Source organism: Peromyscus californicus, unplaced genomic scaffold (assembly GCF_007827085.1).
Source record: "Peromyscus californicus insignis strain IS unplaced genomic scaffold, ASM782708v3 Scaffold_4__1_contigs__length_199733344, whole genome shotgun sequence".
Lineage (NCBI taxonomy): Eukaryota > Metazoa > Chordata > Mammalia > Rodentia > Cricetidae > Peromyscus > Peromyscus californicus.
The window spans coordinates 160,259,902-160,398,080 of NW_026294562.1; the positions used below are offsets into that span (position 1 = coordinate 160,259,902).

Below are 138,179 nucleotides of genomic sequence, written 5' to 3' on the forward strand. Positions count from 1 at the left end.
GACTAAGGGCTCCGGATCCTGCTGTCAACTGGAGGCCATGGTCAGGTCCCAGAGGACACTTGCAGGAGTTCCCACAGTTGTCCCACAGCTGATGAGAGCTGGCTTTCCATCACTGTGACAAAATGTCCGAGATAATGAACTTATCGGGAGAGAAGATTTATTTGGCTCACAGTTCCAGAGGCCTCCATGCCAGGTTGGTCTGTTCAGCTGCTTCTGGGCCAGTGGCAAGGGAGTACGGCCAGGCCACACGGCACAGGAAGCTGCTCATCTCGTAGCAGCTGGGAAGCAAAAAGAGATGGGAAGCACCAACATCCCCTTCCAGGACACACCCTCTACCCTTCTAAAGGTTCCTCTGTCTCCCAACAGTGCCACAGGCTGGGGACCCGGCTTCACCAGGTAACCCTTTGGGGGCACGGATTGAAACCACAGTGGCTGTATATGGCATCAGGCCATCAGACTCTGTAAAAGTCTGAGACAGAATTGTGCAATGTCACAAAACCATGGCAATGATGGCCTGATACCTTTGTCAGATAGTCAGAAGCAAGGGGTCAGAAAAACAGCTCAGTAGTTCCGTGCACTTGGTTCTCTTCCTGAGGATGTGGGTTCGAATCCAAGCACATACATGGTGGATCACAACTACCTTTAACTCTAGTCCCATGGGATCCAGTGCCCTCTTTTGTGTGCAGACATATGTACAGACAAACACCCATATACATAAATATATGTATTTTCTGAGAAGCAAGGTCCCAGGTCCAGGTCCACTCCCCTCACCTCTGTGACACATGCCTAACAAAAGCAACTTCAGGAAAGATGCAGCGGCTGGTCACGAGGGAGATGGATGCTGGTGCTCGGCTTGCCTTCCCCTTTTACTTCATCTGGGAATCCAAGCCATGGAAGGGCAACCACCCACAGTTAGTCCCTGGAAACCCCTTCACAGACACACACAGAGGTGTGTCTCCTAGGTGACCCCAAACCCCTCAAGTTGACCATCAAGCTCCACCATCATGTCCGGTCCACATTCAAGTGGAAAACCACACAAAGATGTGGGCACCAGGAGGTGGGAAGCCACAGCGGTCACACTAGGGTGCCAAGACCGTCCACGTTGGTTTTGAACCTTCAGTGCTGTGTAAACTGGCCACTGACTCAATGAAGAGGCTTCAGCTGTTTGGCATTGTTCCTTCTCCAGCTACCCCAGTGGGGGCTGCTGCAGGTGGAGGACACCTGGGGGTCCCTGCCGGGGAGGGCGCTACAGTCTGTGTGTGTGCAGGTACAGGTGTGTGTACAGGTTTATGTGTGTGTGTGCAGATGTGTGCAGGTGTGTGTGCAAATGTGTGTGTGTGTGTGTGTGTGTGTGTGTGCAGGTGTGTGTACAGGTTTGTATGTGTGTACAGGTTTGTGTACAGGTTTGTGTGTGTACAGGTGTGTATGTGCAGGTGTGTATGTGCAGGTATGTGTGTGCAGGTGTGTGTGTGTATGTGCAGGTGTGTGTGTGTGCAGGGGTATATGCAGGTGTGTGTGTGTACAGGTGTGTGTGTACAGGTGTGTATGTGCAGGTGTATGTGTGTCTTTGCACAGTGTCTGTGTGTACAGATGTGTGTGCCCATGTGCATGGGACACTGCGTGTCCTTCTCTATCACTCTCATTCTCTGTCTCATTCCCTAGAGACAAGGTCTCTCACTGAACCAGGAGATAAGATGACATCCAGCAAACCCCAAGACCCCTCCTGTCTACCCTGAGCCCCACTCTGCGATTATTGGTGCACAATGGCCACACACACCTTTGTTTTTAATATGAGACCAGCCCAGTTCCTTACGTTCTTACCCACTGAGCCATCTCTCCAGCTCCCGAGATCTCTTTTGAATGACCCATCACCTGCCCTCCCCCCCAAACTCACTGTGTGACCTCAGGCCAGTTGCTTGGACCGTCTGTGCTTACTGTTTCCAGCTTTGAAACAAAAGGAGGCTAATAGTGGTGGCTTGTGGGGACACGATGTTAATGGAAAGTCTGCATTTTGACACATGAGGAGGGCCAAAAATATTGACTATTTTTAATCATTGTTATGCTCAGCTTCTGCCTCCCAGCCAGTCCCAACTGACTCTAGGGGAACCTTCTCTCATTCTGCAGGAACCTTTACATCTGCGGGTATAACGTGAAGCCTTTGGTGTGCGGTACATGGGGGGAGCTCTACCCTGTCTTCCTGGGCCCACGTGCTGCCCTGGGAGCCCTTCCTGTATGCCCTGTCAGGACTTCACCATGCAAATTTAGGGCAATGAGTCTTAAGAGGCATTAATATTTCATGTCTTGCTCTGGTGTTCTGCTAAATCGTGTGTGTAGTTTCTGGGAACAGCCAGGCCCAGCTGTTCCTGCTGATCAGCTGAGCAGGGCCCAGTATCATGCCCCAGTGCAGCACTGGAGGGCTCTCCCCTCACCACAAGAGCCTGGAACAATAACATGTTTAAGCTAAGGGGATGCAGGCAGGTGTGACTGAGTCTGAGGCTGTGGCACAATAGAGGAAGATGTCCTGAGGGACAAGCAGGGAAAGGCATCAGGGGACCAGTGCAGACCTGGGGTGCCTGGGAGATGCCCATGTGTGTCCTCCATCTTACCCTTGGGAGAGAGGGTTGATGAAGAGGCCACAATATACAAGACAATAAAGACACCTGTTGTGAAGCTATTAATACTCCTTTCTGGTTGACATGTTCCTTTTGGGAGGGGGAACGGGAGGCCCAAAAGACTCAGGAAGCAGAGAGGATATACAAGGCTCAGGAAGCTTGGAAAGTTCCATGAGTCACAAGAGCCTCCCCATGGTTGCACAAGCAGTAGCCATTCTCTGGGGGAAGAGGATGCTCTGGTGGAGCTGTCTACAAGTTGTACAGAAAGTTTAAGAAAGCAGCTTTCATGTATGACATCACTTATGCTGGGCCTGATGACATCACCTGTGCTAAGCCTGATGACATCACCTATGCCAGGTCTGATGACATCACCTATGCTGGGCCTCATGAGTGACATCATCCATGCTGGACCTTTTGGTAGCTGCAGAGCTGGAGAGGTAAGGTTGGCGGCTATCACTATTTCCCTGATCTCTAAGGCTTTCATCCCTATACCTGGCTCCATGTTTTTTATTTAATAAGACCGTTTAGAAATTTATCTACAATTGGCACTCACATGGCAAGAATTCATTAAAAAAAAACACTGGTTGCCTTACAAGCCAGGGGTTACAGGTCCCCGGCTTGGCCGGAGCTTACAAGCCCCCAGGCTCAGCCAGAGCTACAAGCAATCTGGGCTACACTCAGCCAGAGCTGCCCTGGGCCACAGCTGCAAGTGGCCATAGCTGTGAGTGGCTGGACTGCTTATGGGTCTCCCTCTCTCTCTCTCTCTCTCTCTCTCTCTCTCTCTCTCTCTCTCTCTAAAAGACTGTTTCTTTTCAATACCCTTACAAGAAAAAGACAGAAAGATTTGCCTTCACAGTGCCTACTTATAATAATTCTCAACTGGTTAAGAGATAGCAATGGAGGGTTCTCCCATAGGGAATTTTGAATAGCCCAACCCTGTGTCAATATTTTGTACAACAGCCATTGGAAGTAATATGTAAACAATTTCCTAAATCTATAATTTATCATTACATGGATAATATTTTACTAGTTGACTCAAATGCAGATACATTAGAAAGAATGTTTGAAGTAAAGAAAATTTTGCCTGTTAGGGATTACAAATTGCTTCTGAAAAGATACAAAGAGGAGATTCTATTAATTATTTAGGATATAAAGTAGGTCTACAAAAAATTAGACCCCAAAAGGTGCAAATTAGGAGAGATCAATTACAGACTCTTAATGACTTTCAAAGATTATTCGGAGACATTTCCCATCGACGAACTATTGTTGGAGTAAAAAATGATGAACTGAGTAATATGTTCAAAACCTTAGAAGGTGATAAGGACCTAAATAGTCCAAGAGAATTATCAGCTGAAGCTGAGAGAGAACTGGCCTTGGTGGAAAAGGAAGTACAGGAAGGACATGTGGATCATGTGGAGCCAAAGCTGGATTGAATTTTGGTTATTTTACCATCTAGGCATTCTCCTACAGGAATTTTAATGCAGAGGGAAGATATTATACTGGAATGGTTATTTCTACCAAATAAACAGAGTAAAAAATTAAAAACTTATGTGGAAAAGATCTCTGACTTGATTTTAAAAGAAAATTTGAGATTTGGTCAATTAGCAGGAGTAGACCCAGCAGAAATTGTCGTATCTTTAACTAAGGAGGAAATTGACAAATAATGGGCAGAAAGTGAACCTTGGCAAAGAGCTTGCAGTAATTTTTTGGGAGAGATTAACAGCAAATATCCCAAAAGCAATAGAATTGAACTTATAAAGAGAGCTGATTGGATTCTGCCTTGCATTGTATGGGAAACACTCATATTTGGAGCTTGTACATTTTATACAGATGCAAACAAACAAGAAAAGGCAGGTTACAAATTAGAAAATTTAAGTAAAATGGTTCAAAGTCCTTATAATTCAGTTCAAAAATTGGAATTGTATGTTATTCTGTTGGTATTAATGGATTTTTCAGAATCTCTCAACATAGTTACTGGCTCTCAGTATGCTAAAAGAGTGGTATTACATATTGAGACTGCAGAATCTATCCCTGATAAGTCAGAATTAACTTCACTATTTATTCAGTTACAAGATATAATCAGGAAAAGGAGTCATCCTTTATATTTAACTCACATCCGATCCCATACATGTCTGCCAGGCCCTCTAGCACAAGGTAATGATGAGATTGATAAATTATTGGTAGAAAATATGCTGGAGGCCTCAGAATTTCATAAAAAACATGTCAATAGCAAAGGTTTAAAAAAGGATTTTTCCATAACTGTCAACAAGCCAAGGAAATGTCCTACTTGTTCCTTTTACAATCAGACGCCATTACCAGCAGGATGTAACCCAAAGGGTACTCAGAGGAATGAAATCTGGCAGATGGATCTGTTTCACTTTGCAGAATTTGGAAAATTGAAGTATGTACACCATACCATTGGTACTTATTCAGGATTTCAATGGGCAACTGCTTTGAGTTCTGAAAAAGCTGATTCTGTAATCACTCATTTGCTAGAAGTTATGGCCATCATGGGTATACCTGCACAAATCAAAACTGACAATGCTCCATCATATGTCTCTGTTAAAATGAAACAATTTTTTGCTTATTACAATATAAAGCATATTACAAGTATACCACATAATCCTACAGGCCAAGCAGTTATAGAAAGATCAAATCAAATTCTAAAGGATATGCTAAATAAACAGAAAGGGGTAACAAAAACCCCCATAAATAGATTATATAATGCTCTATTAACTTTGAATTTTCTCAATGCTAATGAGAAAGGAACATCAGCTGTGGAGAGACACTGGATAATAGAAAAAAAAACTACAGAATTAAATCAGCCTATATACTTTAAAGATGTGCTGACCTCAGAATGGAAACCAAGATATGTGTTATGGTGGGGATGAGGTTTTGCTTTTGTTTCTACAGGAGAAGATAAGCTGTGGATACCATCAAAATTGATATGAAGCTACACATATACAAGCAAGAAGAATAAGGCAGCCGAATTCCAAAAACACCAGCAATTCCCAGAATTTAAAATCCTGAATCATGACAGGACATTGGCAGAATTCAAGTTTATCTGGTACAGGGAATACTCACATCGAATGTGAGGTCAAGCTGTAGGCCTTGTGTACATCCTACTTCACAAATGAGTCTGTCAGATACTCTAGGCCTATAGGCTGAAGATGATGCCCCAATGTTGCAGAGAAACCTCAGGTGACTGTCCAGGTAGCTGGCTGTTTCTGTCAACTCACATTTTTTTGGAAGTCGCTTGTTTGCACTTCCTGTTTTACTAGGTAATATTATTTCCTCTTGGGTCTCTGAGGGAGTTAAGATTAGGTTGTTGTAGTTACAGTTTCCCTTGTTAAGAAATTTCAGAAAAGAAACTCATTAAGAGGTGTTAAGTGTATAAGTCTGAAAGACATCATAGTTTTCTGTTGGTAATACAAGTTAGGATAGAAAGTGAATTAGGTACATTTTGGATTTACCAAAATAGGATAGATAATGGAATATTTTTTCTGAATTTGTCAAATGCAAATGGACTAGACATTGTTGATGTATTTATTGCTTGTATATATTGTATATAGTTATTATACTTATTGTATATAGTTTTCTTGTATTAATTATAACTTTTTTATTATTTTTTATTTTTATTAGACAAAAAAGGGGAAATATCATGATATTTTATTTGTGCTGAAATGTGGTGATATTTGTATGTTAATAAAATTTGTCTGGAGATCAGAGGAAATAGCAAGCCATTAAGCAAACACAAAAGTCAGGCAGTGGCAGCACACACCCTTAATCTGATCACATGGCAGACAGAGTCTCTGTGTGTTCAAGGACACACTAGGGAACAGAGCCAAGCGTGGTGACACACGCCCTTTAATCCCTGTACCAACCATAGAGACCTGGAGGTCTGTACAGACAGGCAGTGACGAGGAAGTGAGGTAGCTGGGCTAAGAGCTAATGAGAGGGCAGAACAGCAAGGCAATAAAGGCGCGGGTAGACAGAAAGTCACTCCCTTTTGGAAGCTGTAGAACTGGAGAGGTAAGGTTGGTGGCTATCACTATTTCCCTGATTTTTAAGGCTTTATTTAATAAGACCGTTTAGAAGTTTATCTGCAGTCACCCTCACTCATATGAGCACCCCCTCATTCGTTCTCCTGTAAGGAACCCCAATAAACTCACTAGTGCACAAACCAGGCTTGGATGGATTCATTTCTTCAGTCTGTCATTAGTGTCCAATCTGGGATGGAGAGATGCTTGTTCCCACCTCCCCAGAGAGAGTCACACCATACACCCTGAGAAGGTCCCCTCCTTCCCTCTCTCTGAGGAACCCCAGAGTCCCAGTTCTTCAATGACTAGACAGTCTTGCCTCAGTTTCCCTATCTGTGCAATGGGATGACCAATAGATTTACCAAGTAGGCACAGAACAAGGCGTGGCGTGGCCATTAGATTTTAATCCAGGTCTGTGTTGGCTCACACACCTCCGGGCGCTAGTGTGAGGCTGACACGGATGGCTAGAGCTAAGGATGAGATAGTGGAGAGGGACCAGGTCGCCTTGGGTCCAGAAGGCTCAGTTTATTTCACCAGGAGGACCTGATTCTTCTTGCCTTGGATGGGACGGAAGACCACCTTACAGAGAAGCCCTCCCACAACCAGTACCGAGACCATCAGCAGCACCAACTGCAGGCCCCTGAGAACAGAGTCTGCCTTCCCAAACTGCCGCTGCCCTGGGCCCTTGGATTGACTCTCAGCCTCCAGCAGATCCACGGAGGTTATGGGGTTGAACTGGGCTATCAGTTCCTGTTGCACAAAACATCTGTAAATGGCTGGCTGGAAGATCTGCAGCTGCCGGCCACCGCTGTACAGGTCCATGAAGCTGCTGAGGTCCTCGCCCGAGAGCTGCTCCCGCCATGTCAGAGTGATGCTGTTGGCTTCCCAGCGCACAGGCCTGAATGGGAGAAGCATAGGGTCAGACTTCGGGGTCCTGGAGAGAACAGGCCACTGAAGGCAGACCACAGCTCCTCAGAGCACCATAAAAGTTACCAAGGGGTGTTGGGAGGTGTGGCTTGGGAAGCTTCTAGACCTCTACCTCTGACTGGCTGGGTAGCCTGAGCCAAGGCCACTAGCTTCTCGAGTATCCATTTCCTCATCTGACCACAGGGCTATAGTGGCGACACCTGCCTCGAGGTAATTTGAAAGAATTTGGAATACGGTCCCCCTTCTCTTATAAACAATGCCCAGCCACATGGGTGTGTTAGGCTTTCTCAGCCTCGCTGCCTGAGCGCCTCATCTTTGCTGTGCCCTCCACCTGGAACACTGTTGCTCAAAGCACAGGGCAGTCTCATCTCCTCCTGTCTTGGCCGGAGTGACCAGTTCTAAGAAGGGCCTCTCCCTGATTGGTTCCCCACTTAGAATTTTAATCCCCCCCACCTGCCATCAGCCCTTAGCAATGTTTAAAATACTGCATTTCAAGCTAGATGTGATGGTCCACACCAGGGATCCAGCACTCAGAAGGCTGAAGCAGGAGGATGGCAAGTTTGAGGCTAACCTGGGCTACATAGAGAGAACCCTCATTCTCAAAAAGAGGACTCATTATTTTAAAATGTCCTGTTGTCTTATTTGTCATGAAATAAAAGTATAGTTAATTTTTCTGAGCAGGCAGGAGGAGGCTATGTTCGTCACTGTTTCCTGGGTACCTAGATCGTTACTGAGCAAATGAGTGAGTCGGGTTTTCATGTCCAATGAGACTAGAAGACAGAGGGGATCCTGAGCAGACAGTGTTGTAACAGGGCCTCTGTAGAACATGACACTTTTGCCAGACAAGATGCTGTGGCCGGCAGCCCTCTCAAACATCACAATTAGTCCACGAGGCCCAGGCTAGTCTTGAGTTGGATAGTGTCCACCTGAAATCTATGCATTTCCCAGAATCTCAGAATGCAACCCGTACTTGAAAACTGGCTTATTGTCAATGTGTTACAATGACATCATATTGGGGTAGAGTGGCCTTGAGGTCCAACGTGTCTGGTGACCTTTTGGAGCCAAGACAGATAAAGATACCCTGGATGAAGGCCAAGAAATGGTAGAGGTGGGGGTGGGGAAAGAAGCTTCCAGTCCGGGAACGTCAGAGGGTCTCTAGTTCCCACAGAAGCTGGAAAAATCAGGGATGGACGTTACCCAGTACCTGAGAGGAAAGCCAGCCTCCTGACGGCTTGCTTCTGACTTCCAGGCTCCAAAGTAGTGGAGAATTGTTGTTGTTGTTGTTGTTGTTGTTGTTGTTGTTGTTGAGATGAGGTCTCACTAGCCTTGGCTAACCTGGAACTCATAGGGATCCACCTGCCTCTGCCTCCCAGTGCTGGGATAAAGGCATGCACTACCACATCCAGCCAGTTCCATTGTCTTTTTTATTTTATTTTTATTTATTAATATTTTATGTATGAGTGCTCTGCATGTATAACTGCAGGCCAGAAGAGGTCATCAGATCCTATTATAGATTGTCATGAGCCACCATGTGGGTGCTGGGAATTGAACTCAGGTCCTCTGGAAGAGCAGCCAGTGCTCTTAACCGCTGAGCCATCCCTCCAGCCCCCAGTTCTATTGTCTTAAGCCACCCCCAGTTGGTGGTACTTCATGCTGTGAGCGAATACAACTCCTGTGTTGGTCAGATTTCTAATCAGGGGACAACACATCGGAAAAAACACACGAAGGAAGAGAGAAACATTTGGCCCATGGTTTTGGAGTTTTCTCAAGATTGGCCAGATTCATTGCTTTGGGCCTGAGGCGAGACAGGATATCATGACAGACAGAACAGGCAGTCAAGGAGGCTATTTACGTCATGGAAGCCACGGAACAGAAATGGGAAGGAGGTAGACACAAGTCTATCTTTCTCAGGCATACCCCACTGACCTACTTCCTCAGGGTAGACCCCACTTTTTCTACCATCTCTTACAGTGCCATTAAATTATGACTCTGTCGAGGAGTTAATCTCAGGATCCAATCCCTTCCGGAAACCCTGTCAGCTGGTAAGCGAGCCTTCAACACTTGAGCTCTTGGGAAGGGGGAGGGACCCTTTATACCTAAACTAACAATTCACTTTGTCCTCCAACAGTTCATGCTCATCTCATAAAGCAAAGCACATTCATTTAATTCGTACCCAACCGTTACGTGTGTTCGTGTATGTATGCATGTATGCGTACATGTACAGAAGTGCGTGTACATGTATATATGTACAGACGTGCACATGGAGGCCAGGGGTCCATGTCTCTACCTTTATTTTTTAAGGCTTTATTTATTATTTTTTGTGCGTATGAGTGTTTTACCTCCATCTGTGTGTGTGCACCACATGTGCCTGGTTTCCACAGATGCTAGAAGAGATCGTCGGATCCTTTGGAACTGGAGTTACAGACAGTTGTGGGCAGCCATATGGGTGCTGGGAACTGAACGACTAAGCCATCATGTGTATGTGTCTGTGTATGTGCATGCGTGTCTGTGTATGCACAGCATGCAGAGTGCAGGAGCCAGGAGAGCAGGTCCCTCTGGAGCTAGGGTGACAGGCAGTTGTGAACCACCAGACAGGGCTGCTAGGAATCCAACTCAGGTCCTCTGAGAGAACAGTAAGCACTCCTTACCACTGAGCCACTTCTCCAGCTCCCTTACCTTTTTTTCTTGAGATAGGCTCTCTCAAGTCTGCTAGGCTGGCTAGCCAGTGAGCTCCGAGGATCCCCTATCTCTGCCCTCCCAGCTTCCAGGGCTGGAGTTGCAGGTGCACGCTGTCACGCCTGGTGGGTGTTGGGGATCTGATCTCAGGTCCTCACACTAATCCAGCCATCATGTTACTGTCATGGGTAAGTGGGCCCCCAGTATGGAGCCTTCCAACAGCGAGGCAGGCTGGAGCCCTGAGGGCAAAGCAGCCGGCAGAGACCGTTGATTGCTCATGCTGTTAATGCAGCAGCGGCATAGGCAGGAGAAAAACATCACCTCTGCTAAGAGACCTCCCTCCCGAGCTTAACTGCAGACAGAGGCTGAGCAGGCAGCCCGTGTGTGTGTCATCACTGTCATGTGGACAACTGTCCCCACCTCTGTAGAGACCAAGCCCAGAGCAGACCTGACTCGAAACTTTAGAAACTTTTGCTGGGCCCTGTGTTCTTCCTTCTCCAACCAGGTTTGGTACCTCTACACTGATTGGTCCTATTTTCTCCTTATTTGCATAGGCACACTCAGCCAATCAGGACCCAGCTGGTGCCCTGGCACCTCTATAAAATCAGACTCCAGGTGGTAGTGGTGCACGCCTTTAATCCCAGCACTTGGGAGGCAGAGGCAGGTGGATCTCTGTGAGTTTGAGGCCAGCCTGGTCTACAGTGCAACTTCCAAGACAGCCAGGGCTACACAGAGAAACAGTGGAGCAAGGGGAACACTCCTCCCCTGCTGGTGAGAGTGCAAACTTGTACAACCACTGTGGAAATCAGTATGGCGGTTTCTCAGAAAATTGGGAATCAATCTTCCTCAAGACCCAACTATATCACTCTTGGGCATATACCCAAGGAATGCTCAATCATACCACAAAGATACATGCTCAACTATGTTCATAGCAGCATTATTCATAATAGCCAGAACCTGGAAACAACCTAGATGCCCCTCAACTGAAGAACAGATTAAGAAAATGTTGTACATATACACAATGGAGTACTATGCAGCAGTAAAAACAATGGCATCATGACATTTGCAGGCAAATGGATCGAACTAGAAAATGTCATCCTGAGTGAGGTAACTCAGACTCAGAAAGACAAACATGGTATGTACTCACTCATAAGTGGATACTAGATGTAAAGCAAAGGATAACCAGACTACAACTCACAACTCCAGAGAAGCTAGCTAACAAGGAGGACCCAAAGAAAAACATATGGATAGCCCTGGGAAGGGGAAATAGATGAGATCTCCATGAGTAAACTGGGGATAAGGGATAGGCAATGGACGGTAGGGGATGGGGGATGAGAACATAAGGGGATGAGAAGGTCAAGCTGGAACAGGAATGGAGTGGGAGAGCAATGAAAGAGATACCATGATAGAGGGAGACATCATGGGGATAGGGAGAACCTGGGTGCTAAAGAAGTTCCCAGGAATTCACAAAGATGACCCCAGCTTAAACTACTAGCAATAGTGGAGAGGGTGCCTGAACTGGCTTACCCCAGTAATCAGATCAGTGAATACCCTAACTGTCATCACAGAGCCTTTCTCCAGTAACGGCTGCAAGCAGATGCAGAGATCCACAGCCAAGCACCAGGCCAAGCTCCAGGAGTCCAGTTGAAGAGAGAAGAGGGATTCTATGAACAAAGGCATCAAGACCATGATGGGGAAACCTACAGAGACAACCAAACCAAACGAGTGGACACTCATGAACTTTAGACCAACAGCTGTGGAGCTCCACAGAACTGGACTAGGCTCTCTGCACAAGCGAGACAGTTGTGTAGCTTGATCTGCTTAAGGGGCCCCTGGCAGTAGGATCAGGATCCATCCCTGGTGCATGAGCTGGCTTTTTGGAGTCCACTACCAATGGTGGGACACCTTGCACCACCTTGATACAGGGGGAGAGTCTTGGACCTGCCTCTACTGAATGCACTAGGCTCTGCTGACTCCCCATGGGAGGCCTTACCTTCTTGGAGGAGGGAATGGGGGATAGGTTGGTGGGGGGGAAGGCTGGAGGGGTGGGAGGAGGGAAGAGGGGGATCAAAATTTCTTGAAAAGAAAAGGTAGGACTGGGAGGAATATGCTTCTGCATAATTAAAGGCTATATATGACAAACCTAAAAAAACAAACAAAAAAATCCAAGCAAACAAAACAACAAAAATCAGACTCCCTGAAATTTCATGAACAGAATGACGGCAGGAGTCAACAGAGGAGGAGGAAGAAGATTTTCTCCAAGCCTCTTGGGAGGCTCCCTGCACACGAGGCGGGGAGCTCACTCCAGGACTCCGGCAGCAGCTGCAGGCAGAGAGACTGTTCCCCGCCTCAGACTCCAAGACCCCCAGACTCCTTTGTGCCACAGACATGAATTTGTGCCTTCGTTTCTTTCCCTTCTCCAAGACCCACTGCTTCTGAGGCCAGCAGCGCCGTGCTCTGAGACCTGCGAACTGTAAACTGCTGAGCACTAGAATGTTTCTCAGCATCCGCTGCTACCAAGACTGCCACACTGTTTTCTCCCTTGAAGACCGACCAAGTTCCTCGGGTATGTCTCCTTCCCTCTCTGTCCACTCCATTCTTGGAGGAGGGTAGGACAAGAACCAGGTTGGAGGTTGGGAGAAGGTCTCCACGGAATACTTCCTTAGGGCCTGAGGCACCTTCCCAGCCTTCTCTGATCTTATCTGTTCAAGCATCAATCAAATAGCTCAAATCTAGAGTGGAGTCCTGTCCTAGTTAGCTCTAATTGTCCATTTGACACAGCTTAGAATCACCTGGGAGGGACTGCCCAGATTAGATTGGCCCTCAGACACGTCGGTAGGGGATTGTCTTGATTGATGTAGGAGGGTCCAGTCCACTATCCCCTAGGTATGTGCTCCTAGGTTGAATAAGAAAGCTAGCTGAGCATGGACCCGTGAGCCAGCAAGCGGCATTCCTCCACGGTTCCTGCCCTGACTTCCCTCAATAAGAGGCTATGACTTGTAAGCTAAAGTCAACAAAAAACAATGACAAGAATCAATATCAGCAACCCAGAAGGTTTTATCTTATGGGCTCTTCTGACCTAGCTGGAGATGATTCTCCCAACCATTTCTGTCACCTACATTCTGACACTGATGGGGACCATAGCAATTATACTAGTCTTATTCCCGAACCTCAAACTCCACACACCCACGCCTTCTTCCCCTTCAGTCTCTCCTTCCTGGACCTCCATTTTACTCCAAGCACCTTCCTGCAGATGCTCTGGAATCTCAAAAGGCCGGAGAAGAAAATTAGCCACGCTTCTGTGTGACTTTAGAACTGAGCTCCACAGAGTGTGTGTGTGTGTGTGTGTGTGTGTGTGTGTGTGTGTGTGTGTGTGTGTGTGTTGCTGACACTGTGACTGCTTTGAAGCTATTTCCCAACCTCTGCATTATGGGGTCATCGTGCACCCAAAAGGTCCTCTGGCAGTGGCTCAGTTCTGTGGTTTTGTGGAGTCTACAGTTCAGACCACCTTGATCTTCCAATTGCCTCTCTGTAGCCATCCCAGGGTGGATGATTTTGTGTGTGAGAAGCCTGCTTAAAACTGCTTGTGTGGACACAACCTTCCTAGAAAATGAACTCTCCAGGGTTACTGTCTTCTGTGGGTCACACCCCTGGGACTTGGTTTGATCTCTTACGCCTGCATTGCTAAGGGTGTGCTGAGAGGAACGACCTGCAGAAGACACGGGGAAAGTCTTTGAGACGCGTGGTCTCTCCTGATGGCTGTGGTTTATTCTCCGGGCTATAGAATGTCTGTCTACACTCAAGCGCAAAACAAGTTCACAGAGAATCTCGGGAAATCCTTCCTCCTGCTCTACCCTGTAATGATGTCCTCACTCAGCCCTTTGCTCCATACCTGAGGAATGAAAGTCAAATGTGTGATAAAAAGGTTGGAGGCAAAAGACCCAAGTTAGGGAGAAATAGGAAACACCTGGTGTACATCTTGGACTCAGGGAACTTTTAGGCCCTATCTAATTAAGGTTTTGTTCAGGCTGACCAGATGGCTCAGTAGTTAAAAGCACCGGCTGCCGCCCTCTTCTGGCCCCAAGGGCACACTGCACCCACATGGTGCACATACATGGATGCAGGCCAAGCACTCAACACCTAAAATAAAAATACATCTCTAAAAAAATAAAGAAGGGGTTTCTGGGATTACATGAACTTGGGCCTCTTTCTGATCATTCTCAAATACAAAGGAGCTTCGAATACTGATAGACAGGAAGCCATCTATAAAGGTAGCAGCTGAGTCATGCATCCTTTATCAGTCTAAAGTAGCTTTCAATTCCTCCTCCTTTTTTGAGACAGGGTCTCACTGTGTAGCCCTAGCTGGCTTAGGACTTGATATGTAGATCAGGATGGCCTCGAACTGAGAGATCTGCCTGAATGGACATCCCCAGTGCTAGGATCAGAGCTGTGCACCACCATGCCTGACTCAGCTTTCAATCCCTTTTGGTCAGCCCTTTAGCTGTAACACTGTACTCTGACAATGCACACACACACACACACACACACACACACACACACACACACACACACTTTAAGTATTGCCACTAATTCTGAATATTTAAAAATCACAAAAGCACATTAATAAATAATAAAAATTTTCCTTTGTCACCAGCAGCGGTGGCGCACACCTTTAATCCCAGCACTCGGGAGGCAGAGCCAGGCAGAGCTCTGGGAGTTCGAGGCCAGCCTGGTCTACAGAGGGAGATCCAGGACAGGCACCAAAACTACACAGAGAAACCCTGTCTGGAAAAAACAAAACAAAACAAAAAATTTCTTTCTTTGTCATTTCGAGCATATTTTAACATAATTTTATAGAATTGTGAGATTGCTTTTCTTCATGTTAAGTACTATGACTTTATTTGGTTTAATAAAAAGCTTAATAGTTATAGCATATAATTAAAAAGAAGAGGAAACAATACTAAGTTTAAAACATTCACATTGCCTTTGAAATATTCACAATCTTCACTCACATACAACCACAAACTATCTCATGAGTAATGCTGCATTAAAAATGATTTTAACAAATTAATCCTGAAGATTCCTCTATGTGAATCTAACAAGCTGGGTGAATAAACTACCAGAGTTAAGAGGGAAAGTCCAACTTAACAGACTTAACCGGAAGAACTCAATGAGAAGCGAAAGCCGACGGGAGCCTGCTCTTTTATAGGTCACCACAACATGCATCCATGGGATTCACATTCCAGAGAAAACTTTAATGATGTCTTTAAAGCCGTGCAATCAGCGAGCAGCACGGTCCCCTGAATCTTTGAAGAATCTTATCATTTCAAACAATAGAGAAATTAAAGAGCGTGAGACTCTTAAGGAGGTTAAAAAAAATCTTCCCCTACAATCAATATACTTTTGTACACATACTCTTGCTGTATGTTTCAGAGAGGTGTGTTCCAGCATCCTTGGCTTCCTCCCATGCTCTCACTGACTCCTGATGACTACCAATGGGACTGACCTACCCGGCACAGGTTTACCATGAAGAACCCTGGGACAAGGGACCAGGGGCAGAGCCGGTGAAAGGGTCTCGTCACCTGTAGATGGATGCAAAGGGACAGGTGAGCTGTGCAGAATCTGACTCCGTGAGCCTGAAGTTATCGAAGATGACATAGTCCCCACCCGTCGGAGGGCCTTGGCACATCTCGTGGCAGTTTTCCACCTGCATCTCAGGCTTTACTCGGTCATAATATCTCTTTGTCTCTCCCAAGTAGAACCCACAGGGTATGGGCTCCTCCAGAGGCTCCTTAACATAGCAGTAACCCAGGCGTTTGCGCTCGCCCTGGCTCTTACAGCTGTTGCATTTCTGCCAAGGTTCCCACCGGGTGTACAGTACCTCTCTGTGGCCCAGGTTCAGTGTTGCGTTTGCCAGGGGCTTCTGACCCAGGTCTATGTGCGTGACATGCAGCCTTTTGATATCCTGGAAATCAATCTTATACCCAGTCACTTGGTTTCCATTCTTGTCCCGGCATTCGTAGAGGCCTGTGTTGAAGGGCGATGGGTCTTTGATAAGGAGACTACCGTCTGGATTCTGCTTTGTATTGGAAATAATGGCGAGGCTAATGGGCTTGTCACCTGTGTCCAGCCCAAAGAAGAACCAGTGCGCCTTGGAGATGCTACATTCCAAGAGAGCATCGTTGTTGGAAAGGAGGGCCAGCTGACATTCCTTGGCCCGGGGACAGCTGACAGGAAGGTGGAGCCCCAACACGGGGAGCACAAAGCTGAGCAGTATCCACAGGATGGTAAGCATGGTGGACTGGGAAGGTGGCTGTGCACTGGCCACCAGCCTGGACATTGTGAGGTCATTCATGAACTCAAGCCTCAGTCGAGCAGGGGGGTGAACAAAGGCTATATGCCACCACCTCCCTTTGTGACAAGTTGGGATGTCATTTGTCTAGTCAGGGTCTTTCTCTGTCATCTGCATTCCCAAGAGGGGATTTTCAAGCCTAGGCAGTGGCACTGGTGTCACACACGTGAACATTCAGCATACTGTTCCTGCATGTGTGGACTATGTCCCAAACACATTGTCCCACTGTGCAGCCCTGACTTCCTTGGAACTCTGTAGCCCAGGCTGGCCTTGAACTCACAGAGATCTGCCTGCCTCTGCCTCCTGATGATGGGATTAAAGGTGTGTGCCACCACACTCTACTTTTTTGTTGTTGTTGTTTCAAGACAGGGTTTCTCCATGTTGTTTTGGTGCCTGTCCTGGATCTCACTCTGTAGACCAGGCTGGGCTTGAATTCCCAGAGATTCACCTGACTCTGCCTCCCAAGTGCTGGGATTAAAGGCATGCGCCACCACCGCCCAGCTCCACACTCTACTTTTTAAAACTAGTTTTATTTTCATGTTTATATATGTGTGTTTGTGTGAGTTTTTGTGTCCGTGTCCGTGTCCGTGTGTGTGTGTGTGTGTGTGTGTGTGTGTGTGTGTGTGTGTACAGGATCCTGGAGAGCAGAAGAGGTGTCAGGTCCCCTGGAACTAGAATTACAGACAGTTGTGAGCCTCCATGTGGGTGCTGGGAATTGAACTCAGACCCTCTGGAAAAGCAGCCAGTGTTCTTTTTTTTTTTTAACTTTTTTTTCTTTGTGAATTTCACATTATGCATCCCAATCCCATTCATCTCCCTGTCCCCTCACTTCTACCCTTTGCCCTTGCAACCTCCCCCAAAAATCAAAATTTAAAAATAAAGCCAAAAACCAAACCAAAACAACAACAAAATATCTCAGCGTGGAAGCTGTAGTGTGGCCCAGTGAGTCCCACAGTTTACCCTTTAGTCCATACATCTTTACTTGTGAGTGTTCATCGCAGTGAGTCATTGGTCTGGTTCGAGGCCGCTGGCTTCTGCTGCACTATGGACACTGGGCCCTCACTGGGACTCCTCTTGTATCCTGTTGTTGTCTTGTGTCATGGAGCTCCTGGAGCTTTGGATCTGCAGGTCTTCACATGCTCCAGCAGTTCACAGATGAGGTGGGTGTTGGGGTGGGGTATCTCACAGTCCTGGTTCTGGGCCTGGGTGGTAACTGGGTTAGTGAGACCGCCGGCTTTCCCTCATCTTTACCACCAGGGGGCGCTCTCCAGCACTGCCCCTGCAGCTCACCCAGTGCAGCAGAGAGCGGGGAGAAGGGCCAGCCCTCCTGCTCTCACGCCCTCAGGTCCAGCTCATCCGTACTCATATCACCAGGACCAGCTCTGTGTTTTGGCGGTGGTGAAGCACAGGGCGCACTCTCCAGTTTGCTGCACTTGGTGAGGGGCGGGGCCTGTTCTTCCCTTCTCATGCCCCGAGGCCGCTCCCCTGCCTGTCACAGGTGGGAAGGAGTGACACGGGGAGGACCTATTTCCCTTACCCTTGCCACCCCATGGCATATGAGGGAGAGGGCAGGGGCAGCTCTCCTGCTCTCACGCCCACAGGCCCGCTCACCTGCGCCCCTAACAACTGAGTCAGCTCTAGTGTGCTGCCAGGAGAGGTCCCGTGCCCACTCTCCTGCGTGCTGTGTGCTGCGGCTGGTGAGGGGCAGGGCCAGCTCTCTCACCTGCCACAGGTGGCAAGAGTGAGGGGAGGGAGGGCATTTTTGTAGCCAGTGTTGTTAACCACTGAGCCACCTCTCCAGCCCCAATCCCTGAAAAATAATTTTGAATGTTATGTGTATAGATGTTTACCTGCATGTGTGTCTGTGTACCACATGTGTGCCTTAAACCCAAGGAAGCCAGAAGAGGGCGCAGGATTTCCTGGAGTCACAGAACCAGTGCTTTTAACCACCGAGCCATCTCTTCAGCCCCCTGACACACTTCTTAACCCTGAGGATAGGCCAAATCCTTGCTGGTCCTTGTTCTGATTTCCATACCTCTCTGGCCACCCCATTCATGTTAACTTCTGTCCTGTCTTCTGGAGCATTCCAGCCAAGCAGAGGCATTCTGGCTTCAGGGCCTTTGGACAGATTGGTCCCTAACTCTTCCCTCAAGATAGCTGCAAAATTCAATTGATCTTAAATTAATACATATTGGTCACAGTTTCTTCTGCCCCAAATCTTTCCCTAAGCGCTTTTCTCAGACAGGAAACTTGAGGTGATTCAGGCACTGTGGTGAAACTCCAGTAGAGCCATTGTATCTAGAGTAAACATTAGAACAAAATAGCTGTTTTTCACTGTATCTCGGGTAAACATCAGAACGAATGGTTGTTTTCTAGAAGTCCTTAGACCTGGAGGAAATCACTGTGGAAATCAGTGACTGTTTCTGTTACCTGTAGAGTTGCTTTCCTGAAGGAGCTGTGCAGCCTTGGCGTGGCTTTGGTCACAGGACTATCCTGGCACACCTGGATAGCTTGAATTATTGGGCACTGCAAACAGTACATGAGAAGGACTGAAGTGGCAGAGGTGTGGTGTTTTCCCTCAGAAAAACATGTAGATTAGACCAGGAGCTTTGGGATGAGGAACTTGTTTTACCCAGAAGAGCTACGTTTGTGTAACCATCAATAAATAAGCCGTGGAACAGCTGTTCGAGGCTCAGTTCACAGAAACTTTCTCCCTGCTGTCAGAGAACCTAAAATTCATCTTGGAGTGACCCCCTTTCTTCAGCCAACACTCCCCACACACAAACACCTGACAGGGCATGATTTTCTATGGTCCATCCACTGCACAGATGTTTGGTGACTAGCAAATGCAGTCGTCACTCTGAATAAAGAAGCAAGGCTTCTGCCGCCTTCATATCACACAAGGTCACATGTTACCATCCCTGGCCGTCATGGCAATTACATTTTAGAAAGTTGCTAGAAAGATGAACGTGGAGTAATTGCTCCTAAAGGAAACAGCCTCTGGCCATTTGAATGTCCTCAGCTAGTCCACACAGAATTGAGCTTTTATGGAGCTTTTTGTTTAAAACTACCTGATTTTTTTTGGGGGGGGCGAGTGGTTTGGTTACTTTAGTTTCTGCTGTTGATTATATTTATTTACTTATGTGTATGTGTGTGTTGAGTGACAAATCTTTTCCTGGGGAGTTGCTACACACACACATACACACACACACACACACACACACACGTCTACTCATCCCAGATAGGGAGTCCGTGTCCAAGGTACGGATACCATTGAAGTTCAACTTGGTGAACCAGTGAGTTTTATTGGGGTCATTTACAGGAGCAGAAATGACTCACAGACAGCTGCATCACCAAGGCCCACCCCAGCAGGGGTGACAGCTCACACAGCTGGGAATCTGGAGCCCACTGCACAGCCCGCAGGCCGCTCAACAGCATGGAGAGTGTCCTCTCCCTGTGCCTCGGTACCTCTTCAGGCAGCTCAGCTCACTTCTGCTTCTTCCAGGCAGCTGGTGTGGTCTCAGAACCTTCTCTGTAACTTTTATTGCTAACTCTGGCAGGGCGGGGCCTAGCGAATCTGGTCAGTTTCGGGACTTCCGGAAGCTGTTTTGAGCTGTTTGCCTTCCTGCTTAAGGAGCTTCCCTGCAGGGTGGGATGTGTCAATCTCGGAGGAGAATGTTAAGACAACATTGGGTGTACCTGCACAAGCATGGGTACGATTACAGGCTCACATGTAGCATGGTAACAGTGTGTCAAAGTCATTTCTCTTTCTCCACCATGTGTATTCTGGGGACCAAACTCAGGTCATCGGATTTGGTGGCAAGCACCTCTACCCACTGAGCCATCCTGAAGATCTTAGTTTGTTTGTTTGAGACAGGGTCTCACTGTGTAGCCCTAGCTGGCCTGGACTCTCTTTGTAGACCAGGCTGTCCTCAAAGTCACAGAGATCTACCTGCTTCTGCCTCCCAAATGCTGGGATTAACTTAAAATAATAGAACTGCTCCTACAGACATAAAAAGATAATGAATGGAACTAAAAATGGTGGGGTGTGCCTATAATTCCAGTACTTAGGAGGCAGAAGTAGGAAGACACTGACTTCAAGGCAAGTCCGGGCTAATGAAACCCTGCCTCAAAAGGCCAAGAGCTGGGAATGATATCGCTTGGTGGTAGAGTGTTCTAGAATGCTCAAAGCCTTGAGTGGGCTAGCCACAAAAAAAATAAAATAAAATAAAATAAAATAAAAATGAAAACATACTACAGCTATATACAGGTGTCTTAGTCAGTGTTCTATTGCTGTGAAGAGACACCATGACCACGGCAGCTCGTAAAAAGGAAGGCATTTAATTGGGGCTGGCTGACAGTTCAGAAGTTCAGTGCATTATCATCATGGCAGGGAGCATGGCAGCGTGCAGGCATGGTGCTGGAGAAGAAGCTGAGAGTTCTACATCTGCATCCACAGGCAGCAGGAAGAGAGACAGACTCTGGGCTTGGCTTGGGCTTTTGAGAACCTCAGAGCCCACCCCGCCCCCAGTGACACACTTCCTCCAACAAGGCCACACTTCCTTTTCAAATAGTACCACTCCCTGGTGAACTAACATTCAAATCTATGAGCCTATAGGGATCATTCTCATTCAAATCACTGGAAGAGGCTAAAGCCAAAACTTCTTGATGTTTGATGGGTAAATTTGTGGGAAAAAAAAAATTCGACAACACTATCACAAGAAAAAAGCAACAGTTTTATATTTGCAACTAAAGAAGTTAACTCAGTAATATAAAGTTTATGTATACACACACACACACACACACACACACACACACCCAGAAACAGTTACCAACAAGTGCTTCCAAATATGTTACAACCAGCTGCTCTCTGCTTCTCGTCCCAAGATATGAGGTGAGGAGATCCAGCCACCACGGAGCCAACCACACCACATCTGCACTTTCATGACGGACTGTATCCCCACACAGTATGCAGTGTGACCAGCCAGCCTCCTGCTCCTGCTAACATGCCTTCCCTGCCTGCTACCACGTCTTCCACAATCAACTGTCTCCCTCTGGAACGAAACAACAAATGTGGATCTGGCCCCCAGAATCAAGCTGTGTCAGGTACTTTTATGTTGCTGTGATGAAACACTGTGACCAAGTCAACTTACAGAATGAAGAGTGCATTTGGGCTTACGGTCCTAGAGGGCTGACTACCATGGAGGGGAGGCTTAACAGCAAGCAGCGAGCATGCCAGTGGGAGCAGGAAGCTGAGAGATCAGATTTCCAACCCATTCCAAAGCAGAGAAGGAAGGGGAAGTGGAGTGAGGCCTTAACTTCTCAAAGCCTGCCTCCAATGATGGACTTCCTCCAGCAAGGCCGCTCCTCCCTGGACCTTGTCCAAATGGTGCCACCAACTGGCGATCAAGTGTTTTTGTTTTTTTTTTTTTTAAGATTTATTTATTTATTATGTATATAGTGTTCTGCCCGCATGTACGCCTGCATGCCAGAAGAGGGCACCAGATCTCTTTAAAGATGGTTGTGGTTGCTGGGAATTGAACTGAGATCCTCTAGAAGAGCAGTCAGTGCTCTTAACCTCTGAGCCATCTCTCCAGCCCACCCCCTCAAATTTCTCATTTTAAACCACCAGTCTGACAGAATGAAAAGGAGGAAAAAATGCAAGCCACAAAACAAGTACCCACTGGGAAAGACCAAGATTAACAACAGAACCTGACCCAGGGAGTCAAGTGGAGAGGGACCTTCCAATGACCTTCACATGCCTGAAGTCAACATTTTCATTTTAGAGGAACCATTTAGGGCACGGTTTTCAACATGTGGGTCACGACCATAGGGAAACATGTATTTCCAATGGTCTTAGGAACTCAGACACCACTCAATAGCAAAATTACAGTTATGAAGTAGCAACAAAAATAATTTTATGATTGGGGATCACCACAACATGAGAAATTGTATTAAAGGGTCGCAGCATTAGGAAGGTTGAGAACCACTGATTTAAGGGCTAGAGAATTAGCTGAGCCATTAAAAACATTAGCTGATCTTCCAGAGGCCCCAAGTTCGATTCCCAGGCCCCACATGAAGGGCCATCACCTCTGTATCTCCATTTCCAGGCAATCCATTGGCCTCTGTAAGCACTACACACATGGAGTGCACATAAACACATGCACATAAAATAAAAATAAATCTTACATTAAAAAGTAACTATGTGAGTCTTACGAGGATTTTAAAAAAAAAAAGCAATTAAAAGGAACCACACTATCCTCCTCAGTTATAATAACCAAGGACGGTCACCAGGGAACGAATAAGCTGTCTTCCAGAAAGTTCTCTAAGTCTCTGATTTTGGTTATTTGTTTCGTTTTGCTTGTTTGTTTTTGGCTTTTATTTACTTGCTTACTTTTTTGAGATAGGGTCTCACTACATAGCTCTGGCTGTCCTGATAAATCTGTTTTTACCAATAGTTTTTGCATGCAATACACAGCTGTTGATCCTTCTTTGTCGGATAATTATTACGTACTATCATGACCCTTCGCCTACTTACATAAAATATTGACAGAGGAAGAACCAAATGTGTTCCAGGTGTGGTGCTGCATGCTTTTCATGCCTATATTCAGGAGGCAGAGCCAGGGAGATCTCTTGTGAGTTTAAAGCCCGCCTGAGTCTATAGCAAGTTCCAGGCTAGCCAGGGCTGTACAGTGAGACCTTGTCTCAAAAAAAGAAAAAGAAAGAGAAAGGTCTAAAACACATGGCATTGGTATAAGGAGAGAGAGGCAAACCATATTCATCAGGGTCCATTCAGCATACAGGACCCACATCCATGTTTACACGGATGAGCCTGGGCCTGAGTCTCTGGCTCCAGGTTGCCTGTGTGGGCAGGGAATAGGTCTTTGCTCAGTCACCACCTTCCTCCGACTCTCTTGCCCAGATCCCAGTTCAGAGGAGATTTCTGGTGTGGAAATATCTAAGCAAACCAGTGACTCTAGGCTCCCACGGACCGTGAAGGCTTCTGGGTGTGGAGGAAGAGTTTGTCTACTGGATGGAGACCTCTAGCAGCAGTAAGCCCCCAGAGACCAGCACTGATGGAGGCCCGAGAGAAGGGCTGTTGGCCCTGTTCTGGTTACCTGTAGATGGAAGCCAAAGGACAGCTAAGCCACTCATAGTTGGTGTTTTTGTCCAGCTGATGAGTGTCAAAGACGAAGTACGGCTGGTCGATTTCTGTGGCGATTTCACAGGGCACCTGGCAGGCTTGTAGCTGGAGTTCAGGCTGCAGGCGGTTGTGGGTCACCTTCTCCCCTCTCAGGTAGAGCCAGCAGGGCATGGATTTCCCTAGGGGCTCCTCCACATAGCAGTAGCCTAGACGTTTGCGCTCACCAGGCTTTTCACAACGGTTACAATCTTGCCAAGGATCCCAGCGGGTGAAAACGAGTACCTCGCCTCCTAGGTTCATGGTCTCGTTTCCCATGGGCTTTTGGCCCAGATCTTTGTGTGTAATATGCAGCAGAGCTATATCCTGAAAGTCAATCTCATATTCCACCACCCGGGTCATGTGACCATCTAGGCAGCGGTAGAGCCCCGTCTGGAAGGGCTGAGGGTTGGATAACTGCAGATTGCTCCCAGGCAGTATCTTCACATTAGACATGGAGCTGAGCATGGACAGTTTGTCCTCCAAGGACGAATGGAAATACCATAGGGCTTTGTGGTGGTTACACCCCAGGATCACGTCATTGCCCGAGAGCAGGGCGTACTGGCACACATTCTTGTAGGGACAGTTGATTAGTTTCTGGGCCCACAGCATGGGAAGAGAAAGAATAACCAGCCACAGAGTGGCCAGCATGGCTGAGTAAGAGTACAGAAGGAACTTTAAAACCTTCTTGGGTACTGTGACATCACCCATAGAACTGGAATGTTTAGCCCTGTGAACCACAGTCCAGCGAGTTTTCAGAAATACACATCAAATCTATAAAACGTGGGCTGGAGAGATGCTCAACAGTTAAAGAGCACTGATTGCTCTTCCAGAGGACCTGGGATTGATTCCCAGCACCTACATGGCAGCCCACACCTGTCTGTGATTCCAACCACAGAATATCTGATGCCCTCTTCTGGCTCCTGTGGACACAGACATACGCGCAGGCAGACACATGAATATAAAATAAAAACTGAATGAAATATGTGTGTGTAAGTTATCCCCAGGAAGTAGACAGAATGAACTCAAAAGGCAAGTTATTCACCATTACATGTCCAAGACATGAAGATAGTGGTGTGCTTTGAATCCAAACATCCCCCACAGTTCCCACGTTTGGGTCCCAGATGGTGGTGCTAATATTGATGGTGTTGATAACTTTAGTGTTTATATGCATTGCTTATATGCTACTGACTATAACTGACCATGTAGCCCCATGGAACTACAGAAGGGCCGGGAGATGTAGGGGTGGAATATTTACTAAGCAGTATTGTCTTTAGGACGGTCCATCAAATGATAGTAAAGACCATTATCCAAATTCTTTGGTCAGATTATGCAAGCTTTATTTTCTGACAGATGGGGCTATCTCGTTAAAAGTGGAGTTTAGCATCGAACATAGGAGAAAGTGGGCTTATATTATCCCCCAAACTTCAAGGCCAAGGGGTTTTCAAGGATTTTTGGTTATGTAGGAATGTGGAGGAACATCTCAAAATTATTTGGCAGAACATCTTATCAGGGTAGGGGTCAGGATATAGGGTATGGAACATGTCAAATTCCAGAAAATGAACCAAGACATGGTCAAATCCAAGTTTTACAGAAAACAGGTTGAACTTATTTTGACCTTGTAACAAGATGGCTTTTAATCTTAAGATGGAGTCAGGCTGGTTCATCACTGGGAAGTAGAACCCAGTCGGCAGAAGCAGGGCAGTCCTTAGGTCTATATTGTCCCTGGCCCCTTCCTGTCTGCCTGTCTGTCTCCTGGCCTCCAGGAAGCAAGCAGCATCCTTAGTTCTCTGCCTCACCAACCATGCAATGCATTCCTCCAAATGATGCAGCCAGCTAACCATGCCCAGAAACCTTTGAAATTGTGAGCCCCCAAAAAAAGATTTAAAAAAACAAAACAAGCAAATAAACCAGAACCCTGTTTCTCACAAGCATTTGTCTCAGAGATGAAAAGGGCCTGACCTGAAGAATGGGTCAAGGGCTGCGTGTCCATCAAAAGGGGAATGGGGAGATACTGGCCTCTACTATTTCTGAAGTCCAGCGGAAGCCATGGACTTCCTGGAGATAGGAAAGTGCTTAAATCGTCATCAAATCAGCCCCTCAGTGTCAATGGGATGTACTAATCGTGACAGTCAAGATTCCATCATTCTGGAATTTTCGTTTCATAACCCCATTTTTTTTTTTTCACATTCATACTCAGCATTGTGAAGAGTGCTCTTCCAAAAGGTCCCCACAGTTGCCGTCTGCAACAACACTGGTTGCTCTGGTAGGGGAAGCGGGGGCTCTTGTGCCACATACTGTTGATTAAATGCTCTGGACTGGGAGGGGGAACCCTCTTTACTTTTGCTTATATGCTACTAACTACAACTGACCATGTAGCCCCACAGAACTACAGAAGGGCCGGGAAACGTAGGGGTGGAATATTTACTAAGCAATATTGTCTTTAGGACGGGACAAGATAAATGGTGAAAATATGACTTGTAAAATATCAGATGACAGTAAATGATTCAAAGAGGAAAAAGTGGGAGAGAGTGCCGCGGCCCGCGCAGCTGGAGCACGAAATCTGGCGAGGGACGCCGAGGTTAAACAGCACTCTAGACACCCAGTTTCAGTTCGCCAGGGAAGCAGCTCTCTTTACTCGTCCCAACATGGAGTTTATATACCTCTCTAACAGCAGGAGTCAAGGAATGGTTACTCTGTATCTGTAGGCAAGCCGGACACTGTTTTCCAAACAGGAAAAACCACAGGGGGACTGATCCCCAGCACCCTCTGGAACCCAACTGCACATTTTTTACACAAACAACTTAACTGGGACAGGACAAAAAAGGGCGTTTAAAATTAAGGCAGCAAACTTACTGCTGCCGACATGTCCTCCCTTTTTATTTTCAAATGGAACACATAGGCTAGAACAGCCTGTGGAAGATCAGATAGCCCCTGCCTTAGGTCACCTGTTGCAATCCCCAAACTTACCCATCATAGGGGGCTGCCCTTACGCCCCCTGCCTTAGGTTGCACGAGGACCACAGGAGTTGTCTGTCTCTGGGTACTATCTGTCCAACATTTGTAACCACACTTGTGCAGATTCAGAGGGTGACATGGCCAGAAGGGCTTGCTTGATTACCTGTCAGTGTCGAATGAACTGGCGTTGCCACTGGCATAGCAGAAATAACCCAATTCCCATACCACCTGCACAGATTAATAAGAGGGAAACAGACCCTGCCCATCCAGTGATCCACCCAGCAGCTTTAGACATTAATGACCACCAGGTCTGCTTATTTACAGGAACAACTCTAGTTTCATTAATCTTTACAATGGCATGTGATAACTGAATTGTATAGTTCAAAAATGTTCCATTCCAAGGCCCTCACAAACAAGCATTCAATTCTGCAACCTTGGCCGATGCATTAAAAGCTGCATGAGGGGTTATACAAACTTCTGACATTCCATAAGCACATAACATATGTTGGCATTTCCACAACATATCTATTTGTTCTTGTAACAGTGCTGCTTGCTGATTAAGCATCAGAATTCCAAAGTGTAATTGTCCATTCAATGTTTGCAGAATGTCCAAGGCACCAGCCACCCTCTCAGATAATGTTAAACAGTCTGAGATAATGCAAGCCCAGCAGCTGTAGCAGCAACAGCAGATGCAGCCACAGCTGCAACAATTGCGGCAGTAATGCCAAAGTCTCTTCCTGTCCTCTTCAGTTGCAGTGGAAACTGATCAGAAGGACTCTCCAGAGGCATCACTGCAAATGCAGGTATTCTCACAATCACTGCATGGGACCAATTTGCACTCCAGCAATTATTCAAGCTACAATTTAGAACTGAACAGTTTAGTAGTCCCTTCTCTCCCACATCACCATTCCAAACAGCAAAAGGGAAAGGAGCACTTGGAGACCCACAGCATGGGACGTGCTGGAACTACCTACAAAGTCTGCCAATGAAGTATTACTCAGGACTAGGCAATCATGAAAGCTGCCTTTCAGATTCAAGGAGATAGCATTGGTATTATTCTTGCCAGCTGTACTATTTTTCTCAAAACAAGGAGCATTTTTTTTTAAACTGCAAAGTAATATTTACAAAACCTTCTTGGAGTTTTACATTGCTGGCAGCAGTACCAATTGTCCAATTAGAAGAAAATACAGCAGGAAAAACAGGGCTATCAATACGCACAGGCAGTAACACAGGTGGATTTCTTACTAAACTCCATAATGGCTCCCCTTCTCCCCGAGGCATCATCTTTTAAAGTTAAAGGAACAAGCTCCCGGACCACCCGTCCAGCTTGATTCTGAGTTTCAATGACTGGATATGTTTCATGCACACCACCACCACCACCCCTTTTTTTTTGCCTATATCTGTCCTCTGATCCTTTTTCCTCCCTATCCAATGAGGATTTCTTGGCGGGGGTCGAGACAACAGAGGAGCAGAAGGTGCTGACTGTGCTTTCACTTTTGCACGGCGCACCTTCTGTTGTAGTTCCTCTGTCTCTTTTTCTAGCTGCTCTTCCTCCTCTACTAAATCTGATACAGAGGCAAGATCATCGTCTTCTTCCTCATCCATTAAATCTTTCACAAATATCCTTACACGCTCGCCGGGCAGTGGTGGCGCACGCCTTTAATCCCAGCACTCGGGAGGCAGAGCCAGGCGGATCTCTGTGAGTTCGAGGCCAGCCTGGGCTACCAAGTGAGTCCCAGGAAAGGCGCAAAGCTACACAGAGAAACCCTGTCTCAAAAAACCAAAAAAAAAAAAAAAAAAAAAATCCTTACACGCTCTTTACAGGGGACCTCGACCTCTTCCTTTTCCCCTTTCAAAGATTCATTCATCTCCGCCTCCTGAGCGTTAGCAAATGCTTGCTCGCACTCTGAAAGTTGCTCTTTCACTTTCACTTTATCAGTCAGAAGAGCATCTTTCTCAAGTCTCCATAGAGAAAATGCAGCTATAGGAAATTTATCTGCCCCTTTCTCTTGTAACATCTTTTGTAAATCTCTTTTTGCTTGTTCCCAATCTGGAATATTCAGACCTCCTCCCGTCAGAAACCAAGGACTCGCTTCAGCTATGGTGTCCACAAATGTGAGTGCGGTGCTAGACTTAATTCCTGTTCCTTATTTACTTAACTTAATTCCTGTTCCTCAGTGGCCAACTGAGCTTTTGCAGAATTACCCATGGTACGTACCCTATTTTACTCTGTTACATCCAATCCTCCCCCTTCCTTTGTGAAGGTGAGCCTCGTACGCATACCCCTTCTTTCCAAGTCTCGATGGAACCTCCACTTGCCACGACCTGCGCAGTTGGAGCACGAAATCTGGAGAGAGACTCCGAGGTTAAACAGCACTCTAGACACCCAGTTTCAGTTCGTCAGGGAAGCAGCTCTCTTTACTCGTACCAACATGGAGTTTATATACCCCTCTAACAGCAGGAGTCAAGGAATGGTTACTCTGTATCTGTAGGCAAGCCGGACACTGTTTTCCAAACAGGAAAAACCACAGGGGAACTGATCCCCAGCACCCTCCGGAACCCAACTGCACATTTTTCACACAAACAACTTAACTGGGACAGGACAAAAAAGGGCGTTTAAAATTAAGGCAGCAAGCTTACTGCTGCCGACGCGAGAGATTAGTTGAGGATAAGCCTGCTCTGGGATATATGCTGAAACCCTACTCTCAGACTTTCACGTTGTAAAACTGTTGAGTGAAAATGGGGTGGCTAGAGTGGGTTCTAATCTAATACAGATTTTTTTCTTTCCTATGTTGAAGATGGTGGATGACCAAGTCTTAAATATCAATAACATATTGATAATAGTGACGTGTACAAAACATACAGTAACGCATACTACTGATTTAAAAATGATGGCTATGGCGATTTCCTCTATATTTAAAAAGCATGATGGCTCATGAGCAGGGTGAAATTTTATGAGAAGCCTTTGCCTTTGAATGCGGCCCTAAGGAAAATGGGATGAGGCATCCGCAGCAGGAAGGGAATTCTGGTAGCGAAACCAGACATGTGTGAAAGTCTGATTCAGGACCAACCAGGCCAGTGTGGTTGACGTCAACGAAGCGAAGAGCGCAAAGTGACGTTGGGGAGGGACAATCAGGCCAGTATGAGTATCTGAATTTTGCTTGGGAGTAAGGAGGGACTACGGGAGGTTTCTGAGAGGAAGCATGTGACCTGACACAAGTTTTACAAGACACACAAGAAAATGATAGGGTTCCCAACCCACCAGGCAATGGCCAGTTCATAATTTCCTAGGCTGTGTTTCTCCTCGGCGCCACCAGGAGGTAGCAGAGTAACGCTGAGAAGGGCGAGAGCCTCTGGCTGCGCCCCGGGTGCAGGTGACGGCCTGGGAACCTTTGAACCGAAACAGGTCTCCCCGTCTCCAGTCTTGGCTCAGCGCCTTTAAGTGTCAGAACTTCCGGAAGCCTGACCTAGAGTGAGGGATGTCCGAGGGGGAGGTGGAAAAGAAGCAAGTTAAGGAAAGGGGGCAGTAAGGAAACTGAGAAAGTACGACAGCAACTTTTTCAAAGGTTTTGTCCCCATGAGCATCGCCTGCGGGGCCAGAGCATTCCTCCTAGGGGGACCTCATTGATTCCTTGAGTCATCCAACTTGGGAGCCCAGAAAGCCCCGCGACACCTCCTCCACCGGGACGAGAGTGGGAAGGCAGACGGCGTCAGCGACACGCCTCTGCCAGCCGGGACCTAGCTGGGCCTGGCACCTCCCCGCAGGGCGCACCTAGGCGGGTCCATCGGCGCCGGGGACAGGGGTGTGGACCGGCAGCGAACAGGTGCGCGGCAGGGCCGGCCCCTCTCGGCAGGTGGAGCACCCCCAGCGGGTCTCTGTTTTCAGGGAGCGCGCGGTCCTATCAACTTTGGCCAGCGCAGCAGGTGGCTGCACAGGTCTCCTGGGGTGCGGGAGCCCTCCTGGCTAAGCGGTCACTTGGTTCAGGCCCTGGGGGCAGGAGCGCACCTGAGTCAGCCCACTTCCGGGGAGGGAGGCCCGCAAGCCCCTCCTCCGCCGCCCACCCCCAAGCCCAGCCCCAAGGCTCCCACCCTTGTGTACCTGGGCGGATCCATTCCTGGGAATGAACAGGGGGTGGAGTGACCCGGAGAGCCACCGCGCGCCGGGGTCAGTTGTCCTGGGAAACCCGAAGGCATGAGTTTCGTCCAAGTTTTTTTTGTAGGTTAGAACTTCTTCTGTGTGGGGAAAATGGACTTGGATTAGGGGCCGAGTGGAGCAAGCACCCTCCTCGGCCTTGGTGCTCGCCGCGCCCCCTACTCTCGGGATACTTGGGAGGGGACGCGCGGGCTCCGTCGCTGCTAGACGGCCGCGATGGCGCCGGCGCCCAGCGCGCGTTCTGGGGCGCCAGGCTCCCGGCCGGCCACCATGCTCTTCCTGTGGCTTTTTCTCATCACTTACTGTCCAGGTAAGGAATGGGGTCCCCGGTGCTGTGGGACGGCGGGAGGGCACTACAGGAGATAGATGGAGAGGGCTGCGGCTTTTACCGTCCTGGAGGAGTCGGAACCAAGGGGGTGGGGGGTGATGGCCAGTTCGGGGGCGTAGACTCGAGACCACCAGATCCCGCCTGGTTGGGAAGACCCCTGTAGGCCAGAGGTAGGGACTTTCCTCTATTGGCGCGTCCAGCCCGCCGCTCCTCCGCCTTTGTTGGAGATAACAGGAAGTGAAACTCTGGGGATCCTAAGCCTGAGAATTGTACGGAGAAGGGGACCCTTTGTGGGACAGAAGCAAGGCCTTCCCGATCACGGGAAAGGCCAGGCACTGGAATCTTGGGCACACCCCAAGATTTCTAAGTGTTGGGGTAACGGGGAGAGAGCACTCGAGGGCTAGATCAGACGTTTCCTGAAAGAAGAGCTTGAGAAACTATCTTGGCTTGGAGTGGGTGTGGAATTGGGGACTCCCCACCCCACCCACCTCCCGGGTATCTGTGGGGTGGACTTTTGAACCTCTAACCACCCTCCGCTGGCCAGCGCTCACCTACATAAACGTTAGCTTGGATGGGGGCCGAAGGGTTCTATCTGCGTTTGGGTGTGCATTTTGAGGAGTCTCTGAGTAGGGAGAGGTAGACTGAGTATTCCAGGGACCTGGCCCGTGGAGCTACATATTTATCACTTTTCAGCCCCAAGGGTGTATAAAATGGGCATATCCAATCTGTCTCACCAGTCTAAGGGATTAAGGACCAGTATGCCAAGTGCTATGAAAAAAACAAAAACAAAAAACCGCACACACTGTCAGGTAGTGTGGCTCCTTGCTGTTGCGGTACCCACTGGGCTGACCCTCCTCTTTCTCCCAGCTCCTGCCAGCACCATCCAGGTGACTGTGTCTGACCCCTACCACGTAGTGATCCTGTTCCAGCCAGTGACACTGCCCTGCACCTATCAGATGAGCAACTCGATCTCATCCCCCATCGTGATCTGGAAGTACAAGTCGTTCTGCAGAGACCGTGTGGCCGATGCCTTCTCCCCTGCCAGCGTGGAGAACCAGATCAATGCCCAGCTGGCAGCTGGCAACCCTGGTTACAACCCCTATGTGGAGTGCCAGGACAGTGTACGCACCGTTAGGGTGGTGGCCACCAAGCAGGGCAATGCCGTGACCCTAGGAGAGTACTACCAGGGCAGGAGGATCACCATCACAGGAAGTATGTGGGGCAAGGCGGGAGGAGGCTCAGTGGGTGGTGGGGAGAGAGTGTTTGAGTGTCTCAGTGGACGAATGAAGGGAGGGAGCCTTCCATTTACCCACTGTCCATCCACCTGTCCACCCACTCACCCATCCATCCACCAATCCCTCCACCTATCCATTCATTCACCTACCCACACATCCATCCACCCACATATCACCTATCATCCGTCTTTCCTTTCATCCCGTTGCCCCACAATACAACCCCTACCATATACCACGTTTGTTCCTGGCTCTGAGAACACAGAAATAAAACCATCAAATCACTCTCCTGTGGAGCTCACAGTGTTGCAAGAGAGACATACCCAACATACAATGCCAGAAACTTGCAGATTTCAAACAAACAACCTAGTGGATATCAAAGTGGGGACTTGTTTTATAATTAATACTAAAAATGCCAGCAATAAGACATATACTGCAGCCAGTTGTGGTGGGTGGCTCACGCCTATAATCCTAGCACTTGGGAGGCTGAGGCCGGAGAATCTAAGGTCAGGACCAGCTTGTGCTGCATGTAGTGAGACCCAAGGCCTGATTCAACTTGGAGTGGATTAGACCACACAGCAACTGAGTCACTCCATTCTATCATTGTCATATTTTCAGAGGCCCTAGAGACAAGTGACTTGCTGGGAGTTACTCAGTTGATAACAGCTGCATCCTAACTTCACCACTGTAGGCCTAGTGTTCAATCATTCGTTCATTCATTCTAGGCAGGGGCTCTACCACTGAGCCACATCCCAGCCCCTCTTCAGTGGATTCTAGGCAGGGGCTCTACCACTGAGTCACACCCCAGCCCCTCACTGGGGGATTCTAGGCAGGGGCTCTACCACTGAATTACATCCACAGCCATTGACTGTCAAGGATTTGCTGTGTCCCAGATGCTGTTCGAAGCACTGGGAATACAGTGGTAAGCAGAACAGCCCTGATCCTGTTCCTACCCTAAATTACCTTCGAGAAGTGACATTTTGGCAGTGAGAAGAAGCCTTAGGAAGACTGAGAGTGTGGGGCATGGTGGTGCACGCCTGTGATCCTAGCTTTGGGGAGTGGGTTAGGAGTTAGAACCCGTCTCAGCTATGTAGTCAGTTGGAGGCTGGCCTATCTTGGGGGGTTTTAGTTGTTATTTATTTATTTTTTATTTTTTGGTCTTTCAGGACAGGGTTTCTCTGTGTAGCTTTTGGAGCCCGTCCTGGAGCTCGCTCTGTAGCCCAAGCTGGCCTTGAATTCACAGAGAGATCCACCTGCCTCTGCCTCCTGAGTGCTGGGATTAAAGGCGTGCGCCACCACCTCCCGGCTTCTTTTTTAAGTGTGGGAGATTTCAGATAGTTTTACAAGGTCCAAAGGAAAGAGCATTTGGTTGTGTGTGTTGAATGACTTGGATGTGCCATCTTTGCCAGTGTGATCTGAAGAACCCAAAGGGCAGAGGAAGGACACAGGGGGCCAGGGGGCCAGGGGTGCAGGCTCCAGGTAATGGATGTGTCCATCTGTTCTGTGTGGGAGCACAGGAGGCAGGGTGACTCTTTGCAGGTCCCTGGAAACCAGGCTGTAGAGTATGCTCTCTCCATATCAGGCCGCAGATGAAAGGTGGGGTCCCAGGGAATCAGGTCCTAAGGAATTGCCTTGAATCGCTATGGAAACTCACCGAACCCTCCAGCTGCCCTTGAAGTTGGGGAGAGGTTGAGTTCCTTGGGCGCTCCCACTGAGCCTAATTGCCCAACAGTGATCAGGACCTGGGTCTCCTCTGAGGGGTGAAAAACTCAAGAATGTCCATCAGGATATATCCCGGGGGACCCTCATGACCCAGGGACCTCAAAGACTGGGTGACTCTAGCTGGCTTATTTCAACAGTGGTAGGTAAGTGGCTATCCTTTCGAAGTCCAAGTAGCCATGGGAGCTTCCTTCCTCTTCAGCTTTGAGGATAAAGAGAGGTGGGCCTCTCGGTGGCATCCCTAGGCTCACCCACCCTCCTAATTTTTAAGAGTGAAAGTTAAGTGTAGCCTACCTGTCCCCAGCTACTCCAGCTGAGACAGGGGAGCAGAAGCTTAAGGCCAGCTGGGCCACTCAGTGAACCCTTGTCTCCAAAAGTTAAGACAGTAAAAAGGGCTGGAATGCAGCCGGTGGTACGGCGCCCGTCTAGTGTGGGTAAGGACATAGGTCCCCAGGAACTGCAAAAGAAAACAGTGTCCATCCCCCAGTACCTCTCTTCCACTCCGCCTGCTTCGGGAGATGTGAGGTGTTTTATCACAGGCCCTCGTGTTAGCCTCTTCAGGCCGCCTGGAGCCATGTCCCCCATTCCGAGCAGCACTGAATAGGACCCTGAGGACCTCTAAAATCCTGAGGCTCCCCTCCGCCGTGTGTAAATAAGGAGTCAGGACGTAGCCATGGAAGAGCCCAGCCTCTGTTCCCACTGGAACCTTGGTCTCTCACCTCACACGTGGAATCAGGGCCCAGCCCCTGTGATCTTGGGGGCCAGCAGGGACCAGGAACAGGGTGTGCCCCACAGGAAGGAGGTGGGCCCAGGCCTCAGGAGTGATCAAAAGAAGCCGGAAAGCCTTACTGTTCATGGGTTCTGAAAACATCAGATGGGCCAAATACAATACAGCAAGGCCCAGGTCTGGTCCTGGAGGCCCTTGGTTTTAATGTCTGGCCTATGTAATCATTTCCTGTGGCGGGGGTTCCTTCTCACTCCTTCATCTTTGGGCAGGACCTGCTGTAGAGTGCATGGGTCAGGGGAAAGCGATCAAATCCGTAGACCCATGGGAGACAGAACAGTCGAGTAGGCACCACAGCCAGTGGGCCTCCCCACCAGCCAATCCCATGGAATCAAGGTCCCCTCGTGGTTATCTCCAAGAACATTAACCATGGGTGCCCCAGCTCACAGCACCCAACACCCACTGTTGTATCCCAGACACATAAGTGAGAAATGATGGGTCCAGAAAGCCATAAAGAAAAATCTGGAATATTTAGGACAGTTTTAAGTTACTGAGTTTTTGAGGGGTTTGTGAAAGGATGGGTGTCTGCGTTGGAGGGGATCTGTGCATAACACCTCAGTCAACAATGGCCAGAAGTCGGTCTTCCCTCCTCAGAATTCACCCTGGGCAGCCTTCCCAGAGCTGAACAGCCCCCGTTTCCACGCCTGGCACCTTCTATCCCTCCTAGGTCATGTCCTTTATGCTGCTTCTCCCCATCCGATAGGCAGTGTGTTTTAACTCTGGTCGGAAGTGCACTGAGAACAGCTTTCCTCCATGAAGTTTCTAGAACCTCTGAACATCTTATTACTGAAGAACTCTGAAACCGTTTGTGTCTGTCTTCTCCAGGATTTTACTCTGCAGCCCAGGCTGGCACCGAACTCACAATCCTCCTACTTCATCCTCCCAAGTGCTGGAATTAACATTATCTATACCATCACATCTGGCTCAAGCTTTTGTTTTTATAATCAGCAAATTGAATGTGAGTTCGAGGCCAACCTGCTCTGCATAGTGAGTTCCAAGCCAGCCAGTCTCAGAAAAGGAAAGAAGAAATAAAATAAGCCAATAAAGAACTAAACATACCTATTATGAAAAAAATTCCAAAACAAAAAAATAATTATTTAAATGAGGTAAGTGGCATTGTTTTCTATTCCTGTGCATTTTCTTGCCCTTGATCAGTAGAAGCAAGATTCTCCAAGCAGCTTTAGTTTGCTATGAGATTACATATCACGTGGAAAATGTTTTTGAATGTTCCTGAGAGGTTAAGGCTGATTGCATGTTAGTGTTGTAAAATAAGTGTGACCTTGGAATCCCCTGGAAGGCTAGGGAACCGCAGGTGCTCTCTAGACAAACTGAGAACCTTCGCTTCCTTTTCTTTGCTGTCTTTCTGTTTTGTTTGTTTGGAGACAGGGTTTCTCTGTGTACCCTTGACTGTCCTGGAACTCACTCTGTAGACCAGGCTGTTCTCAAACTCAGAGATCCACCTGCCTCTGCCTCTCAAGTGCTGGGACCAAAGGCTTCCAACTCTCCATCCTCTTGCCTTAACCTCCCCAGTGCTGGCCATCATAGACGTATGCCACCCATACCCCCGGCCATGTTGAATGTTGAATGACTGGATCAGGCATTTATTTGATAACCAGGTGTCTGGAATGCTGAGACAAGCAATAAAAGCTAAGCAGAGAGATAGCCCTCCATGGAATCGGAGGTGACTGAAGCTGACTCCGTTCTTCTGCCATATTGTCACAGGTGAAGAAGTGGGAATGAGCATATGAGCAGGGTGTTAGGTGGCCAGCCGTCAGTGAGCAGAGGAGCCTTGTGAATTGGGGTGGGCCAGGAAGAGTGCTCCTCCAGGTTGGGGCTTGAGTAAGGAGAAGGAACCTAGCTGGATCAGTAGGAAGGATGGGCTGGAGGCCAGTGAGATCGTGGGGATGACATTGACATAGCCAGTGGCCAGAGAACATGCTGAAGGCTTTGCAGGCCTGCGGACTATGTCCAGCATGATCTAGATGGATTTTGGAAAGGGGTTTCTTTTGAGGGAGCTTTAGCCCTTCGTAGCTGGTGGCCCAGTAGGTGCCAGGTACCAGGATTTGGGCAGCCACAGCTAACACGGGTGGGGTGGACAGATTGTCATGCAGGGTCCTAGGTCCATGGGACCAGGTAGCAGGCAGGTCATTAGGAGCCTATGCCTGAGAAGACCACAGCCATGATCCCCTGGGGTTCTGTTGGCTAGAAGAAATGCTTACCACTTGGGCAGAGGCTTCCCTGTCCTGCTTTGCTAGGTGGAGGAAAGGATGTAACTAATTAGGGCCTGAGGAGTAGAGAGGAAACCGGATATGCTAAAAGACTTTCATTAATGGTGTAATTAGCAGGCTCCTAGCCTGGGGCTGCGACAGACCAGAGCGTCCCCAAGCCCTGGGACTGACCTGGAATGTAGGGACAGAATGGGAGGGGGTGGGCTTGGAACTGGCAATGTCTCTCCCACACCCGTCACACCCACTCCTTAGTGCCTGGGCATATCCTATCTGGGATCTGGCCTAGTTAGCTTGGCTTCCTACTTAGGCGTCTGCCCAGCCTCAAGGTCTGATGAGGGAGGTGAGACTTCAGCTTTGAGACTTGGTAAGAAGGATGTGTCTGAGTTGAAGGCACAGGTACTGGAGTCAGACTGTCCCTGCCTTTGGCTGGATTAGGTCATCACTCCACACCACATGTCTCACCTCCAAAACCACAGTGATAATGATGCTCACCTCCTAGGCTTGGTTTGAGCTGTTGTTGCTTTGTGTCAATGTTGGGGATCTAAGTTGGGCTCTGTGTGGTAGGCAAACATTCTACCCCTGAGCCACAGACGTAAGGTCATACTGTTGCCCAAACTGGGGTTCAGCTTGAGACAATGCTACCTCAGTCTGCGGAATGAGCAGCCTGTACCACCATGCCTGGCACCCAGATGTTTTCAAATAACCCATGTTTGGTGTTTGATCTTAGCGGGGTGGGGTAGTGTCTGCAATTCCAGCACTTGGGAAGCTGAGTTTGGGAGGATTTCCAGTTCAAGGCCAGTCTGGCTACAGTGAGATACTGTATCCAACAAACAAAAACTAACAATTTAGTACTTATTTCATGTGTCTGACTTTTGCCTATATGTATGTATGTGTACCGTGTGCATGCCCAGTCCCTGGGGAGGTGGGGGAAGGTGCTGGATCCCCTGGAACTAGAGTTACGGATGGTTGTGAGCTCTCGTGTGGGTGCTGAGAATGCAGTGAGAGCAGCAAGGGCAGCAACTGCTGAGCCATTTCTGCAGCCCGACGCTTGCTCCCTTCTTCCCATGGTGTGGGGGATGGATGGACAGACACCTTCCCCTGAGGTGTCTTCATACTGTCTCCTCCTGACCCAGATGCTGACCTGACGTTCGAGCAGACGGCCTGGGGGGACAGTGGGGTGTATTACTGCTCTGTGGTCTCAGCCCAGGATCTGGATGGCAACAACGAGGCATACGCGGAGCTCATTGTCCTCGGTGAGTCGCCCTGGGTTCAGAGGGCCCTGGGAGTGGGGGTGGGGGGTGAGGGGAGCGGGAACCGCTGCTCCTTTAGTCCACTCTTGTGTTTCCCCTCTGTCATCCAGCTACCGTGCTGGGCCCTGTCGCCTGCTTGCCCCCCTTTGCGACACTGCCAGTCACTTGGGCTTCTCTGTGCCCTGCACCCCAGGCAGAACCCTTCCCTATATGGCATTTCAAATCAGCCAGAGCCAAAGTAATAGTGGAGAGGACTGAGGAATCTACTGGCTTCTCTTTTAAAAACACACACATGGAGGCAGGTGGGTCTCAGGTTTAGGCCAGCCTGGTCTACAGAGCGAGTTCCAGGGTAGGCAGATCTACAAAATAGAAAGACTCTGCCCCAAAAACAAACAACAAAAAAAGTAAAAGGTAGCGGAGTTGATTGGTAGTGAGACCTCTCTTGACTGTGGGGGGTCGGTTCTGAACTCACATAGAAGCTGTAACCTTTCCACTGCTCAAGGTTACTTAGAATGTCTGATAAAGCAAGTATGTTATAATGTAGGCTGTTACATTGTTGCTGAGAGGATAACAGCAAGAAAACAAGTCCGCACATGTTTGATAAGGTGGTGTGTTCCCAGAGGGTGGTGGCCCATGAAACCCTGCGCTTGGGAGCCAGTCTTCAGCCACATAGTCCCTTTGAGGACAACCTACGCTATATTGAATTTCAGGGTAGTCTGAGCTACACAGTGAATTTCTAGCTAGCCTGGGCTACATAGTGAGACCTGTTTATAAGGGAGTGGGGGCATTTTCTTTTGGATATTTTTCTGTGTATTCTGGATTTGAAAGGCTAGCTGTATAACTGAGATTGGACCTCCACATTCCCAGGGCTACAGTGTACCATGAATCCTTTGTCCAAACACAAAGTTTGTCTTCTGTCCTTTTAGGGGTGGTGCTGTGTGTGATTTATGCAGTGTGTAGAAATTTGAGTCTGTGTAAAACAAGGCGGATGTCAGGGGCAGGGTAGTGTCCCCAGGGTCTCCAGTCTGGCCAAGCGGTTTCCTTGCCTGGGCCAATCAGAAGCCATCCCTTAGTCTTGCATGGCATGTGCTGGATATGAGAGAAGCTTCGGTTGTGCGTTGCCATCCTTAGATGTGAGCAAGTGCGTGATGCAAACAGGTCCAGAGAGGGCTCGAGCCACAGGACAAAGGGCATGTGGTGGAATCCGTCCTCTGATGACCTAGGGGCCTTTATTGGCATGCACCATCAATAGTTCTTGGAGCTACTCAAGATCTTACAAGTTTGGTGCCGGGTTTGTGGTTTATAGCTAGTTGCTTATCTTATTAAAAATTGAATTAGGAACTTTTTTTTTTTGAAACAGGGTCTCACTGTGTAGCCCAAATTGAAGTGGCGATCCTCCCATATCTCCTCCCTCTTGGGTACTTATATTATAGCAGGTGCTGCACAGCTGACTGAAACTGGGCAAATTTTTAAATCCCAAGGTAACTCAACTGCACAGTATTAGCCACCGTGATGGTGGTGGTATGTCAGGGAGTCTGTGGAAACCCCAGCTGTGCCCTCGGAGGAAGAGGAGAGTATTCCTAGTATCATGAGGCAAAGTTCTGGCCTCTTGGACCACATGTTTTAGGTTTTTAATTCGTTTATTTGTTGTGAGCCAGGATCTCGTGTAACCTTCAGTTCATTATGTAGCTAAGGCTTGTTTAAACTCCTGTTGTTCCTGCCTCAGCTAAGTGCATATGCTCTGGAGAGAGGTGTGTTGATGTAGAGCCATAGTTTCCTCTCTCTCTCCGTGTGTGTGTGTGTGTGTGTGTGTGTGTGTGTGTGTGTGTATACACTCTCCTGATGTTTGTGGGACACAGGACCTCCATAGCACCTGGGTCTTGAAACTTACCTATACGACCCAATTTGTGAACAGAGCTCACACCTTCAAGGGTCACAGGCTCAGGACCATATATGATTTTAATGTGCCTTCATGGCCCCTTACTATGTTGGAAAAAACTATTGTGGGTGGAGTGTAGCTAGGTAGTAAATCACATGCTTAGCATTCATGAGGTCCTGGGTTCAACCTCCAGTGCTTCAAAAATATATAGATTGTATTTCACAATTATGTTGCTATAGAGATAATTCATTATGATATTCTTGGTATCATAATGTTTTCTTCATATTTTACTATTCAGAATTTAACCTTGACACAACCTTTATTTGATAATTTCATACAAGTATATAATATGTTTTGGTCATATGCATGCACATAACCCACTTCCAATTTGCCCCAGATACCCCCAACACGCTCCTCTCCCAAATTTACCCATTTTTAAAAAGTAACCTGAGTCCTGTTCTTGTTGGCTCTGTGCTCATGGGTGTAGGACCATCCACACTGGAGCATGGGCAGACCTACCCCGTGGCCACAGCCCCACAGAAAAGTGACTGGCTTCCCCAGCAGCTGTAAGTTGCCAATAGTTCCTCATTTCGAGCCCTGAGTGGTGGCTCCTGCCTGTGATCCTGGAACTTTAGGAGGTGGAGGGCAGCAAGACTGCTTCAAGTTCAAGACCATCCTGAGCTACCATGTGAGACCCTGTTTCAAACCAAATAATAAACAATTTTTGGTGGTCTCTAGAGTATACCTACCATGCCCGACAGGACCAGCGTAGGTGGAAGATGGGAGTGCCAGGCTGAGGCCAAACCCTTCAGATGAGACCCTTGTGGCAGGGTGGAAGGCATATCCCTCCAGCCAGGACCACCCTAGGTCACCATTGTCTCTGTCACTGCTCAGGGCATGTTTTCCACGGTTGACGCTGGCCATTCTTAAGGGTGGTGGCTTTGGCTGGACATGGCCAACATAATCTTGTTTCTCTTTTGTCCCTCCAGGCAGGACCTCAGAGGCCCCTGAGCTCCTACCTGGTTTTCGGGCGGGGCCCTTGGAAGGTATGGGGGTGGAATGCCTAGTAGGGATCTTCTTGGGGGCCGATAGATTGCTTCTGTTTCTAGTATTCTCCCTACCCCCTAATCACTTCTCGCTGTGGACCTCCACTAAACCTGCTCCATTCTGTGACATCTAGTGGCCTGGCTGTGGGCTTGGGGTGGCCTGGGCTGGTTGAAGAGGTTCCGGGGTGTAGGCAAGGGACTCGAGTGACTGGTACCTGCTGTGTTCTTCTGGGCTGCAGGTATGGGCTGTGGCTTTCCCTTCCTGAAGGTGACTTTTGTGTTGCTCCAGCCAGGCTCCCTCTTGCCCTCTGCTTTGTCTGCTGGAACTCAGGATAAGGTCTCCTGTGGGGACTTAACCTGGCTGTAGTGGGTGGCGTCCCTCTGTTGCTACGCCCTAGTCTTGGGCACAGAGAACCAAGCGGTAGTTACAGGTTCTCTGAGGAGCTTTGCAGCTAGTCCCTTGGCCCAGAGCCGGCACCACACCACCCTGTGGAGCCTGGGTGCCCTGCCCATCCCTGTCCATCTTTGTTATTACTCAGGCCTCCCAGCTCAGAGCCCATTCTCCTTTCTCTGCAGATTGGCTCTTTGTGGTCGTGGTCTGCCTGGCAAGCTTCCTCCTCTTCCTGCTCCTGGGCATCTGCTGGTGCCAGTGCTGTCCCCACACTTGCTGCTGCTATGTCAGATGTCCCTGCTGCCCAGACAAGTGCTGCTGCCCTGAGGCCCGTAAGTACCCCTCACCTGCTTCCTGTACTGGAACTGTACAGGCACATCAGCCTGCCCTCCAGATCTGGAGACCGAGGCAGTGTGTACAGCAGGCCGTGTAGGACCTGCTACTCTCCAGTATCGGTCACGTACTTCAGCTTTTAACTTTAAGTTTGAGGCTTCCCTTGTGGTATTGGGGATTGAAGCGAGGACCCTGTGCGTGCTGGGCAAACCCTGCCACAGAGCTTCTGCCCTGACTCTGAGGTTTTTCTTTTGAGAGGATAATTTACGGCTGTGGTTCAAAAGCAAGAATAGTAATGTCCAACATTGTAAGATAGTGTTCACAGGAAAAGTAAAGCTCCCTTAAAACACAATGGGGGGGGGGTGGCAGTTTTCCTAGGCAATCCCAGCACTGTGGGAAGGTAGAGACAAGATCTGAAGTTCAAGGCTAGCCTGGGCTACACAGGGTCCTGTCTCAACAAACAAGACAAAAACCTCAAATGGAAAGGTAAGAAACGAAGCAGGGTTTGTAGGGTGCATCATTTCAGTCAACTTTAAGCCACACACAACCACTCAAACTGCACGTGCCACATGGAGCTTGTCTTGAGACAGCCCTCACATCCAGGCAGGCACCTGTGGAGGGCTGCGGATAGAAATTGGGACCAGAAATGAAGGAAGCACACACCTAAAGCAGAGGAACGAGACGAGAAAGCAGGTGACTCCAGCTGCCTGTGCCTCTTAGGGGACAAGGCTGCTGGCCCTTTAGTTTTCCTTGGGAGGCTGGCTGTTGGGATAGCTCTGCACCTTGGTGCATAGCCCACAGAAAAGAACAGGCCAAATGGGGCTTTGAGGCCAGCTAGGTGCCTGACGGGCAGAGCTCTGCCCAGCAGGAGTTCGGAGGTTTTGTGTGGACAGCATATGGCCCACATAACGTGTTCCACACCTGCTCCTGTTGGCCACTGCCGTGAGCCGGTGCACAGGTCAAGGAGGCCTGCTGGGTACTGTGTGTGGCCTCGGAGCCATGTTCCCTTCTCTATCAGGGGTACAACCATTGAGGGACTGGAGTGAAGGTGCCAAGCTGTATACTTGAACGCTGCTCTCAAGGAGCAGTACTTGACCGACAGCTAGCATGGGCTGTTAGTCCATGTTACAGATGTGGAGGGAACCCAAGAGCTGCAACCACTAAGACTGGGGCTTCGTCCCAGGACCATGCTTTATCCATCTCGACTCACGTGTCATGTACCCACGGACTCGTTGCTTCTGTGCGCTCTGCCCAGCCCTACTGCTAATTATAACCCAGCCAGTCTCCTTAACTAATGAAGGGGTTCCTCATGGGCAGAGCTGAGCACTTAAGTTTTCTGCTTCCAAATCAGAGGAGCAAGGAACCTTCGAGCTTCTAGAGTCCCAAGGAGGGCCCAGTGACTTTGCATTGAACCCAGACTCTCAAGCACTCTTATCACTGACCTACATTCCTGGGCCTCTTTTTATTTATTTTGAGACAGCATCTTCCTAAATTACTCAAGCTGGCTGGCCTTAAAACTCTGTAGCCCTTTAAGACTGGAGAGATTAGCCCAGTGTGGTGGCACGTGCCCATAATGCCAGCATTCAGGAGGCAGAGGCAGGTGAATCCCTATGAGTTTGGGGCCAGCCTGGTCTATATCAGGCAGCTCACAACTGTCTATGACTCCAGCTTCAGGGTATCTTATTCCTCTGGTCTCCAGGGGCACCTACCCACCCCCCACCACACACATACACAAATGAAAAATATAGAAGTAAATCTTTAAAACAAACAACAACAACAAATTCCAGGGAGCCAGGGCTGGTGCAATGGAAAGGTGCTTGCTGCAAAGCCTGGCACCAGGGTCTAAGCCCTGGGACCCACGTGGTAGCAGAGAACAGACTTCCGGAAGTTGTGCTCTGACTTCCACACATGCTGTGGCACACACTCACTAAATGTAGATGATGATGATAAACAGTCAAAAACCCTCTAGCTCTGACCGGCCTTGAACATGTTGTAATCCTCCTGCCTTGGCCTCCTAGGTAGCTGGTATTATAGGCCTGCACCACCAAGCCAGGTTGGATCCAGTGACTTGAGTTAGGAATTGCCACCAGGACCCAGCCTCTAGCCTGGGTAGGATTCACCCTTGAGCTGTCAGACCACAATCAGCTGGGTGGGCAGGGTGGGTGTGGCCAGCAGTTGGAAACCCTGGAGGTATGCACTCCTCCTGGGTGCAGGCAAGGTAACTTCAGAAGCTCCTGTGTGCATGTCCTTGCCTGAATCCACAGCCACAACTTTTCCACAGTATGGTCTACGCTGCCTCAGCTTATGTAGACAGGAATGGGGGCGGTGGGAGGGGGGGACAGGTTTATTTCTCTAAAGGGAGTGACCTTGCCTACTATTGCCTTTAGGTGCAAGCCTGTCATTCTTAGTTTCCATGATAGCTGGGGCAGGAGGGTCACAAGTTCAAGGTCTGTCTTATTAAGATCTTCCTGGGCCACTTACAAAGCCCTGTCTCAAGACAAAAAAAGGGGGGGGCAGGGGTGGGGGGTAGGAATGTGACTCTGGTAAAACAGTTACCTAAGAAGTCTAGGGTTCTGGGATCCTTCCCCAGTACCAAAACACAGACACACACAGTCATCCTGGCATTTCGCATGAAACCTTTCCATTGTCAGCTGTTGGCAGATAACCACAATGTGCAAATTGGTGCCCTGATATGCCAGTGTGCACCCCATTCTCATAACTCCATGTGAAGTCAGATAGGAAGTAGGAACTTGGCGAAGGCTGGGTTCCCTAACCTACAGTATTGCAGGAATGGGATGGAGAGGCGAACTCATGTCCCCGCAGAACGCCATTCCAGCATGGAACAGCATAGCTTCTGATCACCTTTCTCATCCCAATTTGCCCTCCCAGTTTATGCGGCCGGCAAAGCAGCCACCTCAGGTGTCCCCAGCATCTATGCCCCCAGCATCTACACCCACCTCTCTCCTGCCAAGACCCCACCACCGCCACCTGCCATGATTCCCATGGGCCCTCCCTACAGCAGGTACCCTGGAGACTTTGACAGGAACAGCTCAGGTAAAGCCTGGGGGAAGCCAAACAGGGTGGGATAGGGCTGGAAGGGAGCATGGAAGACTGGGAGTGCCCTGCTTTGCTCCAAAGAGCAATTACTGACTGTGATTTCTACTAGTCGGTGGCCACAGCTCCCAGGTACCTCTGATGCGTGATGTGGACGGCAGTGTATCTTCAGGTAAAAAAAACCTGTTGTTGTGAGGTTGAATGTGCCTGCATTTCCTCCCCCCCCCCCAACCCAATCACCTTGTTCCTCTCCTCAGAAGTAAGAAGTGGCTACAGGATACAGGCTAGCCAGCAGGACGACTCCATGAGGGTGCTATACTATATGGAGAAGGAGCTAGCCAACTTTGACCCTTCCCGACCTGGCCCTCCCAATGGCCGAGTGGAACGCGGTGAGCTGCAAACCTGGGTCTAAGGGGAGGCATGCTTGCTACCAATCTTGTAGACACTCCTTGCCTGCTGTGCTCCCAGGGGACGGTGTGAGCCTATGGGTCACAAGGTTGGACCTATCTTAGTACCAGTGACATCTCCCTTCTCTACAGCCATGAGTGAAGTCACCTCCCTCCATGAAGATGACTGGAGATCTCGGCCTTCCAGGGGTCCTGCCCTTACCCCAATCCGGGATGAGGAGTGGAGTGGCCACTCGCCTCGGAGTCCCAGGATGTGGGAGCAGGAACCCCTTCAAGAACAGCCAAGGGGCGGCTGGGGATCCGGGCGGCCTCGAGCCCGCTCTGTGGATGCTCTGGATGACATCAACAGGCCTGGCTCCACTGAATCAGGAAGGTCTTCTCCCCCAAGTAGTGGGAGAAGAGGACGGGCCTATGCACCTCCCAGAAGCCGCAGCCGGGATGACCTCTATGACCCCGACGATCCTCGGGACTTGCCACATTCCCGAGATCCCCACTATTATGACGACTTGAGGTCTAGGGATCGGCGTGCTGACCCCAGATCCCGTCAGAGATCCCGGGACCCTCGGGATGCTGGCTCCAGGTCACGGGACCCTCAATATGATGGGCGACTATTAGAAGAGGCCTTAAAGAAAAAGGAGTCTGGAGAGAGGAGACTTTACAGGGAGGAAGATGAGGAAGAGGAAGGCCACTACCCCCCAGCGCCGCCTCCTTACTCAGAGACTGACTCGCAGGCCTCGAGGGAGCGGAGGATGAAAAAGGTGAGCCAGGACCCTCTGACTTTAGACCCTCCACCCCCTCCTCCCCCAGCCCGTCCAGCTCATACTTTTTTTCTTTTCTCCCTTTGCAGAATTTGGCCCTGAGTCGGGAAAGTTTAGTCGTCTGATCCCACGTTTTGTATGTAGCTTTTATACTTTTTTTTTTAATTGGAATACTGATGAAACTCTTTACCAAGCCTAATAAAATACCTAATCACAAGTTCTAAGCGTCTGTTTTGCTGAGCGAGATGGGGGGGGGGAAACCAGCGCAGGAAGGGACCGGACAGGCCTTCTGCCTTCTCTTTGGCCTGCAGCCTGGAGTACGTGCCCCATGCCGCCTCCGCCCTGCCCCGCCCCGACGTGCGCATGCGCTCCGCATCCGGGAGCGCGCGTGCGCGCTCCCCCCCCCCCCCCCCCCCCCCCCCCGGTCCTCTGGTCTCCCCCACGACCTACTTTACAGTCTTCCAACCCTGTGACCCCGGCGATCTGAGCCCCGCGTGCGTGTGGCCGGGCATTGTAGCCCGGCCCGCGTTCCAGCCCGTGGTGGTCCCTGTTGAGTCCCCGGGCCCAAGCGCGTGCGCGCCGGGCCGCCACCAGAGACAGACGGCGCGCGCGCTCCCCGGGGCCTGCCCTCCCCCTCCCCTCCCCCGCGCGCGTCCGCCCCGGGATCGCGCCGTCGCCGCCACCGCGCGCGCGCAGCGCCAGTAAAGGAGGAAAAAAAAAAAAAAAAAAGGAAAAAGAGAAAGGGGGGGGGGTAGATAGAAAGCGGCGGCGGCTGCAGCCACGATCCGCCGCCGGACCGGGCCAAGCCGGGCGGAGGGCGAGCGAGCCGGTGATCCAGGGAACGGGGCGGCCGCCATCCAGACTGGGCCGTGGTTAAAAAAAAAAAAAAAGCTCAAGTCGCGGCGGCGAGCGCTCAGGGAAGCAGGCCCCAGGCCGCGTGCGGCGGACCGGCGGGCGGACCGGCGGGCGGGCGGGCGGGCGGGCGGGCGGGCGGGGGGCAGCTGAGCTGCGGCCCGGAGCCTCACGCCGCCCGGAGTCGGCGGAGGCGGCAGGAGGAGGCGGCGGCGGCGGCTGCAGGAGCGGCGGCGGCGGCGGCGGCGGCATCTCCTCCTCACATGACCCCACTGTTTGTCCCCGTGATCAGCGCGAGCGGCTCCCGTGTCTCCTCCGTCCCCTCCTGCCGCGCGGCGTGAGCGCCGGGCTCGGGCCCCCCCGGCCGCCCGCCCCCTCCCCTCCCTCCCCTCCCCTCCCCCCCCGCCCCCCCCATGGACATGCTGGACCCGGGTCTGGATCCTGCTTCCTCGGCCACCGCTGCTGCCGCCGCCAGGTAAGCGCGCCGGCGGCTCGCGCCCCTCCGCGCGCCCCGGGCCCCGGCCCCTCGGCCCCGCGCGCGGGGGCCGCCATGATCCCGAGCGGCCTCCGGGCCCGGCTCAAAATGGAGGCCGCGGGGAGGGGACCCGGGCGGGGGCTCGGCGACACTGTTGACCCCGGCGGGGCCCGGGCCTGGAGGGCGGGCGGCGGCCCCCCGCGCCCCCCCCCCCGGCTGGGGTGCGGGCCTCGCTGACGCCGGGCCCTGCCCCTCGTGTGCCCCCGCAGCCACGACAAGGGACCCGAGGCCGAGGAGGGCGTCGAGCTGCAGGAAGGTGAGTGCTTGCGGGGCCACGGGGGCTGCGGCCCGCGCCGGGGTTGCAGGCCGGGGACGCCGGGAGGCCCCGCGCGCCCGCTGAGCGTGCCCCCTTGCCCTGCTGCCCCCACAGGCGGGGACGGCCCGGGGGCCGAGGAGCAGACGGCGGTGGCCATCGCCAGCGTCCAGCAGGCGGCGTTCGGCGACCACAATATCCAGTACCAGTTCCGCACAGAGAATAATGGAGGCCAGGTGAGGCGGCCGCGGGCCGGGAGCCCCGAGGGCCGGCGCCGGGGCGAGCAGAGGGAGGGCGGACGCACGGGTGCGGCGGGGCAGGGAGAGGCTCCGACCTGGCCCTTCCTCGGGCCCTAGCGTCGGTCTCGTCGCTCTGCCGCCCCCTGCAGGTGACATACCGCGTAGTCCAGGTGACTGATGGTCAGCTGGACGGCCAGGGCGACGCGGCCGGCGCCGTCAGCGTCGTGTCCACAGCTGCCTTCGCGGGGGGGCAGCAGGCCGTGACCCAGGTGGGTGTGGACGGGGCAGCCCAGCGCCCCGGCCCGGCCGCTGCCTCTGTCCCCCCAGGTCCCGCGGCACCCTTCCCGCTGGTAGGTGGCCCGCAGCTTCTGGGGAGGGGGGGGGGAGTCCCGGGGGGGTGGGGTATGTCACCCACAAACGGTGTTCGCTGGCCCGGCGAGCCGTGCAAGGTTGATGTTTTGCACAGACATTGGACGGGTCGCTTGAAATTATTTTCTTCTATGTAAAACGGGGAGAAACTCCTTAGAGAGAAAAGGAGAGTCGCTGAGCTAGTGACAGTTGAGTCCTGTCAGGGATAAAATACTAGACGGAAGGGCACGCACAGCGGGCTTCCCCCTCACCTCCCAACATAGTAAATAAACACCGACCCCCAACAGCAAAGGTGGGCTGACAGGGGTGGCTGAGGATGGCCTGTGTCCTCTTCCCTAGGCTGTAATTCAAAACCCATTCAGCAATGGTGGCAGCCCAGCCGCAGAAGCTGTCAGCGGGGAGGCACGGTTTGCATATTTCCCAGCATCCAGTGTGGGAGACACCACCGCTGTGTCTGTGCAGACCACAGACCAGAGCCTACAGGCCGGAGGTAAGGGAAGGAAGGGTAGAGCGAGGGAAATCACTCCAGCAGTTCCACCTTGGCCCCTTACTGATGCTCACTGCACATTGCCTGCAGGCCAGTTCTATGTCATGATGACACCCCAGGATGTGCTCCAGACAGGAACACAGAGGACAATTGCACCCCGGACACACCCCTATTCTCCGTATGTGCTGTAGTCTCATTGTTGGGGGCCAGGAGAAGGGAGGGATTTTTGGCCTAGCAGCTGGGGCTGTCAGTGTACTTAGCAGGAGTTGGGTATGGGTTTCCTTAGCTGGAAAGTTCCATTCCCCCTCTCTTTTCACGTGGATTTACTTTGCAAAAATAATTGTCAAGGGCTGGAGAGGTAACTCAGTGGTAGAGCACTTGCCTAGCATTTTGTAAAGCCCTGGGTTCGGTCCTTAGTGCCATAAAAAACAAAGGTGTGTGTCAAGTCTGATTGACTGGTAAATACTTGAAGAGATGGGTCTGAAATAATAGGTATCTGCTATTTCCCCTTCTATTCTAGAAAAATCGATGGAACCAGAACTCCTCGAGATGAGAGAAGACGAGCCCAGCACAATGAAGGTAAGGGTGGCGGTGCGTTCCTTGGCCAGCTCTTGGCCTCCTGGGTGCTTTGAGCCCATTCCCTGGCATGCCCAGATGTGGGAAAGGTGTGTGCTGAATGCGTAGGTAAGGGCTGATGGGTGAAGGGCAGGAAGCTGTTAGGAAAGGTAGAGGGCGGGAATTGGTTTGTCCAGACGTTTTCTCATGCCCAGCTTGTGGTTTTGATTTGTTCTATGGGCCATCCTCTTAAAATGGCAGACCCCGTATCCGCATGTAGGTTTGGCCCTTCTCATTCACTTGTTCCTTGCCCTCCATGGGTAGCTGGGCAGCCTCTGGCCAGCTGAAGCCAGAGCCTCCCGCCCTCCCGGAAGCTGCTGTTCCACCCTGAGGTGGAACAGACGTCTGTCAGTGCTGTTCCTCGGTCTCCCCCGTCGTAAAGCATAGAGCAGTCAGTCCTCAAAGCAGGGCAGTTGACACCCAAGCAGCCAGCACTCAACAAATATTTACTGACCCTGGATCCCAGGCAGGGCAGGGCGGCACCGGCGCTGTGCCAAGCCTGCAGCCTGGCCTAGAGGGGCAGTCAGAATCGCTAACAAGGACAGCTTGTGGCCGAGAGGTAGCTCAGGCAGGCACTGAAATGAGGTTGCCCCAGGAAGGTTTTTCTGGGCGCTTGGCAAGCAGAGGGGGACCCAGGCTGAAGAGAGCCGAGTTGTGTCAGGAATGCTGTTGGCTTGTCACTGAGGTCCTGCGTGCTTTCTCTGAGAATGAACCAGGATGGAGACCTCAGACCCTGAGACTTGAGGGTGCCGCTGTTCTAAGCAGCCGGCAAGCACACAGCCATGCCAGCCCCCAGCTAGGCCTCGAGTGCAGAGAACGGCAGAGACGAGGTCTGGGCTCTCACATGCTCACTGGGAGGACACTAGCCGCACAGTTACCCAGTGAGTGCTTGCTTCAGAGGCCTCTCAAGAGGTGACCTTGGAAGAGGCCTCCTCAGCCACAGACACTTGTAAGTTTGAGGAAGAGCAGAATGGGGAGGGAAGAGGAAGGTCTTAGGGCTGGGAGGGACCTGCCAGGCTGGCTCACACCGGCTCTCTAGAAGCTCTTCCCAGAGTGGTTATCCTGACCTGGGAGTATAGTCTGGTGATGGCGGCACCAGTGTGGGGTCTGTGTGTGGAAGCATGATAAGACGATGGGAAACCAGTGACTAAGAAGTCACATGCTAGAGATGACTTCCGGGAAAGGGGAGGCCTGGTCTGAGGTGGCAAGATGTGGAGAATGGGCATAAGGAAAAGATTCTGGATCTGCTGGGTCAGGGTCTAATGTCCAGGTCAGGTGGCTTTGAAGGGAAAGGGTGAACTGGAACTTGAGGTTGGTTTGGTGCAGGGGAATTTGAGGATCCTCTGGTGGGTTGCTCAGGCAGTTACAGCTCCTCTCTCCAACTCAGGCTGGGTTTTCGATCTTTGCACCTGTGTTGTCCTGTGGAAAATGACTAACACAACCCCCTCAGTGATCCTAACCCCCCACCCCTAACTCCAGCCTCCCACTGAGTATGCACCTTACACCCTGGATTCATCCAGCTTGGAGCCTTTGCTGTTTTTCATCCTCAGACACGCAGTTTCCCCTACCCAACCACCCACCAGCTACAGTCAGCCCTCTGGTTTCTAACCTGTAGAAAGTTTGAACCACCACCTGCCTGTCTTCCTTGTGGCTTGGCAGTCTGGCGTAGCAGACTGGCTCCATTGAAGGTCACCTGTGACGACCTCATTGCCAAATCTGCTGGCTTCCTTTTCTGTCTGAGCTCCAAGCATCTGCCCCTGCCTGTTAACCCCACCTCTACCCCTGCTGCTTTTGGGAATGTCCCTTCTCTTCCTGCTCTCTCTTATTCTAATGTCCTCTTTGTTTCTCCCTCCCCACCCATTCCTATAACAACCAGGTAACTACCTGCTCTTCAGACTGAGCCTTGGGGGTTCTGACTAACTGAGGCCCAGGGCTGTCTTTCCAGCAGATGCCCTCAAGAACTGGGAACCGGCTTTGGCTGTGGGTGTTCTTAAGGCCTGGATCTGAGTCCCTTTTCCATCTACTAGTAAGCACCGGCCAGAGGTGCATGGAAGCTGTAGTTGTCCTGCCCCTAGGACTCATCCCCAGCACCAGAAGTCTGTCTTCTTTTTCTCCAGAAAGGTGATAGTTGCCTCTTCCCACCCTCCTAGGGCTTGGCCACCCCATGGTAACACAGAATGGAGTTTCTATTCCTTGGCATTGGAAATTGCCACTCAAAATCTCCATGTCTCGCTGTCTGTGAGACTTAACCCAACCTGTCCATACAGCACATGCTGTCTACCCTCCCAAGAGGCTCTGTGTATGCTTCTCCGCCAGAAATAAGACAGGGCAGCTTCAGAGGTCTACCCCTGCCCTCCCAGGACTCTGCTAACATGGCTTTCCCTGTAGTCTCTTTTCTCCCTCTGGCTTTTCTGCCGGGGTAGGGCTTGGGGAGCTCCAGAAGGTGCCTGCAGGGCCCTGAGTGAGCAGCGAACGTTCCTGCACCAAGGGGTAGGTGGGGAACCTGTTGTTAATGGTAGTAGAATTTACCCTCTGGCGGCAGGTCTTTACATAAAACGTGACTTGAAATGCTGAGCCAGGTTGCTTTTTCTATTTATTAGTTTTTACTGTTTGTAATAGAGTCTTTCTACTTGGGTTCTTAATTTATGGTAGTGGTCTTACGGAGAGTTCCTTGTTTGACACTGGAGTAGAGCCTAGGGCCTAGAGTGTGCTGGAAAGTGCTCTCTTGTAACTAGATCCCCAGCCTTTTCACTTTTTTAAAAAATCTTTTTTAGACAGTCTGACTAATTTGCCCAGGCTGGTTTTGAACTGGGAAGCCTCCTGCTTCCTATTCCCTAGTAGCAGGAATTCCCAAATCTTTGCTTTTTAAAGGTGGATATGGCTCCGTTTTGTAATCCCAGCTGGTGAGGCTGAGGCAGAATTGTGAGGCTGAGGCCAGCCTGGACACACAGTACGAACCTGTCTCACAGAAAGAAGGAACAAACGAACAAACCTTTTTCTGATGTAAATCTGTGGCTGCAGACTTCTGTCTGACTGTCCCATTTTGACAGATGTCTTTATTATCTCAAAATGTTTTCCAGATCTCCTGTGATTTCTTCTTTGACCCCAGGAAATTCAGGAAGCATGTTGCCCAATTTCCAGACGTGTGTGGGGCTTAGGATCTCATTTTTGTTGGATTTCTCAGTTCTTTGTAGTCGAGCGTAGCTGGTGTGGTTCCAGTTATTTGAGGGTGTGGAACTTACCTTGGGCTCTGTGTACAGTCTAACTTGGAGAAGGTGCCACAGGTACCATAGTGGATGTGTGCCTGCTGCTCTGAAAGGTCCCCTCCGTAGGGAGGCTGGGTGGGATGGCTGGGATGGCTGGGGATTGCCAGCCGCTGGTGACCGGCCCACCTGATGTTTTTCTTGCTTTTCTTGGAGAGGCGTGCTGATGTCTCCCACTGTGTTTGTCTCTCTTCCTGTGTCCTGACAGGTTGTGCTGTGAGGTGTGGGGTTTAATTATTTTGGTTTTTGAAACAAGATCTTCCTATGTAGCTTTGGCTATTCTAGAACTCGCTCTGTAAACCAGACTAGCCTCAAACTCACAGAGTTCTGTCCTGCCTCTGCCTCCTGAGTGCTGGGATTAAAAGTGTGCACCACCACATCTGGCTGTGAGATGTTTTTTAAGTGCTGTGTTGTAACTACAGGGCTTCTGTGAGATACTGGTCTTCTACTGGTCCAGTGTGTCCTAACAGTTTTCCAAGCCACAGGCCTAACCGTGTTACCACCTGGACACAAGCTGTAGACAGCTTATGTAAAAACAACACACAAACCCTACAAGTGGTTCCTGTCATCTTTTGTGTGATCTTATTATCCATCTGCCTGGGGTCCCTCAAAGAAACCCAAGTATTTCCTAAAGTCTCTCTGGAGATTCATCCTGCTGTGGGCTCCGTGCAGAAAGTATTGCTCCGCCTTGCCCTTCCTTGGGCACAGTTCCTGTGGGCACAGTTCCTGTGGGCACAGTGTTCGCCATTTATGTCACTTCACAGTGGTGCTATGAGCACCAACCAGGACAAAGCCAGGGTTGAGTCCACCCTGGACTCCATCCATGTTTAAAGCCACACACTTGTACATTTTGCAGAATTAAATGGAGCCTAAAGGAGCTCTGCCACACACACATCTGCTCTTAACCCTGATGGGCTGAGGTGTGCCCGTCAAATGAGTCTAATGCCTGGGGGAAGTGGACAGTAGGAGGGTGGGGAGGTACTAATGAACCCTGGAGATGAGCACTGCCTAGGAACTCGGTGGGCAGTGCTCCTAGGCCCTGGCCAGACTCGGCTTTGCTGCAGTCCGCCACCAAGTTCCCAGAAGATTCTGCCGTACTGAGTGGTGACAGTGAGCCAGCCCTGAGCCTACCGGAGGCATAACCCAGCCTTACCAAACTCAGCGTGGCTGTGTTCTTGGCAGGACATTGGAAAGATCTCAGAGAAAGAATCGTTGCTGTGAGAGGGAGCGGACAGAGCGGGAGATAACCTGCTTTGGAAAATGGAGTTACTCGTGCCCAAGTGGGAGGCTCTTGACAGTAGCAAAGGCAGTGGCCTCCACTGTTCCTGGGCCCTGAGGTCCCCTAGGGGATGTCATGGGCAGGGTGTGAGTTGAGGTCTAAGGAGAAAGGAGCCCGCCCTCACCCACCCACCCCACCCCAATCACTTAGCGTTTTCCCTGTTTTCTGCCCTCATTAGGAAATGCCCCTTACCCTTTTCCCACAGCCCATCAGGCTCTAGGCCCCAGCTCCCCTCCACAGATTCAACAGGTGTCTCAAGCCCTCCTGACAAGTGGATGGGGGCTCAGAGGGGACTTGGGGGTACCAGGGTCTTCTGTGCCCTGGAGGTAAGGAAAGGCTGGGAAGCCTTGCTCCAACTAGCTGTGAAACTGGTTCCGAGTCACGTGGTTCCTGGCAGGCATCCTGAGCATAGGACAGGCCCAAGGGAAGCCCTGTCTGCAGGGCGGTTGTCATTCGGGTAGCTAACAGTGGGAGGTTACAGAGTTTAATTAAAGCACAGATCTGAACTCGAGGTCTGTGACTTGCCATCCTTTGCCGTCAGGGTATGGGGCTCACCTTCCCAGGTGAGGTGAGGTCCACAGGGCCAGGCCTCAGAGCAGAGCCCTCGCTTGTGTGGAGAGTGCAGCTTGCCAAGGCTGTCTAGGGGTTTTAAACAGGCAAGGCACAGTCAGGTTTTCGCAGGTGAAGGGCTGGGCTGTGGCTCAGCTCGTAGAGTGTGGGCTTCAGTCTCAGCAGTGAAGAAACCAGGCACAGTGGCTCCTTAGGAAACAGAGGCAAGAGGGCCAGGAATTTAAAGTCTTCCTTGGCTACACAGTCGGAGGCTGACCTACATGAGACCCTGTCCCCAAGGGGACAAAAAGCAAAATCACAGAAGCCCGAGTCTCTGGGACAGAGGGTGAAGTGCAAGGACTACAGGAGCTGTGGGGTTGCTGGATCCTGCACAGAGGGGTTCTGCCCCTCAAAACAGATACGGCTCCCAGTGCCTCGAGCTGCATTTCAGCCGACCAGCTGCGTGCTGTGTGCTGTGACTAGTTTTTCCGTGTTGCTCCAGTGTCTGAGTGTGCTAGGCGGGTAGTGAACCACGTCTGCAGTTGTCAGTGTGGGTTTCTGTCCCAACAGTGCGGCACTTGAGGATGGAGACTTGGTTGGGCTGCCCGTGGGGAGGTGGCAGCCAGGGGTCCCTGTGAGGTCCTTACTAGTGCCATGAAGCCATGACTGTCCCTGTCTCCTACAGTGGAGCGGAGACGGAGGGACAAGATCAACAACTGGATCGTCCAGCTTTCGAAAATCATTCCAGACTGTCATGCAGACAACAGCAAGACAGGAGCGGTGAGTGTCCCCATGTCCACTCCCTTCCGGAAGTCTGGCTGACCCCAGGCACAGGCGCTGGGTCCTGTCCGCTGACTCTTGCCTGCTCCCCACTCCAGAGTAAAGGGGGCATCCTGTCCAAGGCCTGTGACTACATCCGAGAGCTACGACAGACCAACCAGCGAATGCAGGAGACCTTCAAGGAGGCCGAGCGGCTGCAGATGGACAATGAGCTCCTGAGGCAGCAGGTGGGTGTGCACCTGGAATCCACTGGGCCCTGGAGGCCGAGGGCTAGCCCCTGGCTCATGTGTCCTCTGGTGCCTGCAGATCGAGGAGCTGAAGAATGAGAACGCCCTGCTTCGAGCCCAGCTGCAGCAGCACAACCTGGAAATGGTGGGCGAGAGCGCCCGGCAGTGATGCCCACTGGCCCACCCTGCGGCCGCTGCCGGCCGCTGCTGCCCTCCCCAGCCCTTAGCACAGAGGGAGATGCCCCTCCCCAAGCTGCGTTTTTTATAGTAGATTTTTAACAAAAACAAGGAGACATAATGCATTTCTGTGGATCCATTGCCCACTACCCTCCTCCATGCGGAAATGATGCCCACCTGCCCACCTGTCCATCAGCCTCCCTTCTCGGTCCTCACCAGCCCATCACTTCTAGTGGGCTCACCAGGAGGAGCAAGGGAGGAGGACAGGGGCCCCGCTGCCCGCTGCCTCCTTGGTCTCTAGAGGTATTGAGACAGGGTGCTTATGGGAAGGAGGGAGCTTTGGGGGCGCCTTCCCTGGGGCCTGGACCTAGGCAGGGAGGCCACGTCCCCCATCCCTCTTGTTTCTGGATCCCTGCTCCCCTCTGGGTGTGTGGGGGGGGGGGGGGGGGTGTGTGCGCGTGCGTGCGTGTGTGTGAGTGTGAGTGTGTGTGTGTGTGTGTGTGTGTTAATTTTCTTTATGGAAAAATGGACAAAAAAAAATAGAGAGGTATTTAACTGCAATAAACTGGCCAGTGTGGCCCCGCCTTGTCTGTCTGTGTCGGTCCATGTTGGGCATGGGGGCGGGTGGGAGTCATAGAACCTTCCTGAGGTCCAAGCTTCAGCTGTAGTGTGACTGGGTGAAAATGGCTGGGAGAATTAAGGACTGGATTTCTCCCTTGAGGCCCTGGAGTGCAGATTAGGGGTGTGGGAACTTCAGTCAAGGACGTGCCCCCTGATGTTGGAGGGGAGGCTGGAATCTCCCAGGTCAGAGCTTCTTGAAAACAGGCCTGGTGAGCATCCCTGGGCTCTGGAGCTGAAGCCCTCCCCTCTGCACCAGCCAATGATGGGGCCTGGCCTTGAGCCCCCCACCCCCAAGGGAGGGCAGATGGCCAGAAAGCCAGGCTTGGCCCGGCAGTCTGTCGCCTCACACCGTGGCTCTGGCGCCTGTGCTGTGACCCCTGGCCTTGGCTGATGATGAAACCTGTCCTGAGCAACCACAGTGATGCCTGGCAGGGCTGGGGGATACCATCGTGTCCCCAGAGACTGGTTCACCCCTTCCCAGGATCTGGGGCTGCCTGTCAGTTACACCTTGCTGCACTTTCGACCTGCCACAACCTCAGGACACTGATGGCCCCTGGTTTCCGAGAACCCTGACTTTGACCTTCCCACTCCCTAAGGCTCTCTGAGAGAGCTTGTGAAGCAGATGAGGGGCCCTAGTGAGCAGCGGAGTGGCAGCAGCATTCCCAGGGCTCTACACAGATTGATCACAGATTGGTCCCTTCCTGAGTCAGGCCTGGTGCCCACTATCCTGTCTGGAGTCAAAGTTTAATAATGTCTCAGGCCGTACACATCGAGGGATCCAGGTAACAGGAATGGGGGCACCACACAGGCTTCAATAGTACCCCAAGAACACAACTATAAAAGCCCTAGTGTGTGCTATATACCAATTTCTGTGGTATAAATTCTCCCAGCATGGCAATTGAGAAGGTCTTGGCATAGTTCCACTGCACTTGAAGTTGTATGACGGGCATAGTCTGCCAAGCCAAGTCTAACATGCTGCTCTGTCCCCTGTGCTTAGAGGGAGATGGAAGTGTTTCTGGTTTGGGAGTTTTTTTGGTTTTTCGAGACAGAGTTTCTCTGTGTAGCTTTGTGCCTTTCCTGGAGCTCGCTCTGTAGACCAGGCTGGCCTCGAACTCACAGAGATCCTCCTGCCTCTGCCTCCCGAGTGCTGGTATTAACGGCGTTCGCCACCACCGCCCGGCTGTGGGAGATGGAAGCTTGACAAATAGATCAGGCCAGGCCCCTGGGTCAGTGACTAGAAGGCAACTTTAAACCTAAACACTAGTGAACCCAGGAGGAAGCAGGCAACCACTTGGAGGTCAAGTAGCACCAGCCGTTAACACAGAAGTGAATTGGTACTGATTAAAAGACAAGGTGAATTAGTTTGTGCACTGGCATGTGAGAGGATGAACTAGCTCATATGCTGGGCTGGGAAGTGTGCTGGCTCTGGCTATGAATAATGACTGCCACCACCATAGGCGAAAGGTGACTTCAACACAACAGCTACATCGTATGATCTGGACATCGGACACCATGGTGGAGCCTATGCTTGGGCATCTGTCCAGTCCCTTGGCCACTGTTCCCGACTCATGCTCGGATGCATTCTGCACATGTGTACCCCATTGCTGAGGTCTTTCTGGGGAGCCCAGTGAGTGACAGCCATACTGAAGACACCAATAAAGGAGACAGGCAATATCTAGGGGAAAAGGGGAGATTTTTTTCTGCGATCCACAGGGTGACATCACAGGTGGCTGGCTGGAGGCTTGTGTCCATGGCCCTAGCTGCCCCACCCCCCCCACCCCCACCCCCGATGCACCTCTGCTGGCTGAGGGTGACACAACCCTGTCTGTCCCCTGTCACTGTTCCCGCTTATCTCTCCCGCCTGTTCGGCGCCACTGTCTTCTTGGAAATGAGTCAGGGCAAAGGGGAGGGGGCTCAGGTGTCCCCTCCTCCAATCGGTCCCATAAAAAGGACAGAGACTGGGTCCTAGACACCACGCAAATCCTCGGACTACACAGCAGAACAGAAGGCACGATGATTCGGAGCACCAAGATCCAGGCTGCCTGTCTCCTGCTTCTCCTCATCGCCAGCCTGACCAGCAGCACCCTTCTCCAGCAGCTGGTGAGCATCCTAGGCCTGCCGCAGTGGGAGAGCCATCCCCAGGAGGCAGGGGCTCCTCAACACTGAGCATTCAGGGCAGCCACTGAGGAGACAAGAGTGGTCCTGAGTGGAAGGACTGAGGCACTCCCACCCTCAGCTCTACAGGTGTTGTGGAAAGGGAACATGAGGAACATGCTGGAAGCCAGACAAAATATTCCTCTGGCTGTCCATCCCAGTCAGGGCATTCCTTAAACTGCCTTTAAATGACTGTTTTCTAAACACTTATTTGTGGATAGCACAAAAGATGATGGGCGGAATGACTATTATGAGGAAGGACCAGAGGGGGCCAAGAGGCAGGAAGCCAAGCAAAAACATTTTATAAGAAAATGATAGAGAAGGGGCTGGAGAGACAGCTCAGCAGTTAGAGCACTTGGTGCTCGTGCAGAGGACCTGGGTTCAGTTCCTGGCACCTACATCGTGGCTCACAACCATCCTTAACTCTAGTTGCAGGGCATCTGATGCCTTCTGACCTACACAGGCAATAGGCATGCCTGTGGTGCACACACATATATGCAGGCAGGACACTCATGCACATAGATCTGGAAGGAAGGAAGTGCTACTGAGCCAGGCTTAGTATGGACACTCAGAAGATGGAGGTGAGAGCATCAGGAGTTCACAGTCATCCTTGGCTACATAACAAGTTCAGTGCCAACCTGGGCTATGAAAACCCTGTCTCAAACAACAACAAAGATACTAGATTTGTGCCTTGGAGCTGAGACAGCAGATTGGGCACTCCAGTGAAAGGCAATCACAGGACCCAATCACAGATCTGTAGGGTCTGATGAGTGGCATCAGTGTTGGAAGTAAGGAGAGGGCAGTGGCAGTTCTGTCTGCCAAGTTTTGTAGACAGCTGTGCAGATGATGATTGGTCCTTGGGTTGCTGAGAAAGGGAAAATCCACAATCCAACTGATGCTGATAGGTTACTATGCTATGTGGTGACCTGATTATAAGGGATAAGATACAGGGAGATCTGTTGGGAGGGTAGTGTCCAGAAAGAAAATACAGTAACAAAGAAGGTGGGATGTTTTTACGAAGGAGAACATCCAAGGAATGATGGGAAAAAACAGGGCAGTGAGGTCTCTTCTAGGAATTCCATATAAACAGGTCCCTAAGTTCCTGGGAAAGGAACAATCTGGCAAAGACATGTCAGAAGAATGCTGGAGACCCCACAGTACTCAAGTACCCTTTCTACTTCCACAGGTGAGACAGCCTGAAGCCCTACAGCCTCGGCACAGGACAGAAGCCAGGGCCGACATGTCGGTAAGAGCAACTGGGACTCCCTCCCTGATCCCTAGGCTTCCCCATGCCCAAGTAAGGCAGCTCACCTCTCTTCTCTTCCACACAGTTCCTGATTCCAAATCGAAAGAAGCGAGACACCAACTTCCCAATCTGCCTTTTCTGTTGTGGATGCTGTAAGAACATTCGACAATGTGGCTTCTGTTGCAAAACATAGAGCCGTGTGCCCCAATCTCTCAACACCCCAGCCTCCCCACAGCCCCCCGTTTATTTATAAGCTTGAAATAAAGGTGATGATTTTACTTTTAAACTACAGTGTCTGTTTGTAAACGGTGCTTCTTGTCCTGACAGCCCGATCCCAAATAAATACCCAGAGGCTTATATATTAATTACAAAATGCGCAGCCAATAGCTCAGGGTTATTACTAACTAGCTCTTACATTTAAATTAACCCATTTCTAGTAATCTAAGTATTGCCACGTGGCCGTGGCTTTGCCGGTTCTCCAGCATCTTACTTCTTGGGCAGCTTGCTGTTGTCTCTCCCAATTCCACCCTTCTTCATCCCAGTCCTCAGTCTGACTGTCCTGCCTGACTTCATCCTGCTTGCTGTAAGCCCAACAGCTTTATTATGAACCAATGAGAATAATGCATACAGTGTACAGAAGGATTATCCCACAGCATCTGTTTCTTTGGTTTGGTTTGGTTTTTACCCCTTAACAAAGGCTTAGGGACTTGTTGCAAGCCCTGCCGCCCAAGGGCAGTCACTCAGTAGGCTGTGCAGGTCTTATGCAAGTCTCCGTGCCTTGAGGCTGCTAGAAACCTGCATGAAGCCATCTGCTGTCTGTTCTTCGCTTTGTTCCCACGTCAGAAGATCTGAAGTTTATGTAGCAACATGGAAAGAGAGTTGAATAGACTTGCCTCTCAGTCTTGTTCTTTCTTTCTTTTTAAAATTTTTTTTTTTTTTTTTTTTTTTTTTTTTGGTTTTTCGAGACAGGGTTTCTCTGTGTAGCTTTGCGCCTGTCCTGGAACTCACTTGGTAGCCCAGGCTGGCCTCGAACTCACGGAGATCCGCCTGGCTCTGCCTCCCGAGTGCTGGGATTAAAGGCGTGCGCCACCACCGCCCGGCTAAAATATTTTTTTAATCAAAAAACAAAACAGACTAAAACACTTTTTTAAAATGTGTGCACATGTATGTGTGCCTGTGAACACATGTAACAGCCAGAGTAGCCTCAACTGGTACAGAACTTGCTTTGTCAAACTCAGAGATCCTTCTGCCTTTGCCTCCTGAGTCTTGGGATCAAAGGCCTGTGCTACCACATCTAGATCATTGCTTTTTCTTGGTTTTTGTTTCATTTAGTTTTTGTTTTTGTTTTGTTTGTTGTTTTTGTTTGTTTCATTTTTTTTCTTTTGTTTTGTTTTTGAGACAGGGTCTCTCACTGAACCTGGAGCTCACTGATTCCCCTAAACTGTCTGGCCAGTGAGTCTCTGGGACCACCTCTGTCCTCATGAGTGCTTGGACACAGACGCGTGCTGTCACACCAGCTTCCGATGCTGGTGCTGGGACTCAGGTTCTCACGCTTGTATGGCAAACACGTTACTCACTGAGCCAGCTCTCCAGCCTGACTGCTCTACTTTTAAAGGGACATAGAGAGACATGAGATGTAATTCACTATCCGTCCCAGCTTGTAGGATTATAGCAGCCTTAGTGGTGAGAAAGGACATTGATCATGTGGCCTCTGCTGAATCCTGGAAGAGAAATAATAGCCTAAATACATGGATCCCGGGGAGCTGGCCACCATGTCCAGAGGCAGGCCACCACTGAGAAGGGCATCTGCCTTTGTCAAGAGAGTCTGGAAAGCCTTCTTGTGAAGTATATTACTACTTTAAATGTTGGCACCTAAGCTGGGAATGGCCATTCAAACCAGCAGCAATAACAACCACAAAAAGTGCTTCTCATCAATTGGCCCTTCTTTTCCCCCAGTACTGGTTGATCAAAACCAGGCCTCACAGTCAAATACTTACACCACTAGGTATACCTTGAGCCCAAAGAGAATTCTTTTTAGTTACTTTTTTAGACAGGGTCTCATATAGTCTAGCCTGGCTTTGTACTCTCTAAGTGGCCAAGGATGACCTTGAACTTCTGACCCCCCCATTCTCTACCTCCTGAATTCTGGGTTTATAAATATGTGCCATCATGCAGTGCTGAGAATCAAACCCTTGTGTGTTCTAGGCAAGCACTGTGCCAACTTTGCCTACATCTCTATCCCTATATGTAGCCCAGGCTACACCAGAACTCACTATATAGCTCAGGCTGGCTTCTAAACTTGCTGCATTCCCCCTGCCTCAGGCCAACTAGCACTTAAAAAGAAAAAGAAAAATCAATCTATAGGACAAACTTAATTAAACTAGAAGCCAGCATCAACCTCATCCACCACCACCTTTTGCCATCAGAAACTCTAAGAGGCCGTTCGTTCATCTGAGGGAGGTGAAGAGACCCAACATAAAGCATACTTTTTCACAACCTTGCAGCTTTTGCCACCCTGGCTTCTCGACTTTAGTTTGTTTAACCTAACAAATGCAGGCACTGATCACAACCTCTGGTAGGGTTGGAGTTCCGGACAAGGAGCTACTCAGTGCAGCAGAAAGCAGCACCCCTCCCCCAACAGTGACGTCATAGACCCTGGTTCTAGGGCTAAGACACACACACACACACACACACACAGAGCAAAGCACAGGACTCATATTCCGGAAAATGTCTGAGCTCATGAAGAGCGCCGCCGCCTGGCCTGTCCCTCTCACCTCACCCACAATTTAAGGATATGACTTGAGCATCTTGGAATGAAGGTGGTCCAGAGTTCCCTGCAAGCCAATCACCCCAGGGTGAATGCAGATTGCCTAGATTCTCCGGTTGCTCAGCCCACTGAAAGGTCATTTCTCTTAAGACCCAAGCAGCTGTAGTGGACAAGGACCAGAAGCTAATTAGAGGTTTCATAAATGGAGACAGAAGGGACAGGGAGAGAGGACCCTGTGTAGCTGGAGTTTTCTCCAGTCCTGCCTGGCCCATGGCCAGGACAAATCTCTCTCACCCGCCAGTCCCACAGCCACTTAGACACAACCAAGTAAACACACAGAGACTTACATTGCTTACAAACTGTATGGCCGTAGCAGGCTTCTTGCTATCTAGTTCTTATATCTTAAATTAACCCATTTCTATTAATCTATAAGTTGCCACGCAGATCGTGGCTTACCGGTACCTTACATCTTGCTTTTCATGGCCGCGTCTCTCTGCCTCAGCCTTCCACTTCCCAGAATTCTCCTTTCTACTTGTCCCGCCTATACTTCCTGCCTGGCTACTGGCCAATCAGCATTTTATTTACACAGAGCGATATCCACAGCACTTCCCCTTTCCTTTTTTTTTCAAAAAGAAAGGTTTTAACTTTTTTTTTTTTTTTTTTTTTGGTTTTTCGAGACAGGGTTTCTCTGTGGCTTTGGAGCCTGTCCTGGACTAGCTCTGTAGACCAGGCTAGCCTTGAACTCAAAGAGATCCACCTGCCTCTGCCCCCTGAGTGCTGGGATTAAAGGCATGCGCCACCACCACCCGGCTCGGTTTTAACTTTCACATAGTAAAATTACAGATAACAAAACAATTATCAGGCAAGAATTACAATTACAATATTTAGTCTATTTATAATATCTAGTCTATTGGGCAAAATTAAAGAAGATATCTATCCTATATTTGTAAGCCTAAGGTTAAATATCTAACTTATCTCTTATCATAACTAAGGAAAATTATAACTATCTAGTCTTCAACTACATCAAAGACCTCAGAAGGATATAATAACACCTGAGAAACGGGAGATGGACGCAAGCAACTTTCGGGAGTCTTGCAAGAGTAGACAGAGACAGCTGGCAGCTTGGACAGTCTTTGGGACGCTTAACTACAGAAAAACATTTGATTGTAAAAGCTGTTGAGTTAAGCCAATATGTATATATTTTTTTCTTTTTCTTTTTTTTCTTTCAAGACAGGGTTTCTCTGTGTAGCTTTGCGCCTTTCCTGGAACTCGCTTTGGAGACCAGGCTGGCTTCAAACTCACAGAGATCCACCTGCCTCTGCCTCCCGAGTGCTGGGATTAAAGGCATGCACCACCACCACCCGGCGCCAATATGTATATTTTAAAGGTACCTTGGCTTCAAAATTTGGATGTAAGGATATGTTGCTTTGGAAAGGAGGCTCTGCTTTTGTTTCCACAGAAAGCCAGAGGCTATAAAGTTGTTCCAGATTAAGACACATCAAGCTTGACCAGCCAAGACCCCCTGAAAGGTCTCCGATGACACCATGGCCCAGATGATCCAACATCCAGAACGGTTTCAAGGTAACTGGCTCAGACAATACACCCTCACGGACTACTCTATAATCCTAAAATTTTCTTTGTGTCCCCATAAGATACAGCGCCCCCCTCCAGTAGGAAATAGTAAGAGAAGTTAGGGCCAAATTCCCAAATACCAACCTGGCTTTGGAGATGGAATTGGCTCACTCCTCCAAACCCAAGCATATTGCTAAAACAAAACAAAAACAAACAACAACAACAACAACAACAACAACAACAACAAAAAACGGTTAAGAGATTCTTGTGTCCCAAATCAAAAGAGCCCTCTGGTGTGGGACAGACAAAAAACAATATTTTTATTTAAAACAGGTTGATTATAAATGCAATCTCTTTCTAAAAAAGAAAAGGGGATAGTTTAGATATGATAGGATGAAAAGGTAGAGTAATGAACCTACTTTTAAAGAGTAACAACTTGTTTAAAATGTTTTACATTGCTATAGATTTTAGTTTATTGATACAAATTTAAAGTTAATTTTGTTATACTGTATATATATTTCTACTCTTGTTTGAGGTATTATGTTTATGTAACTCATTTAAAATTGTAATGGATAATTAAGAAATAGATTAATAATTAGTCATCTAGGATAATCATACTTGTAGCCATGTTAGTTAAGTCTTCTAGGTATACATAGATATATTTCAGATAGATAGGTAATCTTCAAACACTTCAAAGACCTACAAAATATGGCATTTAAAATGTTTTAAAAATTTGGACTTTCTGGACAATGAGACATGTCTGCTCCTGGCAGCACTGATTTACTTCAGAGAGGAGGATGGTCATTGAAGACACTCTGTATAGAGTTTATCTTCTTCTTGGCAAAAATAGCCATTTGGGCAAGAAACTGTTCTTGCCTGAACTGCTTGATCGACTGGACATGCAGGACCCATAGGAAGGTGACCACTAAACTTTGCTTGGCAAAATGGTCCTTTGGTGCCTGCTTCACAGAGGAAACTGCCAGACATTCTACAGGACACAGAGAGAAGTGACTGAGAGACTCTAGGCCTGAGGGCTGAAGACAGATGCCCCAACTTTACAAAAGAACTTTGGATGACTGGCCAGGCTGCCAGTTGTCGCTGTCTACTCTTGCAAGACTCCCGAAAGTTGCTTGCATCCTTTTCCTGTTTCTCAGGTAATAGTATATCCTTCTGAGATCTTTGGTGTAGTTAAAGACTACATAGTTATAATTTCCTTAGTTATGATAAGAAATAAGTTAGATATGAAACCTTAAACCCACAAATATAGGATAGATAGGATATCTTCTTTAACTTTGCCAAATACAAATAGATTAGATATTATAAATAGACTAAATATAATAACTGTAATTCTTGCTTGATAATTGTTTTATTATCTGTAATTTTACTATGTGAAAGTTAAAACATTCCTTTTTGAAAAAAAGAAAAGGGGAAGTGTTGTGGGATGTTGTGCATGTTAAATATGTTGCTCTGATTGGTTAATAAATAAAACACTGATTGGCCAGTAGCCAGTCAGGAAGTATAGGCGGGGCAAGGAGAGAGGAGAATTTTGGGAACAGGAAGGCTGGGGCAGAGAGATGCTGCCAGCCACCACCATGAGAAGATGTTAAGATACTGGTAAGCCACGAGCCACATGGCAACTTATAGATTAATAGAAATGGGTTGATTTAAGATATAAGAACAGTTAGCAAGAAACCTGCCACGGCCATACAGTTTATAAGTAATATAAGTCTCTGTGTTTACTTGGTTGGGTTTGAGCAGCTGTGGGACTGGTGGGTGAGAGAGATTTGTCCTGACCATGGGCCAGGCAGGACTGGAGAAAACTCCAGCTACAGCCCTGCTACAGAGGGCTTGATTCCTCATGGTACTGGCACTTTTGCCTGTTGAATTCTGTCAAGAAGAGGAGTGTAGCTGGGTGGCAGTGGCATATGACTTTAATCCCAGCACTCGGGAGGCAGAGCCAGGCAGATCTCTGTGAGTTTGAGGCCAGCTTGGTATACATAGGACAGGCACCAAAACTACATAGAGAAACCCAGTCTAAAAAAAAAAAAAAAAAGAAGAAGAAGAGGAGGAGGAGGAGGAGGAGGAGGAGGAGGAGGAGGAGGAGGAGGAGGGTAGAATTGTTTTTGAAAATCATTGAATGCCCCCTAAATGTGCAAAGTCAATATTAACAGGGCAGAGGTAAGGTCTCTCTCACCCCCTATTTTGCTTTGTTAAGAAATCAGAGTCTTGGACTGGAGAGATGGCTCAGTGGTTAAGAGCACTGACTGCTCTTCCAGAGGTCCTGAGTTCAATTCCCAGCAACCACATGGTGGCTCACAACCACTTATAATGAGATCTGGTGCCCTCTTCTGGCCTGCAGGGACACATGCAGGCAAAATACTGTGTACATAATAAATAAATAAATCTTAAAAAAAAAAAAAAGAAAAAGAAAAAAGAAATCAGAGTCTCACTGTAACCCCAGCTGTCCTGGAGCTTGCTAGCAGACTATGGGGCTGGAGAGATGAAGGGGCGTGTATGAGCACATACTGCTCTTTCAGAGGGCTAGAGTTTGGTTTCCAGCACCCAGGTCAAGTCACTCACAGCCACCTCTAACTCCAGCTCCAGGCGATCTGATGCCCTCTTCTGGCTTTGGAAGTTACCTGCACTCATGTGCACGTTCACCTGCATGTGTGCACACACTCAATTTTAAAATGATAAAAGTAAATTTAAAAATAAAAAGGAAGGTCTCAGCTTTCGCACCATCTCCCTTGAAACTCCTGAACCAAGAACTCAAAGTGGAGGAAGAAGCGAATGTGCAGGCTGAAGCACGAGAGAAGAAAGATGAGGCAGAAGTCCAAGTAAATTAGCCTGTGCACCCAAGAGGGCTGGAGCGGCAGATGTGAGGGACGCTGGAGGCGGAGGTGCTGCAGGCCGAGATGCCGAAGGCTGGGGCACTAGTCCAAGTTGTTGGCCTGTGTGCTGCTGTAGGTAGTAAGTCTCAGCGACTCTGGGACATCACCATCTGCTCTCTGAGATCACCTAAGAGACTACCTTCCTTGCAGCCAAAACAGTCCGGCTAGCCCTCTGGCCTGCACCTGTGGCATTCTGGACTAGTTCTGGTCTCACTTGGGGCCAAGTGTAACTCTTGTACAACCATCTTTCTCATTGTCTAAAATAAAAAATACGGATTAGTGGAGGTGTGCCTTAGAAGTTCCTGGAGGTCATCTGTTTCTCTCTCTGCTTTCTGGCTCCATGCAGGAAACAAGTGTCCACTCCTGCCACAATGCTCTGCCTGAGGCCCTCAGTGACTGATGGAGGCTCACAGGAACCTCTGAAACCATAAACTGAAACACATCCTTCCTCCTTTTAGCGTTTCCAGGGGTATTTTGCTACATTGGCAAAAAAGTAACTAACATGTAGCAAGCAGTGCTGATTACACTGAGTAGCTCTGGGCACCTCTCTCTCATTTTTGGACACATTTCTCCAGAAGGTCCAGAGCTGTGACAAGTGAAGCAGAGGGATTACAACTTTAGAGTGGGAGCCGGCTGTGGTGGCGCACACTTTTAATCTCGGCACTAGGGAGGCAGGAGCAGGCGGATCTCTGTGAGTTCAAGGCCAGCCTGGTCTATAGAATAAGTTCCAGGACAGCCGAAACCCTGTCTCAAACTGAGAAACCTTGTCTCAAAAAAAAAAACAAAACAAAACAAAAAAACCCAACAACAACAAAAATCTTCAGTGTGCACGAGAGCGGATCTTGTGCGATCTTATGGAAGCCTATTCAAATGAAGACCTCTGAGCCCCATCCCTGGAGCTTCCCATTCAGAAGACAGGCTAGACCTAGAAATTGTTGGCTTTGAGAAAAAGTCTCATTGTGTAGCTTTGGCTGGCCTGCAACTTGCTATGTTTATCAGGCTGGCCTCGAACTCACAGAGATCTGTCTACTTCTGCCTCCTAAATGCTGGGATTAAAGGCGTGCACTACCACTGCCCGGTTCAACTCCACATCTTAATCTCTCCACCCCTTGCCTCCTTTTTTGAGACAGGGTCTCTGGTAGGCAAGGCTGGTGTCAGACTATGTAGGTGAGGACCATCTTGAACTTCTGATTCTCCTTCCTCTGCCTTCTGAGTGCTGGAATTATAGACCTATGACAGTATACCTGGAATATGTGGGTCTGGGGCTCGAACACCAGGCTTTATGCATGCTAGGCAAGCACTCTACCAACTGAACTATAAGCCCAGGCCCTTGAATTTGCTACAGGACACAGCCCTGCAGCTGCTGCTGACCTGGACACCACACTGTGATGACCCTGGACATAAAATAGCCAGTCCTGACTAAGAGCAACAAAGGGACTCCAGGTTGGCCAGGCCCCAGCCCCGCCCCAGCCCCGCCCCAGCCCCGCCCCAGCCCCGCCCCAGCCCCGCCCCAGCCCCGCCCCAGGCCCCAGCCCCAGACAGCATTAAGAGATGAAGTCACTGTCAGCAATACGTGTCTGGAGATGGTTTCTCCTTTTGCATGCTATTTTGGATAAAATCGGACTAACAACAAAAATCATCACACCACACAAAATTTCTGTGTCTGCCCCCATTTATATATTGACGTCCTAAACCCCAGTCCTTCAGAATGTGACTGTAGTTGGAGATGGGGTCTCTTTTGAGGGAGGGAGGATAAGACAGGGTTTAATGCAGCTGAGGATGAGTGTGAACTGCCTCCATCTCCCAAGTGCTGGGATTACAGGTGTGTGCCACCATGGCTGGCTTTGGCGGTGGGTCTTTACTGAGGGTAGCAATTAAAATGGACCCATATTGGTGGGCTCTCATCCAATATGATTGATGTCTTGGCAAAAGGGGAGATTTGAACAAAGACAGATCCAAGTAGAACTCTGTGTGAATATGCAAACCTCCAAGTCCAGGGCTGGGTTGTGGAGGGGCTGGGGGGTGAGGGGCTGGGAGGCTGGGGCCTGGGGTAGATCCTCCTCTCTAAACTCAATAGGAAGTAACCCTGCTGGCAACTTGATTCTGAAATCGAAGCCTAAAGGATGTGACATAATACATTCTTGTTTGGAAATGTGTCCCCGGCCCCAGCCCTTGCAGACTGAATACCTGTTTTCTTAAAGGCATCGGCTGATCTGTGACAGGTAGCCCCTTACCCAGCCCCTCTCTGGCTCCCATTCCATCTGTTCCACCGTTATGGGTGGGCCCCGCCCAGTCCCCTGGCTCAATACCAGACTCTCAATGGGACTCACCTGCCAGTTTCCCTTCTCTAGGGACTGCCTCCAGTTCATACCTGGAGCCAACAGACTACCCCTCTGCACGGGAACACCAACTCAGTGACACTGGTGTAATTGGACACCTGTGGCGCAGGGCACCCTAGAATCTTCATATCTACCCCCAAAGTCCGGGCACCAGGGCTCTCTCTTCTCTGGAACCTAGGCTTTCAAGCCCCACCCCACTTTCAATGGACCATTGTCTCAGGCTGGGAAAGGCACGGGCAGAGGCTGACATCATGAAGCCTGAGGTGGGGGTGGCACTCCCCCCAACCCTAGTCTTCCTAACTCCTGATCTGATCCCTAGTCTAAGGGATTCCCCTGCCCTCACTCCTGGAAAAGAGGACTCTCCACCCCCTCCTCCCCCCTGCTCTGGCTTCTGCAGGGCAGTGAAACTCCTTGTGTGCCATGCCACCTCAACCACTCTGCCCACCATGCCAAGCTCATGCCTGATTTAGGACCATTGTGGACTCCACACCCAGAGGATCCTCACCCAGCTCAGAGAGCCATCACAGCCCTGTGTGCACAAAAGCCTTGTTTAGAGATCCCAAACAAATACACAGGCAGGCTTCTGTGGGAAGCCTGTTCTCTCACGGCTCCAAGCTAGACGAGAAGAAGGCAGGGACCAGAGAGAATCCCGAAGGGCAAGGTGGCCAGCTTCGGTCATGTTGAACTCTATGAAAAGAAAGGACAGTTTTTAAATGGAGGGTCAGAGGCCAGAGATGGTGTCACGCACCTATAATACCAGCACTCTGGAGACTTGGGCATGTTGTATTCAAGGCTAGCCTGGGCTACAAAATGAGCTGGAGGTCAGCCTGCATTATATATCAAGATAGCCTCAAAGAACAAATGAGAGAGAGAGAGAGAGAGAGAGAGAGAGAGAGACAGAGACAGAGACAGAGACAGAGACAGAGAGAGAGAGAGAGAGAGAGAGAGAGAGAGAGAGAGAGAGAATAGCTCAGTGGGTAACGGTGCTGGACACCGAGACTGAATGCCGGAGTTGGCTCCCTGGGGCCTGCATGATGAAAGGAGAGGACCGATTCCTACAGGTTGTCCTCTGACCTCCACAGGCAGCTGAGGTACGTTTACAAATCCACACACATACACTAGCAACTAAATAAACAAACAAGGCGCTGGAGAAATGGCTCAGCGGGTAAGAGCATTTGTTCTTCTCGAGGGCCTGGGTTCAGGTCCCGGCACCTACACGATGGCTCACAGCCATTTGTAATTTCAGATCCAGGGGATCTGATGCCTCGTCTGACTTCCACGAGCACCAAACACACAAGTGGTGCACGGACAGACATACGAGAAACAAAACACCCATACAGCCTGGTGGTGCTGGTGGTGCCTTTAATCCCAGCACTCAGGAGGCAGAGGCAGGTGGATCTCTATGAGTTCAAGGCCAGCCTGCTCTACAGAGTGAGTTCCAGGACAGCCAGGGCTACACAGAGAAACCCTGTCCCAAACAAAACAAAACAAAAAACACCCAATAACAACAAAAAACATCCATACACACAACATAAATCTAAGTAAGTAAATCAATAAACATAACTTCTAAGAGGAGAAACCGCTGCCTCCAGTGTTAAGTGCTGTGCTTCTGGAGGAGCAGGGCTGGGGTCGGGAAGGATGGGGTGGGACATCTTTCCAAGGACAAGGGATAAGAAAACATCTCTGAGTCCCAAATGCCATAGGGCGTTAGCAGACCCTATGCAAGCACTGTTTAACCGGTGGAGACTCAGGACAGCACAGATGGCCCTTGTCCCCACCGAGGGAAGGTGGCGAGCTCACCAAGAGACAGAGGCTAAGATCATTTCAGAGGACGAGAAATTCAAGGAGAAAACAGACCAGGAGGGGAAGCACCCTATGGAGGTGACTCAAGGTGGTGGAGGTGACTGTGGAGCCAAAGGAGGAGAGGGTGTGTCCCCTCCTCCTGGCAACCGTCTCCATTGGCCTCTTGGGACCAAGATCACACTTAATGTTGCCACCAATTCCTCGAAGACAACAGGTCTCACCTTTCAACAGGGAACTTTCAGAAACATGAGGCCACTCCTACCTCCTCAATTCCAAAATTAGGGTGTATATGAATGGAGGAAGGGGGAGGAGCAAGCAGGCAGACCCTCATCTTTTCTAGGAAGGAGCTAGTAGGACCCAGGCGTCAGGCTGCCCAGTCCCAGCTTTGTGGTGACAAGGGCCCCTTTGTGCCCCCCTCCCCCGAGGGCAGGGAGGAGCTGGGCCCTGGAGGCAGGCGGCCCCTGGCACCCGGGGGGAGAGGAGGGGCTGGCAAGTGGGGGCCTAGACCCTGGGAGGCCAAGGGACTGTGAGCCAGGCCAGCGGAGCAGAGGGTGCAGAAGCCAGACCATCCAAGTGAGTACTGAGGCAGAGAAGGCTAAGGTGAAGGAGGGGCGAACTGCCCCCAGGGGGTCGGGAGCACTGGTAGCCAGGGCACATGCAAGGTCAGGTATGCCAAGAAGCTGAGGAGCGTCACTGTGAACTGGAGGGTCACTCATTTTGAATGGGGCAAGGTGTCGCTTTGTAAGGGATTGGGATCTTAGTGGAGACAGCAATGGGGCTTTGAGAAGAAGAGACAAGGGGACCTCGATCATGCACACACCTCATGATGGAGGCAGCTTCTGCAGTGCCAACTCCCCGGGGGTTCCCAAAATTGGGAGAGATGGGACAGTGGTCTGGGCTGAGGGAGAAGGCAAGGATGCAGAGGTATTAGATACTTAAAGCCACCATGTGGAGGAGGGTGAGGCCAGCAGGCTGTGAACACCTGGGGACACGGTGGGGTGAGAGGGTGAGTGCGCTCGGGTCCACCTCCCCTTGCATCCGTCTGTGTTCGTGTCCTCAACTCTTTCTCATCATCCTCTCTAAGGAGGTTTGCAGGTGTGTTTTTTCCTGTCTTCACTCCTCCCTTGGATTTGTTTTCGTTTGTTGAAATAGGGCCACGAATAGCCCAGGCTAACCTCCAACTTGCTAAGGTGGCCCAAGCTGGTTTTGAACTCCTGATCCTCCTGCCTCCCTTCCCATGTTCTGGGATGACAGGTGTGCTGTCACTATGCCTGGCTTCTCCAATGGAAATTTAACACTACAGATTTGGGATCTGTTGGTTTTACAAATACTAGCATTGTGATTCTTTAGCACGCTTCAAATCAGTGTCCTAGCTGGGGCTGCTTGGGCCCACCCCAAGACTACAATTTGCCCCAGTGGAGAATGCATAGTGTGCGTGCCTGTATCACCCATCTGCCTCCATTGAATCTGTTGGTTCTCACCTCTGGGTATCTTCAGGTCCTTCCAGCCACAGCTGCCCTGCGCCCGCAGATGTGTCTGGGTGGAGTGCTCCGTAGTCACACCTCAGTGTGTGTGCAGGTCCTTGTGACTTGTGAGCTTGACAAGCAGAGCCATGACTGCCCGGGCGTGTATGTCGAAAACTGAGGGCAGTCAGGTGGTCTCTGCACCGTGCACAGATGCTTCTCTGTAGAAACAGGGGTCTCAGGGTCAGGATGTGTCCTCACGAATCTCCGAATCTCCATTGTGTGAGTCAGTTCTTGCTGGCTGTCACATTTCCTACTAGCGTTTGCATGTTTCTGGGCATGTGTCTGCATCTGTGGGAAGAAGGCAGTCAAGGCAGGGTGAGGGGAGGGGGAGCAGCCACTTCAAAATCCTGGCTCCAGTCCCAAGCGACCCACAGAGCAGCGGGGGGCCAAGAGGCCATCACCTCTGGCTCTTCCTGGACCCTCACAGAGCTCAGTCAGGAGCGACCAAGTTCTCACTCATGCCCCACCTACCCCCAGGAGGTCCCTAGGATGGGGCACCCACACCCCCAGGGGAACAGGGCTCTTTTGTATTGGTCACTGGCCTCTGGTGAGGGTGGGGACACCCAGGGCCTGCTGCGGGTGGGAGAGGGCGGCAGGAATTCACACGGCATGTTGGGAATGCTGATGTTGTGAAACCCAGTCATTGATGAGGCTGGGTCCCTGCCTGCCACCCCCAGGCCTCATCTGCTCCTTCACCCCACTCACCACTCGCTGCTCCCCTCAGCCTAAAGCTACCACTCCCTTCCCTCCCCACAGTTCTCCCACACCCCAGCTTTTGTGGGGGGTGTTGTTGTGGTACAGTATCTTTGAGGCTGTGTGGGAGCATCCTGGGCATCCATGGGTACCAGAGACCACATGGATGTTCTTACAACAGGACACAGCCCACAGTACACACGGAAGAGCAGGGTGGTGGGTGCTCAGGCCTTCACCCCTAACTCCTGTCTGACTTGTGTTCTAGGTTGACTGGCCATTTCAAGTGGAATCAGGAGATATTCCCAACTCAGGGAGACTGAGGTAATGGGTAAAATACCCATGTTTTCTTGAGCCCGATAACCCACTTCTGACTACAGGAGGAATGCTGGCTCCGCCTTTGCCTAGCACTCTCTGAGAGGTGGAGAAGCCGGGATGATGGTACTTAGGTCATTGTTAACCTGCCACTACCACCCAGAGACAGCACAGCGTGGCTGCAAAGTCTGCAGAGCCGCTGTGGTGTGATCTTGGGCAAGCTTTGTATCCCTCAGGACTTGAGATGTAAACAGTAATTGCACCCACCTCAAAGGCACCAGAGTTGTAACCCCGGTGCCCACTTGAGCTATGAGAATGACAGACATGAGCCAAACAGAGCCCTAAATGATCTGGCTGCCCACTGAAGAACAGTTGCTCCTATTATTCTAGAGACATCTGGGGCTAAAAGCAGGGGAGAACTGGGGTCAGGAATGAGGTGTCAGGGCCCCTGCTTGGGCTGGGTAACTTTGGGCAGCTTGCTCAACGTCCCTGGGTGACTGGCTTCAAGCCTGGGAGCTGTGCCCATCTTCCAGCACCCAGCTCTGATGAGCAGAATGTGGGGTCATTGCAGAATGAGGCACTGAGGCCTGGCATTTATAAATGACAACAGCAGATAACCTCCTGTGGCCTTTTCCAAACTCACTTTTAGCTGCTGGTGGTGGACGCCTTTAATCCCAGCACTCAGGAGGCAGGGACAGGTGGATCTCTGTGAGTTCGAGGCCAGCCTGGTCTATAGAGTGAGACCCAAGAGAAACCCTGTCTCAGAAAAGCAAGCAGCAGCAACAACAACAACTCACTCTTGTTCCTCTTCAGCCGTAGCTTGCTCACTTGCTGGACAAGATGATATTCCTCACCACACTGCCTCTGTTCTGGATAATGATTTCAGGTAATGGCTGGGAGACGTGTCCCAACCCCAGCACCCCAGTCCAGTGGCCCATGTTGGGAACTGTTGGAGATAATGCAGTGGGCTCTGTCCCTCAGCTTCTGTGCTCCTGCCCACCTATAGCTTCTCGAGGAGGCCACTGGGGTGCCTGGATGCCCTCATCCATCTCAGCCTTCGAGGGCACATGTGTCTCCATCCCGTGCCGCTTCGACTTCCCTGATGAGCTCCGACCGGCTGTGGTCCACGGCGTCTGGTATTTCAACAGTCCTTACCCCAAGAACTACCCACCGGTGGTCTTCAAGTCCCGCACACAAGTGGTCCACGAGAGCTTCCAGGGCCGCAGCCGCCTGCTGGGAGACCTGGGCCTACGCAACTGCACCTTACTTCTCAGCACGCTCAGCCCCGAGCTGGGGGGCAAATACTATTTCCGAGGGGACCTGGGTGGCTACAACCAGTACACCTTCTCAGAGCACAGCGTCCTGGACATCATCAGTGAGTCGGTCCCCCAGGGTTGAGTGGGCTCTGGGGGGCTGCAGCAAGGTTGGGTAGGAGAGGGAGGAGCAGGTGGGCGTCCTCAGCCCCTGTGCCACCAGCTCTGAATGGCAGACCCAGAAGAGGTCGATTTTGCTGGATGCAAACCCCAGTGCCCACGTGGGTCACATGGATGGCAGACATAAACAAATCGGGCCCTGAGTAGTCTGGCTACCCTCTGAGGTTGCTCTTATTCTTCTAGAGACATCTAGAGCTAAAGACAGAGGGGACCCGGGGTCAGGGGTGAGGCCTCTAGATGCCTGCCTTAGTTGGGTGACCTCGGGCACCTTGGTTACATTTGCTGGATCTTAGTTTTCTCATGTGAAGGGGAGCTAAGAACAGCATGACAGCAGGTGGGTCATGGTTTTAAGACTGGGAACTGTTTGCAGTACCAGATCTAAGCTCTGGCTGGTAGACACAGGACCATTGCTGTCAGGCACAGTTTGCCATAGAAACCAACACTGGAGGTCTCGGGGTAAAGGCCAAATTCTTGTCCTTGCCTTGCATGGTTCTATTCCTAATATGACAGAGAGGGGGTGGGGTCACAAAATGGCTCAATGGCTCAAATGGTGCTTGCCCCAAGTCTGACAACACAGATTGAGGATGTAGCTCAGTGGTAGAATGTTAACTACATGTATGAGGTCCAAGAGTCAAGCCTCAAAACTGTGTTTGCAGGGGAGGGAAGAAAAGGGGGAAAAATCTGCAGGTAGCTATGGTCAGGTTTGGCAATTAAAACAGAGGCCCCTTCCTGGCTTCAGGGACTCCCACTGCCTGATTTATGAGAAGCTTCCCTAATTAGGGATCTTAGGCTATGTTTCCCAGCAGTATTTGGTCTTTGTGGGTAGCCAGACCACAGCCTTAACATAGAAAGAGACCACGCCACACATGCAGCACACCAGGGCATACATGTATCACACACCCAAACCATGCACATGGCGTCCACAAAACATGCCAGCTCCTCACTCCTATAATATACTTGTCTTAATTTGCTTTCTATTGCTGTGATAAACCCAGTGACCAAAAGCAACATGGGAGGGCTGAGCATATTACAGTTAATGCTCGGGTCAGAGTTCACCACTGAGGGAAGTCAGAGCGGGGACTCAAGGCCTCCTGGAGGCAGGAACTGAATTCAGACCACAGAGGATTGCTACTTACTGGCTTGCTCCTCAGTCTCACATCCTGCAACTTATCTCATACCTTCCAGGACCACTTGCCCAAAGATGGCCCTGCTCACAGTGGCTAAATCCTCCCACATCGATCATTAACCGAGAATCGCAGACGTACCTGCAGGGGGCCCATCTGATAAAGCCATTTTCTCAGTTAAGGTTCCCCTTCCCAGATGACTCATGTCAACACAAAGCCAACCAGGACAATACTACATACTCATACACACACACCGCACCCTGCCAACTGCTCCCCTTCCCCTCCGACCCAGCGGCCCAGGTAGGGGATACATACAGGGACCAGAGAGGAATCTATTGAAACAGAATTCACAGATGCCACAGAAGCAGGGGCCAAAGCCTTTATGCTGCCATAACTGTGGCCTCAACGTCTTCAGATGCAAAGCGAGCGTAGCAACAGCATTCTTTAAGTACTGTTGTCGCTTTATTCTAGCGTCCTGGCATGCTCTGTGAAGTGCTTAGAGCCGGGGTGGTGTGGGTGGGGGAGGTGCGACACCGGGGAAGGGTGTAGCTGTGGGGCACTGGGGACTCAGAGGGATAAAGTTCCAGGAGTGGCGCTGGGCAAGGTGGGCGTGACTACAGCCTGGGACTGCAGCTTCCAGAACCCTCCTTTTTCTCTACCTCATACACAGACACCCCCAACATCGTGGTGCCCCCGGAGGTGGTGGCAGGAAGTGAAGTGGAGGTCAGCTGTATGGTGCCGGACAACTGCCCGGAGCTGCGCCCAGAGCTGAGCTGGTTGGGTCACGAGGGGCTGGGGGAGCCCACTGTACTGGGTCGGCTGCGTGAGGATGAAGGCACCTGGGTGCAGGTGTCGCTGCTGCACTTCGTGCCCACTAGAGAGGCCAACGGCCACCGGTTGGGCTGCCAGGCTGCCTTTCCCAATACCACCTTGCAGTTCGAGGGCTATGCCAGCCTGGATGTCAAGTGTGAGCCTGGGTGCGGGTTGGGGCAGGGGCGGGGCCTGGAAGAGCCGAGACAGGGAGTGGTCGGGTAGGGTGACTGTGGGAGGGGCTTGGATGGGTGGGGACTGGGGCGGGGCCTTGTTGGTGGGCGGTGTATTGGGGTGGGACCTGTCTGGTGGGTGGTACCTGGAGGGTGGGGCTTGGGGCGGGACCTAGGCTGTTTGAGCACGCTGGGAGGGATGGGGGCCTAGGGTAGAGTTAGGTCTGGTTGGTAGGTCCTGGAGGGGTAGGACCCGGAGAAGGGGCCTGTAATGTGGGACCTGAGGGCGGGACCTGGGCTGGTGGAGCGGGTCTGGATCTGTCTCTGACCTTCTGCCTTATCCCGGGCCTCAGACCCCCCAGTGATTGTGGAGATGAATTCCTCCGTGGAGGCCATTGAGGGCTCCCACGTCAGCCTGCTCTGTGGGGCTGACAGCAACCCTCTGCCGCTGCTGACTTGGATGCGGGACGGGACGGTGTTGAGTGAGGCAGTGGCCGAGAGCCTGTACCTGGATCTGGAGGAGGTGACCCCGGGGGAGGACGGCGTCTATGCTTGCCTGGCAGAGAACGCCTATGGCCAGGACAACCGCACCGTGGAGCTGAGCGTCATGTGTGAGTCCCCTCCATCCGGGGCACCCATACAGCCCTGCAGGAACAGACATTGAGAAAGGCTTCACTCAGAAGGACCAGCCTTAAACACCAGGGACTTATTTGCATTTAGAAATAAGGACAGTTGTAGCTAAAGTTTTTAGCATTTATTTAATTTTTATTTGTGTGGCAGGGGTCGTGGGAGGGGTTGTACATGCCAGGATGCTGTGTGGATGTTCAGTCTTGACTTTTTACCATATGGGTCCCAGGGATTCAGCTCAGGTCATCAGGCTTGACAGCAAGTTTCCTTACTGGCTGAGCCATCTGGCTGGCCCAGTTGTAGTTTAATGGGAGGGCCTAGGAGACCCTCCAGGTCCAGCACGGACCTGGTTGTAATTGGAGAGGGATGCTGTCAGAGCGGGACACTTAACTGAGAACCAAGCACAGCCCATTCATGCATGTACTCATTCATTCATTCACAAATATGTATTGAGGCAAAGTGCCCAGGGCTGGGGATAATAAAGACAGTCACAGCCAATGTTCACTCAGCACTTCCCAACTGCTTCACACACATGCTCTTTGCCCTGGCATCCCCTCCGCCTCCTGCTCAGTTCCCTCAAGCCTTCTTCACCATCCTACTTAGAACCATGCCCACCTAATCCCTCCTCTCTAAGCTTTTGTTTCTTACGCACACATCCTCTGGCTGAAAATGTCTTTTATTTCCTTCCGTAGCACCTTCCCACAAGGGCATTGCTCAGCTAGAACCATGCCTGTCACTTATCAGGGTCTCATCACATGTTGGATGATCACCCCTGTTCTGTGAAGCTGGGATTATTAAGTTCATTTTCGTGATGGGAAAAATGAGTCCCAGGGTTAAGACACAAGTCTGCACAGCTGGGAAGGGGCAGGCAGTGCTCGCATCCAAAGACAAGCTCCCAGGCCACAGATGTAATTCCAACATTCAGGAGGCTAAGGCAGGAGGATTGCCATGAGTTCAAGGCCAATCTGGACTATATAGTGAAGTAAAAGGTCAGCTAGGGCTACATGGCAAGAGCCTGTCTCAAAAGCAAATAAGCAAATAAACAGCATTTTAAAAAGAATAGAAAAGGACAATCTCTCTGTCTACAGAATGACAAGCCATGTAAATAAGACAACCAGGACTGGATGTTGTAGATTTGAAGTGTCGGTGGTCACATTTGGTGGTGGGATTTGGCCAGCAAATAGAGCAGTTCCCATGGGTTCTGATAGTTCCTCTTCCCCCAGATGCACCTAGGAAACCTACGGTGAATGGAACAGTGGTGGCCGTAGAGGGGGAGACTGTCTCCATCCTGTGCTCCACACAGAGCAACCCAGACCCCATTCTTACCATCTTCAAGGAGAAGCAGATCCTGGCTACAGTCATCTATGAGAGTCAGCTGCAGCTGGAACTCCCTGCAGTGACGCCGGAGGATGACGGGGAGTACTGGTGTGTGGCTGAGAACCAGTATGGCCAGACAGCCACTGCCTTCAACCTATCTGTGGAGTGTGAGTGCCCCTCCCCCACCGCTTCCACCACTGGGCTCAGTGGGGACACCTGGGTGATTGGGAGGCCCCCTTGCATCCCAGCCAGGGCCTGCTTTGCCTGTCCCTGCTCCCTGATAAGGATGGGGAACAGCAGAGAAGCTGAACCCATGCTAACTGCATCCTGGGAGTGGAGAGAGCTTTTGACCAAGGGGGTTCAGGATCCGGTGGTTACAGTTAAAACCGTACAGTTAAAATGGCAATTAAAATGGAGAGCATTGCTAGGTACCAGACATTGTTGGATGTGCTATACTCAGGGTCCCATTTCATCTTCATGACACCAATGCCCATCTTACAGAGAAGGAATCTGAGGCCCAGAGAGGTGAGGACACTTGCCCAAGGCCATGCAGCTAAAAAATAGTAGATTTTGAGAATCAGACCCAGGCAGCCTGACTCTGCTCTGCACTGCCTAGAGCTGACCACCCTGAGCTCAAACGCTGACTGAGCGGTTTCGATGTGCTCTTGAGAGGTGGGGGATGGGAGCAAGGAGCCACCAAGCTTATTAGCAGACACAGCACAGTCAGGGGCATGCTAAGGACACATGGATAAGCTAATGTCTTGGAAGTGAAAGCAATTACTACGCTGCCAACTAGCACCTGGCCTGACCTCTCTGTGGATGACTCCTTCCATTCTGCCCAACCCTATGCCTGTGTTCACTACAGGAGGTTAGCAGCCAAGTCCTAGCTTTGACTCCTCTTCCTCCAGCTTTCCAAGAATTTCCCAACAAGGAATGCCATCTCCTTGTTTCCAGTTCCCCAGGCTTCCTCCTCAGTTTTGCCTGGCTTATAGTGCTGACTTCTAAACTGCACCTCTTACAGTGCTGAGGATGGAATCCAGGGCTGATTTATGCATGTCAAGCAGGTGCCCTACCACTGAGCCACGCCCCCGGTCCCTCATGGGGGGCGGATTCTAGGCAGGGGCTCTACCACTGAGCCACACCCCTGGTCCCTCATGGGGGGGTGGATTCTAGGCAGGGGCTCTACCACTGAGCCACGCCCCCAGTCCCAGCTCCCTTTTCTGAAAAACGATGAGGAAAGCACCTCATAACTGAGTGTGAGGATGAAAGGAATGTGTCCTATGCATTCTTAGATACCACCGTCTTGTCCCACTGGCTTTTCCTTGGACTCAGGTCTGGGCATTTGACACTGCAGTCAAAGCTTTATGTGCTGCCTCTGCTAGATGCTTTATCTCTACAGATGTAAGTGCTTGCTTGGGATGCTGAGCATTTCAAACATGCTCACTCACCTGTCTTTGGAGTCCCATAGCCTCTTGTGAGCTAACAGTACATCCCCTGCTCCAGGGACTGGGAATGTAGCTCAGTTGGTAGAGTGCTTAGCTAGCATGTATGAAGCCCTGGGTTGTATTTACAGTGTTGCATAAGCCCGGCATGTTAGCACTCCCCCACTCCCCAAATTCTAGCAGTCAGGAGGCGGAGGCAGAAGAATCAGAAGTTAAACCTTGGCTGCCTGGGGAGCCTGAGGCCAGCCTGGCCATCTTAATTTTCTTGGTTGTTGATACAATACTCTCCTGAAAGCAACTTAGGAAGACGCGTTTGTTTAGCTCATGTTTCCAGGCTACAGGCCATCGTTGCGGGAACACCATGTTACCCGGGACTTGAAGGAGCTGGTCACATCACGTCCACAGCCAGGAGCAGAGAGCCCTGAGTTAATGCCAAGCTCAGTCCTCTCTCGCCTTTTCATTCAGTGTGTGTCAGGGCACGGATGGCCCCATGAACCGATGCTGTTCACTTTCAGAGTGGGTCTTCCTTCTTCAATGAACTCAATTAATCAAAATCCCTCACAGCCCCTCACTGAGACTCCCTTCCCAGGTAGTTCCACAGTGTTGGGCATTAACACTATCACACAGGTCTCTGACTCAAAAAACCCAAACCCAAAAGTCCCCCCACCTTTACTTACCCATCTTGAAGGCTCACTGGCCACACTCAGCCAGTAGATGGCAGAATTGGGATGCCAAAGCCGGCACCCCCCCAAAACTCTCCGTTGTTTGAATCATGCCAAAGGGTTGTATAGTTCTTCTGGAACTTCTGAGAAGCCGAAAAGATACTGAGTACACACACAGCTGGGGTACCAGCACTCGAGCATCTGGAGTGGGCACTTGTCACCAGTCTTTCAGAAATATTCTAGAATTCTCTCTGTTTTTAGTTCAGATTTGGTGTTATTCTTTTCCTCTGGGCTGGGTTGATTACTTGGAGCAGAGTGTACCTGGGGCCCATCAGTTGTAACTTTGCAGGCTTAGAGACAGATGCATTGAGGCTCCAGCTGCAATAGCTCCTCTCTGGTCCAGATTTATGTGCTCCTGTGACTTTCTGTCCATCACTGCTACTGGCACATTCCTCGGGGCTTGCAAGTGAGTAGTCAGTGAGCTGATGGTCTTTTGCCTGTGTGAGCAGATTTGGATCAGAATTCACTCAGCACTGGTCTAGAGCCAGCGGAGAGGTGTCAGGTAGTTGATGACAAATGAACACAGTTTTAAAAGCACACATTAGGGGCTGGGGAAGTGGCTCAGTGTGTTACGTGCTTCCTGTACAAGCATGAGGGACCAAGTTCAAATCACATGCCCCCGTGTTAGAAGAAAAAAAGACAAAGAAAGCCATGGGCCATGTGGGATGGCAGACACCTGTAATCCTAGTACTGGGAGCAGAAACAGGAGGATTCCAAGGACTTGCTGCCCAGCCAGATGATGACCTCTAGTATAGTGAGAGACCCTGTCTCAAAAAATAAGTGGAGAGTGATAGAGAAAGACACCCAGTGTCTGGCATCCACATGTGCATGTATCTATACATGTGCAACTGCACATATATGCACAACTTCCTCTCTCTCTCTCTCTCTCTCTCTCACACACACACACACACACACACACACACACACACACACACACACACTGAATAATTTAGCTAGGCATGGTGACTCAAGCCTGGAAATCCCAGCACTTGGGAGACAGAAAACCACAGAGAGTTCCAGGCTATTCAGAGTTAGATAACAAGGCTCTGTCTCAAAAACAAAAACAAAAACCAACAAACCAAAAGCCTCATTCAACATTGTAATATAACTTCTATCCTAGAAAAATGAAAGGAAAAAACCCATTCTAGACTCCGTGTGTAATCAAAGCTCCGGAAGCAAGGCTCAACCAAGTAATCTTGGGTGGAGGGGGATGTTGGTAGGAGTGAAGGGGATCAGGATTCCAGGGGTTCCCAGAAGAGGAAGCCAGTGGGTGGGGGGGCATCATCAGGGACAGGGAAGAGGGAAGGACACTGCCAAAGGAGGCTATAGCGTGGATGCTCAAATGGCCAAAGCCCATAGGTCCCTTTTGGAAAACATCACCCCAACCACAATGAGAGTCCATGGCCAAAGTTAGAGACGGGGCCAATGGGAGAAGAGCTGTTTTTGCAAGGCTGGAGTCACCTCAGTGGCAGAGGCAGGAGCATCTTACAAGGAGCATCTCAAACACCCAGGCTAGTATGGGTCAGGATGCAAACAAAGAATCCTTGGATGTCATGGTGGCCCATGTAAGGTATCTATTAGGAGAACTTGTGTGGGTGGGGAGCACTATGATGCCCCCATCTTGTGCAGAGTGAGAAACCTCAGAGTGTCCTTCTGAAGTACCTGTCGTTTCAAACTCAAGTCTCTATCTCTCTCTTGAATCTCCCTATGACTGTCACTGATCACAGGAGGCCTGAGGGTGTGTACAAGTGTGGGGGTGTTGGTTTAGGCTGGTGGATTTGTTTGTTTGAGACAGAGTCTCACTATGTAGCTCTGGTTGGCCTGGAGCTCTAAGTAGACCAGGCTGACCTCAAACTCACAGACACCCACCTGCCTCTGCCTCAGCAGTGTTGGGATTAAAGCAGGCATGCACTATCATACCCAGTGCAGGCTAGTGTATTTCTGTGCTTGGGGATGACCTAACCACTTCCCAGGGTCTGTGAAGTCCCACGTTGCTGCAGGGTTGTGTCCAGTCTGAAGGGACACCATGCAGTGGACAGGTTTACAGCCTGGTTGGGAGTTCCATATTTCTAGGCCAGAACCTACACAGAGCTAGCTCACCCACCTCTGGACACCCTGGCCTTGCCCCTACCAAGGAGTCCTGGAGGCCCAATCTCACCCTCAGCCTTGATTTTAATCTTGCAGTTGCCCCCATAATCCTTCTGGAGTCACACTGTGCTGCGGCCAGAGACACAGTGCAGTGCCTGTGTGTGGTGAAATCCAACCCGGAACCCTCTGTGGCCTTTGAGCTGCCTTCCCGCAATGTGACTGTGAATGAGACAGAGAGGGAGTTCGTGTACTCAGAGCGCAGTGGCCTCCTGCTCACCAGCATCCTCACACTTCGGGGGCAGGCCCAGGCCCCACCCCGGGTCATCTGTACCTCCAGGAACCTCTACGGCACCCAGAGCCTAGAGCTGCCCTTCCAGGGAGCACGTGAGTGATGTGATCTGGGGGTGGGAGCCGCAGGAAAGTGGGGGAGGGCTCTTGGATCTGCTCAACCCCCACTCCTGCTGATGATCAAGCCGCTCAGCACAGGCCAGCTATGTAGACTGATCAAAAAGACGTTATCCAGACTTGTCATCCCAGCTACTGGGAGGCCGAGTCAAAGGATTATGAGTTCTAAGCCACTTACTAAGACTATAAATGGAATTCCCCAGTGAGGGGCTGGGGGTGTGGCTCAGTGGTAGAGCCCCTACCTAGAATCCCCCAGTGAGGGGCTGGGGTGTGGTTCAGTGGTAGAGCCCCTGCCTAGAATCCCCCAGTGAGGGGCTGGGGTGTGGTTCAGTGGCAGAGCCCCTGCCTAGAACCCCCCCCTCCCCAGTGAAGGGCTGGGGCCTAGGGACCAGTCATTTGCTTAGGAGGTCATGGAGTTCAAACTCCAGTACTAAAAAAGCTCACTTTGTAATTGGTGAGCAGAGGCTGCCTAAAAATCTGGGCTCTGACCCAGGAGTGTCCTGAGAACCCAGGCATCCTCAGGCCTAACAACAGCCCTGAGGGCTCCTGCCCCTTCTGTCCTTAGACCGGCTGATGTGGGCCAAAATTGGGCCTGTGGGCGCCGTGGTTGCCTTTGCCATCCTGATAGCCATCGTGTGCTACATCACCCAGACCCGCAGAAAGTGAGTACCCTTCACGCTGATCTGGAGACGTGGAGTCTCCAAGCGGGGTGGTGGGAAACTGTGGGAGGCTGGAGTGAGCAAACCTGGGTAGTTCTGTGCGCGCAGGAAGGGCAGAGAGTCTCCCTGGGGACACGTCTGTCCATGTTTTATGCGGCAGCCTCCTGGCCTGCTTGAAGCTCTCCACCTGTCAGCAAGCACAGGAACCCTGGAAGCAGGGAAGGGAGGGAGCTACTCGGGTGTGAGGAGAGGGTGACCCGATAAAACTGGTGTGCCATGCCTCCCTGCAGAAAGAACGTCACAGAGAGCCCCAGTTTCTCAGCGGGAGACAACCCGCATGTCCTGTACAGCCCGGAATTCCGAATCTCCGGGGCACCTGATAAGTATGAGGTGAGGGCCACACCCCCGCGGCTCCTGGTTAGCTAGGGAATGTCACAACATCAAGGTTGCTGAGAGTGGAGGTGGGGTGGAGGAGGCCTGTGAAGCCAGGGCAGAAGGGAGGCCAGCCTCGTGGGCGGGTGTTTGGAGGGCTGGATTGGGGTTGGAGTTTGGGGAGCAGACTCCTTGCTGAGGCTGTTCCTGGGGGCTGGGGGGTGGGGCCTGGGCAGCCCCGCCCTCCCCGCCTGTGCCTGTGACTGCATTTCCTTCTTCAATAGTCCAGAGAGGTCTCTACCCGGGAAGGTCACTGAGAGCCCCAGGAGGTAGGTTCCGGGGGCCTCAGTGTGCCAGCCTCCGGGCCCTAGCTGGGCCTCGGGGTTGGTGTGCATGTGTGTGTGTTCCAGTCAGGCGTCTGTGGCTCTCTTTGGTTAATCCCAGCCTTGCTCAGCAGCCCCGGCCTTGTCTAGCCTGTCCCTTCGCTGATCCCGTTTTTCTGTCTGTGGCCACTGTGCTATTGTGTGTCCAAATGCTGGTGGGATGGGAGACAGGGATAGAGAGATGGGGAAGTGGGGAGTCACACCCCCAGGATTTCCTCAACTGAGGAGGGAGACCCTGCGCCATATCCAAAGAGAGAAAGGTTTACTGAACCAGGCACTCGCAGACTTTCCAAACGGGTGGTCCAACCAAGATTTCTTCTAGAGAGGTGTTCTGAGTTAAGTCCTGCACGCTAAGGTTACCTTCTCAGCGGGCTCCCTGGAGCCTGGAATTCTTAGGCAAATATCAAGGTTAGCAGTGAAAAGATGTACCCTTAGTGGTTATCAGCACTTGCAAAGGTCCCCTATCCTGAATGGGACTCTGTGACTGTGGAGCTCCCTGAGCTGGTGGCCCCTGAGGAAAGGGGTGCCAGCACCCCAGTCTTTGCATGGGGAAAAGTCAGAGAGGACCCCGCTGATGGTCATCTTCTCCCCTCCATAGAGCAAGAGGCGCCTGGGATCTGAGAGGAGGCTGCTGGGTCTTCGGGGGGAACCCCCAGAGCTGGACCTCAGTTATTCCCACTCAGACCTGGGGAAACAACCCACCAAGGACAGCTACACCCTGACGGAGGAGCTGGCTGAGTACGCCGAAATCCGAGTCAAGTGACGAAGCTGGGGGCTGGCCCTGTGGCTTACCCCCATCAGGACCCTCGCTGGCCCTCACTGGCTGTGGGCTCCCTTCCTCTTCAAAGTGGTAGGGGTGAGGGCAGGAAGGGGCAGGGCGGGAGATAGTGAGGTCCTGGGGGCCCGGCCTCGCCCTCCTCCCCAGCTGTTCCTCCTTGCCAACAAGCCACGCCCACATTACAGCCCCTTCTCTCTTCCTTTAACCTCAGCTGTTTAGAGGGCTCTCTGTCTGTCCGTGTTATTTATTGCGATCCCTCTCCTTGTCTCCTGTCCCCCTACCTGGCCCTGGGACCTGTACAGAAGGGACATGAAATAAATGTCCTAATGCCAAATGCCAGTCTAGACCGGTCCTTTGGAGAAAGGGGCTGTATCAGTTGTTTTTCACACGGCTGTAACAAAATACTGGACAAAAGCAACTTTGGTAATTACATTTCTGTTACTGTGAGAAAATCCCATAACCAAAAGCAGCTTATGGAAGAAACGGTTTTTTCTTTCTTTGTTTTTAAAGCTGTGTTTATTTTCATTTTATGTGTATGTGAGCTTTGCATGCATGTATATGAATATACCACGTCTGGGGTCTGCAGAGTCAGAAGAGAACATCAGATCCCCTGGAACTGGAGTTACAGACAGTTGTGAGCTGTGATGTGGATGCTTGGAATTGAACCCAGGTCCTCTGGAAGAGCAGCCAGTGCTCTTAACCACTGAGCTTATTTTGACTTATGGTTCCAGTAAAGAGTTCATCGTGATAAGAGAGACTTGGCAGCAGACACGATGAGAGAGAGAGCAGGAAGTGAGGCAAGGCTCTATGCACCCCAAGTCTTCCCCCACTCAGTGCTCTGCCTCCTCCACAGACAGCATCACCAACTGAGGAGCAAGTGTCCAAGTCCGTGAGCCTATGGGGAACTTTTTCATTCAAACCATCCTAGCAGCTTAAGGGTTTATTTTGGGTCATGATTTGAGGGTACGGTCCATCAGGGCAGGGAGGGCACGGCAGTGGGAACTTGAGGTGGCTGCTCATGTTGCAGCCGTGGTCAGCAAGCATTGAGGGAAGATCGATACTTACTGTTCAGCTCACTATTTTTATCCAGCCCAGGACCACAGTCCATAGTGTAACGCCATCACATTCAGAGTAGGCCTCCCCTCTCAGTTAAACCCTCTGGGAACCCCTCATAGCTCAACCTAGAGGTGTGTCTCCTAGGTGATTCTCAGTACAGTCAACAGTGAAGGTTAACCATCATGGGAGTCAGCCATCTTGTTTCTGGAGTGATCTCAGAGCTTTTCTTTCACCTGGGTCCTGTATGGGGGCAAGATCCTGAGCTCACGATTGGCAAGCCTCGGGCTTGTCCTGGTCTGCCACCCGGATGTCGTCTAAGGATCCTCATTTCTTCTTCAGCTATGGCCACGACACCTGGCAGCAGTTTCTCGGACTCCCCAGAAAGGAAGGAAGGAATCTTCCCCTTTCTGAAGAATGCAGACTCCCTGTGCACCTCAGTCCCCACCATTCTCCGGGGGCAGCTGGCTTGACTTCGTCCCCTCCCTTGCTTTCTGTCCCTTGCAATGAGGTGGGAACATGGACCCAGCATCTCATAGGTCTGTGTTGGGGACACTGCTGTCCTCTCACCAGCACACTGCACTTCAAACCTTCAACTTTCCAAACAAATATTAGACCCCAGCTGTATACTGATCCTCTTTAGGAAAATGGGGCTGTTCTGAGAAGGGGTAAGTCCCCTGAGAAAAGAGCTGTGAAAAGGTGTGTACAGTTTTAACATGGAGATGCGCACGAACATCCACTCACCCTTGATAGGGCATCCAGAATAGACCAAACGATCTGACCCAAGCTCAGTGAATCGAGGAACTGACCACGGTTAGTACTCAAAGACAGCCGCATCCCTGAAAAGCCCACCTCAGCATGGGTGATGACTCACAAAAGTTCATGCCTGGATTGTCCTCAAGACGTGGAGGCAGCATGGCTGGCCGGAGGGTCTCCTCTCCCCAGCAAGTGTCGCTGCTCCCTAACCTTGTAGAGGGGCCTGGGGAAGCCAGCAGCATCTGGATTTGGGGACTTACTAGAAAGGCAAATTCATCTGCTTTCCCACTGTAGGACTCAAATGTTGCAGCTGTCTGTGAAAGCTGATGGCTCCTGATGTTTGAGGAGCTGGAATATCTGAGCCTGGGAGGTTTAAGCGGCTTCTTTGAATCCTCCATTTGTTGATACCTGTAGAATCCAGTTTTAAGCCACAAGCTCTGTCTCTACGGCCATTCTATTATCACTGGGCTACCCTGACACTTTGGTTCAAAGCAATGCACAGGGTCCTGGGTCTCCCTTACAGTCTTGCAGGGTCAAGGACATGAATCACCAGGCTTATACACACACAAGACCAAACTGCAGCTCATCAGACCTGGACCTAAGGAGACGTGTGGGGCTTTCAGAGTACAGGACAGAAGTGAGACTTAGGGATTTAAGGATTGGCAGGGAGGGGGGACGCAGGAGAGTTCCAATTCTGTCAAGACCCTACCCCACAAGTGGTAGCAGCTTGTAAAATCCCAGGAACTAAACTGGGTGTGGTGGCACATGCCTATAATCCCAGCTCTTGGTAGCCGAGGCAGGAGGATCACCATGAGTTTGTGACTAACCTCAAACGACATAGTGGGTTTGAGGCCAGCTGGACTATATAGCAGAACCCTATCTCAACCCTAAAACAGGGGCAGCGGGACAAGGGGAGGCTGAGAATAAACCAGTGTCTCTTGAGACAGCTGGCATGGAAGTGTGCTCCAGTTCCCACGTGCACACCTCACACTGGTGGGCACACCCCGACACACCTTACCTACCAACAGACTCTGGCTCCAGCTGGTCTGGCTCAGTAGAACTGCATCCTGAGGACTTTGCCCTTGGGAGAAGAACAATGTCAACAAGCAGGGTTAGGGGGTAACCTCCACCCCACCAGGTGCAGTCTGGACCAGTGCTTCTCAACCTCCCTCATGCTGCGACCCTTTAACAGTTCCTCGTGAAATTATTTCGTTGCTGCTTCATAACTGTAATTTTGCTACTGTTATGAATCATAATGCAAATATCGGATATACAGAATATCTAATATGTGAATCCAGTGAAAAGGTTGTTCGACCCCCCAAAAGAGGTCGTGACCTACAGGCTGAAAACCACTGGTCTAGAGCCGTGCTGGTTCGGGAGATAATCTAGAAAGGGTGTCCTTGTTGACGCTTCGTTTAGTGTCTGTCAGAACAAAGCAGCATACTGAAACTGATTTTTTAAGCATAAAAGCATAGGAAGAGGCCAAGTTAAAAGGGAAAAGTCAAGGGGCTGGAGAGGTGGCTCAGTGGTTCAGAGCACTGGCTGCTCTTGCAGAGGACCTGGGTTCGGTTCCCAGCACCCATGGGGGTTCCACGAGTTACAACCATCTGTAACTTCAGTTCCAGGGCATTCAGAACAGTGCATATACATACATTCAGGGGAAACACTCATGTACATCAGCTTGGCTATGTAGTAAGATGATGTTACAATACAATACAAAATCGAGTTGAATTTTTAAAAGATTTATTTATTTTTATGTGTCTGTATGTACATCCACGGAGGCCAGAAGAGGAGGCCAACGCTCCTGGGGCTGAAGTTACAGACAGTGGTGAGCCGCCTAAGCTGGGTGCTGGGAACTAAACTCAGGTCCTCTGCAAAAGCAGTACGTGTGCTCTACTGCTGTGCTGTCTCTCCAGCCCCTCAAGTGAGTTGTTTAAGAAAAAAACAATAATAAAATGGAAACATTTTAGGTCTTTTACAGACAGGACCACAGAGATGAAGGCTGCGAACAAATCTCCAAAGTTAAAACAGAAAAAAAACACCTGCATCAGTTACTTCTCTCACAGCTGTGGCATGACCCCCGGCAGGGCTTAAGGGCAGAGGACTGCTTCTGGTTTGGTTCAGAGCTTCACAGCAGGGAAGGCAGGGAAGGCAGGCCAAGCTGGTAGTGCAGGAGCTGTGGTGGGGGCTCCTTGCATCCTGACAGACGAGGGACCAGACAGCATGCACCTGAACCAGAAACAAATGTCACCCTCAAGCGTTGCCCCCAGATGCCTAGGGAAGCACTCCTGATAGCTGGAACAGCATTTCAAAGGTTCCAAAATAGTGTCACCAGCTGGGGGACCCAGTGTTCAACTACATGATCCTAAAACAAAAGCAAAAACAAGAATAAATTTGCTAAACAAACACAGGAGCCTGTGGAAGACTTTTCACATCCACATCCTAAGGCTATCTCTCAGGAGGCTAACATCCCATGAGATGTTCTGATAGGGCCAGAAGTCAAGCCGGGGACTTCCTCCACACGTCTCCTGATCCCCAAGAGAGTGTCACATGTGATTAGTGAGCCAGTGCCAGCCCCCCAAACAGCAACTCCCAACCTCCCAGAGCTGACAGTGTAAGAAGGAGACAGGTAACAATCAGATGAGCAGGTGCCCATTGGCTCTTCTTTAGGCAGCGACAAAGCCAGATGCAAGGTCAGGTGTGTCACAGGAGGCTAAGCTTTAGGGAGAGGGTCTATCTGGGTGGAGCCTGGAAGGAAAGAAGATGAGGCAGCCACATCTCATTTTTCTGGAGAACCAAGTTCTAAGGAGAGCCAAAGCCAAGGGCAAAGCCTCATGGCCAGGATGTATTTGCTGTATTTGTGGAAGAAGGGGATCTCGTGTCTGAGCAGAATGATGGAGCAGGCATGGCTGTTCAAGGGAATCAGATCAATGGGAGCTTTGAAGGTCATGGACAGGATGCAGATTTTACTCTGAGCAAGATGGGTAGCTCATGATACTTGGAAGAATGCTCTGGAGGATTTTGAAGACCTACTGGCAGATGTGGACAGTGAGAAAGGTGGTCAAGAGAATGGAGGAGAGGGCTTCAGAATTCATGATCAGTGATGGAGAAAGGGAACAGTGGAGGTCAGGACCCATGCAGGAGGAACCAATGGGACTCCAGAATGCCAAAGAGAGAGCGGTCCAAAATGGCCCCTGCTGCTTCCTTGGATGCCAAGAAAGAGAAGAATGGAAGTGGATGGAGTCAAAAGAGTGCTTTCCTCTGGCCATGTCTGGGCCTGGGGACAGGAAAGGCTGCTGGTGTCCCTACCTTGAGAAATACCAAGCGAGCAAGAGTGGCAACCAGGACACAATGACTTACAGCCACTAGAGCTAGAGAGCCAGGGATGCGGTGGGGCTGACTGGAAGAGGGTTAGCTGGGTCTCCTGGTCTCAGAGACTGGGAGGCCTGGACTGCGTATGCTAGACAGAGGACACCTGTCTAGTACCAAGCTATGGTTATGACACAGGCCTCTTTGTCCCTCTGGCCCCACCAACCTCCTGAAAGGTCCTAGACACAGGGTTCAAGACAGACACCGAAATGGACTATTGTGGGTAAGAAATTTATTAGAAGGGTTATTAATACCGTGAATAGACAGACAGACAGACAACAGCGTATCAGGGGCTCTGAGTTTAGGCTCCCACATCAGAGACAGACAGCATATTGGAGCCCCTGAAGAGAGGGATCAGACCCACATGGCAGAGTTGGGTACCTTATCCTAACTTTCTGAGTACCTGCTTTGATGTGACGAAGTCTGTCAGCTGGAGAGCCTCAGACTATCTCGGTGCTGCCTGTGGGAGTCTGTGAGAGGGGAGGGCTGCAGGTACTGTGGCCTGAGCAGCTGTCTGGTCTGGATTCTAACGTCATTTCTCCTGAGTCACTCCTGGCTGAGATGGTACAATTCATCTTGACCTGCCGCTACCCCAGATACAGGCCCCAGGCAGGCACCTCTGTTATCCTCACTGTTAAAAAGGCTACAGGCCGCCAATGTCTCCATCTAGAACTTTCCCCAGGCTAGGCTGGCTAAGCAGGGCTGGGCTCCGACTCACAGCCCAGATGTAGCCACACCCCTTGGTCCCCAGCATTCTCACTGTAAGATTTATCTGCTTCCTAGACAGGAGGCGTCACCTCACCTCACAGGCAGGACAGCAGGCAGGCAAGAGTGCCTTCACCACCCCAAAGTGCAATCTCCCTGAACTACCTTCCCTGGGGAGTGAGTGGGAAGTAATGTTTTATTCTCAAGGGTCTTTCTGTCCAACTCAGTAGTCAGAGGTGTGGTCTGTCAGTGTGACCAAATACCCAGAGAAACAGCTCAAGGGAGGAATGGGTCACTTCAGCAGATAGTTTCAAAGAGATCCTAGTCCATCATGGTGGGGGAAGTGCGGCACTGTTGGAGGCAGGAGGTAGGGAGTGAGACTGGAGCCAGGGCTTGGCTGTAACCTTCAAGGCCCCCTCTAGTGTCCCGCTTCTGCCAATCAGACCTATCTCTTTAAGGCTTCAGCATGGCCTCTCAAAATAGCACCATAAACTGGAGACTGAGTATTCAAAATATGAGCCTCTGGGGGACATAACAGCTACCACTGAGTGACAGTCAGCGGAGCAGGTGACGATATCCGAAATAATGACAGCTCCCTTCTACAGAGCACCTGTGCAAAGGACAGACACATGGGAAGTGTTTCACGCACTTGTGATTTGCAAAGGGTGACCACACAACATACCTATGAAACTGATCACACCAACACCATCATTGTCCTTAGACCAGACACAGGGATGTCACAGCTGGCAGATGGAGAGTGGAATCTAAACCCAGATCTGTTTACCACATGCTTATACTACTTTATGTATATTGTGGAACATGCCACATGTATGATCTTGTAAACCCTGGTGGGCAGGCACTGACACTATTCTCATCCCATAGTCCTGCCCAGGGGCCTGGGGCTCACAACCCGGCGCAGAGTGCCCATCCTATACTATCTCACTTGCCTGGCTCCATTGCTTCCCTGGGGAGGAACCGATGGTCAAATCACCTTAAATGAAGACCAATTTAGCTCATCGGAAGGAAAAGGGATGATATCAAAGCTGCTGTTCTCGGGAGTCCTGCCTCCATGCCCTGGACTTCTCTAGTAGCTCTTGGCTACCATGAAGCATCCATGACCTGTTGCCCAATTTCCTCCAGTGACAGGACTGTGAGCAGTCTCAGTACCCTGGCCCAGACTTCCTTCCAGGGACTGAGATGGGTTCAAGCCCAAGAACTGGATGCCTAGGCTGGAGCCCTACTCTAAAGTCAATGCTTTCTTTTATTATTAGTATTGTTATCCTCCCCCACCATGTCTGTATCTTAATTGGGTTAGTAAACCTAGGACCCCCTACATGCTACAAAAGTATTCTACCACTGAGTCACATTCCCAGCCCCTCACTGGGGGGTTCTAAGAGCCACACCTCTACCACCTCACTGCCTCAATGAGAGATTCTAGTCAGGGGCTCTACCACTGAGCCACACCCCCAGCCCCTCACTGGGGGATTCTAGGTAGGGGCTCTACCACTGAGCCACACCCCCAGCCCCTCACTGGTAAGCATTCTACTGCTGAGTTACACTCAAAGTCCACTTGTAATTTTTAAATTTTGTGACAATCTCACTAAGTTAACTCAGGATGGTTTTGAACTTACCCTGTTGCTCATATGGTCCTTGAATTTGTGATTCTCCTGCCTCAGGACCTACACCACCAAGCCAAACTTTTTTTTTTCTTTTAACTTTCTATTTTGAAGTAATTATAGATACAGGAAACTGCAAATATAGAGCCTAGAGGTCTGTGTGCCAGTTGCCCAATTTACATAATTGCAGTCCATATCCACAGCAGGGACCGACCTCAGGCTGGGAATGTGTGTGCATAGCTCCACACTGTTTTATCTCACAGCTTTAGATGTGTCTGATAGCCACAGCACAGTCAAGATACAGAGTCACTCTGTGACCATGGAGACCGCTGCCCCCTGTGCTAAAACCTTACAGTACACCCCTCCTTTGCCCCTGTCCTAATGCCCTGGCAACCAGCCACCTCACCTGCATCTCCATCATTCTGTCATCACGAGAACGTGGTGGCCCCTTGAGACTGACTCTTTCACTCTGTAAACGATCTTCAGAATCACCTGGATTTCTCATTCTCACAATGCCTCATTTTAAAAAAAACTGTTTGCAGTCTTTGAGAGCCTTATACATTTATACACTGTATATTGACCAAGTCATCTCCCCAGCTCCTCTGCCCATCTTTCCCCAACTCCATGCATGTCTTTTTTTTTTTTCCAGTTATTTTTTGGAGTTGGAATGATGGCTCAGCAGTTAAGAGCACTTATCTCCTCCTGCAGAGAGTCTGGGTTCATTCCCCCGCACCTATATCGTGGCTCACAACCATCTGTACTCTAGTTTCAGCATCATCTTCTGATCTCTGAAGGTGCTGTATACACGTGACACATACACACACACACACACACACACACACACACACACACACACACAGGCAAAACACTCGTATACATACAATTAAAAATATTTTAAAATATTTTTTCTATTGTTTTTGTTTTGTTTTGTTTTGTTTCTTTGAGTCAAGTTTTCTCTGTGGAGCCCTGGCTGTCAGGGAACTCACTCTGTAGCCCAGGCTGGCCTTGAACTCACAGAGATCCACCTGCCTCTGCCTCCTGAATTCTGGAATTAAAGGCATGCGCCACCACTGCCCAGCATGCTGTTTTATTTTTTGAGACAGGGCCTCACTGTGTAATCCTGGGCTGGCTGGAATTTGCTGTGTAGACCAAACTGGCCTCGAACTCACAAAGATCCCCCTACCTCTGCTCCCCAAACGCTATGATTAAAGGATTGTGCCATCACACTCAGCTTTTATTGCTTCATGGTATGACCTCAGTATCTGCAAATTCCACAGTCATAGATCCAACAAATCGGGGATTAAAAACGTTTGAAAAAGCTGAGAAAGGTGATGTACACCTGTGATCACAGTACTTGAGAGGCTGAGGCAGGAGGATTGTGAATTCCAGGGCAACCTGACCCAACATAGACTATCTCAAAAAACAAAACAAAAATTTGAAAATAAAAATAATTGCAGGGGTGCTAAAATTTTACAGACACATTCTATGTCATCACTCTGTAATAATTGGGTATGATAACTATTTGGGGTTTGTTTGTTTGTTTCATTTTTTTCAAGACAGGGTTTCTCTGTGTAACCCTCGCTGTCCTGGAACTCACTATGTAGACCAACTTGATCTTGAATTCACAGAGATCCGCCCGCCTCTGCCTCCCGAAGGCTGGGAGTGCTGGAATTAAAGGTGTGTACCACCACAGCCTGATAACTATTACCTGGTATTTAAAGCATGTTCCGTATTATAATGGAATAATTTAATTAAAGCAGACAGGGAGGGGTGTTATAACTCAGTGGTCGAGCACTTGCCAAGCATATACAAGGACCTGGGGTTGACTCCGAGTACCACAATGAAATCAAATAACGTAAAATGGATGAAAATCAATACAATAAGGGGCTGTGCATAAGCTGATTTACAAAATCAACTTGAGCATTGAAGATTTTGCTTCTGTGGAGGACCCTAGTGCAGTTATCACAGATGTTAAGGGCTGGCTGTATTCACGCTACTGATGCAGCTCAGTTTGTTTAACTACCCATCCATCGAAGGGCATGTTCCTTCCTCCCAGTGTTTGGCTATCACAAAAAAAGTAGCAATGAGTAATTTGCACAGGTTTTCTACTCAGACATAATTGCCTTATTTATTGAGAACAAAATGCCTAGGAATACAATGGCTATGTCAATGACAGGTATCTTTTGTTCAGTCTTTTTTAAGAAACTGGCAAACCATTATCTGGGGTGGCTGTAGCAGTTTACAGTTCCATCTGCGGGGTATTAATGATCCAGGCTTCTGCATCCTCAACAGCATTTGATATTACTATCATTGCCATCATCACCATCATCGTCATCGCCATCACCATCATCATCATCAACAGCAATGGTGGCATTGTCATCATAGTCACCTTCATCATCATCCCCGAGTTCATGGCTGTTCCCTAGCCCTTGGGAGGTGGAAACAGGAGGATCAGGAGTTCAAGGTCATCCTCCCCTACTTAGCAAGTTTAAAGCCAACCTTGGATAGATGAGACCACGTATCAAAACTATTGTTGTTGAGAGACAATGTCTCACTATTTAGCTGGCCTCCATCCTCCCGCAAGCATCTCCTAAGTGCTGGGATTGCAAATTGTGCCTCCAAGCCCAGTTCAGCCAGTCAATATTTTTTTTATTTGAACTGTTCTGATTGCCTGTCATTGTCCTGGTGTGCATCTTCCTAAAGGCTAATGGTGCTGAATGTCCTTCCTGGAACTAATACACCATCTGTGCATTCTCCTCCATGAAAGGTCTCAAGTCATTTCCCTATTTTCTGACTGGGTTGATTTAATGAGTCATGGACCATACGTCACATCCATTTAAAAAGGCCACATGGGTGGCAATGTAAATTGGTTTATGTATCTATTTTATGTGCGGGTATTTTGTCTGCATGAATCTCTGTGCACAAGCATATCTGGTGCCCTCAGAGGTCAGAAGAGGGCGTTGGAGTTACAGATAGTTGTGAGACCCCGTGTGGGTGCTAGGAATAGAGCCTTTTTCCGCAAGATCAGCCAGTGCTGATCTTAACCACTGAGCTGTCTCTCCAGCCCCAGTTCGGTGTTTTAAAGTATATAAATGGAGTTGTGAAAGTAACACCATCTCCAAGTTTAGAACATTTGATTGCCCCTAAACGATCCTGCCCCATTAGCATCGGTTCCCCATTTCTTCTCAATACTCCCCACCCCTTCCCCCAGCCAACCACGCAATCTGCCTTCCTTTTCTGGACTTTTCACATTAGTGGCATCATGAATATGTGGCATCATGTGGTTGGTGTCTTTCCTGTACTGTATTCAAAGTTCATTCATATTGTTGCTTTTTTTTTTTTTTGGTTTTTTGAGACAGGGTTTCTCTGTGTAGCTTTGCGCCTCTCCTGGAACTCACCTGGTAGCCCAGGCTGGCCTCGAACTCACAGAGATCCGCCTGGCTCTGCCTCCCGAGTGCTGGGATTAAAGGCGTGCGCCACCACCGCCCGGCTCATATTGTTGCTTTTATTATCATTCCTTTTGATATTCCATGGTCAGAGAATATTCCATGGTCTGTATATGCCATGCTTTGCTCCTTCGGTCTCACTTGATGGACAGCTGGGCTGTTCCTACTCTTTACCTTTCATGAATACTACTTCCATGCTGTGCAATGAAGTTTCTGGGTGGGCATATTTTTTACTTCTCTCCTATGTCTAGCTGGCAGGGTGGGGGGATTGGGGGGTTGGGGGGTGGGGGTGGGAGGGCGGAGCTGCCACAGCTCTCTGCTTAATCTTTGAGCAACTGTTTTGAAGTAATTTTTCCAGAGTGGCTGGACCATTGCAATATATAAAGCATTCCATTTTTACACAAGCTCTCCAATTTTTCACACCATTACTACTTTTTGATTTGGTAGTTTTAATAGGTGTGTCATGGTGATATTCCATTTGCATTTTCTTAAAGGCTAGTGAGGAAGACCTTTCTCCCTCTACCACTCCCCTCCTGGTTACAACTAGCCCAGGCTGACCTTGAACTGGCTGTGTAGCCAAGAATGACCTGGAAATTCTGTCTCCACCTTCTGAGTGCTGAGATTTCAGGAAATTCCAGCACACCTAGACTATATAGTGTTTTGGTGATGGAACCCAGCATTTCCTGAATTCTAGGCAGGCACTCTACCAACTGAATCACATCCCCACCCTTAACTTTTTTTTTTTTAATTACTTTTATTTTTTGTTTTTTTCAAGACAGAGTTTCTCTGTATAGCTCTGGCTGTCCTGGAACTCACCCTGTAGACCAGGCTGGCATTAAACTCACAGAGATCCACCTGCCTCTGCCTCCCTGAGTGCTGGGATTAAAGGCATGCACCACCACCTGCCCAGCTTACCCTTAACATTTTTATGTGGTTATTTTCTATCTACAGTTTCTCTTTAGTAAAATATCTCTTCATGTCACTGTGTAGCCCTGGCTATCCTGGAGCTTGCTATGCAGGCCAGTCTGCCCTGAAACTCACAGAGATCCCTCCTCTGCCTTCTGAGCGCTGGCATTAAAGGTGTGTCCCATCAAAGCCAGGTGGGAGCTTTCTTTATGCTTTGTTAGCAGAACTGGGGCTTGAATTCAGGAATTGCGGTTGCTGCACAGACGCTGTACCACAAAGCTGAATGAATCTTTCTCTTTCTCTTTCTTTCTTCCTTCCTTCCTTCCTTCCTTCCTTCCTTCCTTCCTTCCTTCCTTCCTTCTTTCTTTCTTTCTTTCTTTCTTTCTTTCTTTCTTTCTTTCTTTCTTTCTTTCTTCTTTCTTTCTTTCTTTCTTTCTTGTGTTGTTGTTTTTTGTTTTTTGGAGACAGGGTTTCTCTGTGCAGCTTTGGAGTCTGTCCTGAAACTCGCTCTGTAAACCAGACTGGCCTCAAACTCACAGAGATCCTCTTGCCTCTGCCTCCCGAGTGCTGGGATTAAAGGCGTGTGCCACCACCACCCGTTTCTCTCTCTTTTTTAATTTACTCTTCTCTCATACATCACCTCCCAACTGCAGTTTCTCCTCCACTCCTCCCAGCTCTCTCCTCTGATTTCCCCTCTCTCTCAGGTCCAGTGCTTCTCCATTTCCCTTCAGAAAAGAGCAGGCCTCCCGGGGATACCAACCAAACACAGCATAGCAAATTATAATAAGACTAGGCATGAAATTTCATTTTTAAAAAGATTTATTTATTTTTATGTGCACTGGTGTTTTGTCTGCGTGTGTGTCTGTGTGAGGTGTCAAGTCCCCTGGAACTCGAGTTACAGACAGTTGTGAGCTGCCATGTGGGTGCTAGGAATTGAACCTGGGTCCTTCAGAAGAGCAGCCAGTGCTCTCAAGCCCTGAGCCAACTCTCCAGCCCCTCACAAAATCTCATTTTTGAGACAGGGTTCCTCTCTGCAGCCTGGTTGTCCTGGAACTCACTCTGTAGACCAGGCTGACTCCAACTCAGATCTCCACCTACCTCTGCCTCCCTAGTGCTGGGTTTAAAGGCATGTGCTACCACACCCAGCTCCACTTTCTCTTTTTCATTTTTGAGACAAACCAGTCTTGAATTTGTGATCCTAGTGCTTCAGCCCTAGAGTATTGGGGGTGGGTTATAGACCAGCACAACCTTGCCTAATTAATTTGAGATAGGTTCTCATTATGTAGCTCAGGCTGGCCTTGAACTCATGGAAAACCTGTTACCCTCACCTTTCCAAATGCTGGTGTATTAGTTATGAGCTACCACACCAGGCTTACATTGAGCTTTTAATGTTTCATTGTGTGTGTGTGTGTGTGTGTGTGTGTGTGTGTGTGTGTAGACAAGGCATGTGTGTAGACAAGGCTTGCATGCGTGGTCCCAGCTGACCTGGAGCTTACTGTGTAGTCTAGGCTGGCTTCAAGCTTCCAGCAATCCCACCTTTGTCTACTCAGTGCTAGGATGACAGATGAGCGCGCTGTGCCTGCTCCTTGAGAGTTCTTTTTTCTTTTCTTTTTTCTTCTTTTTTAAATAGGATTTCTGTTTATTATTTTTATTTGTGTGTATGTCTCTATGTGGGTATATGCCACATTTGTGCAGTGTCCTCAGAGGCTAGAAGAGGGCATCGAATCCCCTGGAGGTGGAGTTACAGATGGTTGTGAGCAGCTATGTGGGTGCTGAGAATCAAATCCAGATTCCCTGAAAGAGCAGTCAGTGCTTTTAACCGCTGAGCTACCTCTCCAGTCCCCCTTTATAGTAATCTTTAAATAAGATTTTTTTAAAAATCATGTGTGTATCTATGTTTTGCCTGGTGTGTGTGCACTGTGTGCATGGTGCCCATGGAGTCCAGAAGAGGGTGTCAGATCCCTTGGAGGTGGAGTTACAGATGGTTGTGAGCCACCGTGTGGGTTCTGGGGATCGAACTCAGATCTTCTGCAAGAGCCATATGCATTCTTAGCCACTGAGCCACCTCGGTCACCTCCCACAGCTGCCACGGTTTTTACAAAAACCTTGATACTGTGTGTGTGACTTCCCCCTAGAGTGTCCTTTCTCTGTTGCTTTTAAGATTATTTTTTTCCCTAGAACTCTCTTAAACTTAGAGATACTTTTAGAAATTTGACTATGATATCGGCGCGTTATCTCACTTCACCCAGCTTTCTGAATCTGCAGTTGTATAGTGTGGAGATGTTGTCAAATCGAGAGAATTTGCTACCACTATTTCTTCAAAGACCCTTAGGCTCAGGTATCTAACCACCTGGTCTCCAGTTGGTGGCACTGTTTAGGAAGGTTATGGAACCTGGAAGAAGGGCAGCTTTGCTGGGGGAAGCAATCACTCAGGGTGGGATTTGAGAATTCAGAGGCCCGCCTCACCTCCAGCTTGTTCTCTCTGGCTGAAGATGGGACTCTCAGCTTCCTGCTCAGGCCACCTGCTGCTGTGTCTCATCCACCATTACCACCTCTCCCTCTGGGACCTTAAACCAAACCAAACTCTTCCCGAGTTGCTTCTGGTTGTGGGGCTTTAATACCGCCACGAAAGTGACAAAGACAGCCACCTTACCGCCTCAGCCCTGTGAGTGTGTGATGCCCCTTGAAGCATTTTTATAAAGGCTCTTTGAAATCTTTATCAGATTGTTGTGGCAATCTAGCAGAGTCACTGTATCCAGGGGAAACATTAGAGTGAATGGTTGTTTTCTAGAAGTACTTCAGCCTGGAAGAATCATTGTGGAAAATAGTGATTCTTTTCTGTGATTTGTAGAATTGTTTTTCTGAGGGGGCATTACAGCCTTTGCATGACTTTGTTCACAGATGCCTCTGGCACACTTGAGGCTCTTGGATTATCGCGTACTGCAAACGATATGCAATAAAGGACGAAAGTCATGAGGATATGTGATGCTTTCCTCTAGAGAGACATATAGATTAGATAGGACCTTGGTATGAGGAAACACTACCTGAAAAACAACTTTTTGTAATAATCAACAAAATGCCTTTGTACATGTTATGTCCAGATGGCAGGGACCCCCAAAAGACCACCACAGAGACTGAATCCTGTATGTAAAAACAAAGAGCCTTTATTATCTTCAAGCTCTGGGGCTTGGTCTCTCTGTCTGTCTGATGCAGAGATGAGAGCAGAGAGCCCAGAGCTCAGGCAGGGTGGGGTTTTTAACATGGCAGAGGTTGGGGTGAGAGGATTTCCAGGGTTCAGGACCCTAATTGGCTGACATTTGTCTTGGGTATGGGGAATGTTTGGAATGTCAGGTATTTCCTCTTAGATGCAGGCCCCACTGGGTGGGGTCAGCTTATGGCTCTTCCTGGAACTAGGTGTTGCCTGCCAGAAGCTGTGTTTGGGCCTCTAAGACTGTCATGGCAGCTGTGTGGTCAAGCTGTTTTGGGGCCCCCCACAGTACAATTGTTCAGTTCAGTTCATCAGACACTGAACCTTCCTGCTGCCACACAAGCCTTAAAATTTCATTTTGAGGGCTGGAGAGATGGCTCAGAGCCTAAGAGCACTGACTGTTCTTCTGGAGGTCCTGAGCTCAAGTCCCAGCAACCACATGGTGGCTCACAACCATCTGTAATGAGATCTGGTGTCCTTTTCTGGCATACAAGTGTACATACAGGCAGAACACTATATACATAATAAATAAATAAATCTTAAAAAATCATCTTGCAGAACTAATTCTGCAGTTCACACATGATTGAGCCTGTATGATGAGTATTCAGAGATGGGTAATACCTGGGGGGCACTCACCAACCTAAGACAGAGCACCTGTGTGGCCTGGGCAGGCATCTCCATGACGGGTAAGGTGACCTGCTGACGTCCCATGCAACCTAAGTCAGAAGCTCATTTTTTAGTAAAAGGGGGACCTGTAGGGCCCTAGCCCCTGTTTTGGGTAACTGTTGCCTTGCTTACTGACCTTGACCTTGATATCCTCCCTATGCTAATTCCCTGCCCAGTTCCACCCTCCTGAATGCTTAAGGGAAGTTCCTTGTCTGTGTGTCCTGCATAATGGGTGTTAACAGCTTAGATGCAAGATTGTAAAACATAGGTAGCGAACTTCTGCCCTCCGGGGTTCTCCCATTGTGCTGTAAGCCTGTATTTAAGACCTCTTCCTTCCTTCAATAAACAGCATTTGGCATTAAAAAAAATCATCTTGGAGTGACCTGTTTCTTCAACACTCTGACATCAGATAATTCTAACATCAGTGTAAGTAAATTTGTTGCAACTCTGTGGGTTTGGTCCCACATTTTGGCACCAAAATGTGAGTTCTGCAACTCTGGGAAAGGTATCCTGACTACATGGGGAGTCAGGCAACACCTTGATCTGCTTAGGACACCTCTGACAGCTAGAGCTGCAAAAAGACAGTTCAGCCCTGGAGGGCGAGGTATCCTGGACACCTAGGAAGGAAAGTTTTTTTGACTGCTCAGGAGAGTCAGGCCTGGAACTGCTTCAGCAGGGAAGGGTATCCTGACTGTTCCCGAGTCAGGCTATACCTGGTGTGGTGGGGGATGGTTTCCCTGCAGGACATAGCAATCCTGCTCCTCTCCTGGAGAGCCTCTACAGCTGGGCCTTGCTCAGCCCCCACTTAAGGGGACTTCCTAGCAGAGCTCTGCTTCTCTGGCCTAAGATGTTGCTTCACTCTGCAAAAGGGGAAACCACTGCAGAAATGTAGCAATCTCCCCCTGCTCTGGAGAAAAGTGTTACTTTTTCCAACTTTCTCTTGCTCTGTCCACTGAGGGATGTCTCAGCAAGGTTTTTCTGTTCAGCTCCTCCTTGCTCTGTCCACTAAGGGGCGTTTCAGAAAGGATCTTCTCCTTGCCAGTGAATGAAGATCTTCACACCCAAAACTCTTTTGAGAAAGAGATTTATTTGGGAAGGATAGTAGTCCAGGAGAGTCATTGCCTCTACCAGGGTGGAGAGAACATCTCTTTTTTGTTTGTTTGTTTTTGTTTTTGTTTTTTGTTTTTTCTTTTCTTTTTTTTTAGGAGATAAAATCAATTTATCGTCTATCATTATGTTTTACAAAAATCTACAAGTAATACATTTGTACAGGGAAAAAAAACCAATAGTAAATGGATGTGTAAGAGCAATAATGTAGGCCGGGTGGTGGTGGCACATGCCTTTAATCCCAGCACTCGGGAGGCAGAGGCAGGTGGATCTCTGTGAGTTCGAGGCCAGCCTGGGCTACCAAGTGAGTCCAGGAAAGGCGCAAAGCTACACAGAGAAACCCTGTCTCAAAAAACAAAAAAAAAAGAGCAATAATGTAAACTTGTTTTTTTCCTCCCATGATATTAGGATGACAGCCATTTCAAAGCATGATTTTGATGTCAAGGCAGCTTTTTTTTTAAAAACTGGCCAAAGCTTGCCATTTAAATTAAAACCCTCAGTCTCTGATAGTTCTAATGGTTCTTGACAAAACTTTTGAGGTCCTCAAGAAAGGTGATATATTCTTGGTGCTCTAGGGCTGTAATGAGCTCTACCAACTCATCCACAAAAGTGGAGAACAGCTCTTTCTGAACTGACCAGGCAGGGCAGTTTATATAGGATGTCTTGGGGGTGGAGTCAACCAGGGGTTGACTTGGTGCCCAGGGTTCTACTGTCCTGCTCTGTGACTGGTTGGTTTCACTGATCAGTTGGTCAGAAGCAGAGATGGCTCTGATTTGAGCCAAACTGTGTTTCTTTCACTGGCCTTACCTGAGCCATCTTTCCCTAGTTCTGGGCTCCAGGGTCAGGGTGGGTTTCTTTAGCCACAACCAGTGTACCCTCATGCTGATATCTGTGACTTCGTTCCTCTGATGATCTGAGATTTCCTTGCCTTGGTGTGATGAGCAGCCCTCAGCACTGTAAGCGCTGAGGTCTTAGCCAAGCCTTGCACTTCAGCACTCACCCGCTGCTGCTCCAAAGAAGCAGCACACTGTCTCATCAGTCCCACAGGGACTTTGAGTGCAGAGTCTCCATCCAGGCTTCCCTCACGCCTGAGGGTGAGGACTCCTCCTTATTGCTTGGGCATGGAGAGAGCTCTGAATGCCATTAGGTACTTGCTAAAACTATCCAGTCTTGGTGAGAGAGATGAGTCTGAGGACTGCTGAAGGGGATCCCCAAACACACAGTAGGGGCTCTCTCTCGGTTCCCAGATTAGGCACAAACCACATCTGAACATTTGTTTTCACAGAGAGATCCTTTATTAAGTGGGAAGAAAAATTAAAGTGATTGCTTTCTGACTCAGGCAGAAAAACAGCAGCAAATGGCCTGGCAGGTGTCATTCTTAAGAGGAGGAAAAGGGGAGGTCTGTGTTAGGATGGGCTAGGATGCGGTGGTAAAGGAGATATGGGACAAGAGAGAAGGCGAAGGTGTTCAGCGGGAATCTCCAGCTCACCCCTGTTTGATCTGGCCATTCCTCCCTCTTCAAATCCCACCCTCTCAGAAAAAGCTCCTAAGAGTTAGGTTCCTTGGCGGCAGCTCCTTTCCAGAAGCTGTTAGCAGTCAAGACCCAGCCTAAAAGCATACCATATTTGAGCATGAACCCAGTTTGTGGAGGACACGCCGTCACCCCCCCACCCCCACCCCCACAGGGTATTTAAGCCCTTCCTTTAGACTGGCCATTGATTCTTCTCTGCCCCTTCCCCTGCCTTGATCTCTGGAGGGTCACCCGGGAGTGCTTTGCCCAAATAAACCTTGTCTTTTACTTTTTAATTCGGCTTGATCTGACTTACTGTGTCAGTGGAGAAACCTATTAATTGACTACAGAAAACCTATCATCTTGGTGCCAGTAGCCCAGGAAGAGTTGAGCCTTCCCCCGCAGGGCAGATCTTATCCCCTGGCCACGTGGGAGGCCACTCCTCTTTTTAATCTCCCTCTCTGCCAGACCGATCGACTTTTGACTTGTGGTCCCCCATTTCCAAGCCACCGCCTGTAGAAGTCCAGGACCTCATCTGAGTCAAGACTCTTGGTGTGCCTGCCAGGCCACGGCCCCACAGGGGCAACCCTGATCTGTTTCTAGAGCAAAGACTGGTTTTATTCTATGGGCCCTCCCTCTGTGGAGGAGACATCCTACTCCAAAGACAACCCCAGGCAACATCGGTGGATGCACCAGCCCTAGTCTTCCGTCTCCAACACAGGCTTGGAAATGGGCAACCCCAGGTCTAAATCCAATCTTCAGTCACCCCTGGGGTGTCTACCACAAAATTTATCTAAATTGGGACTGTCTCACACCATATGACAAATGGTTTGAGCTCCCTTATCCAGGGTTTTTGAGCTCTGCATTCCCGCCCCTCCCTTTACCCTGTTCTGTTTGTCTGTCTACCTCCCTCTCATGGCTCCACTCCCAGATGGCCTTTTGCTTCCCCCAGTAAACCTCCTGCACTAACTGTTGTCCCTGGTGTGTTCTCTTAGTGGCATCCCTTGGCAGGGCCCGCCGAAAGGGACCCATTTTCTTTGCCTTTTTACTCACTAGGATCTCCTGGTGTTTGGTCTGGTCATGCTGGGATTCTTCCTGCAACAGATCCATTCTCTGTTTGTTTTGCCTGCTCTCCTACCCTAAACTGCACAATAAATGTCCTGTCCTTACTTTTGTTATAATATGGGAGTCAGAGCTGGAGAGGACAGCTGCTGCTTGTACCCAGCACATGCCTGTTCTCCCTTACAGGGTCTGCTGATCTGGCCCCCAATAGGGTGTGCACGAATCATTTGTCTGTGATTGAATCTAATTCCAAATTTTAGAGTCCAATTCTTCCTACTTTTTTTTTTTTTAAAGACAGGGTTTCTTTGTGTAATTTTGGTGTAGCCCAGGCTGGCCTCAAACTCACAGTGATCCACCGGGCTCTGCCTCCCGAGTGCTGGGATTAAAGGCGTGCGCCGCCGCCGCCGCCGCCGCCGCCGCCGCCTGGCCAATTCTTTCTATGTTACTTTCCACATGGACACATATGTGCTTGTCCGGCTCCTGCAGCCTACAGCACCCACATGGACATCTCCTCCCCTGCTCTCTCCCCTCCCCCAGCAGCCTGGGAGATTCACAGCTTAAGTTCTAGGTTGCTGTATTCCACGTGGCTCTTCTGGCCCGCAGACCCACGTGGACACCTCTCTTGTCTTCTGCTCCTTCCTGGCCTTCTCTCACCTTGTAGCCAGAATGATGACCCACTACACTATTTCTCGGTCTCTGCTTGCAGTCCTGAAGCTTGTTTTCACTTTCAACTTCCTCTTGGAACTCACAGGAGCACACTTCCACAGTGTTCCACTTTGCGACTCTCTCTCTTCCTACACAGATTCAGATTTTATTGCAACAGCATGGCCTTAACACAAATCAATGGCCCAAACTGGTGACCTTATGATTTCCAAATTCTCACAAATCATTGATAACTGCTACTGCTGTAAACAAGTGATCCCCAAATATCTTACACCTAAACTTGCTGGGCTACTTCCAAAGTCCCTTACCTCCAAAGCTCTACTTCCTCACTCCTAAAAAATCTTTTATTCCTATGGTTTCTTGCATGCTGCAATATACTGTAAACTCTTATTTTAGGATTTGTAAGTCACTCATCTGGCATGGTTTAAAATCTATATAATTTATAACAAAGTCTGTTTCCTGTGGAAAGTTCTATTGTCTTGCTGTTAGAAGAGTTCTGTCTATTTTGTATGTATGTATGGATCTGTGCTTGTGTGTTTTCTTGTGAACATGGGAGCCACACAGAATTACTTCATGCTCAGTTGGGTGCATAAATACATGTGGCCACTGCATGCTTGTTTCTGACTGGTCTTGGATGTCTGAATTTACATGTTTCACGTGTCTTGGTAATAGCTCAGCTGTAACTATTGCAACTAGCAGTCTGGGCTCAGAATTTGCCTCTGGGATTTCTGCCCACAGAATTTGATGTAATGACAGAGACTCAAATGTCATTTGGGAAAAAATAAATATTAAAGTTATTTTATGCTGTTCTACTTTATTAAAAGAAACAACTAAGGGAATTGGATATGGTTAAAAATCTGTAACAAAAAGTTAATTTAAAAGTTGTAACTCCAAATAGGAATCATTCTGGGAATCAACACATGGTTTGCCCTTATCTTAATAAGTGCAGCCACGCGGGTTGTCACCATTTTGACTAAAGATGGAGACCCATGATATCCCCGAGAGGGGATGCAAGCCCTGACTCTCTGCTAGGCCTCTGACATCCTTTCTGTGAGACCAAAATGAGCCATCTTAGAAATAAGACCAAAATGCTTTCACCCTAAAACTAAGTCTTGAGATATCTCCTTTTAGGTACATGCCATGAGTTACTAAAACCAGTCAGTTCAGATTCCAGAAACCAGGAAGTGTAAAGGTACAGAGTCACAAGGTAGTCACGAGGTAATGCCTGCCGGACTATGGAATGACCTCTCTCTGGTTTCCAGGGTAACTGACCACAGAAATGCCCCCCACCTGAGGGCAGCCAATGAGAAATGGTGGTGGGCAACCACTCCCTTAGAAGTAAGATTAAGCCATGATTTCTAGAAAGCCCCTAGAAGCGAGCCAATCAGAATTGTACCCATACTAGCACCCCTAAATGATGTAACCTTGTGATTTTTTTCCCTTTAAAAACTGAGCTTGCAGATAGGTGGGTACTTCCTCCAGCCTCCACTGCATTGGATGTACTGGACGAAGTCCCTGCCTAGGCTTGCATTGGATATCCAGAATTAAACCTTGCTTTTGCATTCTGGCATGCTCGTCTTTGGTGGTCTCTCTGGGGGTCACGATCTGGGCACAACACTTTCAATGGGTGGAAGGGTGGGTGGGGGAGGAGGAAGGTCTCATTACACTCTGGAGAATGGCAATCCATATCAACACTGTGCTGAGGTGATCCCACTGGGAATAAAGGTCCCAGCTCTACACTCTGTGTTCTCTAGTGTCACTTGGAGAGTGTGGAGAGTTTTCTCAACTCTCTTACACCCTGGCAGGGGTGAAGCTCTAGATCCACATGGGAACTTCTCCAGCACAGACACAAATGGACAGGATGCTGCTGGGGTTTTCTGTACTATTTGGCTGACACACAGAAGTTGCTGATGCAGAGTTCTGACTCCGAGGGTGTCCCTTTCTTTGTGTTTTGGCTGAAAAAGAGCAGGGTTTTGTTAGAATTTTTTGCCCATGTGTTAGCTTCACCAGCATGTGGTCTGGTATTGATGAGGCAGAGAAAGAGAGAGCTGGGGGTGTGACTCATTTGGAAGAGTGCTTGTGTAGAGTGCAGGAAGGCCTGGGCTCATGCCACAGTCCCACAGGAAAGCAGGGGTGATGTCTCACATCTCTAATCTCAGCATTGGAAGGTGGAGGCATAAGTATCAGAAGTTCAAGGTCATCCTTGACTACATAGCAAGTTTGAGGCCAGCCTGAACCACATGAGACCCTGTCTCATAAAAAGAAGCCAAGAGCCAGAGAAGTAACTGTTGCACCATTCCTCAGGTTTTTCTTTATTTTAATTTTTGGAGGCAGGGTTTCTCTGTGTAGCCCTGGCTGTCCTGGAACTTGCTCTGTAGACCAGGCTGGCCTTGAACTCACAGAACTGCCTGCCTCTGCCTCCCTAGTGCTGGGATTAAAGGCATGCACCACCACTGACCGGCCAGGGCTTAGGGTTTCTAACTGGTGTAAGCCTTCTCTCTGCTCCTCTTAGCCTTCCTCTACTTTTTTTTCTTTTTATAAGCTCTGGGGGTTTCTAGTTGTACTTTGCAGAAGAAATAGAGAAAAGGATAGCCAGTCTTCCACGTCCCCCACTTTGGAATCTATGGGTTCAGCCAAATATGCATCAAAAGTGTCCTAGCACTCGGAGGCAGAGGCAGACGATATCAAAGACTATTGGGGTCCAGTCCCTCAACAGCCTTTTCCCAGAGTTCCAAAAGAGATGCTACCAGCAGCGGATTAATTAGAGTATGCAAATAAGAGTACACAAAACTCTTTAGGCCATTCACTTCATTCTCCTGAGCCTCTTCTCTGCTCTCATGCCTGCTCCTTTCTTCCCTAATTCTCTCTACGTTTTTCTGCTGTTCCTTCCAAGTGCTCTCTAAATTCCTTCATCTGGTTCTGCCGCATCTTGGTTCTTATCCATCTAGTTCTTCCCCATCTTAGTTCCTCTTTGTCCTTAGTTCCTCTCTTTATTCTTCTGAGTTCTCTCTCTTGTTCTTCCCCATCCAGTTCTTTCCCATCTCCTTAGTTCTTCATATCTTACTCTTTTCCATCTAGACCTTCTCCATCTGGTTCTTCCTCCTCTAGTTCTTCCCCATCTTCCATCTCATTCTTCTAGTTCTCCATCTAGTCCTCCTCACGTCTCTGAGGTTTACAGTTATATACCCATGCAATAGCAATGCCCTGGCTAAGGCAAGGTCACCAGGCTTGAATCCCCTCAGGGTGAAAGGGAGGGCCAATAAGATCCCCACAAACAGCAGTACTTGCCAGCCATCATCTGCAACCCAAAAGGGAAGTGACTAATGGGGAATTGTAGCTTGAGTTTTCCTGCCTGGCCCACAGTCAGGACAAATCTCTGTCACCCGCCAGTCCCACAGCTGCTCAGACCCGACCAAATAAACACAGAGACTTATATTGGTTACAAACTGTATGGCCGTGGCAGGCTTCTTGCTAACTGTCCTTACAGCTTAAATTAATCCATTTCCATTAATCTATACCTTGCCCCATGGCTCGTGGCTTACTGGCATCTTCACATGCTGTTTGTCATCGTGGTGGCTGGCAGTGTCTCTCTGACTCAGCCTTCCACTTCCCAGCTTTATTCTCCTCCTTGTCCTGCCTACACTTCCTGCCTGGCCACTGGCCAATCAGTGTTTTATTTATTGACTAATCAGCAACACATTTGCCACACAGAACATCCCACAGCAGGGAATAAAATCAACTGAGGGCTAAATTCGGTTAATGGATCTGACAAAGGGAATTTCTCAAACTATATTCTTAGAAGTGGTTAGGTAAGTGTTAGGAGTCTACTAAGTCAAAAGTGAAAATAAACCTGCCTTTTTTCCTTTGGCCCCTTGTCTGTCCAAGCTATCTCGGCTACCTTTTTCTGGCAGGGCGGGGGAAGTGTAGCTCGGTACCCTGCTTCACAGCTTGATGTACCTGGTAAGTAAAAATCCTTTAGTTCTGAGTTAATTGATCTAGAGCAGAGGCAGCATTTGAAAGAAAGAAGGTTAAGTTTAATTAGCACATCTGCCAGGCCTTCTCAAACAGACAGTCTGGATGCTTAAGTCTGTTCTTAGAAAGTCTGGGAGGTATCTCAGATAAGATACTTTTATCCAGAGATGGTCCTGGCCAGATGTTGCTAATGATGATAATTATAGACAGGCTTGAAATTAGGGATCTTGACTGTGTCTGTTGTTAGCACAGTTGGAGAAAGGTATACAAATAGTTTAATTGTATAGGGGAGATTGTGCCCAGTGAATGATCAGACATACTGTTCTTAGGAATGGAAAAGCTACAAAAGCACACAAGAAATTCTTAGCAGGAAGTGGCTAATATTCACCAAGACTCCTTAAGCCCTGGCTTTACCCTCTGGAAAGGCCCTTGGCTTCTTCCAGGTGTTAGTTTTTCGGCTGCGTTGTGTTCTTACCCTGCAAGGAAATGCCACGAAACACGACAGAATCCGCTAACAAGAGTTTTATTAAAGGTAAAGGGACAGAGAGTGAACAGGCCTGCAGGAAACACGTGTGTGGAGAAGGAGGAGAAAGAAGAAGAAGAAGGAACCGGGAACATGGCGCCGGATTTTAAAGGCTGGGCGTGGACAGATCAGCGACACTACTACACGCAAGCGCGTAGATCACATGGCCACGTTGCACGCCTACGTAGCCAATGGAACGTCACGGATCTTGGTCACGCAAGATGCCCTGACCCGGAAATGGATATCCTGACCTGGAACTGGCTAGGTGGAAGTGTCTGTTGGGCATATGCGAACACGCCCGACCGTGGGGGCGTGTTGTAAACCTTTCACCAGGTATAGCTTTGTCATAGTCAGCTGAATTCCTGTTTCATATTTCTACGGCCTGCAACAAGACAGATCTCTGTGAGTTAGAGGCCAGCCTGGTCTACATAGCAAGTTCCAGGCCAGCCAGGGCTACATTAGTGAGACCCTGTCTCAAAATATGTAGTTAGACTCTAGCATAGATGGGGAGGGGCACATGAGGCTCTACCCCTCCTCAAGAGTTCCTGGTTGTTAAATAAAGGCGTGCACCACCATGTCCTGTTATTTCCTCCTTTTCTTTTTCTTTTTTTTTTGAGACAGGGTTTCTCTGTGTAGCTTTAGAGCCTTTCCTGGAACTCACTCTGTAGCCCAGCCTAGACTCGAACTCACAGAGATCTGCCTGCCTCTGCCTCCTGAGTGCTGGGATTAAAGGCGTGCACCACCACCGCCTGGCTATTTCCTCCTTTTCAAGCACAGTTCTGGTCAGGGGTCAAATCCAGGTATTTGCAGTTGATTTGTGAATTTTCTCCACCTTGGTTATGTCCCTGCTATATTACTACTTTTGGGGGAGGCAGTAGTGGAGGTTAAAAGTAGGTCCTCACATATGCTAGACAAGTGCTCTACCACTGAGCCACACCCCAGCCCCTCACTGGGGGATTCTAGGCAGGGCACTACCATTGAGTCACACCCCAGCCCCTCACTGAGGGATTCTAAGCAGGTGCTCTACCACTGAGCCACACCCCATCCCCTCACTGGGGGATTCTAGGCAGGGGCTCTACCACTGAACCACACCCCAGCCCTCACTGGGCGATTCTAGGCAGGGGCTCTACCACTGAGCCACACCCCAGCCCCTCACTGGGGGATTCTAGGTAGGTAGAAGTTTCTACTCTTCTACCACACTCCCAGACTCCCATTTTTCATTTCAAGACAGGGTCTCATTAAACTGGTGAGGCTGGTCTTGAAATTATTTTGTAGCCCAGGTGACCTTGAACTTTTGATCTTCCTGTTTCAACTTCCTGAGTAGTTGGAAAGACAGTCCTGCTGCTGTCCCCACCACCCATCGCTATCTTCTGTAGCTCTTCTTAACTCTTTCTGATTCTGTCTGTGTGGCTAGCCACACTCAGGCTACTCCCATACCTAAGGACATGTATCACATGCAGAGTTCATTAGACAGTTTGGTAAGTGTGGGAGCCCGTTCTCCGGTTCCTCGTGGCTTTACCCAGCAGGTCCGCATAGAGGATGATTAGGACCTCGGGCCTGAGTGCAGGTGTCTGGGATGGTCTGCACTTGGCTGTGCTGGGGGAGGAGGTCTTTTGCTCCACCCCTTGGCGTCTCTATAAAAACCCTGGGGCAGAGACAGTCGGGGCCCATTGGAAAAGGTTCCAGGCCCTCTCGAGGCTATCCTTTATTTTCTATCTGTTTATCTCCACAAGATTCTCTGCAAAAAATCCTTCTAATATTTCCTGCTGCTCGCACTCAAGAAAACTCTGGGGAACTGTGGGGGTGGTGAGTAAATGCCCCACAGGGAAGGCCCACAGTAAAGGCTCCTGTTGAGTAGAGGTCTTCAGGTCTTCACAGATAACACTGGAGAAACCAGGAATGCTAATCACACAGAGGCTTCTCCTCTGCTTTCCACTCGAAATCTAGAAGTTGATGTTATTAATAATCTGGTGACCTTTTCTATCTGTAGAGGCACACCTCATCCAAATCCCCCAGAATGTTCTCCCTCACTACCTCTCAGTTAATAGAACCCATCTTTGGGGGAAATGTCACATGTACTGTATATCCTGCTGACCTCTGTGCTGTCTCAGTCAGGGACCACACCAGATCCTAGGCCCTTAAGCTGTAGAACCCATCTTCACGGTCACATGTACCCGCAGAGTTTATTGCCTCTTTGCAGTTTGTTGTCCTGCTGGCTGCGAGGCTCTCAGGGACATACATCCCCTCACCCCCCAACTGTCGCATTCATCTTTTCCCAACCCGCCATGACCTTGAAGACATTTTTTATGCAACACATTCCCTGTGCCTGGGGAACTGAGGTCAGCTTTGCCTCCGATGTTCCCTGTCACCTATAGGTGACCGCCGTAGAAGAAGCTGGGTACGAGCGATTAGGTGTGGGCAAGCTTGGCAAGTTTATCCCTGGAACCACATAAAGGTGGGAGGAGAGAGCTGACCACAAGTTGTCCTTTGACCCCTACATAAGCCCTGGTGCAAACATGCACACCACACACAACACACATACAAATACAAACACACACATTCACATACACAAAACGCACACAACACACAAACATACCACATACCACACAACACACAAAACAAACACACACACACAAGCACACTCATACACAAACACACACACCACACACATATATATACACACAGTACACACACACACACACACACACACACACACGTGCCTGCATACCATCACAAATAAATAATAATCAAGTGCTGGGCATGGTGGTGCACTCAGGAGGAAGAGGCAGGTGGATCTCTGAGTTCAAAGACAGCCTGGACTAGAGTGAGTTCCAGAACAGCCAGAGCTACACAGAGAAACCCTGTCTCAAAACCCCCCAACTAAACAACAAACAAACAAATAAATGCCAAGCAGGAAAGACTCCCATTGGGCAACTTCCTTCCTCAAAGCTCTGGTTCTTCCCCAGCCCATGGAGCTGCTGATGGCAGTGCTGGAAATAAGACAAACGAAAGCCGACTGGGAGCTCTGGTGATCGAGGCTTTCACAGAGGGAGACGTGGACAAACCAGCTAGGAGACTCATCAGACATGGACGATCCACCAGTTAAGACCTCGCTGCAGAGTCAAACATCCCTTCCAATTTGACTCCAAGCCCATGTTCTCCATCATGGCCTCTCTTCTCCACTCACAGATGGCAGATGCAGATCACCCTATCTACTGGTCTCCCTCGGAGCCACAGAGAGGAAGGGGGTGTGGCCAAGCTGGGGAGACTTCACTTACTTTTACTCTCAGAGGCTGCTAGAGACCCTGAAGAGACAACACGCGGGAGGAGACAGGTAAATACCATTTTGATCTTTTCTCTTGTTCTCAACAAGCAAATATCGGGTGTCCTCTGTGTGCTGGCCATGAGGACCTGCCATTTTCTTTTATCTAACTTTCGAGAGGCACAGACAGACCCCTGCCTTTCAGCACCGCCTCTGCCAGATTTTCTGGGTCCTCTGAGGTGGAAGAAGCTGTTGGATGCTCAGGAGGGAAGGGCGGGGCTGGGAAGCCAACTCCGAGGATCTCAGCAGATCTGAACTGAGTGCATCATAGGTCTCGACAGTGTGGCCCTATTCTAAGTTTCTGGACTTAGTAACTGTTGCTGCCATACCCCACTCTACCTCCTCAGCCATCCAGTCCTCAAGCTCAGGTCCCTGCTTCTTATGCTACGGTGACTGCCGGAAATCCCATAGGCAGGCAGCTTTGCTCTGGAACTGTCTGCTTCCTATTCACGCTGGGTTCTCCAGCCAGGCCATGTTGAGGCTGTAGCTGGAGGTGCTACCAGAGAGGCACAGTGGTCGGGCGCCTGGGGCCTGATGGCTGCCACAGCCGTTGTAGCAACCCCGAGGGTGTCTCAACATGGGTCCCTCAGAACCAAGCTTGCAATCCTGCAAAGCCTTTGATGAAAAAGAGTAAAATAGACTCGTGGCCTAGGAAGTAAGGGAATCTACTCCATGTCTGGTGGCATGTGTCATATGCCCAGCTCATTAGACGGTGGGAGAAGTCTCACAGTAAAGCCTCCTGTTGAACTCGGCTTTTCCCAAGTGGCCGTGACCTTGAAGATATGGCCATGTGACACATTCCCTGCACCTGGAGGACCTGCCTCCGATGATCTGCCCCAGCCTCTGTCTCCTCACCTCTCACACACCCAGGCCAGGCCACCCCCACACTGGGGACAGAAGCCAGCCTGCTTTCAGCAAGTGGACTAGCTTTCCCTATACCTGCTCCTGGTCACCCAGCAGCCCTCCCCACCTGTGTCCTGCAGCCTGGGAGGGGAATTGCTGGAGAGGGGGAGGTGCTGATGCTGTCGGTAGGGTGGGTGGAAGGGACGGACGCAGCTCTGCACTGCCACCGGAGACACACTCAGTTGGCACATCCTGCAAGATCCCTGGGGGCTGACACAGGTCACAGCCACACCAAGAGAGTTAAATTTAACTCTATGTAAAGTGTAGGATGGTGATGATGGTGGAGGGTGAGAACGAGAGAGCGAGAGAGAGCGAGAGAGAGAGAGAGAGAGAGAGAGAGAGAGAGGGAAAGAGAGAGAGAGAGAGAGAGAGAGAGAGAGAGAGAGAAAGAGAGAGAAGGGAAAGAGAGAGAGAGAGCAAGAGAGAGAGAGAGAGAGAGAGAGAGAGAGAGAGAGAGAGAGAGAGAGAAAGCACTGGGTATCAGTTGTAAATTGGTGGCACCTAAACACACGGTTAAGTTCTGTCAGGCCAACACTCTATATTTGTGTTGTTTAGGTTTGTTTTTTTGTTTTGTTTTTTTTTTGTTTTTGTTTTTGTTTTGAGACAAAGTCTGGCTTGGGAGGCCAGACTAGCACCAAACACATATTCTCAGATTCAGGCTCCCAAGTACTGGATTTTAGGTGCACACCACCATGGCTGGACCTATGTATGTTTATAAAATAAGACATTTCTCATAACAGTCTGCCTTCTTACTTACGGTAAAACCCATTCCCACGTGGTAACAACTGGCTGATGCTGTTAGAAAAGGAATATCTTTCCTTGATTCCTATTGGCACCTGGGGCTGGGGGTGGGGCTTTGGACCATTCTCTGTTTCTAAGGCTTTCTAACTCCCTCAAACTGTTTTCCTCATGTCAAACTTCACTATGAGTTTAGTTTTACTTCTTGAGATAGTACTAGGGATTAAACCTGGGGACTGTGCCTCCTAGGCTAATGCTCTACCACTGAGCCACACCCCAGTCCCTCACTGGGGGATTCTAGGCAGGGGCTCTACCACTGAGCCACACCCCCAGCCCCTCACTGGGGGATTCTAGGCAGGGGCTCTACCACTGAGCCACACCCCAGTCCCTCACTGGGGGATTCTAGGCAGGGGCTCTACCACTGAGCCACACCCCAGCCCCTCACTGGGGGATTCTAGGCAGGGGCTCTACCACTGAGCCACACCCCAGCCCATCACTGGAAGATTCTAGGCAGTTGTTCTACCACTGAGCCACACCACAGCCCCTCACTGGAGGATTCTAGACAGGGGCTCGACCACTGAGTCACACCCCCAGCCCCTCACTGGGGGATTCTAGGCAGGGGCTCTACCACTGAGCCACACCCCAGCCCCTCACTGGGGTATTCTAGACAGGGGCTCTACCACTGAGCCACACCCCCAGCCCCTCACGATGTGGGGGTGATTCTAGGCAGGTGTCTACTGCTTCACTGGGAGAGTCCTCTATCACAGAGATACACCCCCAGTCCTCTTTTTACTTTTTGATTTGAGACAAGGTCTTAGTAAGTTGAATAGACCAGGCTTGGACTTGCTTGGTAGTCAAGCTGACCTTGAACTTGCAACTGTTTGGCCTCAGCCTCTGGAGCAGCTGGAGTTCCAGGTCTAAATTACTAGGCTCAAATTTGGTTTAACGAGATCCCCCCACAAGTCTTTCAAATCACTCTGTCTGTCCCTGTGTAAAATCTTGCACCGGTAGCCTGGGGAGATCCTTGTTACCAGGGCCTGGCATTCAAGGCATACAACAGTCTAGCACCATAGAGCCTCAGGCAGGGTAAGGAGCTTTAGAGGTTGTAAAAGCAGTGGGAGAACGCTTGCTATGCAAGCCTGGTCGTATGAGCTGGACTCCTGGGACCCACTGAAAGGTGGAAGGAAAGAATCAACTCCACAGAATTCTCCACAACGTCCTCCTCTGGTCTCCACGTGTGCACTGTAGCTTGCACATGTCCCATATATTACACACACACACACACACACACACACACACACACACACACACACACACACTAACAATATAAAATAAAAATTAAAAACTAGTAAACGCATAGGAGAGGTAGAGAAAAGAGAGCAAAGGAGGGTCTCAGCTTGAAGAAGTATGGTGTACCCAGAAATAGCTCTATGGGCACCCCAAATCCCACATTTCCATCATATGACTAGGTATGTGTCCCCACCCACAACCCAGGATCAGAAAAAAAGGATCAGAGTTCAGAGGACTGAACAAGCAAAAGCAGCCAGATGACTCAAAGGCAAATTCTTCTTGTGGTTGTTGAGACAGGGCCTCAGAATATAGCCTAGTCTGGCCTCAGACTTGTAGCAATCCTCCCCTCCCCCGCCTCAATTGCCTGAAGGCTAGAATATAGTCACACATCAGCACACCCAGTTTACAGACTAATTCTTCTTTCCTTAGGTCTCACCCAGAGCAGACACAATGCATGTCCACTGTCCGTGGCTCCTCCTGATTCTAGGTAAGGCCCAGGCTGACACCTGGGTTTAGAGATGTCTGTGGGTAAGGTAGAGCGGGGATAGGCCTGGGGAATGGAGGGGAACTGCTCAGAGGCAGAGAGAGATGTGCCGTGCTCCTCCGCCGCCCTTCATTCCCCGGTGTCTCCCTCTCCTATTTCCTGTGAAAGTTCTCACCCCTCAGTAATGATTTCTGACCAGTGTTGTGGCCTTTAGGACACGTGGCTTTGGTTGACTCATCACAGAGATGGACTGTTGAATATCCCAAAACCCTCTTCGCCTGGGAAGGAGCCTGTGTCTGGATTCCTTGCAAGTACAAAACGCCAACAAAGAGTTCTCTGGACAAGGTCTTGCTGTATCACAATTACGACTTTGACAATCATACCAAGGATTTCAAGGGGAATGTCCTCTATAATAACACCAAGATTGAGTTACCCCCTTCTGAGCAAGGAAGGGTAACATTCTGGGGAAACAGAGAAAATAACTGTTCCCTAGAAATCCACCAGATACGGCTCACTGACAATGGGAAGCTGGGGTTGAGGATGATTTCAGGCGTTGACAAGTGGATGGAGCACCTTCACCTCAATATCTCCAGTAAGGGTATGGGGGAAACATCGCCCTGTTCTGGCAGAGGCAAAGAGGGAGGTGGAAGTACTGAGTTGCCTGTCCACTGTTAAGTCTCAAACCCTGGGACCAATGGCTGAGGTGCCTATTTAACACATCAAAGTGGAAATGGCCATCAGGTTCTTCCAGCATCCCTCACTCTCTATCTGTCACACCTACAGAGTATGGCAGGCATACCTCGCCCTCTATCCCAACTCTCCAGCCCAGGGGCCAGGCTGCCCTTCCCCCAGAGGCTCTCCCTATATGATCCAGCCATGTTGGTTACCCGCTCTCTTTACCTTTTGCCCTCTTGGCTACTACACCTGGTTCCCCCCTCGCTTCCCATCCCTGTCTCATGTGGCTCAGGGTCATGTCCACTCTGGACTCCCTCAGATGTCTCTGATTATGCATTCCCTCGTATCTACAACAAACCTTCTCCTCCACCGTGGGAGCAGGTGTGCCCTTTCCTATTTATTTCTTTTTTTCACTCAAATAGGAGATGTTGATGGCAACAGGAGCATTTGTCCCACCTCAGACATTCTCCCTCAGCTCGTGTCTGGCCTGGAATCTGTTGTCCAGGCTGTCAGGGGTTTGTTTTTATGTCTTTCCAAAGAAGATAGAGATTTGGATTTTCAAATCTCTTAGCCTGTTAGTCTAAGGAACCCTTTTAGGCCGGATGACGAGAGCAGAGGGTTCAGACGCGGCCCATCAGACAGCCGAGCTCTCCGCCCTAGATGACGATAGCATCGCTCCACACTAGAGCTGTCAGTTCAAGGCATCTTGACATCATGTCTGTGCGGTGGTCTAGCCTGGTGGAGATCTGAGCCCTGGGCCTCAGGATAATCTCACTAAAGGGCTATCTGCTTGATTGACTCCAATACTGAGGCGACCTCACAAACACAAGCAGGTCACCAACGCTTAGCAATACATGCAGAACTAAACCAGAGAAATCCACCCTGGGTGATCCTGGGGCAGCTTAGAAAGTAAACAAAAGGAGAAGTGAAAAGCGAAGTAAATGTAAAATACGATTTCCCAGCATGCTTAGTGCCCCCCAAGCCTTCCACAGAAAAGCTGAACTGAACGAGGAGGTAGAATGACCTTGCAAGGGATTGTTTTGGGGTCGTATGGGACAGGATGCCTGAAGTCAGGGGTGGAAGGCTAGCCCATGCCCCACCCCCAGTTCTTTTCTTTTTTCCAGAGACACCCTTCCCACCTTACATCCAGATGCCATCAGAAATCCATGCATCCCAAAGTGTCACTCTGACCTGTAGACTGAATTTTGCCTGCTCTCGGTACCACATTCACTTCAAGTGGTTCCTGAAAGAGCTCGAAATCACCTCCATCACCTCCATCACCTCTGCCACCGATTCTACACAAAATGTCTACACAGAGAGAGAGTTCACCTTCCAACCAGAGTGGAAGGACCACGGAAAGAATGTGACGTGCCAAGTCTGGAACTCTACGCAAATGCTCTCTAAGAACACAGTGCGTCTGGATGTTAAACGTGAGTCTCCATGTGGGAAGGACATCTTGTCCCCTTCTTCCTAAACCCTGGTGAGCCCCAGTAAGGGTAAGAGGAGTCTGTCCGTAGAAGGTTCAGTTGTCAATCACTTGACAGGGGGTGGCAAGGCTCTTTCACTGTCTCTTCTGTCGGTCCTGTGTCTCGAGACACAGATTCATTTTAGTCTCTGCTTTGACCTAAAAAATAAAGCAATCGAGTTGAGTGTGGAGATATAGGCTTGGAAATGCATATTCAGGAGGCCAAGGAAGGGGGATCTCGAGTTTGAGGACAACCTGGACTACATAGTGGGACACTATCTCAAAACCCTAAGTGTTGGAGATGTATCCTGGCGGTGCAGTGCTTGCCTAGCATGTGTGAGACCCTGAGTCAACCTCCAGTACCACTCAGTCATCAATCAGTCAATCAATTCTCAAGTCACAGCATACTTTGAGGATATCTGGTTAGGTTTCTTTCTTCTCCATACAAGGAAGTTTTCCTGTCATTACTTTATGCCTCATTCATTCATTCATTCTTTCTTTCTTTCATCCATTCAATGGATATTTACTGTGGAGCCTGGCATGGTGGTACACACTTTTAAACCCAGCACTCATGAGGCAGAGGTAGGTGGAGCTCTGTGAGTTTGAGACCAGCCTGGTCTACAGAGTGAGTTCCAGGACAGACAGGGCTACACAGAGAAACCCTGTTGAAGGAGAAGGAGGAGGAGGAGGAGGAGGAGGAGGAGAGGAAGAAGAGGAAGAAGAGAAAGAAGAGGAAGAAAACAAAAATTGAATGTGGCAGCATGGGCTCATTGTCTCAGCCCTGGAGAGGCAGATCCGGGTGGGTCCTTTGGACTTGCTGAACAACCAGTCTAGTCTAATTGATGAGCTCCAGGTCAGTGGGAGACCCTGTCTCAAAAAGTGTAAAATCAATATGGCCAGTTCCTGAAGTACAACACCCAAGGTTGTCCTCCGAGCTCCTTATCCACATGCGCACACACAAATAGCTCACAAACCCCCAAAGAAAGCAGGCCTAGGATGGGCTGATGGATGGAGACGTCTGTGGAGAAGGTGAGGACCTTGGCTGACATGACAGAGAGGCCAGGGTGGACAAAGAAGATTCTAGGGAGGGAAAGAACCAGAGCAAAGGTGTGGAGGTGCAAGTGTAGTGTACTCGTGACAGTGTCCGAGGACCAGAGAGGACGAGGGGCCAAGCCCCCTTTTGAGGTAAGAGAGGAGGTAGGACACTGGGTCTTCTGGAGCCCAGCGGACAGCTTCGCTGTCGATGTCTAACGGACAATGCTGGGGATGCTGGCGGAGACCAGGTGGGAGGGCACATGAGGAAGGGGAGCACAGAGACAAGTGAGGGCTGTGACAGTCACCTGGGTGGACAAAGGACCACAGGTGTGCAGGCTGCTGCTGTCCCAATGAAAACAGCCACTGAGAATTCCCTGTCCTCCCCCAATGCTCCTCTGTTCCTGCAGACATCCCGCAGCTGACGATTGAGGTCACTCCCAAAGAGGTCAAGAAGGGTGACTCTGTGACCATGACATGCCAGGTTATCAGCAGCAACCCAGAATACAGGACAGTGTCCTGGGTCAAGGATGGGCGGCCCCTGCAGGGACAGGAGTCCACACTAACTCTGCAATCAGTGACCAAGGACATGAGTGGGAAATACCGTTGCCAGGCTTCCAACGACCTGGGCCTAGGACAATCGGAAGAAGTGGCCCTTACGGTGCTGTGTGAGTTCCCTTGAATCTGGCAAGGGAGGTGGAGAGCTAGCAGGATCCTCAGGGATGGTAATGGAAGCTGGTGGCTGCCTGCCCAGGTTTGCGGGCTCTGCTCACCTGTCCTGTCACTTCTGTGACTTCTTTCAGTTGCTCCGGAATCCTCCAGGGTTCACATATACAGTCCACCGGCTGACGAAGGAAAGTCAATAGAGCTGATTTGTGAGTCACTGGCCAGTCCGAAAGCAACAAACTACATCTGGTACCACAATGGAAGCCCTGTGCTTGGAGAGACACAAGAGAAGCTCCGGATCCCTGAAGTCTCTGTGAGGCATGCTGGGAAATACTCTTGCGTGGCACAGAACCGCCTGGGTCGTGGAGAGATAGAGGAGGAAGCTGAGCTGGATGTCCAGTGTGAGTGGCCAACTGACCTCTGGTTCTTGGAGGAAAGAGGGAAATAGAGAAGGAAGGCAATAGAGTGTAGGGGTGTGGAGGTGTGGGGAAAACAAGCAGCCAGGGGCCTGGAGCTTCACAGCTGCATTCTAGACGTACAGACCACAGCCTTGGCTTACGGCAATTACTTAGCAGATGTTTGTTGAATGAATGAATAAATGAATGAATGAATGAAGTCACCAGCTTGGTGGCCCAGATCTGTCATCCCAGCTACTAGGGAAGCTGAGACAGAAGGATCACAAATGTGAGGACTGCCTGGGCTCCAGACTGAGTTCAAGGTCAGCCTGGGCAATTTAGTGAGACTGTCTCAAAAGTAGAAAGAGGACCTGGGACGCAGCTCAATAGCAGAATGCTTTCCTACAACATACCAGGAAGGGAGTGGCGCATGGCTCAGCAACCAATCACTAGTCTAGAATCTTCCAATGAGGGATTAGAGGCCTGACCCAGTGGTAGAGCACCTGCCTAGAATCCCCCAGTGAGGGGCTGGGGGTGTGACTCAATGGTAGAGCCACGGCCTAGAATCCCCCAGTGAGAGCTGGGGACGTGGCTCGGTGGATGTCAATCCCCAGCACTGCATAATGCACCATTAATGTGGTGGCATTAAGACATAAGGCAGGAGCACCATAAACTCAAGTTCATCTTGGCTATATAGCAAGTTCAAGGCTAACCTGGGCTATGTGAGACCCTGCCTAATATAGGGCTTCACGGGACACACAAACATAGCGTCAATGGCAGCAGCTGAGGCCTGAAAGATTTGAGAGCCAGAGGGAGTGTCCAGTTATTCTGCCATCGTTTGGCATTCCTTAGCACAGCACAGCTGGTTATCAGGTTGCTCCCAAGACAGTCTCGATTGTCGGACCTGGAGTGGCTTGCATATGGGTGGGGCACCCACACTCTGAACATCTGGACAGCTGGAGAGCAGTAGCAATGTGTATTATTTATGACACGCCACTGGCTGCTCTAAGGGTATCTGTGCTCTGGGAAGATTCTGGAAGGGTAGGTGTTCTTGGTGCCCCACTTGACAGACGGGTAGATGGAGGCCTGCAGCCCACAGTCATACAGCTTTAAACAGCACTGTGCCTCACAGCCACAATAGGGAAGCAGGAGAGGTTTCATTTGGGGACAGTATGCAAAGGCTTTAATGAACACCAGCCTTGCAGGTGGCTCAGGGTGGTGCAAGTCAGTCATTTCAGCTGCGCAGGAGGCTAAGGAGGGATGGTCAGGAGTCCAAGGTTGGCTTGTGCAAATACACAAGATCCCAACTCAAAAATAAAAGGCTAAAGAGAAAAATAGGGTAGGGCTAGAGATGGGGCTCAGCTCTTGCCTAGCCCCTCCAAGGTGAGGGGTTGGATGTCTGGTCCTGCAAAGGGGAACCAAATGATCATGCTTTCTCACCTCTCTGCTGTCCTCCAAGATGCCCCCAAGGCGGTAACCACCGTGATTCAAAACCCCACACCGATTCGGGAAGGAGACAGTGTGACCCTGGCCTGTAGCTACAACTCCAGCAATCCTGAAGTCACCTACTATCGGTGGAGCCCTCAAGGTTCTGGGAATGAGATCTCGCTTGGAGTGCTGAAGATTCAGAGAGTTGCATGGGACTCCATGCCCATCAGCTGCGCTGCCTGTAATAACCGCTGGTGTTCGTGGGCCGCGCCCGTCAGCCTGAATGTCCACTGTGAGTGACAGGGCAAGGCGTGTCCATGAGGTGGACACACTGAGATATGGCGATGGAAGGGGGGGGGTGGATAGGAACCTGGACCACAGGCCGGGGGAGAGAGGATTGAAGAAGGGCACATAGGCCTGGGGCTAAGGAGACAGGAAGTCCTGACCCATGACACAGGAAACACTAAACAGAGGCCTGGGAAGTCCTAATCAAACGCAGGACATTTTGGGGAGACATCAAGAAGGTTAGAGAGTCACAACATCACCTGAGGCTGTGGCCCTGCAGACGCCCCCAGAGCCGTGAAGGTCCTGAAGGTGAGCCCCTCATCAGAGATCCATGCTGGGCAGCACGTCATCCTCCAATGCAACTTCTCCGGGAGCCACCCCCCAGAGGTCCGCATCTTGTGGAAGAAGAATGGGAGTCTTGTGCAGGAAGGGAAAGAGCTGAGCTTCCGCTCCATCTCCCCAGAAGATTCTGGAAAGTATAACTGCATGGTCAGCAACTCCATTGGAGAGACTCCGTCGAAGGCCTGGGACCTCCGAGTGCTGTGTGAGTGGCAGGAGCTGGGGGGCTAAGTGTGAAGAAGATGAGGTGCCCGGCAGCCCTGGCCTGACTCGGTTTCCCCTTTACAGATGCTCCTCGGAGGCTGCGCGTGTCTATTAGCCCCGGGAACAGCATCATGGAAGGGAAGAAGGCCATCTTGTCCTGTGACAGTGATGCCAACCCACCCGTCTCGCAGTATGTCTGGTTGGATTCCAGCGACCGAGACCTCCCCTTCTTCAGCCAGAAGCTGAGCCTGGAGCCCCTGAGGATCCAGCACACTGGCTCTTACCGCTGCCAAGGGATCAACCAGCTAGGCATGGGCGAGTCACCGCCCAGCACTCTCACTGTTTACTGTAAGTTCCTTAGGCCCCTCCTCTGTCCTGGCGGCTGCAGCCCCCTTCCCCACCTCCCGTGTCCAGCTCAGCCAGGGCACACCCTGTGGCCAGTAGCTCCTAGCTGGAAAGTCACCCTGTTCTGCCTCACGGACCTTTTCTCAAAGGCTGTGCCTACCTTCCAAAAGCTCTTGGTGTTCCTTGTCTCTCTCTGTCTCCTTCCTTCCCTCCTTCCCTCTATGTGTGTATCTCCCCCTTGATGAATAAGATCCTTATTTATCTTTTGATACTTTAGTGTTTTTTTTTTTTTTTTTTTGGTTTTTCGAGACAGGGTTTCTCTGTGCAGCTTTGCGCCTTTCCTGGAACTCACTTGGTAGCCCAGGCTGGCCTCGAACTCACAGAGATCCGCCTGGCTCTGCCTCCCGAGTGCTGGGATTAAAGGCGTGCGCCACCACCGCCCGGCTTGATACTTTAGTGTTTTAAACAAGATAATACAAGTGCGTGGTTTTTAAAAAAAACGGTTTCAAACACAAAAAGGAAGCTGAACACAGGCGTTGAGAGGCTGAAGTGGGAATATCACCAGAACACCAGGGCCAGCCTGGGCTATGTAGAAAAACTGCCTCAAAACCAAAACAGCCCTGTCTCATTCCCCTAGGAAACCCACCCATGCTCTTTTTGTTTGTTTGAGATAGCGGTCTTGGTACGCAGCCCAGGTTGGTCTTGAACTGCAGGCAATTCCCCTGCCTCAGCCTCTTGAGTGTTGGGATTACAGAGATGGATCACCATGCCCAGACTGTGCCCTGCTTCTTTCAAATAACCATAGCCTATCCCATCTCCCTAGCACCCTCTTCAAGGTCGAGGGGTGCTGAGCCTCCTGCTGTGGGCACACCTGCAGGGACAAGTGTGGGACAGGGTCTTGTGTGGAGCTGGCTTTGTCTGATCAAACTGCTCTCAGGGTTGCACGGTGCCAAAGGCGGGGGTCACAGGCTTTGTTTTGACCTGTCTGTGGAATAGCTCTTGCTGGGGACAAAGAATTGGCCCTTCTCTCCTATCAGGAGTGAGGAGGCAGGGACCACTTCTCGATCTTTCTCTGAATCACTCCACCAAATCACTCTACCGTATGTGGAGGACATCTGCAGGCAGGAAGGACCAGGCTTTGTGAAGGGAGATGGGCCGGATGCTCTGCCCATCTCCATCTCCACAAGGCAGAGTGAGCCATTACCTCTCTCTCTACCAGATAGCCCCGAGAGCATCGGCAAGAGGGCTGCCTTGGGACTAGGGTTCTGCCTGGCTGTCTGCATCCTGGCTGTCTGGGGGATGAAACTCCAGAAAAAGTGAGCAGTCGACTGCCCCTCCTCCCTCCCCCTCCCCACAGCCCTCAGCCTGCAGGGTCATCCCCACCTACCCTCACAAACCCTTGATCCTTAGATGGAAACAGAATCAGAGCCAGCAGGGGCTTCAGGAAAATTCCAGTGGCCAGAGCTTTTTTGTAAGGAATAAAAAGGTAAGATGGAGCCAAGTGGTGGCTTAAAGCAGGTGGATCTCTGTGAGTTCAAGGCCAGCCTGGTCTACAGAGCGAGTTCCAGGACAGCCAGGACTACACAGAGAAACCCTGTCTGGAAAAAAAAAAAAAAGTTAAGATGGGAGGAAGGTGACCCTAGAGTAGCCCTTGAAGAGAAAAGACGAGGAAGGGGCATGAGTGCTCTGAGGATATGTGGACATCTGAAATCTCAGTGCTCGAGGAGATAAGGCAGGGGACTGGCAAATTTGAGGCCAGCTTGGGGTACACATTGTAAGATCCTGTTGGGGAAAAAAAAAAAAAAACAAACAAACCAAAAACCTCCAGGGAGTTGTTGGGGTCAAAGGCCAGGAGAAGGGAGTGGTCAGGAGAGAATCACAGCTGCAACTTTGCATCTTCCAGACTAGAAGGACCCCTCTCTCTGAAGGCCCCCAGTCCCAGGGCTGCTACAACCCGGCGATGGATGACAGTGTTAGTTACGCCATCTTGCGCTTTCCGGAGACTGACACGCCCAGAGTCGGGTATGGAGGATACAGGAGTTTGGTACCTGCCACTCAGGGGGGTTGTGGGAGGAAAGTCTTGTGTCCCTCCTGCCCTCTTTGTACCAGGCACCACCACACGCTCACTACCTCATTCTTACATGGCAGCATGAGTAGCAGCCGCAGATGGGACCTGTTTCTTTATTATGTATAGTGTTCTGCCTACATGCATGCCTGCAGGCCAGAAGAGGGCACCAGATGTCATTACAGATGGTTGTGAGCCACCATGTGGTTGCTGGGAATTGAACTCAGAACCTCTGGAAGAGCAGCCAGTGCTCTTAACCACTGAGCCATCTCTCCAGCCCGGACCTGTTTCTTTAATTGAGAAGCGGGTGTCCAGAGCCAGGCTGCAGCGCAGGTTGACGGCGTTGGGATGCATTCACCACCCATTTTCATTAGCTGCTATGGTGGCGCTGTGCGCACAAGAGACTGAAGTCGGGGTGCTGCTGGGAAAAACTCAGTGTAGCCTTCTCTCTTTCTCTCTCTCAGTGATGCGGAGACCTCAGGAGCACAGGGTCCTTCTCCAAACAGCGATGACACAGTCACTTACTCGGTGTTACAGAAGCGTCATGTGGTGAGGGGGCGGAGCTACGCTATGGAAGGGGGAGGGGACGGGACCCGGGGCCTCGATTGAGAGCCCCTTATGGGACACACTTGGCAGACAGTGAAGTTGGGAAGGGTGGCTGTCTTCAGTCCATTTCCCATTGCTATAACTGAATACCCTTGGTGGTTTACAAAGAGATTTATTTTGACTTATGGTTGGTTCTGGAAATCCAATATCAAAGGAGCTGTTTCTGAGGTAACACAAAACATTCATGGCCAGGGGACATTTGTCAGAGAGAACCCAACTTCCTAAAAAAAGTCTCTGCATTGATTACCTATTAACCCATCAATCTAATCACCTGCTAGATCCCACAATCTGTGCATTTCCGACACAGGAAACTCAGGAGGCACATTCAGACCACAGCAGCTGTTCTGGCAGAGAGCTGGGGTGGGATCCAAGAGAGTGTCTAAGGGGCCGAGCATAGCCATTGGTAGACAAGACGACCCCGTTTGGACATTTGGACCCCGTGTGGTGGGGAACCAATGGGAGAAGGCATTAAGAGGATGGACGGAGGTTGGTCACCATGAGGCCTGGCTTACCTTCACGTGTTTTGCAGAGTGACTATGAGAATGTGACACCAAGCCATCCTGAGGATGACAGCATCCACTACTCAGAGCTGGTTCAATTTGGGGCTGGGAAGCGGCCTCAGGCAAAGGAAGATGTGGAATATGTGACCCTCAAGCACTGAGGTTGGAAGTAGCTGCCGTGCAAGGTTCTGGAACCTAAGAGAGACCTGTAACTTCTTTGGCTGCTTCGGCTCAGCTGCCAAGTCACCTACAACTTCTAAGGCAACTCCCTGAGCACACACTTGGGTAGCATGCCCTCACAATCATTTAAAAACCTTGAGTCTGGCGAGAACCAGCCAGCCTTCTCCGCACTGGTGATTGTCACCCACACTGTACAACGTCCCCTTCTCTAACCCCGGCCATCTGCCACCATCCACCTCATCCTGAGCCTCACTTCAGCTAGATGTGTTCCTGCTGTGACCGGTTGGGATTGTCACTAACATTTCTTCTTCTCTGTCCCCTTGATGCTCCAACCCCCCTCACTAATCTTATTACCCAAATTTCTGGTCCTGGAGAGAAATCCCCAGGGAGGGCAGAAGTAAGGAAGCAAGAGGCACTGTCCTCAGCAGGCTTTTCCCATACGAACATGTCTACCAGGAAGTCAGGCCTTCCGTGGAGATGGTGCCTTCCCTCAGGGGTCCCGGGCACTGGGCAGGCAGGATACCATGGACCTATGTATAATCCACTAAATGCTTCACAATAAAAAATGACGCAGTTGTCACACAAACTCTCCCGTTGGTGACTAGGGTAATTATACTGGAAACCTGGAGATGGGAATGGCTTTTTGGGGCTTGGAGGGAGGAGAAGAGACTCATGGTAATCTCATAATCAACTCAGTAGATGGGGGCACCATTATTGTGCAGTGTTGGTATTGAACTTAGGGCTTTATGAATGCCAGGCAAATACCCTAGAGCCTCAACCCCAGTCCCTCACTGGGGGACTCTAGGCAGGGGCTCTACCACTGAGCCACACCCCAGCCCACTTACCTGCTCAACCTAGAGAGCAAGGTGTGCTCAACCAGCCACAGAGGCAAGGCACAGCGAGGGTCCCCAGGAGGGTCCCTTCCCCTCTCCCTTGTCATGCTTCCCCAGTGCCAGAGCATGGCCCTCACTTCCTCTTTGTCCCCAAACTGATTTCCTATGAGCACCATTAACTAATTTGGGGGGCCAGTCGGACTTTAAATGCCATCTAAATGGAGGGCTGAAGAGATGGCACAGTGGTCACAGGCACCTGCCTCTGAACCCCATAACCTGAGCTTGATTCCCAGGACCCACATGATGGAAGAAGAGACACTTCTCCCCCAAAAGGTGTCCTCTGACCCCTCCATGCACACTATCACACACACACACACACACACACACACACACACACACACACACAAATGTAAAATAAATATTTGGGGAGCTAGAAAGGTGTTAAGCAGTTAAGAATGCTTGATGCTTTTCAGAGCCATTTCTCCAGGTGCCCCCATTTTTTACATTTAAATTTAAAAAACCCCACTGTTTAAATGAGAGAAAGAAGGTTTGGGGGGCTCTTATACCCACAATGAAGTCCAGCAATATTGAACTACTAATTAGCTGATCAATATACATGACAAGTATTTGGTGAATTCAAATTTGCCATTTGGGTGAGGGGTGGAAATTTGGTTCAGTGGGTAGAGTGCTTGCCTAGTACGCATGACTCCCTGGGTTCTATGCCCAACACTACATAAGCGGGGTACGGTGTTGCCACCCGTAATCTTAGCATCGAGGAGGTAGGGGGTGTAGGACCAGAATCTGTTCAAGGTCATCCTCTGCTACACCGAGTCTGAGACAAGCGTGGGCTGCTTGGGACCTCGACTCAAAATGCAAAACAACAATAAAAACAGAACTCACATCTGGCAGAGCCCATTGTGGGGTGCGAGAATTTTAACACACAAAGCCAACCTCCTGAGGCTCAGTCCAACCTGGAGTCTCCAAAGATCCCAGGGGCAAGGTCTTCTCGAAGGAGCAGAAGGCAGCCCTGAGGCTGACGAGGTCAGGATTAGGCTTCCTGGCAACCACCATGTACTTGCTTATCCTGTCGCCAAGCCCAGCTGCTGATATAAAGCTACTTCATGACCCATTGACCACGAGATGTGGATGTCAACAGCCTTGCTGAGGCGTGAAGAGCAGGTGGCCAGGAGGCCCAGAGGCCGGGACTCCAGAACACTGCAGCCTTACACCTGAGAGTAAGCAATTCTCCCAGGACCAGAGCATCCATGGAGCACCACGCACCGGGCAAGGCAGACCTTGGCATGCATAGGGCCAGCCTTTTGGTAGAGATAGCAAACGTGGGGTCACACAGCCAGAGGAACTCCAAATAACCACCAAGCAGACTGCTTGGGGAGGGTTGTGTACCCTCAGTGAGACTGTTGCTGCCTAGGATTTAGACCGGAACTGCCAGGTGTGTGTGTAGGTGAAACAGAAATTAAAAGTAAATTATGGGTTTGGGGTTGGAAATCAGGGCCTTGTGTAAGCTAGGCAAGCACTCAACCACTAAGTCACGCCCCCAGCCCCTCACTGGGGGATTCTAGGCAGGGGCTCTACCACTGAGCCACACCCCAGCCCCTCACTGGGGGATTCTAGGCAGGGGCTCTACCACTGAGCCACACCCCAGCCCCTCACTGGGGGATTCTAGGCAGGTGTTCTACCACTGAGTCACACCCCAGCCCCTCACTGGGGGATTCTAGGCAGGGGCTCTACCACTGGGTCACACCCCCAGCCCCTCACTGGGGGATTCTAGGCAGGGGCTCTACCACTGAGCCACACCCCAGCCCTTCACTGGGGGATTCTAGGCAGGTTGTGCAGCACAGAGCCATATCTCCAGCCCCCTCACCAGTACTTATTCTGAGACATTGTCATTAAGTTCCCCGGGCTGAAGTTGAACTCACTCTGTAGCCCGGTTGGCCTTGAACTTGTGATCCTCATACATCTCCAGAACAGCTGGAGTTGCAGGTTGCATCGCCAGGCTTAGGCCACTAAGTGATTCTTTTACTGTCCATATATGAATGACAGCATGTATCTACTTTGGTGACTGAAGTCTTCAGAATGCCTTTTTTGTTGTTGTTACTTAGGAGTGAGTCAATAAAGCAAGGGACCTGCCCGTGAGCTCGTCCAGCCATGGGGCAGATTCAGCTCCCTGTGGGTTTGAACAGGCAGTGAATGAGTCAGGAGGGCACAATGCTGTGCCCCATGAACCCTGCCTGCCTCTTTAAGGTCTTCAATCAAGCCAGTCACACTCCCGTCCTTCCTCTGTACATCCTTGCCTTCTGCAGACCAGCATAGGATGCTCCATCAGCTGCTCATCCAGGCTTCTAGTACCTCCTGCTAATGGCCACCCCGCCCTTCTCTCCCTTCCAGATCACTGCCCATCCCGGGCATCATCTAATAGCCCTGCAAGGGGACTCCTGAGCCTCAGAGGCATCTGGCAGCACCAAGAGGTGAGTCCCATTTTCAAAGGCTCCTCTCTTCCCTGAGTTCCTGTGCCAGGATGCTCCCCGAGGTGTGATACACTGATGGGAACTGACTTGCCTTTGGGCTGTCCCCTTAGCATCCCCGTGGCCTGCCTTTCCCTGCCTGGTGTAGCTAGTGTCCACTGATATCTCTCTCTGTCTCTCTCTCTGTCTCTCTCTCTGTCTCTGTCTCTGTCTCTCTGTCTCTGTCTCTGTGTGTGTGTGTGTGTGTTTGTGTGTGTGTTTCTAGCTCTCTCTCTCTCTTTCTGAAACAGACCTCTCTATGTATCCCTGACTGGTCTGGAGCTTAATATGTAGGTCAGGCTACCCCCAAACTCACAGAGATCTTCCTGCTTCTGCTGGGATTAACGGTGTGTGCCACCGCTCCTGGTTTCTCTCTTTAAAAAAATATGTGTATGTGTGTACAAAAGCCAAAGAAGATGTTGTAACTGGAGTTATGGGTGGCCGTGAGGTGACTGATGGGGTGCTAAGATCCCTACTTGAGTCTCTTGGAAGACGCACGCACTCTGAACTGCTGAGCCGTCCCTCCAGCCCCTGATTTCTCTGGTGAAGGGTCTTTCCTATTGAGGGGGCATGGCAACTCTGGGCATGGAGTAAGGGACAGGGAGTGAACTCAGGGGTCTCTGACATGCATAGAGCCTGGTTCTGACCTCCCTCTGCCCCTCTCTCCCCAGAGTCTACAGAATCAGAGGTCGCCTCAGCTCTGGAAACTTCTATCTCTTCCTGTTACAGTGAGTCGTTGTCTTCACCCTAAGAGGTGGTACAGGAGGGGACAGCTGGGGACTGAGAGGACTCCTCAGTTCTGCTCCAGGCTCGGGGGCTATCCAGCAGCCCTTTCCTCCTGTGGGCCTTGGCATCCTCAGTGGCACTAAGACTGACTTCTGGTGCTCTGAGCAGTAGGGACACCAGCGTGGGATTCAAGCCCCGTCTTTCCTCTGCTGATGAACCGAGCACAGTGAGCAGGAGCGGTGGCAGCGGCCAGCACCCACCTGGCCCCATGGCCCTGCCCCCGCAGCTCTCCTTCGCCCTCTATGTGTCTGCCTTCGCACTGGGCTTCCCACTGAACTTGATGGCCATCCGAGGCTCGGTGGCCCACGCAAGGCTGCGCCTCACCCCCAGCCTGGTCTACACTCTCCACCTAGGTTGCTCTGACCTCCTCCTGGCCATCACTCTGCCCCTGAAGGCTGTGGAGGCCCTGGCCTCTGGGGCCTGGCCCCTGCCACTGCCCTTCTGCCCTGTCTTTGCCTTGGTCCACTTTGCTCCACTCTATGCAGGTGGAGGTTTCCTGGCTGCTCTCAGTGCTGGCCGCTACCTGGGGGCTGCCTTCCCCTTCGGGTACCAAGCCATTCGGAGGCCCCGCTATTCCTGGGGCGTGTGTGTGGCTATTTGGGCCCTTGTCCTTTGCCACCTGGGCCTGGTCCTGGGCTTGGAGGCCCCTGGAGGCTGGCTAGACAACACCACCAGTTCCCTGGGAATCAACACACCCGTGAATGGTTCCCCGGTCTGCCTGGAAGCATGGGATCCCAACTCTGCCGGCCCTGCCCGCCTCAGTTTCTCCATTCTGCTCTTCTTTCTGCCTTTGGGCATCACTGCCTTCTGCTATGTGGGCTGCCTCCGGGCCCTGGTCCACTCAGGTCTGAGCCACAAGCGGAAGCTCAGGGCGGCTTGGGTGGCCGGAGGGGCCCTTCTCACACTCCTGCTCTGCTTAGGGCCCTACAATGCCTCCAATGTGGCTAGTTTCATAAACCCGGACCTAGGAGGCTCCTGGAGGAAGTTGGGGCTCATCACAGGGGCCTGGAGTGTGGTGCTCAACCCATTGGTCACTGGCTACTTGGGAGCAGGTCCCGGCCGGGGGACAGTATGTATGGCAAGGACTCAAGGAGGGACAATTCAGAAGTAGCAGCCACCTCTGGGGGCAAGGGGCTTTGAATTGAGGGTCTCTGCCAGGCCCCCAAGAGGGCTGCTCCTCCATGACCCAGGAGCAGCCTGGCCCAAAGCCATCGCAGAAACCACTCGTGGGAAGAGCTGCATCTGGAGAGAACAGTGTCCTTGTACGAAGAAGAGAGTGGAGGTCAAGAACGGGAACAGGGGACAGTACACCTGCCGGATATATCCCAACTTGCCTCCTGTTTCTGTCCCTTACGTCCTAACCACCTGCCTGCTGTAGGCTGTGACCAGCCCTGCACTCCTAGGGATGTGGAAGAATACCACCATAGTGACCCAATTTTGGAGCGTTTCCCGGAAACGATTTCTGAGGGAAGAACATTCTCATTTCTGAAGAAAGGCAACAACATCATGACCCTGCCATACCCCTTTGAACCCACTAGAGGGCAGCATTTGCATTGACAGCAGAAAGCAAGCTGGACAGAAGCAGGGGATTTGCAGACCTGAGCTCCAGCAGAGGCATCTTGGAACTGTGGGAGTGTCTCATCACATCAGTTGTGTCCCTCATCCTCATCCAACCCTTCCAAGTAGAGTAGCCCTCCGTGTGTGTGTGTGTGTGTGTGTGTGTGTGTGTGTGTGTGTGTGTGTATGTCTGTGTGTGTCTGTGTGTGTGTCTCTGTGTGTGTGTGTGTGTGTTTGTGTGTGTCTGTGTGTGTGTGTGTGTCTGTGTGTGTGTGTCTGTGTGTGTCTGTGTGTGTGTCTCTGTGTCTGTGTGTCTGTGTGTGTGTCTCTCTCTGTGTGTGTCTCTGTGTCTGTCTCTGTGTGTCTGTGTGTGTGTCTCTGTGTGTCTCTGTGTCTGTGTGTGTGTCTCTGTGTCTGTGTGTGTGTCTGTGTGTGTGTCTGTCTGTGTGTGTGTGTCTGTCTGTGTGTCTGTCTGTGTGTGTCTGTGTGTGTGTGTTTGTCTGTCTGTGTGTGTCTGTGTGTCTGTGTGTGTGTTTGTCTGTGTGTCTGTGTGTGTGTGTATTACTGGAGATAGAACCCAGAGCCTTGCTCTAGGGCTGAGCTATGTCCCCAGGTGCCCCCCCCCCACATCCCCTTTTCTGTTTTACCAGAGTTTAGATGTGGTAGTAGCCAGGTTGGTCCTGAACTTCTGGGTTCAAGTGATTCCCCTGCCTCAGCCTCCAGAAAAGCTGAGACTGTTGGCACAGACCACAGTTGCCCAATTCACACAACCTGTTGATTCAGCCAGGTGCCTGCTGTTCAGATGGGCAGGTTTACCAGACACTGTGCCCAGCAGAGGGAGCCAACACTAACGAGATTCTGTGGCCTGATTGCTCGGCCAGCTGTGGGAAGCCTCTATTCTGATTTGAGCAGACAACAGGATTCTCCAGCAGCTCTGTGGTGCAAGACATGCTCCCAGACAAGGGATGCCTTCCTCTAGTTGGGCCCAAATACTGCGTGAAATGGCTACAGTGATGACCACCTTCATTCTGGGGGAGGTCACTCCCCCAGCAAAGATGGGGTGGGGTATGGTCCTTCCAAGCAGGACCTCTAAGGCTTAGTGGACATCTAGAAAAACGTGTGGTGTCGACTGTTGGTGATCTATTTGGAGAAGGAGAAGAGACACACGCCAGCCCATGAGAGGGAGGGCAGAGGAGAGTGGCCATGAAGGAGACAGGCACTCGGGCATCTCTGACGAGGTCATGTGTCAGAATCAAGCTTATTCTTCTCCTGACAGTAAAGCCTCCAATGAGCAGTAGCACAGTGGCCAGAGAGCTTGAACTCCGTTCATACAAATTATCTCTTTGGGCAAGTGGATCTCTGGGTGTTCAAAGCGAGCCTGGTCTACAACGTGAGTTCCAGGACAGCTAGGGCTACACAGTGAGACCCTGTCTCAAAAAAAAAAAGAGGCCGGGCGGTGGTGGCGCACGCCTTTAATCCCAGCACTCGGGAGGCAGAGCCAGGCGGATCTCTGTGAGTTCGAGGCCAGCCTGGTCTCCAAAGCGAGTACCAGGAAAGGCGCAAAGCTACACAGAGAAACCCTGTCTCGAAAAACCAAAAAAAAAAAAAAGAAACAAAGAAAAAGAAAAGATCTGTTTGTGGCCTTAAGTGTGTTTGAATGTAAGGGTTTTTGAACAGTAGGTCCACAACACTTAGAAGAGAGACCAGCGCATAGTAGGTGCTCAACAAACATTCCTGATCTCTTGCCAAAGAAAATTCGATGTTACTTACTTGGCAAATATATCAAAGCAGATGCTGGCCAGCTCTCCCATTATGCCTCAGTACCTGTGGCTGCCCCTAGCACTCCTCACCCCACCCCTACCCTAAACCTCTCCCCCTAGGGGCGGGGCTTCCACTTCCCTTCCCCCAACCCTGATCCCTATGTAACTCAGCCATTTTGACTACAGCAGTCTCTTGGTCAGCGGTTCCTCTCTCCTCTCCCTCCCCTCTCTCCTCTCTTGGTTTAGTCTGCCAGCCACGTTCAGCCCAGACTCTCCCCTCTGCCTGCTTCTCCCATATCTCTACAATAAAAATCTTGGCCACACTTTAGGAGTAGTTGTGTCCTCCTTTTTTTTTTTTTTCATTTTTTCATTCACCACGTGGCCCCCAGGCAGTGGGACACTAGAGAATTTTAGTGAAGTCCATGCGACCCCACTGCCTGCCCCCATAGTGGTTTGAACCTCTGTTCCCACTGCCCTGGAGCACCTGTTGGGGGTGGGGCCACTGTGCCCAGTTACCTGGGCTTCCTTCCGCTCAGGGGCCAATACACTTCCTTCCCTGGCCCATGAGGACTGCGAGATCCCATCCACTCTGGCTTCCTCCACAGGTCCACCCCCGACCCTCAACTAGATCTCTTGATCATTCACTCCCCCAGGAATGGAGCTTCTGTTTTAGTACTGACGTCTTTATTTGGTCTCACTAAATGCAAGCCCGGAAGCAATAAAAACCGCCTGGCTCGCTGCAGCACCTTTAACAACTTAACCAAGATATAATTTACACGCCAGAAAATTCACCGACGCTAAGTACACAAGCCAATTTTTAAAAGTAAATTCTCAGGAATGTATCCCAGAAAGATGTCTTATGTTCATTTGCAATGGATCTCTATTTCTCTTCCTGCCTCTCATCCTTGGCTCCCAATCATTAGTCTACTTTCTGTTTTAAAATATTTGCCTATCCTGGACATTTCATGCAAATGAAATCATGTGAAACAGGGCCTGCTGTGTCTAGCTTGCTTTACTTAGCATGTGTTTTAGGGCTCATCCATGTGGTAGGTCACGCTGTTATCCTGATGCCTCACATCCTGATGTCTGTCCGTTGAGGCGTCATGGCATATTTCCACTGTGAGCCACGGTCGCTAGGCCCATGATGAAGATGATATATGAGCCAGTGTTTGTGAACACGCATGTGTTCATGTCTCTCCAGCAAATATTCAGAGTAGGATTATTGGTACTGTGTAAATGCGTGTTTAAGTTTTTAGAGAAACCTTCAAATTGCTTTCCAAAGTGGCCACCCCGTGGTGCAGCCTCTTTGGAGTCTCTCTGTCTTTGCTGGCACTTGGTTCTGTCTGGTGTTGGCTATAACCATTCTGGCGAGTGGGTGTCGGTTTCATGCTCTGCTCCATAAATATTTGAGTGAAGAGGTCTGCTATCTCTGAGGATGAACAGAGCTGGGTGTGAAACGTGCCTCCTGCTCCCCGACTGTGGCCACGATGCCTAACAAGGAGGGGGACCTGGAGAGTCACTTCCCTGTCATGAACTGAAGTGGTGCCTGAGGGCCTGTTGTGGGTTATGCTCCTACTAGAAGATAACTGCAATCCTCACTGCCCCCACCTCCACCATCACATTAACCATTGTCACCCCAGATCCCCACCTGCACCACAAGGACCATGGCAGGATCAGACTCTGATCTATGTGCTTAGCATGTTATGTTTTGTTTGAGACAGGGCTTCATTTAGCCCAGGTTGGCCTCAAACTGTTTGTAGCCAGGAGCTGAGGATGACCTTGAACTCCTGATCCTCCTGATTCTTCCTCCTATCTGTTGGGATTACAGGCATGCACCACCACACCTGCTTTATGTGCTGGGGCTCGAACTCGGGGCTTCATGCATGATATGCAAATGCTCTACCAACCGAGCCATAGCCAGGTCTAAGTGCTCCTACCACTGAGCTACATAACTGAGCCAATGCGTGCATTTTAATCTGTGAAATTGTATTGTTACCTGTTTTATGGAATGGGGGCCACAGACTTGTACTCCTTTGTCCCAGGTCACAGAGTCAGCAAGAAACAGAGCCGGCCGCAGAGCCCGGCCCTCGGCCTGTGCATCCCACCTCCCACTCTGATGAGCACTAGATGCGCGTGTTCTAAAGAAGCACACGGAATCCAAGTGGAGGAGATGATGTCAAAGTGGGGGGAAGGAAGGTCCCAGCTGAGACCGTATGTTCAGCGACACACGCAGCCCTGGGATTTTTTTTTTTTTTTTTTTTTTTTTTTTGCATATGGACACAGCCCAGATAGCAGAGCTCAAAGCATCTTTTGTGCAGTTCTGCAGCGAGTGACGTCATAGGCACCACCAAGTCTTTATCATTTCGGCTGGACAACTAGCTCACCGCCCTAGTGCTGGAAGAGCCAGCGTGGTGCTAGGCAGCTGAGCGCTGATTTTCCAATAAGCTGGTGAGTGTGGGGCTGGGGGTTGGTTACACATGGAGGGAGACACCTTGGCGGTGTCTGCACGGGGTGAGGTACAGGAAAGGCAGCAAGGCAGGAAGATGACCCTGCAGGGGAGAGTATGGGGGATGCCATGGTGGGGGTAAACAGTGATGGCAACACTCCTGCCTGATGGGTAAGAGTCTCCTGGTGGGGGACAGAGGACTCCCCAACTCCCCATGCTATCTCCCTATTCACCTCTGTCTCACTAGCATCTCTGGCCATGGAGGTGATCTCTCTTGGCCATCATTGGCTCTTCTTTTCCGTGTACCTGTTGGTCTTCCTCGTGGGACTGCCCCTCAACGTGATGGCCCTGGTGGTCTTCGTGGGCAAGCTGCGCCGCCGTCCAGTGGCCGTGGACTTACTTTTGCTAAACCTGACCCTGTCGGACCTGCTTCTGCTGCTGTTCCTGCCGTTTCGCATGGTGGAGGCAGCCAGTGGCATGAGATGGCTCCTGCCCTTCATCTTATGCCCCCTCTCTGGGTTTCTTTTCTTCACTACCATCTATCTCACCTCCCTCTTCCTGATGGCTGTGAGTGTCGAACGTTTTCTGAGCGTGGCCTACCCC

At 50.2% G+C, this 138,179-nt stretch overlaps 9 protein-coding genes and 1 long non-coding RNA gene across 15 annotated transcripts in view; 7 read left to right on the forward strand and 3 right to left on the reverse strand.

Annotated features, from left to right (window-relative positions):
* Positions 1-6,357: 6,357 nt before the first annotated feature.
* Positions 6,358-29,066, reverse strand: LOC128125009 (protein FAM187B-like). Of its 2 annotated transcripts, none has more exons than XM_052761949.1 (2): positions 28,963-29,066; positions 6,358-7,550 (listed from the first exon to the last, which is right to left on the reverse strand). In XM_052761949.1, the coding sequence occupies exon 2, from the start codon at positions 7,472-7,474 to the stop codon at positions 7,178-7,180; it is 297 nt and encodes a 98-aa protein (XP_052617909.1). In that variant the 5' UTR covers positions 7,475-7,550; positions 28,963-29,066; the 3' UTR covers positions 6,358-7,177. The 2 variants fall into 2 exon arrangements, with proteins under 2 accessions (XP_052617909.1, XP_052617910.1); XM_052761950.1 differs by lacking the exon at positions 28,963-29,066 and adding an exon at positions 15,838-17,081.
* On the reverse strand, positions 19,852-29,076 carry LOC128124988 (protein FAM187B-like). The gene is made up of 2 exons (XM_052761913.1): positions 28,963-29,076; positions 19,852-27,535 (listed from the first exon to the last, which is right to left on the reverse strand). The coding sequence occupies exon 2, from the start codon at positions 24,496-24,498 to the stop codon at positions 23,722-23,724; it is 777 nt and encodes a 258-aa protein (XP_052617873.1). The 5' UTR covers positions 24,499-27,535; positions 28,963-29,076; the 3' UTR covers positions 19,852-23,721.
* Positions 29,077-30,970: 1,894 nt separating this feature from the next.
* Lsr (lipolysis stimulated lipoprotein receptor) lies at positions 30,971-46,523 on the forward strand. 2 transcript variants are annotated; one of them, XM_052761840.1, is made up of 10 exons: positions 30,971-31,207; positions 32,093-32,437; positions 38,322-38,441; positions 41,307-41,363; positions 41,940-42,086; positions 44,977-45,141; positions 45,254-45,313; positions 45,399-45,530; positions 45,681-46,306; positions 46,396-46,523. In XM_052761840.1, exons 1-10 carry the CDS (start codon positions 31,114-31,116, stop codon positions 46,429-46,431), a joined length of 1,782 nt encoding a protein of 593 aa, XP_052617800.1. In that variant the 5' UTR covers positions 30,971-31,113; the 3' UTR covers positions 46,432-46,523. The 2 variants fall into 2 exon arrangements, with proteins under 2 accessions (XP_052617800.1, XP_052617801.1); XM_052761841.1 differs by lacking the exon at positions 41,307-41,363.
* A 1,033-nt stretch (positions 46,524-47,556) lies between these two features.
* On the forward strand, positions 47,557-56,521 carry Usf2 (upstream transcription factor 2, c-fos interacting). Its single transcript, XM_052761899.1, has 10 exons — positions 47,557-47,633; positions 47,903-47,949; positions 48,064-48,182; positions 48,335-48,535; positions 48,894-49,044; positions 49,132-49,219; positions 49,562-49,620; positions 55,433-55,527; positions 55,626-55,754; positions 55,834-56,521. The coding sequence occupies exons 1-10, from the start codon at positions 47,572-47,574 to the stop codon at positions 55,921-55,923; spliced, it is 1,041 nt and encodes a 346-aa protein (XP_052617859.1). The 5' UTR covers positions 47,557-47,571; the 3' UTR covers positions 55,924-56,521.
* A 1,814-nt stretch (positions 56,522-58,335) lies between these two features.
* On the forward strand, positions 58,336-63,330 carry Hamp (hepcidin antimicrobial peptide). The gene is made up of 3 exons (XM_052761961.1): positions 58,336-58,652; positions 59,893-59,952; positions 60,038-63,330. The coding sequence occupies exons 1-3, from the start codon at positions 58,566-58,568 to the stop codon at positions 60,143-60,145; spliced, it is 255 nt and encodes an 84-aa protein (XP_052617921.1). The 5' UTR covers positions 58,336-58,565; the 3' UTR covers positions 60,146-63,330.
* On the reverse strand, positions 58,624-71,689 carry LOC128125020 (uncharacterized). 2 transcript variants are annotated; one of them, XR_008223076.1, is made up of 5 exons: positions 69,513-71,689; positions 67,147-67,439; positions 64,436-64,484; positions 60,018-60,102; positions 58,624-58,734 (listed from the first exon to the last, which is right to left on the reverse strand). It is a non-coding gene; the product is annotated as an uncharacterized LOC128125020 (long non-coding RNA). The 2 variants fall into 2 exon arrangements; XR_008223077.1 differs by lacking the exon at positions 67,147-67,439.
* Positions 71,690-71,819: 130 nt separating this feature from the next.
* Mag (myelin associated glycoprotein) lies at positions 71,820-86,527 on the forward strand. Of its 3 annotated transcripts, XM_052761796.1 has the most exons (12): positions 71,820-71,897; positions 73,809-73,864; positions 74,669-74,741; positions 74,862-75,230; positions 77,083-77,379; positions 77,749-78,006; positions 79,246-79,506; positions 83,688-83,975; positions 84,562-84,658; positions 84,946-85,045; positions 85,312-85,356; positions 86,009-86,123. In XM_052761796.1, the coding sequence occupies exons 3-11, from the start codon at positions 74,696-74,698 to the stop codon at positions 85,342-85,344; spliced, it is 1,749 nt and encodes a 582-aa protein (XP_052617756.1). In that variant the 5' UTR covers positions 71,820-71,897; positions 73,809-73,864; positions 74,669-74,695; the 3' UTR covers positions 85,345-85,356; positions 86,009-86,123. The 3 variants fall into 3 exon arrangements, with proteins under 3 accessions (XP_052617756.1, XP_052617754.1, XP_052617755.1); XM_052761794.1 differs by lacking the exon at positions 85,312-85,356 and having other exon boundaries at positions 86,009-86,527; XM_052761795.1 differs by lacking the exons at positions 71,820-71,897; positions 73,809-73,864; positions 85,312-85,356 and adding an exon at positions 73,958-73,981 and having other exon boundaries at positions 86,009-86,527.
* A 27,263-nt stretch (positions 86,528-113,790) lies between these two features.
* Cd22 (CD22 molecule) lies at positions 113,791-128,237 on the forward strand. Its single transcript, XM_052761757.1, has 14 exons — positions 113,791-114,084; positions 117,433-117,490; positions 117,702-118,079; positions 119,287-119,592; positions 121,070-121,327; positions 121,463-121,726; positions 123,180-123,440; positions 123,714-123,977; positions 124,061-124,324; positions 125,541-125,637; positions 125,732-125,807; positions 126,225-126,343; positions 126,851-126,935; positions 127,522-128,237. The coding sequence occupies exons 1-14, from the start codon at positions 113,947-113,949 to the stop codon at positions 127,651-127,653; spliced, it is 2,700 nt and encodes an 899-aa protein (XP_052617717.1). The 5' UTR covers positions 113,791-113,946; the 3' UTR covers positions 127,654-128,237.
* A 3,784-nt stretch (positions 128,238-132,021) lies between these two features.
* On the forward strand, positions 132,022-132,924 carry Ffar1 (free fatty acid receptor 1). Its single transcript, XM_052761904.1, has one exon. The coding sequence runs from the start codon at positions 132,022-132,024 to the stop codon at positions 132,922-132,924; it is 903 nt and encodes a 300-aa protein (XP_052617864.1).
* Positions 132,925-137,829: 4,905 nt separating this feature from the next.
* Positions 137,830-138,179, forward strand: part of Ffar3 (free fatty acid receptor 3) — a 1,246-nt gene continuing 896 nt past the window's right edge. Inside the window, exon 1 of the mRNA XM_052761902.1 lies at positions 137,830-138,179. This exon is cut by the window's right edge and continues 896 nt beyond it. Coding sequence (XP_052617862.1) covers positions 137,835-138,179 — 345 coding nt within the window. The 5' untranslated portion in view covers positions 137,830-137,834.

What these genes read in the sequence shown, in the direction of transcription:
- Mag (XM_052761794.1), top strand. Translation starts at nt 74,696, where the DNA reads ATGATATTCCTCACCACACTGCCTCTGTTCTGGATAATGATTTCAG. An exon ending in TGCCAGCCTGGATGTCAAGT is followed by an intron (nt 77,380 to 77,748) that starts GTGAGCCTGGGT and finishes CCCGGGCCTCAG; the next exon opens with ACCCCCCAGTGATTGTGGAG. An exon ending in CGTGGAGCTGAGCGTCATGT is followed by an intron (nt 78,007 to 79,245) that starts GTGAGTCCCCTC and finishes CTCTTCCCCCAG; the next exon opens with ATGCACCTAGGAAACCTACG.
- Ffar1 (XM_052761904.1), top strand. Translation starts at nt 132,022, where the DNA reads ATGGCCCTGCCCCCGCAGCTCTCCTTCGCCCTCTATGTGTCTGCCTTC.
- Hamp (XM_052761961.1), top strand. Translation starts at nt 58,566, where the DNA reads ATGATTCGGAGCACCAAGATCCAGGCTGCCTGTCTCCTGCTTCTCCTC. An exon ending in GCACCCTTCTCCAGCAGCTG is followed by an intron (nt 58,653 to 59,892) that starts GTGAGCATCCTA and finishes CTACTTCCACAG; the next exon opens with GTGAGACAGCCTGAAGCCCT. An exon ending in AAGCCAGGGCCGACATGTCG is followed by an intron (nt 59,953 to 60,037) that starts GTAAGAGCAACT and finishes TCTTCCACACAG; the next exon opens with TTCCTGATTCCAAATCGAAA.
- Lsr (XM_052761840.1), top strand. Translation starts at nt 31,114, where the DNA reads ATGGCGCCGGCGCCCAGCGCGCGTTCTGGGGCGCCAGGCTCCCGGCCG. An exon ending in TCGGGCGGGGCCCTTGGAAG is followed by an intron (nt 41,364 to 41,939) that starts GTATGGGGGTGG and finishes CTTTCTCTGCAG; the next exon opens with ATTGGCTCTTTGTGGTCGTG. An exon ending in CTTTGACAGGAACAGCTCAG is followed by an intron (nt 45,142 to 45,253) that starts GTAAAGCCTGGG and finishes GATTTCTACTAG; the next exon opens with TCGGTGGCCACAGCTCCCAG.
- LOC128124988 (XM_052761913.1), bottom strand. Translation starts at nt 24,498, where the DNA reads ATGGGTGATGTCACAGTACCCAAGAAGGTTTTAAAGTTCCTTCTGTAC.
- LOC128125009 (XM_052761950.1), bottom strand. Translation starts at nt 16,610, where the DNA reads ATGAATGACCTCACAATGTCCAGGCTGGTGGCCAGTGCACAGCCACCT. An exon ending in CCCTTTGCATCCATCTACAG is followed by an intron (nt 7,551 to 15,837) that starts GTGACGAGACCC and finishes TCTCCCATTCAG; the next exon opens with GCCTGTGCGCTGGGAAGCCA.
- Cd22 (XM_052761757.1), top strand. Translation starts at nt 113,947, where the DNA reads ATGCAGATCACCCTATCTACTGGTCTCCCTCGGAGCCACAGAGAGGAA. An exon ending in CTGGGACCTCCGAGTGCTGT is followed by an intron (nt 123,978 to 124,060) that starts GTGAGTGGCAGG and finishes TCCCCTTTACAG; the next exon opens with ATGCTCCTCGGAGGCTGCGC. An exon ending in TGTTACAGAAGCGTCATGTG is followed by an intron (nt 126,936 to 127,521) that starts GTGAGGGGGCGG and finishes CGTGTTTTGCAG; the next exon opens with AGTGACTATGAGAATGTGAC.
- Usf2 (XM_052761899.1), top strand. Translation starts at nt 47,572, where the DNA reads ATGGACATGCTGGACCCGGGTCTGGATCCTGCTTCCTCGGCCACCGCT. An exon ending in CCAGAGCCTACAGGCCGGAG is followed by an intron (nt 49,045 to 49,131) that starts GTAAGGGAAGGA and finishes CATTGCCTGCAG; the next exon opens with GCCAGTTCTATGTCATGATG. An exon ending in ACAACAGCAAGACAGGAGCG is followed by an intron (nt 55,528 to 55,625) that starts GTGAGTGTCCCC and finishes TCCCCACTCCAG; the next exon opens with AGTAAAGGGGGCATCCTGTC.